This window comes from Musca vetustissima, unplaced genomic scaffold (genome assembly GCF_032173495.1).
Source record: "Musca vetustissima isolate MV318-11 ecotype Yass unplaced genomic scaffold, APGP_CSIRO_Mvet_v1 utg82064, whole genome shotgun sequence".
Lineage (NCBI taxonomy): Eukaryota > Metazoa > Arthropoda > Insecta > Diptera > Muscidae > Musca > Musca vetustissima.
In genome coordinates, this window is record NW_026876430.1 from 55,608 (window position 1) to 192,199 (window position 136,592).

A 136,592-nucleotide genomic window follows, 5' to 3' on the forward strand; every position below is an offset into this window, starting at 1 on the left:
AGAAAGAGTACATGTCTGGCTCTCGTATGAACTAGGATTATTGACTTCGATCTAAAATTAACAAAATGGCAGACCTTTGAAAAAATATTTTTGGAAAATCGCCCATTTTTTACCAAAAACCTAGGTAAAAAATAAGGAAGATTTTCACCGATTGGCTTTATCCTAGTTCATACGATAGCTATACACTCACAGAGAAACGTGTAAAAATTTGAAATCGATTGGGTTATTAGTTTTTGAGTTATCGTGCCCGCCATTCGCAAAAAAATGTTTAGAGAAAAACGTGTTTAAAGTTTGAGAAGCCCTTCAGCCGTCACTTGATGCTGACACAATAAATTGGCTATATCTTCAAGAGTTCTTGAGATTTTCACTTGAAATTTTGCAGGGACATTCTTGAATTAGTGTAGATTGGAATTAAGTCAACAAAAATTTTGACCCCGAGAATGGGGGGGGTCCCCTTAATGACATAATCTTAATACATATAAATATATTTCACAATTTTCGGCATATTAAAGGCCTAGACGATTTTCAAACTAATTGTATTTAAATTGGCATTTTATTTTCATAGAGGGTAAAATACATCATTACAGACAATTTTCAATATAAGTGTCCCCACCGATTTCTTGATGAACATTATAAAAATTGAAAAAAGGTAACTCACGTAAGGATTGTATTAATTATTATATGTCACAGAATTCCATACAGAACCACTGTGTCCAAAAAAATAAAATATTTTCTATGTTTACATGTGTGTGTGTATGTATGTAAACATAAATGTGTATATAAAAGATCTGAATGCATATAAGAACAATATTGAAATAAAATCAAAAATATACTCTGTGTGGGTGCCGCCAGCACCCCACGCCACCACATTCACTCATGGCTACGTGAGAATTGCCTGTTTCTCTTCGATGATTTTTCAAAATTGTTCACAACCCAAAAACAGTTTTTTTTCATAATTTGTGAACAAAATTTTCAAATATTTTCAATATTTGTTCGACTGAGATGCGAATGGTCCGGTCGGACAAGCAAAATTCGTTCGGAATGCAAGTTAACGGAATAAAAGTTTTTTTTTTGACTTAATAAAAAATCAAATCAAATTATTTGTTTCACCAATGAGTGGTTGCAATGATTATGATTTTTTTTTTTTTTGGTTTTTGCAATAAATGTGATGCATCACATACACACAAATGTATGTGTATGTATAAATGTGCGTAGTTATACACACACATATATATTGTGCGTCATTTGACCTAATTCCATCGTTTTTCATCGAAGCGACTCCTTCTTGTTTTACATTTCTGTTTTCTGTGTGTGTGTTGTACTCAAAATGAAATGAATCCTCCGGAACGGTGTTCTATCTGAAATTTTTACCGATTTTTGTTGACGAAAAACGGCAAACCAGCCGAGCGTCGTATGTATTACAACATCGTCTATATGTATAGATCACATACGTCACAAATATGATGACGTCATTGAGGTATGAACATCTAGCCGAAAATCTACAATTCGTATATTCGTTGAAACGAAACAGGTCTTTTTCTGAATTTTATATGAATATACACAAACATCCATATATATATATATATATATATATTTTACGTAGTTATTCCTTTCATTACTTTGAACTGAAAACATTGAAATCTAATGAATATGACATACATTTGAATAGAGAGCGAGACATAGCGAATAATGATAATGATATTTGTTACCTATCATTCATTCAGTTCGGATGATATGAAAAATTCCTCTTTTTTGGCTTGAAATGTGTGTGTTTTCGGGACATGTACCATTTGTCCCAAATCCGTTAATTCATTGCAAACGACATTTAAATTTGTTGGACAATTTATTTTTCTCACGTCATCTTAGATGATGCAGCACCTCAAATGGTCTAATTATTCTCAAAAGGAAAAACAAAAACAATTTTACCGAAATTAGCATGAACCTGTTAAATTGTCTATAAATTTGTTTTAATGTGCCAAGAAATAGCAGCCGTTTCCGTACTTCGTTAGGAAACAATACGGCGTAATTTAATAAAAATAATTCAGATAAAAGAAAACGAAAAAGAAAACAAGTGGGCGACAACTTGTTGTCGATGGAGACGAGACTATGGACAGTGAGATCTACGATCCGTAAGAAAGAGAATACCGCTCCCGATTGTATGCTAAGTCCATCTTATAGCAGTGTTGCTACAATCACTTGGTATAAATTACAAGTAAAAAAGCTTCTGGCCAGGATCCTTGATTTTTTTATAATATCGGTATTTTGAAGATTTTAGCTGCATTTTCCTACCGAAGTGGCTGTAAATTGACATTCCGGATTCCTGGTGAAGAAAAAACTTTTCCAAAAAAATTTTAAATTATTTTGAGTTTTTGGAGGAACTAAGGGGTGTGAATGGAAATATCTGAAGGATTTCACCATGAACACAGAATTTCCAGAGAGTTCGAATACAATATCTCAAGATGATTTCCACAATGTGTCAAAATAATAATCCATGAATTGATCCGCTAAATGCACCTCATAATATTTTTATCAAACCCAGATAAAGATCGAAGATGCGATCCATTGGTCCACGACTTAAGGATCACAATTTTGAGAACTTGTAAATTTCATATGATGAAAATGGAGTATCCTGTATGGTCTGAACCTAGCAGACCTTATTTATACAAGCAGACCTTAATTTAAAGGTTCATCACATATAGATATATGGACTTAAACCACTTTCAAAATAAACGAAACATCTCATAGTCTGAGGGCATATATACGAGGGCAATCCGGAAATTTCTTAGCCTAGCACAAAAAGCGCGGTATTAACAGAAAAAGAAAAGTTTTTTTTGGAAACTTCCATCTCTGTTATGAGCACATGTTACTTTTTCGATCTGGCAACTCCTTCATGTAGAAAAGACGCATCCGCAATTTTTATACCCTACACAACTATGTGGTCAGGGTATTATAGCTTTGTGGAGCCCCAAGAGTTTGTAACGCCGCGAAATATTGATCCTAGACCTACCTTTAAATATACCGATAGTCATATCTCGACTCCGTATGTCCATTATAATTTGTATACACGATACAGGCCACAGTTATGGACCAATCTTCACTGCATGTAGGATGGGTTCTAATGAAGACTCCTATTGTTTTCGGTAAAGATCGAATTAATTTTTGTCTGATTTTCTGGTCGCTTCAGAGGCCGCAATTATGGCCCAACCATCACGAATTTTTACATGGAGAATGGGATCGGGTTAAAGCATAAGGATGACTCCTGTTTTAATAAAGATCGGTCAATATTTAGCGGGTCAAATGGACCCTGACTTTTATGTGAAAAATTACAAAGTTCGTATTCTATGACCTCTAAAGAACATAGACCCGAGAAGTTGATAATATATCCAAGAGGAATGGTTGACCTTTAAATTGATACCAATTATATTGTCGTATGTACTCGGATGCGGGAGTTACACATAAATATTTACAGGTGCTTACGTATTCATATATAATTTTGTAACCCATTACCACACTAGAGGGCGGAAATATAGCGCTGATCGCTTTAAAATGATCGGTGAGGTTCCAGTTGTGGTCAAGGACATTGCCTATAATTTTCGGTGATGATCATATAATAACATTGGGATGAAGTAGACCGAAAACTAATTTTTTGGGTTTTTTTTCGAGTCGATCTATAGGTCATAATTGAAAGCCGAACATTACAATTCAACCCACGATGAAGGGAATCTGGACAAGAAGGGCTGTATTGAATAATTGTTGACCTCTGGTCGGTACAGACGGTGCAAATATCGCGAAATATTCCCAAGCTCAGAATATAGAAACATACAAAGTTAGATTTTCGTGGAAGATGTGTAGGGTATCATATGGTCGGCACCGACCAACTATACTGCTCCGCCTACTGATTCTACATATTATTCTCAAAATTCATAAAAACACTTTGCCTTATCAAATATTACAGCCTATCGATAAAAAAAATAAATTACATTAATTTTAATATTTGTTGAAACTTCCTATCTCAAATGAAATAAATTATTCTCACATTTTCCATATATACACATATGTACATACATGTGTGTGTATGCTTACAGGTAATTGATGTTTCAATATTCCCTATTTATTTATTTCCTTTGACCCTTGACTGTTGCTGACGTATGTATATATGGATATATGAATGAGTGTATACATCCAACAATAACAACAGCATAACGACATTCCACTAATTTTTTCTGACATCGTGAATTGGATATTTCTACATACATACATATATACATCGGTATGTGTATGTACTTTATGTTTTTCACAGCCGACATTATTTTTTTGTTGTTGACGTATCAACAATATTATGGCTCTCTTAATTGCACACACATACATACATGCACAAGTTTTTTATTATTATTTTTATAGAAAAAAATCTCCACTGAAATCCACCTGCAACTAACTACAAATTTCAGTCTCCTATTATTCAGGTTTAGATCAGTGCACACATACGAACGAACGAACGCACGCACACAAACGCATGGTGTTATGCTTCAAGAGAGTGTGGAAAAAACACTTTCTCGTCTTTATATACGAAAATATGTATGCATGAATGTGTGTGTGTCCGTGTATCTGTGTGTACCTCAGTTAAAAATTTTCATTCAACATAACTTTCATTGGATGTCTGTGTGTGAGTCGTTTCTTCTGCTGTTGATGCTGTTGTTGATGCTGTTGTTGTAAAACATCCAACAGGTCTCCTTGAACTATGACTGACGATAGATAGATTGCAGTAGTCGCGTTATAGTCATAGTCGTCATTGGCATCAACCCGAATAAATGCATTTGTAAGAGTCGAGTGCAAGAGTTTGTGTGTGTATGTGTTCGTGTGTTTATGTATACCTTATACGCTTTCTCGCTCTCCATGCCAATATCATTGAGCTGCAGCTTTTTTAAACTTCTGCTGACTGTTGTTCTTGTTGCTGTAAAGTTTTTAAAATAGGTTGCATGGCCAACAACTACAGACAGAGTTGACGACGACGATGCTGCTGCTTCTGGTGGTGTTGTTGCTGTTGTTGTTGTTCTTTTAGGCGGTGTTGTCATTGCTGTTGATTTTCATCATCTCCCCTGCATGTTGTTCTTGTTGCTATGGCCGTCTGCATGTGGTTGTGACTGTGTGTGTGTGTGTTTGTTCTTGAATGTGTTTAAAAATAAACTCTCTTCTAAAAATAGATGACACCAAAAGTTTGTTGCTGCTACTGCTGCCTGTAGTTAGTTGTTGGTGGTGGTGTTGTTGTTGTTGGCATGGTTGGATGTCCTCGTTGTCGGCATTAAGTTGATTTGGTAATTGTTTGGAAATGAGGCATTTTATTGCGATTTATTATTTCGCCAGCATTTTCATTGTAATCGGAGATGAATGGAAATATTGAACAATGTTTCATATTAAATATTGTATTTTAAAATAAATATTGTATCTCAATATACACAACAATTACGACCAAATTCATTGACAATTCGCTCAAAATACATTAAACCGAAAGCAAGGACATAAGAACGGGTCAATCGATAGTCCCACTTTCAATATTGGTTTGTTACCGTATTGCAAGAATCTACTATTTTTTAATATTCTTTCCGATATTATAAAGAACCAGTGAGCGGAGCAGTATAGTCGGACGGGGCCGACCATATGATACCCTACACAACTACCACGAAAATCAAACTTTCTGCGGTTTTATATTCTGAGCCTGTACAATATTTCGAGATATTTGCACCCATTTTCCCGATTATAGGTCAACAACTTCACTTTCTAACCCTGGCATATTTTCCAATTTTTTTTCTTGAAGTGAATTTTTACACCGTAAAATAAAAAAAAAATCACTTTAGGTTTGATTTGATTTGACCCTCGGAATATTGACCGATCATCATCTAAACATCCGCTCGAAGTATTTGGTCAGATCCCCTTCACCTATGTGATGTTCTGCATATAATAATTGCCTCTAGAGCGACTAGAAAATCTGACAAATCTAAAGTTTTCCGTTCATTGCACCCCCTGAATGAAATCTCAACTTCACCGAAAACTATAGGGGTCGTCCTTGACCATAATCGGAAGTTCATATACAATTTCAAAGCTATCAGCGCGACATTTCCGTCCTCTAATGAAGTAATAGTAATACTATGCATATAGTCACCTTTACCTAATTACGTATAACTTCCACATCAGAGTACATGCAGCCATAAGTTTAGTATTAATTTGAAGGTCAACAACTCCTCTTGGATATACTATCAACTTCTCGGCTCTTTGTACTTCAGGAGTAAGTATGTACGCCCCAGAATAAAAATTTTGTAATTTTTCACACAAAAGTCAGGGACCATTTGACCCGCTAAATATTGACCGATCTATATCAAAACAGGCATACTTATTCTTTGGCCCGATCCACTTCTCCATGCAAAAATTCGCGGTGTTTGGGCCATAATTGCGACATCTGGAGCGACCAGAAAACCCGACAAAAATAAAGTTTTTGGTCCATTTCATCCCCTAAATATTAACAAATCTTTTCATTGGCCAGAACCCACCCTACATCCATAATTTCGTGAAGATTGGTTCATAACTGTGGCCTGTATCGTGTTTACAAATTATAATGGACAGACGGACGGACGGACACACATATCTAGATCGACTCATCTAGTCGACATATGACGATCGGAACATTATTTCGCGGCGTTACAAACTTTTGGGGCTGCACAAAGCTATAATACCCTGACAACATACTTGTGTAGGGTATAAAAAATCTGGGTTCTTAATATACACATTAAGGCCTTACATCCCTACTAAGCAGCTTCACTTTTTCTCAGTTGAACCTGCCATTACGGCTGACATTTGTTGTAAAAGATGTCAGCGTAAAAATTATCTTTAGTGAGGATGGTCATCTTTATGTTTTATGTACTTTTGTAGCAAGTTCGTTATAACTAAAACGGCATTTACATTAGAACTTTTTACCGGGTTAACCTACTTTGTGAGGATTTATTTGACATATATGCAAAGGAATTGACAATTGAAACCCACTGGGTTAACGAAATCCGGTTAAATATAAACGTACTGTAAACTAAAATAAATGAAAACTGAAATTTGAGACCGAATAAATATTTTGTTTTAAAAAAGTTGCCTATATCCGTAGTGTATTGAAAGTGAAAATATTTGTATACAAAATGTTTTATAACTTCGGGAGCAGGGAATATGTTCGCAATAAAAAAAATTGTTATAAGCGTAGTCGATTGTATTAGGGTATCTTTATAACGATATCAGTTAAATACGAAAAATCGTGAATAAATATTAGGTACTAACATATGCCCGTTACTTCGTTAGCTAATGTAGAAACAATTAAACATGTCTTAACACATTATGTTTTTTTTCACAGAGAATTACGTATGTCAGAAGAGCTAATCCACGTATAAACCAGTATCGACCATAATTGAAATGTTAGTACTATTTAGTACTTTTGTTTTTAGTAGTACGTATTTTCAAAATTTCCTTTATATCTCAACACTACACACAAACTTTTTTTATGGCAAATGAAATTTAGCTATATACTGGTACCATTTATTACCTTTTGTACTCTTCTAATACATATATTCAACCGAATCCAAATTTAGTACCATTTAGTACTCATTAATATAAATTCCCATAACTCCTACCTCACTAATCCCCAAATATAAATTTTATTTTCAAATTTCAGGATTCCGGTCCAATCGGTTCATCTAAATACATTATGTATCAAATTTAGAACGCATAAGAAGAAAATTATAAAACTACCTTCACATACCAATCCTACATTCCAACAGTGATCTTATTTCCAAAATCCAGCTCTATCGATTCACCTTAATCCAAATTGCATCAAATTGAATACCATTTAGTCCACATAAGTACAAAATTCCAGTAACTGCCTTCATCATACAATTTAATAGAAATCTTATTTCACAATTTCAGTATTCCAACCCTATCGATGTACCAATTTACTACCATACCAAAATTCTACAATCCAACAGTAATCATAATCATCAAATTTCTGGATTCCAGCTCATCATTTCACCTAAAATTCAAATTGTACCAAATTTAATGCAATCGGTTCACCCAAATCAAAATTATACCAAATATAGTTACATTTAGTACTTTTCCTACACATACGTTCAAATTGTAAAACTACATACATATTCCAATCCTACTACTCCGACGGTAATGTTAATTTCAAAGGTCAGGGTTACGTTCCTCCAAATTCAAATTGTACCAAATTTAGTACTTTCGCATACACTTTCGAAACTGTTTGTACCAACCCTAAATCTTAACGATGATTCCGATTGACATTTTAAGAGTTCTAGCTTTACGGGTCCACAAAATTCCCTCCAAGGGTTACAGTAGGATTTGATTCTTGCTTCAAAATATGCTTTTGTTTGGGTATCGCGTTTTCACGAGAAGGTCATTTGCTTCGAGATCAGAGCCGAAATAAACGCAATTCATCAAAATTCTTAATTAACAAAACAGACTTCGTAAATAGTTTCTTTAATGACACCACTAAAGGTTGATTCAGCCCTGGCTGGATTCGGGTTGGCTTTGTATAAAATGTCAATTTATAAAGGAATATCAGAGTTAAACTTTATTTTTGACGCCGCCCTTCCTTATTCTTTTGCAATAAAATAAGCTAACTTAACATGCGAAGCCTCAAGTCCTCTTATGTGTTTCCCCCTTAAGGGGACCCCCCCCCCATTCTCGGGGTCAAATTTTTTTTTTTTTTATTTGATTCGAATCTACACTAATTCAATAATGTCCCTACAAAATTTCATGTGAAAATCTCAAGAACTCGTGAAGATATAGCCAATTTATTGTGTCAGCATCAAATGACGGCTAAAGGGCTTCTGAAACTTTAAACGCGTTTTTCTCTTTTGCGAATGGCGGGCACGATAACTCAAAAACTAATAACCCAATCGATTTCAAATTTGTACACGTTTCTCTGTGAGTGTATAGCTATCGTATGAACTAGGATAAAGCCAATCGGTAAAGATCTTCCTTATTTTTTACTTGGTTTTTGGTAAACAAATCGGCGATTTTTCAAAAATATGTTTTCAAAGGTCCACCATTTTGGTAATTTTAGAGCGAAGTCAATAATCCTAGTTCATACGAGAGCCAGACATGTATTCTTTCTAACACCGTTGGAATTTTCGGATTCCGATGTTCCAATGAGGAGTTATCATGCCCGCCATAAAAAATAAGGACTTTTCTTTAATTACAAAAAACAACAACAAAACAATAACACAATTTTTTTGTAAATTTTTTTTCTTCTCTTTTAAATCTTCAATTACATATGTGCAAAGTTACAAACATTGGTATTGATTTACCAGCCCATTGAAAATCTTGAAAATATAAAATCGAGAATGGAAAGTCGTTGAAAATAAACATAAACTCAGTTTGCGGGCTCTGGGACAAATCGTAGGTATGTGCGTGCGTATGAGTAATGTCATAAAGTATACGTCATATACATCAGATAATTTCTGACATTGAATCGTAAATATTGTCAGAAGAGATGGTCCGATTGACATTTTGTATATAAAGTTAATGAAAAGTGCAACACCACGAAATAATCGTCGTAGACCCACTAAAGTGTATATGTCGCGGTATAGATTGCAATATCTAATATAGAGTACACTTTTGGGTATAACCCGCATATAACCCTACACCCAATATTCGGATGTCGTTTACGTTTTTCCACCAGATTGGTTGTAATTAAGCATTTCGGGTTGCAATTAGGTGGATAATCCGCCTACCAAGAATTATTAATCTTGGTCAACATTTTAGAGTAGCTCTATTTATTTTGGGGAGTTTCAACTATAATTTCATATTTTCGATTATTATTGAGTGTCAAATTTAAATATATATTTAAAATATCTATATTTAATATTACGATCAGATCGTAAATCTACCAACATGGCTAGGTATATATAGAATTTAAGTAGTTACATAATAGCACTACTGGAACGGACCCCACCCGATCCCCCATATATATTTTTTTTGTAGGCGCCGAAATTGTGTCGTGTTCGAATAGGTTCATCTTTAAAATATTAGTTCCTGAACATATGTTTCAGATTGGTCTACTACATATAATCCAGTATATATTTGAATTTATAATGGGTTGTACTATGAACCTCACCTTACTAATTTTATTCATATATTTAAAATAAACACACATAATATGCTCCGGTATAACGAATAGATTTGGCTTTCACCACATATATACCTATCATATACTCCTATATACATTTTATATACAATGTCTATTTCGTAATTTAATTTTTGTTCTAAAAATATTCTCCGTTCAACGATTTTTTTATGAATGAATGAAGAAAACAAGTAAATAAGACCTCTGGATGGATGGACGGATAAGTAAACAAAGTCATATCAAGGAAATCTGGCTGGCTGGCCGCTATACAATGACGTCTGCATAGACCTCAGCAAATGGATAGACGACGATGTTGATGTTAGCTCCGAGGGAGCTAACGAAACCGAGCGAGATGAAGAGCGGCAGCGTGGAAAGGGAAACAAATTTGCAATGCGACAACTGTAACGGCAATGAAAATACTTTCTCCCTTTCTATGTCTCTCTGGGGGAAGCAAGAAAAAAAAAACTATAAATTTCAAAGCCAAAAAAAAAAGTTTGTGTAAAAATTAATTTAGCCGTTATTAAATTCTTTCTTAAATTTAAGAAATATCCTTAAATTCTCATCACACACACATATAGATGCATTTATGTATCTTTTGCCATCCATCCTCTCTGTGTGTACAGCATCATTCGGCATTTGCCTGTTTCCACTGCTTCGTCTTGGGTGTGTATGGTGTTTTGATGCATTGACGCCACATTGGAATGAGTTCGCGGAGAATGTCCACTGCTAGCCAAGACAAGTTCAATGCACTTTCACTTTCATTTCAAACAATTGCTCTCTCATTGCATAGTTGTTCTTCTTGTCGAATACAATGAAAGAGAGTCTTTGTACGAGTGTGTGTGCATACACTATATGAGAGAACTTATTCTCTATCCAAGCTGTAATTGATGACGTACATTGGTTATAGTCAAAAAGGATAACAAGAAGAATGTGAAATATGAAACAAAAAAACTTTAGTTGCAGTAGTCTTCAGAGGTATTTTTTATGTTTGGAAACAACAACAACAACAAATAAAATTGGAACGGTCATAAAATGAGATCTTTGCCAAGTAAAAATGTTCACTGAAACATACTAACACACACAAATATGTGTGAACACAGTCATGCTTAAATCGATGAACATTTTCATAAATGAGACTTTAACATGAATGAGTGAATGAATCACCGTGCAATATGGACAGGCATACAGTGGCGAAATGCATTAAATAAGCGTCCTGATGATTTTATAAAGGCTGATGCTGAGTAGATGTATAGGAGTCAGAACGAAGTCGAAGTTTTTTTTTGAACGCTTAAAACACCAAACAGAAGGTTTTGATGCAGGCACATCCTCCTGTAGACAGTATGTTGAGGATATGCAAGGATCATTTTGCAAAGCTTCTGGTATCAAATAGTTACGGTGAAGAAGATATCCCAGAACTAATAAGAGCTGAACAGTAATAGAGCAGCATGGTGAAGGGATTGCCAGGCGAACTATTCAAGACCGGTGGTCAGATGCTGATCAGGAGAATGTACCATCTGATTAGTAGAAATTGGCTAGAAGAATGCATGCAAAATGCTAGGAACCTCAGCATCCTATGTCCCGTGTACAACAAATGAGACAAGACAATATGTGCCAACTATAGAAGAATTAGTCTCCTTCCCATCGCATATAAAGTGCTATCCAGCGTCACTGACAATGCAAATCCAACATTGACCAAATGTTCACTCTGCGCCAAATCCCGGAAAAAAACCCACGAAAAACACATCGACACATTCCATCTATTCGTCGACTATAAAGCCGCATTCGACAGCCTTATCCGTTCAGAGGTGTATAAAGCCATGTCTGCGTTTAACATTCCTGCAAAATAAATACGGCTATACAGGATAACTTTAACTGGCACAAGGTCAGCAATTAAAGTCGGAAAATACCTCTCGGAACCAATCAATACCGAACGAGAGTTCAGACAAGGTGACAGTTCGTCGTGTGATCTTCTTAACACCCTTCTGGAAAAGCCCATACGAGAGGCAAAGGTGAATGGCACTGTGTACAGCAAACAAGACATGTTACTCGCCTACACCGATGACATCGACATAATGGGTCTAACTAACATTTCGAGCGGTAACAGACACCTTAGAACAAATTGAGAAGGAGTCTGCCAAAGTGGGTCTGCCAGTAAACGGGAGAAGACCAAGCTGGTGGTACCAACGCGCAAGACGTCCAGTAGACTCGTACAAACTGTGTAACTTGAAAACTGCAGCTTCGAGGTTGTCAACGATTATATATACCTCAGTCAATTAATACAACTGGCATCAGTTTTGAAATTCAGAGAAGGGTAGTGTTGGCCAACAGACGATACTATGGTAATTAAGCAGTTTAGAAACAAGGCCACCTCTCGCTAGACCAAACTCACACTATTCAGGACGCTGATACTACCCGTGCGCAAGCAGGTGGGACAGCTTTTGGAGTGTTTGAGACAAAAATTCCCCGAAAAGGCTACGGGCCGATCTGAGTCGACGGTAAATATCGCCGTCGAATGAACCATGAGTTGTACCAATTGTTCTTGGACATCGACATATTCAGACGTATCGAGCTGCAACGACTACGTTGACTAGGTCATGTTGTGCGAATGAATGAGGATGCCCCAGCTCAAAAGGCATATAAAAGCAAGCCAACTGATGGTTCACATAGAATGGAAAGACCACGAGTTCGATGGAAAAATCAAGTGGAAGATAATATCTCGGAACATGGTCTTTCAAATTGGAAGAGCTGCGCACAAGACCGATGCGCCTAAAAATATTTTTAAGTTCGACTTATGGAATATTATTATGGAAGAAATATGGATATTTTTCCAACCGGTCCCAAAAATTGTGAATATCAGTCCCACAAATAAACGAATATCGATCGATAATTAATTATAGCCTGCATAAAACTTTACATATATTTTCAAAATGAAATTTTTACCTTTTCGGATATAAATCTTCAGAGACCAAAAAATGTGCCAGTTCACATTCTATTTTCATATTTTCCTATGGCTTTGTGTTGGATACTCCAAAAGGTAGCATTTCAAGCAATTGTCTCTCAAAGAAAAAAAATATAAATATCTGCTCTCCGCTCCGTGATATGATCACTAAATTTGAATCTTAAACCACTGTAACCAGCCATAACAGGATACGAATGAAATTTACCAAACAGACAAGGCACAAAGTAAATATATGTACGTGTGTGAGTATAAGTGAAAGTGCACACAGGAAAGAGAGAGAGAGAAAATGTAAAGGATATCAAATTAAGTTAGATGTAGTCGTCATTGATGTCATTGATACAAAGAGGCACAGCAACACACACACATGCATACATACATTCTCTCTCATATTCGAATACAAAAAATAGAAAGCATTTAACTTTGGAAAGTTAAAATGCATTGAGCAAAAGGAGTGTGTGTATGTCAATGTGTGTGTGTATTTTGGTGAGTACAAACCTCGTTGCCATATAGACGAGCGTCGTTTGCACTTTAACGACGACGAACGAAAAAAGGGTCAGCCGCAACACTACTAACACAGTGACCTAGTCACGAAGTATGTTCGTAAAAATTAAACGAAGCTTTGGCGACACAACACTCGATGACGTCACGGATGGCATTCATTCACAGTTTTGCAAAGGCAAACAAACACACGAACATACACAAAATGGCACACACACTCCGTGACACCCTACCATGGCATTTGGAACAATTCTCGTGGGGCAAAAAAAATGCATGATGGCTGAATGCAGGCAGGCAGCCAGAGTCGGTCCGCTTTGGCGCAAAACAAAAAAGGTTTTCGAGGACATTTATCGACGGTATATATCTGTGAGAATGCATATAGATATCCGACGATGTATACTATATATGAATATAGATATATATACATTTGGTGAATGGTCGGTTGGTATACCATGATGAAGAAGAGATTTGCATCAGCAGCGGCTGGATTCATTCAATGAAAAATTTTCCACATCTCGGTCAAAACGAAGCCGTTCTTGTTCTTCCCCTTGGCGAACAGTGAGGGGACGAAGGAGACGACGATGTGCTGCTGCTGCTGCTAATGATGATGACGTGAACGGGGAGTGCCGCCGTAACCCTCCTCACAACTGCCGGGGAGGGGTGGTACAAGTGTTCGAGAAAGAAGGGTAAGCTATACGAATGGAAACTATTCAAAACAAACTGCATTCGTGTCAGTGTTTTATGTTTATGTATGGTCGTATATATGTATCGGTGTATATCTGTGTGTGTGTGAATTCATTGTTATTTTCCTTTCGTTTGCAGAGGACATTCCGTTCGCAAGCGGTAACCTTTACATGGCCGTCGTCATCGTCATCACCGACAACGTATTTGTGAATGGAATCCTTTTCATTATAGGATCCGCTGCCATCGCCTCTTCTTCTGCTCCTTCTGCTACCTCTGCATGTCCATCCTCCTCGGTAATTCATGGTTTGAATATATTTTTGAAGCTTACATATGAAGCATCCAACTGCACTGAAATTAGTTGAAATTCTGGTCTCAAACCAACAAGACGCGGTTATAATCGAAATTTGAAAAATAAAAAAAAGAGAAAAAATCCTGTGACTATCAAATAAATAAAAAAATGGAAAATTGATCATGAAATGAAAACAATTTAACATTTATTCAAAATAAAAATTCAAAAAAGGATATTTAAACAACGAACAATTAAATTCAATTGTTTTTAAAAAATAAAAGAATGATCACAAAAAAATAATACAAAAATATTGGAAATTAGAAAACAAACAATGTTTTGAAAATTAAAAAAATAATAAAAAAACGCCCTATACAAATTTGGATTAATTCTTTAAAAGGATTTCAAATTTTTGGTAAGTATTGAAACCCCTCATGGACTTGGCTACATATTCTAAATAAAGCTGCCTCAAAAACAGCATATTCTAACTTCATTCATAATTGTGGTGACCTTCAACTTTAGGCAAAAGCTATTATGGCTTAAAATTTGGCCTTCAACATAATAATAATTTTTTATTTTTATTGTTTACAAATTATTTTCCAAATTTAAATCCTTAAAAAACTCTAATTTTTAAAATTTTTACAACTTCCCCCATCACTTTCCATTTCAAGTTGACATTTAAATATGCAACAGGCAACAATCGCTGACGTACATGTCAGCTAGTTATAGCCATCATGCTCCATAGTGTTATCCTTTGGCTGCTGCTTCTTCTTCTTCTTCTGCTTCTATGTTGAGTGTTGCACAAACATTTAAGCATTGAGGAAGGTCATAGTCACAGAAGGAGAAAGTATTCGAAAACAAAAAATACCGAAGCATTTGGACGACACGAACGAAGCGAAGTGAAGTGCAGTGCAGTGAATGAAGCAAATGCGAAAAACCTTAGGCGACACCGAGACCGTTGCTGTGTGGCAATGTTCGCTGTTTCGGGTAATGACGCATTTCAACTTTTCATTCAATAATAAAAACCGTTGAATGTGTTACAGTTGTGCACTTATGTATGCCAATTGTGCCCCTGACTCTGCTCACCTTCTTATCCTTTCGTCAGTTTGTCAAGGGTTTCATCGATGAGGCTATTTTTATTTATTTTTAATTATAAATAGAAATTGATATAAAACAAATTTAGGACCTATGGAAAACTCCTAGGCGCATTTCATAAAATATTTAAACTATTTAGAACCAACTAAAAAATCCCCTTTTTTTCTAAAATAAATTCCGAATTTTTTAACTATGGAAAAACTGGGTTGTGGAAGGGGAACTCAACTAATCGCTTGTCTTTGGCCAAGTATAAACACTTGTCCGGAAGACTTTATATAAAATTCTAAACAAGGAAAGGAAGTAGTCGTAAGGATCCGGAGAATTATGATCTAGTTATGACATTTTATTTTCCAGAAGGGGATACAATATTTGGAAATTATAATTGCCATTATTTTAAAGCGAAGAATAATGACACAAAGTCCTTTCGAAACAAGTCAGGGTCTGTTGTCAGTGTTACCGACATGGCTTGGCTAGCGTCGGGATGGATCAATTTATATTTTAAAATTTATTTGTTTCTTTTCAAATTTGTGACGTTTTTTATAGGAAGTCCCAAAGATGATGGACCCATGGTAGCACTGAAGCTATGATTAGTATACATATTAACATCTGTCATGTTTAGATCACCCAAGACTCAACATTCACTTTATATAATATATATCGGTCATTTGCTGCAAAATCGGCATACATCAGAAATCGTGATTTTTGAGGTAATGATATAGAATTGTTCGCTATATCAGATTTCAGATGAATCAGTTGAATTTTTCATACACACTCTGATTGATGGTTAGGAGTTGCTCTGTCCCTTAAAACGCATTTTAGGCAAAACCGATTTTTTATTTATTTTGGTCTTGCAGCAAATGAGCGAATTTTATTTTATAAAAGTGTTGACAATTTTTGGATGGTAGCAGGAAAAGTTCCCCAAAAACTATAACAATGGATCGAATCCGATGTTCCATACGCCTCATATGAAATTTACAAATTATTAAAATGTTAATCCTTTATGGGGTAATTATCAGAAGGTTTCATCTTCGGACTTATTCTAGGTTATGTAAACATATATATACGTGCTAAGTTTGTTTCCAATCGGACAATGCATTCACAATTTATATAAGAGGTACCGATAGATATCATCTTCAGACTTGATTTACTTACTTAGCTTGCTCGATACAGAACATTTCCATAAGCCGAGCTTAAAAAAGATTTCCAGGCGCGTCGATCTTGGGCGCAGTTTTTCCAATTTGAAAGACCTTGTTCCGAAATGTTCTCTTGCCTTCACGTTATGCCTGAACCGCTTTTTTAGCGGTTCTCCATTCTCATCCATTCTCACACAACGTAGTCGCTGCAGCTCGATACGTCTGACTATGTCGATGTCCGAGAATAGAGATATAGCTCATGGTTCATTCGACGGCGATATTCACCGTCGACGCAAATCGGCCTGTATATCTTTCGGGGAATTTTACTCTGAAATACTCCAAAAGTTGCCTTATCTGCTTGCGCAAGTACCCATTTTTCTGATGCATACACCAGTACGGGTAGTATCAGCGTCTTATAGAGCATGTTTCTAAACTGCTTACATAGACCATAGTAGAATCTGTCTGGCCAACACTATTCTTCTCCGAATTTCAAAACTGATGTCATTAGTATTATTTATGGCGGTACCAAGGATCTCTCGAAGCTCTAGTTCTCAAGTTCCACAGTTGGTCCGAGTCTACTGGTCGTCTTTCGCGTTGACACCATCTGCTTGGTCTTCTCGCCGTTTACACATTGACAGGCTCCTTCTCAATTTGTTCAAAGTTGTCTGTTACCGCTCGCAATTTTAAACCCATTATGTCGATGACATCGGTGTAGGCGAGTAACATGTGTTGTTTTGTGTTCGGAGTGTCATTCCTGTTCACCTATGCCAGCAGGATTTAAAAAAAAAAATCTAACGATAAGTTGTCATTTTGCCTCAACCCTCGTTCGATCTGTTTTTCGTGGGTCTTTTCCAGGAATTGAAGTGTAAATCTGGTCTATGTTGGATTTGCCAGGTCTGAAGCCGCATTGGTATGTTCCAATAATATCATTGACCTTTAGCTTCACTTGTTCACACAGCGCGCTGGATAGCACTTATTATGCGATGGGAAGGATACTAATTCCTCTATAATTGGCACATATAGCAGGATGCTGAGGTTCCTATCATTGGGGATGCTTTCCTCTAGCCAAATTGTACAAATCAGCTGGTGCATGCTCCTGGCCAGCATCTATCCATCGGTCTTGAGTAGGTCGGCTGATAACCCATCGCGCCTGCTGCTTTATTCTTCTTCAGCCGATTAATTGCTATTCTGATCTCATCTTGCCATGGTGGTATCCAATAGATACCATAATCTCTTATTGATACCAGAATTCTCCTTTCAGATCCTCAACACGCTATCTGTATTTGTCACCAGGTTTCCACCTTCATCTCTACAGGAGGATGTGCCTTCGGTTTGGTGTTTAACTCGTTGGTAAAATTTCCGGACTTCGTTGCGACTCCTGTACATCTTGACTTGTTCCCGCTCACATTTTTCTTGTTCTTTCTCTGCTCTCCTTTTCTCCCAATAATTCAGACTTTATTCAGGATTTTGATTTATGAATTTATATTTGATTTAAAAAGTTTGGGGTGGGGAGGTGGTGATCCAGAAGGAGTTGATTGGTCCTATATTTGAACTTTATCTAGATGAAATATCAAATTTTTTTTTTACATCGTAATATTTCAACCAAACTTAAATCAAATTCGAAGTTTGGAGAATATCGGTCCTCTATTTCTGGTATCTCCCCCACAAAGTGGTCAAATTTTGCTGAAAATTAATTTCGTAATATCGAGCGAACGAACCATTAGATTTGAACCAAAATCGAATTGAATCAATATACAAAATTAAATTTTTTGAAACCGAGAATGGGATCCATTTGATCCATTGTTTGCACATATACATTAAATCCGAAGATGGTACTTGTCCACAAATGGTCACCTATTTGATAAAAACATATACCGTATATAAAGCGAAGAATAATTCCAGTAGACTTCCGCAAACCATAGGTCGAGGGTACACATCCGTCGGCCACACCGACTTACTCGACACTTAATCACATGTTAATATTTTTAATACAACTTATAAAGAAATACTTCGATGTGGCATTGAAAAACAACTGGTATTCATGTGATTTATAAAATTCCACAAAGATATGATACAATAATTATTACTGCATAATTAATTTAAATTATAGTTGCCGAAAGAGAATATATCTACATGTTGTGGACTAGGAAGAGAAATGCAGAGTTGGCGGACTTGTACTCATCGATATTTATTGCACACGTTAAGTGAAGCCAATTGAAATATGACCCAAAAATATAAGTTGCACTTACAGTCAAACATACCGAGGTGTGTTCTACAACTGATTATGTGACGGACAACAGAACAGACAGACGGCCAAAGGAATAGATGCATATAAATGAGCCTATGTGTGTATTGTCTCCATTTTTGGTTTCCTTCTAGCCAAAAGACGGAAGGGGCGGTGTTTAGCATCATGGACAAACATATATACGGACAAGTGTATTGGTGTTAATTTTTTTTGCATACACACGATGGTATTTCACATGAACTACATACATATATACATAAAACCATACATCTGTGTATGTATGTATGCATTTACATGTACGTCAAACATAGCAATTCATGCCACTGTAACATAATCGTTACATTTTACACGTGTGACTTTTCTGTTCTTCGTTCGTTTGGAGACGTCACATTTCTGATTCTTCTTGTCTCCAATACATAAACAACAAAACGTTGCATAAGTCGCGGGGGGTGAGGTGGCGCATCGAAACACCTTACAATGAACACAGACATTGATTCAGCATTGCATTGGCTTTGTCTTGTGTTTGTTTTTTAACGGAACTAAACGGAGAAGTCCGAGGGGATGGGAATAGCGGTTGGTGCCGACGTCGTCGTTGACGATTTTCGCAATGCACTTTTTCAAGCTAAAACCAAAGTGAAGCCTATTTAAAGGCGTTATTATTTCTAAATTAAATAACAAAAGACCATGTGCAGATGTAGATGTATGTGTGTACGACTTTTAAACTGTGAAATGGACCTGCATACGGGGATATATATTACATGTGTGTGTGTGCGTGTGTGAATGTAGGTATGGTAGCACTACATGTAATGGAAGCAATAAAAAACAAATCACTTGTATGGCATCGAAATCGTATTTGTCCCCCACTATGTAAAAGGGGGAGGATGTGCATGCAAGTGTGTGTTTGTATATTTACAACGATGTCATTTTTTCATAAATACATTTGTCTGTTGCAAAATAATTATGAATGTAAATACGTTCGTTGCAAGCACGTTTTAAATCAATTTTCCAGAGAAAATTTCTCGATAAGAATTTCTTATATAGGGTTGCTTTGAAAAATTGTCAAGACACTCAGATTGCTAATTATACCTTCAACGTGAGGATCTTGATAATTAAGGTATATACACTTTTTGCTACGGCATCGAAACTTAATACACATCATTGTACACTCAATTCAGTACGCTATACGACCGGTACTACGGTATCAGAGCTTTACCTAAATCACATAAAGCAGATAATTTAACATAGAGCCATTCGTCATTCGTCAACCTATATTAAAGTTTCCATTTGGACAGAGCCCATGTACAAATGGGCCTCTGTCTGTCGATCCGTGTGGTACCCACAATAACTCTCAAACGATTTCATCCAAACTTTAAACTTCGTATTATTTCTTTCAAATTTAAATCAAGTTCGAAGATGGGGAATATCGGTCAACTCCTTCTGGTACTTCTCTCACAAAATGGTCAAAATTGTGCAAAAAAAACAAATAATAATATTATGCAAACGGACTATCCGATTTGAACCAAACTTTGTACTACCTACTATCTTTACCAATCCTAGATCAATTCCCAAAAAGGGTCCCCCCTTTGTACATTCCTTCCGGCACCTGGCCCACAAAGGGTCAATACTTTTAATATTTATAAATCAACGCCCGATTTGAACCATACTTTGCACAACCTATTATCTTTACACAGCCTAGATGAAGTCCGAAGATGGGACCCACTGGTCCACACCCTGTGGTACCTCCCCACCAAATGGTCAACATTTTCAATTGTTATAAACCCAATATCAAACGAATCCAATGTCCGATTTGAACCAAACTTTGCACAACCTATTATCTTTACCATGCCCACATTTACTCCGAAGGTAGGACCCGTCAGCCCCCTCCACCACAAAGTGTCAAACTTGCGAATTTAATTTTGAATAACCGATTTGATCAAATCGAAACTTCTTTGATAATAACCTATACCTGATATGAAGCGAATAATAAAACCTGTGTGTAATTCCGAAGACCTCCACAAACCATAGGCTGTGGGTATATATCTGTCGCAAACACCGACTGACACTTGTTTTACTAGTTTTTTTATAAAATAAAATTATTTCAGAACAAAATCAGTATCGGTGCCCTCACGTCATTTTTCATAAGAAAAATATCTTGAGACCCTACCGATTTCTACTTTTTTTCAATAGAAAAAATTCTCCAGACCCCGATGTCGCTATTTTTTAGTAGACAAACAGCATGTTTTTATGTAGAAAAAATTCTCCAGACCAATTTTTTTACAAAATAATTCTCTTGACCCTCATCGCTACTTTTTTCTGGTAATAATGCTAAAGACCTTCAGGTTGATATTTTATAAAAGAAATTTTCAAAATCCTCAAGTCGATATTTTTTCTAGAGAAAAAAAATACGAAATTTACGAATCTCGAGACCCTCCGCTCTCTATTTTTTATAGAAAAAATCTCGAGAATCTCCGGTCACAATTTTTTATAGAAAAAAATCTCAAGACCCTCAGGTCACTATTTTTTCTATAGAAAAAAGATTTCAAGACCCTCAGGTCACTATTTTTTCTATAGAAAAAAGATTTCAAGACCCTCAGGTCACTATTTTTTCTATAGAAAAAAGATTTCAAGACCCTCAGGTCACTATTTTTTCCACAGAACAAAATCTCGAGAACCACATGTCACAATTTTTTATAGAAAAATATCTCAAGACCCTCATGCCCGCAATTTTTTCTATAGGAAAAATCTCGAGACCCTCAGCTCTCTATTTTTTTATAGATCAAGACGCTCAGGTCACTATTTTTTCTATAGAAAAAAATCTCAAGACCCTCAGTTCGCTTTTTTTCCTATAGAAAAAAATCTAGAGAACCCCAGGTCACAATTGTTTTATAGAATAAAATCTCAAGACCCTCAGGTCACTACTTTTTTCTATAGAAAAAAATCTCAAGACCCTCAGTTCGCTATTTTTTCTGTAAAAAAAAATCTCGAGAACCTCAGGTCGCTATTTTTTCTATAGAAAAAATCTCGACACCCTCAGATGGCTACTTTTTGTGTACAAAAAATTCCAGACGCCCCCAGATCGCTACTTGTTTCTGTAGAATAAAAAAAAAAATCTGTAGAATTAACAAAAAAAATTAAAAATTATATTGCAGTATAAATGTGCTCCAGTCAACACAACCAACACTCATATGGCTACACATAGACATGCTTTGTTTTTGTTTTCCGGCGATTTTCACAGGTTTCCAGACCTCTATAAGAGACATTGTTAATAAGCCATTTTTGCATAATTCTTGTTCAATACTACTTTTTTTTTGAGAATTATTAAATGCCCGTTTTTTTTCCAAATGCATTGCCGCGTAAAACATAATTCGAAAGAAAAAAACACAAAATTTCATCTTATTTTGGTTTGCTTCGTGAAAAAATCAGGCCTCAGCTAAGGTGGGTGGGTGGCATTGATGTCAGCGGTGGCCTCTTTTTGTGTTTTCAAGAAAACAGACCGATTTTTGTATGTTTTACTTTCCTTCTTTCGCTGTGTCTTGTCTGTATGTTTGTCTGTCTGTCCGCTGTTGTTATTTTACCAGTGACGTGTCATTTGTTTAAATGAAATTAACAATGTGTTAGTTGTATTTTTTTAAATACTACACATTGACAAAAGCATTTGTGGGTGTAGGTGTTATGTATCCATTACAAGAACGTCTGCCTATACCCCCATTGGCATTTGTGGTGGTTTTTCTTCTTTTCAGTGATGTGGCCAATTTTGAAATTAAGCGAGGGTAATTAATAATAAGATAACAAACAAACGATTGTAGGAATTCTTGAGACCTACATCAGGGTGGCTATTATTAGTATAGAAAAATTCTCGAAGTCCACTCCCGCTACTTTTTGCTATAAAGATCTTCTGAACGCCAAGGCGTTACTTTTCTATAGGAAAAATCTCGAAACTCTTAGGTCGCTACTTTTTTCTATAGAAAACATTTTCGAGCCCCTAGAACGCTACTTTTTTATAAAAAGGATCGCAAGACCATCAAGTCGCTCCTTTTTCTATAAAAAAATTTCGAGACCCTCAGTTCGGTATTTTTTCATTAGAAAAAAATCTGGAGAAAAAAATCTCGAGACCCTCAGATTGCTATTTTTTCTATTGAAAAAAATCTCGAGTCCCTCATGTCGCTACTTTTTCCATAGAAAAAATCTCGAGACCCTCAGGTCGCTATTTTTTTCTATAGAAAAAAATCTCGAGACCCTCAGGTCGCTATTTTTTTCTATAGAAAAAAATCTCGAGACCCTCAGGTCGCTATTTTTTTCTATAGAAAAAAATCTCGAGACCCTCAGGTCGCTATTTTTTTCTATAGAAAAAAATCTCGAGACCCTCAGGTCGCTATTTTTTTCTATAGAAAAAAATCTCGAGACCCTCAGGTCGCTATTTTTTTCTATAGAAAAAAATCTCGAGACCCTCAGGTCGCTACTTTTTTCTATAGAAAAAAATCTCGAGACCCTCAGGTCGCTACTTTTTTCTATAGAAAAAAATCTCGAGACCCTCAGGTCGCTATTTTTTCTATAGAAAAAAATCTCGAGACCCTCATGTCGCTACTTTTTCCATAGAAAAAATCTCGAGACCCTCAGGTCACTACTTCATTCTATAGAAAAAAATCTCAAGACCCTCAGTACGATACTTTATTTATAGAAAAGAATCTTCGAGACTCTCAGGTCGCTATAGAGAAAATTCTCGAGAGCCTGATATTTTCCTCTATAATTTATGATATTCATCTGTAACGTCACTGTCAAAAAAGGATAATATTACCGATAAAGCTTCTTCAAAAAACACAAAAACAACAACCAGAACTTAACTGTAAAGACAGAAAATACAAAAATTGTTTATAACAAATAAGGTTTATATCAGCACATACCAACATATGGATGTGGTCAGTTCCATTGTCCACGTTGTTTTTGTTGTTGCACAGACAGGTGCCTAAGTATTTGTTGTTGTGGTGTTCAATACCATCATTGAGTATTTTGTTCACCCCCCATTCCATCCCATCCCCATTAACAACAAAACGAAGTAGGCGAACAGGGGATGGTGGCCAGCAATTGGGAAGGTTTCTTGTAATGCAACCGAACCAACTAATAAGCTAAGCTATTACCGGACTATAAAAGTCAGGTAAGTGTGTGGACAAAGCCTCAGTCAATTATCGGCAATACTGCGTGGCTATAGCGTAGACCAAACAGCAAAAAGCTACATTTTAAAACACGGGCGGAATCGCATTGGAATATCATTCAAAAATTTTTGAAAATTAAAAATTATTGCGAAAATCATGAAAGGATTACATTTTGTTGTGTGTGTGTCAAGAATATCAAGTGAAAAATGTATATTTAACAAAAAAAGTAAAAAAAAAAATAAATAAACAAAAACAACAACAATAAAACAATAGAGGAATGAAAATATACATTGTTGGCACACCAAGGACAAAAGTTATAACCGCTTGGAAGTTTCAACATGTGTTGTCATCATTATTAATTCAAAACTGAAAAAATAGCATTTCCCATTTTTATATTCATATCTACTAAGGCCATATACCCATACCCATAACCACACCGCAACTCACTCCTTTTCAATAATGGAAAATACAACAACAAAAAATAACAATAAATTAAAAAAAAAAAAACAAGAACAATAGAAACCTTCAACAACATTGGTCAAATTGCCTGGCATGTGTCTGTCAATCAATGGCAAATGCATTACCCACTCACATGTTAATATATTTCAAAATTTACATTTAAATACTGTTTGGTGTTCCTACGCTGGATTTATGTTACGATTTAAAAAAAAGAAATCAGGATCAGTGGCCAGTTGGAATTTCAAAATTCAAATCATCTCTGTGTGCAAAATAGTTCTTATTGCAGCTGCTGGCCACTGCACAAGATTAGATTAGATGACTCTTGTGCGTGTGACAGCGGCTATTGTGAGATACTAAAGTCAACGCAAGTCAAGTCATCGAAGAACTGAAATATGTTCCCGAGTTCTATCAAAAAAAACTTATTATTGTCTACAGTGAAGATTGATTGTCATAAATTCATTAAATCATTAAAATACTCTAAAAAAATTCGATCATGATGAAACACAAATATTTTATGAAGGATATCCGGCTGCTGGGGAAATCAGAAAGGATATGGAATTTTCATATATTTTTTCTCAATTTAAAACAAAATACGGCTAAATTAGATTAGAAGTTTCATTTGGGTATTATTTACCATCAGCCATATATAATATAGACCTCGAATCGATAAAAAAAATACCCTATCAATTTTAAACTCCAAGTGTCCTTGTAATGTTCATACTTTTGTATTGCTGATTGGAGCTCACAAAATGTTTCATTAAAATATCCCAACCAAACTTAGACCTAGATACTATGGATACCTCAGATACATCCTTTTTTCTAAAGAACAAAATCTCTAGACCCTCAGGTCATTATTATAGAGAGAATTCGATAGCCTGATATATTCCTCTATAATTTATGACATTCTTCTGCAACGTACTGACAAAAAAGGATAACATTACCGATAAACGTAGACCAAGATCTAAGAGAAGGTGCAAGACCCATGACCCATTCGAGGCCTTTCCCACAAAATTGAAAATTTTTTAGGAGTAAGTAAAAATGTCGTTATGTTCCGTCGAATTTGTATACCCATAACCATGACATTGCTATTCATTATACCTAAACTGATCGGGACTTTAATATGGAGGTTGTCATGCAAATAGCTGCCGCAGGATACAAAATACCAAACTACAGACAATTAGGTTGGGAAACCTAAATTTGGAAAAGGCTACACTAAACAGTGAACCAATGTTGATAATTTTTTTTAGAAAAATTTGCCAGTTAAATGAGAACCCAAAATATCAAATTATTGTAATATCCGATTAAAAACGTTCCCAAAATCATGAAAATACCCAATAATAGGACAAAAGGGGGACAATCCTGAAACATGGACCAATACTGATAATATTTTTTATGGGAACATTTTCTACCCAATTAAAACCCAAAATATCAAATTTCCGCCAAGGTTGGTTATAATAAACCTTTGATAGATATCGACTATAATAAATATTCCGAACTCTGTCCGTATCTCAACAAAAATAAATATACAATATCATGAGAATCAAATTGGTCTTAGATAAAGACCGAAGATGGTACCAAGTTTAAAAAGAAATCAATTTGACATGATAGGAAAAGGGAAGGCCTAGGTCTGAATGTTGCTACCATGCCTAGATCAAGTGCAAACATGGACCATATTGAAAATAAAAATTATTTTAAGCAAGTTAGGTATCCGACTGGATACATACATTAGTATTTATAAATCTCGATAAGGTCTTAATATGGACCAACTTGACTACATTTTTGACTAAATATTTTTCTTTTTTTAAAAATGAATATTTTTCAAGGAATCTAATAAGCGTGGATTTTTTAAACAATACTTTTTCAAAGACCCGTTATGAAGATTTTTTTCAAGGGCCCTAATAAGCGTGCGTTTTTTAAAGAATATTTTTTCTAGGACCCTTTTTCCAAAATATTTTTTTTTTATTTTTTTTTAAATCCAAAAAAGAGAATTTTTTAAAGAAAAAACCTTTGATTTTTGAAAGACAATTCTTTCGAGAAATCAAATAATTAAGGATTTTTGAAGAATAATTTTTAGGGACTAGCGTAATTTTTTAAGACTCCATTTTTCAGTACACAATTAAGCCTAGAATTTTTTTAAGCTCTCAGAGTCGCTAAAGTGGAACCTGACTCAGAACCTCAATATGTTACCGCATTCTCAAAAATCATTTTTTGGCAATATTCGCGCAAAATACATCATTTATTCTACCATAAACCCAGACGTTTTCACCTAATTCTGCCAGGTTGTGTTCCCGTTAGGCTTGGAATGTTAAGTTGGATTATTGTAAAAGAATAAAGAAGAACGGCGGCCAAATTCAAGTTTGACTCTCATATTTCTTTATAAATTGACATTTCATACAAAGCCAGTCTTGTGACAGAACATCTATTCTATAAGCCGAGCTTAAAAAATATTCCAGGCGCATCGGTCTTGTGTGCAGCTCTTCCAATTTGAAACACCATGTTCCGAAATGTTGTCATCCATTTGAAGGCCACGAATCCGATGGCCATTGCGTGAGCCATCAGTTGGCTCGCTTTTATATGTCATTTGAGCAAGGGCAACCCCCTTCATTCTCACAACATGACCTAGCCAACGTAGTCGCTGCAGCTCGATATGACTAACTATGTCGATGTCCGAGAATAGATGGTACAAAAAATCATGGTTCATTCTAAGGCGATATTCACCGTCGACGCAGATTGGCCTATAAATCATTCGGAGAATTGTTGTTTCAAACATTCCAAGAGCTGCCTCATCTGTTTGCGCAAGTACCCATGCTTCAGATCCATACAACAGCACGGGTAGTATCAGCGTCTTGTAGAGTGTGTGTTTGATCTGGCGATAGGTGGGCTTGTTTTTGAATTGCTTACCATAGTATCATCTGTTGGCCAACACTATTCTTCTCCGGATTTCAAAGCTGATGTTATTCGTTTTTTATGGCGGTACCGAGGTATATAAATCGCTCACTATCTCGAAACTGTTGTTTTTAAGTTCCACAGTTGGTCCGAGTCTACTGGACATCTTGCACGTTGATACCATCAGCTTTGTCTTGTGGCAATTTACTGCCAGACCCACTTTGGCAGACTTCTTCCCAATTCGTTCAAAGCTGGTTATGGTTATAAGCTTTTTTGTATTGTGAACATATAACGAAACAATGTTAGTCCATGTTTCGAAATAGCCCCCATAGTTTTAGATATTTTGAATGCACACACACCACATTTTGATGGATATGGATATAGAATTCAACCGTACGATTTTTTACATGTATCGTATATTCAGCATTGGCGCCCAACAGAGAAAGAATTCAACCTTCCGACTTTTATACTTGTTTCGTATATTCACAGTTGGCGCCCAACGAAATCTTAAATTGTTTTCCAAATCAAAAACTATTGGTGAAGCAAAGGAAATAAAAAATTAATATTTCCACGTCCTTGTATAATTATTTGCATTATATTTACCTCATTTGCCCTGTGTTACATATTAGTAAAAATCCACCCCGTGCTAATAAAACGCTAGTACCCAATTAAACGTCCCTTAAAGAGTTTGCAACAAAACCATTTACCACAAACTATTGAATAGTAATTTTTTATGTAGGCATTGAAATCCTGCCACACAAAATATCAAAAAAAATAACACACTCTATATATACGAAGGCAGTTCGGAAAGTTCTTAGCCTAGTACAAAAAGCGCGGTATAAACAGAAAAAAGTGTTTTAAGTGTTTTGGATGGATGGTATGATGTGTGTGGGTGGATATTTTAGTGTAGGGCAAAGCGGGATTTTTTTTAACTAAAAATGGTATTCACAATTGATGACAATTCGGTTTGTAGATCTTATAGTTGGGAAATAATGTGATTTGATTGCTAAAGTTTGGGGCTGATTTAAAGATTTGGGCAGTGGATTGCTACATACGAGGCCAGTTCGGAAAGTTCTTAGCCTAGTAAAAAAGGCGCGGTATAAACAGAAAAAAAGTTAAGTGTTTTGGGAACTTTCATATCTGTTATGAACACGATCTGACAACTCCTTCTTATAGAAACAGGTGTTCAAAAAAGACGCATCCGCATTTTTTTTTACAATGAAAGGTCGCATTTCTAATTTTTTTATTGTAAAAAACTGCGGATGAGTCTTTTTTGAACACCAAAAAACTTATTTTTTTCTGTATATACCGCGCCTTTTTTACTAGGCTAAGAACTTTCCGAACTGGCCTCGTATGTAGCAATCCACTGCACAAATCTTTAAATCAGCCCCAAACCGTTTCAATAAAATTACATTATTTCCGAATTCTATGATCTACAAACCGAATTGTTATCAATGGTGAATACAATTTTTAGTTAAAAAAAATCCCGCTTTACCCTACACCCAAATATCCACACACATCATACCACCCAATGTTAAGTTTGTGCCAGTGTGCGTTCGCTTTTTTATAAGCCGATTACACACAACAACAACAGCAGCACTGCAAACTACTTAAAAATTATGCTGTTTTAAATTACACCCTCAGCAAGAAGACCACTTTAAAGGTTTCTTCTTTGGTTCCAGTTAGACACACTTACAAATTCCACATATGTATATTTAAATTCGAAATAGAAGCCTACAACCTGCATGCTAAGTTTTAAAAACAAATAAAAAAACAAAGAAGCCAAAATAGCACAAAATCAGCTGAAATCGACATACATACAGACAGACACAAACACCCAGCACAAATGTCCATCATGTTAAGTTCACACCAATTACGATTGACTTCTTCTGTATCAATATCGGAAGACAGTATTTCCTGTACAACTAATTTACAAATCGATTTTAATCAAATTCACAACAACACTATTCACGGGACAAATTTCATTCATAATAATTCCAAAATTATTAAGAAAAAATTGTTTTTTTAGGAATTTTCGTATCTATCTCAACATCAGAAAACATTAGGCATGTTCGTATACTAAAAACAGGATTAACGTGACGTAATCCTGGAATAGACGTTTAAAATTGTGTGGATACCGGGTTAACCCTTTCTTTATGAGAATTTATTTGGCTTATATGCAAATGAATTTGCAATTGAAACACATTGAGTTAACGAAACCCGGTTAAATATAAACGTACTATAATACCATGAAAATACTATTAACGGGTCGAGATCTTCATATAGGTGGCGTGTCAAAATTTTCTTTACTTTTTGCGCAGTTCTTCCAATTTAAAAGACCATGGTCGCCAATGTTGTCATCCACTTGATTTTTCCATCTAACTCTTGACTTTCCCCTTCTGCCTTTTGAGTCAGTGCAGCTCGATACATCTGACTATGTCGATGCCCGAAAATAGATAGTACAGCTCGTGGCGCATTCGACTAATATATTCACCGTCGACGCAGATCGGATCATAAATATTCCGGAGAATTTTTCTCTCAAACACTCCATGTGCTGCCTTATCTGCATGCGCAAGTACCTATGCTTCAGATCCATACAACAGCACTGTAGAATAGATAGTATCCAGGCCATGAAAAATATTCTTTAAAAAATCCACGCCTGTTATAGTCTTTGTAGAGTGTGGTCTGGCGAGAGGTGGTCTTGTTTCTGAGTTGCTTACGTAGACCATAGTAGCATCTGTTTCCAGCAGGATGTTAAAAATATCACACGACAAACTGTCACCTTGTCTGAATTCTCGTTCGTTATTAAAGGGCTCCGAGAGGTGTTTTCCGACTTTAGTTTTTTTTCGTCTTTACTTTTCCTCCAACTAATCCACTTCCTATTTAGTATAGGAGGTAAAGGACCATATATCATGCATAGACAATGTCTGGAAAATCTTAAAAAAAAACGAGTTCAGCTTCACTAAGTTGATATCTGTGACTTAATAGGTTATCCGTATACGAAGAATTTCATCTAATATATCGTGCTAGTTTAGCGAAGGCTTAACGAATCGCCATTTCATGGCTTTAAACACCTCTGAACGGATAGGGCTGTCGAATGCAGATGTATAGCCATAGAATAGGTGAAATGTGGCGTCAAAACATGGGCCTATATTTGATATTTTCTGCCATTATGCTTTTCGCCCTACCAAAAACCCGATCTCTATTGCGACATAGGGACATTGGTAAATCTGGTGCAACGTATGCAAACAGACAAATTTCTATTTAAAATGATACCGGTCAAATACCCAGCAAGCGGAAGTCAGCTGTTTATGTTTTCGTAATGGAAGCCAATTCAAAATAATGGATTTTGACAGCAAACTTGAGAGGCAGCTGATATCCAGCTGTTCTTGCTGAATGACCTTATAAACATTAAAAAAGACAATTGATCCGTTCCTGTACTGCAATAAACTAAAAATTTTTACTATTTATTCCGTTATCATAAAGAAAATGTGTTATTGCAGTAAAAAGTAGTAGATTCTTGCAGTACGGGAACATACCAAATCTGAATTGCCAATTTCTGTTAAAAAGTAAAAAATAAATTGTTTGAATATTAATTAGTTTTCTATTCTTTTCTAGCATGCTGTGGTCTGGGTCCGGAACGACAAGCCTAACTTCTTATATTGCTGATGCTTCACCTCAACGAACGCCCAACATCAGTTGGAAATTAACAAGCTTCATATATATGGATGCGAAAATTGTGACCGGAAATGTTAGCGCGAAATATCAATTGAGATTATTTATCTCACTTCCCAAGATTTTTAATATATTTTTGTTCTGCCTTTATTAGATTTTATAATTTTATATGTGTGTGTTAAAAAAAATTAAGAATGCCTATCCAAGTACTTATTACAGCTGCTGACCACTGCACAAGATTAGATTTGATGACTCTTGTGCGTGTGACAATGGCTATTGTGAGTTACTAATAACAACGATTTAAAAAAGTGAGTGACTAAAACGTATTCATATTTTAAATTAAAATCAGTAAGGAATGTTCAAAAGTCAGACGGGACCGACTATATGATACCCTCACTCACTTCACTTCAAGCGATGCTCATATCGTATCGTGCAAATAGAACAGGATCTACGGTACACCATTTAAAGAACATGGGACTAAAGTAAATATGTGAGCTATATTTAAATCTGAGCCGATTTTAAACTTAACGAAAAAAAATCTAGACTAAATTCAATATTCGATGCTAAATTTCGTTAATATATAATAGAACAAATACAACCTCCCCTATTTCAACAAAACATCGCGGATGTCAACATGTAGAAACTTCAATACGCTATGCAAAATTTTGTCTCAATCGGACAAACATTGGCAGTATGGTGCTCAATTTACATAAAATCGGACGAAACTATATATTGGAGCTATATCTACATCTGAATCGATTTCAACAAAACTTCGCATACATCAATCAGGGCCTAAATAAGTACTCTGTGCAAAATGTTGTCTAAATCGGACCAATATTGGGAGCTTGGTGCTCCATTTACAAAACAAAACTATATATGGGTGCTACATCTAAATGTTAGCCGATTTCAACCAAACTTCATGGACGTCAACCTGTTGTTATTTCAATACGCTATGCAAAATTTTGTCTCAATTGGACAAACATTGGCAATATATGGAAAATATATCTAAATCTGGACCGATTTCAACAAAACATCGCATTCATCAATCAGGACCTAATTAAGTAATCTGTGCAAATTTTCTCAAAATGATGATGCAGTGTGATGATCCACTTACATAAAATCGGACGAAACTATATCTAGCAGTTATATCTAAAACTAATCCGATTACAATAAAACTTCGCATACATCAATCAGGGCCTAATTAAGTACCCTGGGCCAAATTTTGTCTCAATCGGACCAATATTGGGAGTTTGGTGCACCATTTACTTAAAATCGGACAAAACTATATAAATCTGAACCGATTTTCAATAGGGTTCGTTCTTGGGCCAAATAAGTGACCTGTGTCAAATTTCATTCAATTCGGATCGTAAATGAGACCTGTACTATGCTCACAAAAATACATGAACGGACATAGGGACATGCATAAATCGACTCTGAAAGTGATTCTATCCATATACTCAAAAGGAACCATGGGTCTATCTTGATCCCTTTTTGCCGATTACAAACATTTACACAAAGGCATGATACGAAATAATTGTTGTATTTACCTGAATCAAGCAGCATCTGTCAGCATTGGTTGTACTTGGTGTCACTACACACTTTGTATATGAAGTATTTATCCGACAAGTTCCAGATGAACACATATTTTAATTTATTTTTATTAGAATTTCACAAGAAAATTAAGCAAACACTGCAAAGCATAACTATTTACTAACTAAACAACAACAACGTTATTTATAAACAAACCACTGATAATCAGCTGACCATCATCACATCGATATTCATCATACCGATATCGATAACACATTGGCATATTTACACTGTTCTACCTTTTTGCATTTATGAGTAACAAAAGAACACTATTATCGACATCACCTGAATCATTACAAGGGGCAACGAGGTACAACGAGCAGAACGTATCGTTTCTAAGAGAATTGTATAAAATATAGAAATTTAATATTGAATGAATGAATTTAACGATTAAATATTTACAATATAAATTTAATGATGTACAAATTTGAATTTATAACTAGCCAAATATAGTATAGAATGAATACAATACTCTTATAAATTGGCATTATAAAAAGAATTATATTAATAAAATTTGAATTTATAACGCCTTATAAATATGTATTATGATTTCATAATCTATTAGTAAATTTTTGGTTACATTAATAAAGCAAAATCCACTGTTTAAAAATGCTCAAAATACTGATTATACCCCACACAAAAAATCGCCCCAAAATTAAGCACCTTATCGGACCGCAATACAGAAATTATAGAAGCTGCTGGAGCAAGATAGTGATGTGAAGAATGAAACCCGTGCATGTCGCTCAAGAATAAGCATGCCTGTTTTGATAAAATCGGTCAATATTTAGAAGACTTTTGTGTGAAAAATGACAAAATTTTTTTCCATAGCATATATATTTACCATAAATAAAGCAAAATCTACGGTTTAAAAATGTTCAAAATACTGTTGATGATTTTAAAATACTTTCGATTTGTATGTCGAAAATATTTTTTGTCATCTATAGACCACAAATCAACCCACGGTAAAAATCTTGACAATAATAACATTTTCGTTTTGTATTTATAAATAAAATCCTGTTTAATGGTTTTAAAATACTTTTGATTTGTACGTTGAAAATATTTTTTGTCAATTTATAAAAACTACAATAACATTATCGTTTTAATGTATTTAGGTAAATATTTTGTATTTTTTTTTATATGTAAACCATTATAGTCGTATTACTTTATGTATTTTTTATATATTTATTTTCTGATAAATTTTAATATTTTCTTGTTGTTGTAACATATATAAATCATGAAAAGAGTAAAATACTTATAATTAATGCACAGAGAAAAAAAATAAATCATATTTTTGCTGTTGTTGGTTGACAATTTGGAATGAACTGTGACCCGCTCTACATTTTATGAGGCTTGTACACATAATTTTTGAGATGAACTGATTTTATCGCCCAAACTCAATGCCATGCCCTGCAGAGAAACAAAAGTAAATTGAATTCAAAAAATTTAAAAAGAAAAAAAGTTCATGAAATGATTCTACTTACTTGACTCTTGGCACGTATTCTAATGTGGCCGGTAACCTTGGAATCTGGATCATCGACAGGTTTTTCAATACTTAAATTGGCCAAAGCATTTTCACCGAAAATTGATCTAGAAGTAAGAGAGATTATGTTAAATTATAAAATAATAATACAATAAATAAATAAAAAATATAAATAAAAAGAGACAATTCTTTTTTCTTTTAATATGGTATGTATGATTTTAATATTAATATAAGCATAAGCATCCACAAAATTTACTTGGGATTATGTCCCCTAAAATTTAATTTTTAATAAACTAGTTTGTTGTCTTAATGGGGATAAACAGGAGTTGCTGGTATTTGAAGCATTTATTCCATCATTGTTGAAGAATTCTCTTGAACGTCGGGTGCAATTTCACTTTCCCGTGATTGACCAAGTTCACCACCGATAATAAATATTTCTAATATACATTTCAACTTACTTGGCATAAATATTTGCAGCCATAAAACCACACTGTCCGGATAAGGCTTTTTCTGGTGTCAAACACTTCATGTTAGTGCTCTTAAGCAAATGTTTGAGATATTCATGTAAATCGGTGAATGTGGTATTAACTGTGACCTAGAAAAATAAAAAAGTTGCATATTAATTGTAAAGCATAAAGATAGTCAATTGTCAAGAGACATTTTACCTTATTTTCCCATTCAAAATCTTGCCACATTTGACGGAATTCAGTGTCGGTGCATGTAGCGGGGATAATATAATCCATAATATCAATGTGAATGGTATTGAGGACGACAACATTGGTGTTAATTGATGTATCATAAACTGGAAAAATAAAACCAATATTTTGTAAGCTAATTTTCAAGTATTGATAAATATATAGTATAGAAAATGTCGATAATGATCATCTTTCGTTATTACCACACAAAAGTCTTACCAATATTTCCAAAAATAATGCCATTCTCTGTTGAAGATACTTTAACATTGGCCTTGATATTGCAGAAATCGTGTGGAGCCAAAACAACGGGATGTGGACGTTCTACCAATTTCAAATCACCCAATGTGGCCAATTCCAAGGTGCAATTTTGCAAAGTGTCATCTGGAAAGAAAATAACATACGGCATTCACAAAATACTACATCATGTCGCTCCATTCAACTTACTTGTCTGATTAACAATCAATACATCCAAAACAATATCATATTGATTGACATTAACGTAGGCCTCAGCATAGACTGGATCTGAGAAACCAGTCAATTGTGTCACCTTATTCAATTTATTATTGGGCGATGTAATATCGCTCAAATTGGTCGATTTTGTACCGGCCAAAGCTTGATTCAAACTAGACTCAAATACATTTTCGCCCAATTGGTTTTCACGACCATTCGATAGCTGTGAGAATAGTACAGGATCATCGGGTTGTACCTTAGCAGCGGCTTTTTGTTTCTCTTTGAGCACACGTTGATCTTCTTCGGCTTGGGCATCCAACATTTTTCCCAAAGCTTCACGGCAATAACGTTTGAAGACTTCAACGGCTTCTTCGGTGCGTTCGCTAAGGGTGCGCAAACAAATGAAAATACGGTCGGTATCATCGTTGGTGATGGGCTTAGATGGGAAGCCGGATTTGCCCAAATGCAAGATGGAGCTCATAATCAGCATGACACGTGTGGTCAAACGATTTTGGGAACGCTAAGACAAAATATCAATTAATCAAAAATTCGGTACAAATAATTCAAGTTCTTGACTTACCACATCCTGCTCCAAATCGGCATAACGTAACACCAACTTGGTAAGGGTGGCCGAAAGGGCGGCTCCAATAAAGAAATCACCATCCATTAGATATTGACGCAATGGTGGACGTTTTTCCTTTTTGGCAACTCTAACAATTCAAAAAAAAAAAGATTTAAAACATTGGCGAATTTCATTTGTTTTCCTCATTCCAACTTACGGTGCCAAACTGAAAGCACTTTGGGTGGCATAAGTACCATCCGAAGTAACCTTGGAGTTTGTTGTTTGTGGTGTAGGTGCCTGTTGGGCAGCTGACATTTCCTCCTCTGTTTGTTCGCCAGCCAAACGACGTTGCTCAGCCTCAACCATGGGAATTTCACCCAAGGTTTGAGTAATAACATCTATGACTTCCAAAATTTGGCTCTTATCATCAACATATTCTCCCAAAATCCACACAGCAGCACGATGAATTTTCGACGATTTAATTTGTGGGAAAGCCTCAATCAAATGCCCAATTATAAGTCCTCTCAAGGCAGGGAATTTCTGTATAGCCTCACGAATGAAAATCAAAACATCAGCAGCGGCCAATTCATTTGTATCGGAAAGGAATTCAACCAATACGGGAATAACACTGGCAGCCACATCGGGGAATTTAATGGAACAGGAGTGCAAGGTACGCACCAACAACTGGCGATATTTGCCGGTGTCTTCATGTTCGACATTGTGTGTTTTTGAGACTTCCTTCTTCAAAACCAACACCATTTCATTGATATTGCGAGACGATACCAAATCCATGGCCAAGGCCAAAGTTTTGCGACGCACTTCAATATCTGGGGCAGCCAAAACACGCAGTATGTCCATAACCAAGTCTTGCATTACTTTCTCCATATTTTCATTATCTTTCATGGCAATCAAGCGATCCAAAACAATCAATTTGACATTGTTGTCGCTTTCCTTGACAATCAATTCAATATAACAACCAGCCGCCGCCTTAATGGCTGTGGGGGCGGACGAAAGGGTTATCAAGGTGCCGGCAGCCTCATAACGCACCGCATTCGATGAAGAGTTCAACAAATTGTAAATGCAACGAATGAAACGTGTTCTTTCGGCGGGATTTGCATGACACACCTTGTAAATCAACTCCACGATGACCAATTGCAAAATGTCACCGAAATTGTTCACCTGGTCGATGCAGGAAGCCAAATAGTTCAGAGCTCTCTCTTGGTCAGCATGCAACAACATAAGGAAAGCATTACGTTTGCAGGACATATCCTGTTGGGTGTCTAAGAAATTGGCAATTAGCTCCGGTCCATCGGGTACCAACCAATCGAAGTTTTTATAAATGGTGAAAATGGCAAGGACAGCATTGCGGCGAACATAGGAATGGCGATGTTCCAAACAAGCACGAATGGATGGCATTAAAGGTTCCAACAGTTCGGGTTCCTTTAGCTTACACAGGAAACGTAATGTGGAACCACGTAGGAATTCATTGGGGTGTTGAAGATCCTGGAAGGGGAAAGGTAGAACAGAAATTGTGTGATGAGCATATTTGAAATATTTGGGTTTATATTTAAAAACATTGATTTTGAATAGGAGTAAATATTTTGGTATTCAAAGAAAGCTTATATTTTTGAGAATTATTTCTGAAGCAAGTTAGGTATGCGGTTAATAAGGAAAATGGCGCTCTGAGGATAACATCGTTTTCATGAAATAACTTCACTAAATCTATTTTTGACATCTAAAATATACCCTGGGCTATTAGCATTGACCTTATCTTTCTATGGGTCTAATTGACAATTCTGATCATGCCCATTCATTTAAAGGAACTTAAAATGCTATTGTTGGACGACATTGTTGAACTTTATTCTTAAGATAACGAAGTATCGAATTACAGATCGGTAAAATTGAGGTCAGTAATTTCAACTCAACATACCAAAAGAAAGCGGGACTTTTTAAAATATAGTTGTAAATTACAGACCGAAAAAATTCCACTTTGACTGTCAACATACCCGCAATACCAAATGATTGATTTCGGTTGGAAAATGCGAATGAAGCATTAAAAATTGCGTTATATGGGAGTCTGTAATAAAAAAAAAACAGGCCCATACATCCCACTTCCAATACCAAAAGTGCTAGTAGAAGATACGCAAAATTTCACAACTCTATACTATATATTTAGAGCTCTGTCTAGATCTCAACAGACAAACGGATATAGTTAATAAAAGTTATTTTATTAAACGTCCCAAATACACAAAACCATACCGTTTAAATTTCTGATGATGACGATATGTCATCACAATATGTCGAGATAAGAACTGTGTTGTTTTAACACACAAAACATGCCAGCATACATTCAATCCCTACCCCACCCCGAAAATTCCTCTAAAATTCAAAATACAGATGACAACTTCTTTCCCCTCGAAATTCTCAACTTACCTTCCTATAGGCATCGCAGACTAAAATCATTTCTTGTAATAGTTTTCCATCCGGCGATGTCTTCGGCACAATTTCCCAAAAGATAAGCAGCAACTTCTTAATTGTATGATTTTGTACGGGCAAAACAAAACGAATTATGGTCATGATCAGACCGGATAAACGTTCACCGTTCAACAGAAGTTGAATAACTTTTTTCAGCGTGTCAATTTTAACATTTGTATCGCCCTTCTCGAGGTCCTGTTTCAGCTGCATTTCATTGGGCACCTCCAAATCGGGCGAATTTATAATGGTGTAACAGGGCACAGTTGATTGAGACATGTCGGATTCGGTTTATTTTTTGAGCTACTCGGTAAATTATATAAATTTCACAATATATGGAGATTGCGGATGCGAAATAATATTAGAAAATACTTAAATTCTATAAAAATTATTGACAAAAACTGATTTTTCCTAGACTTTTAGTTCCACAAGTATTTTTTTTACAATTGACGTGTCAGACAGCGAGAAAGGGTTCTATAGACTGATTTCGGGCAAATCGATGATAGAGTTGTGTTGTTCCGCAACGAATTAGTTCAATGGTATCAATTCCATGAGTGGAACAATTGGAACTAAAACCAGTTCTTTCGTACATCTAGTTCATTAAGTTCAACACACAAAAACACATGTGTTTAAAAAACTGTTATATTTACACGATTTTTTGAGGAAAACTACAAATTGTTGTATTTTTAGTAAAATATTGTTTAAAAACTGAAATTATCATCTTTGAATATGACCTAATAAACTATAGAATAAAATCAGAAACAAGCTATGTCGATTAAGCCAACTTTGAAATTTTGCTCTGACATGATGTTTGATATTGCAAATCACTCGATATTTTAAGGTTTGAGGTGCATTACCCAACCCGAAAGGGCCGTAATTTGGCATACCAAGTTGTTGGAGGCTGAGATATATCTATGCAGAAAATTATCAATTTGTATCATGGTCCCCAAATAAAAGACTCTCAGTTCGTCTTCGGTCAGCTCACAAGAAAGACGCATTTAAAAAGTTAATCACGCCTACGAGCTTAAAAAATCACAAAATGGCGCTGTGTTAAGCTTTCGCGTAACTTACCCATGTTTTATCTATCGAACTAAAGGCAAAATATAAGAAGATCTCGTTACATGTGGTGTATGGTCCTATAACTTATATTTTAATAGAAAGTGGACTAGCTGGAGGAGGACCTGCCTCCAGTATTTAAAGGGCAAAAAAAAAAAAATAAAAGACGTGGGTCTTTCGTTTTTAGGACTTCTTGCTACATTTTCTAAACTAAAAGGCTCTAATTCGCCATTTTGTCTTTCGGAAACTGTTATACGCCTACGCAGAAAATAATCAGTATAGGATCATGTCTTGACATAGTCCCCTTATAAAGTTGCCACCAACTTTTTGGTATTTCGTTTGTGAATTTGACAATCCATGTTGTTACAAGGTAGGGCACAGCTACCAACTGATTAAAATTTTTTATCAAGGTGTCTTGTTCCATTAAATCAAAATACATATTTTGTATATGTGTGTATTGTTTTTAATACTATAATATTGAAATATGTACATATATTCAAATTTAATTAAAAATGATATTTTGAACGCGTCCGTCTGGAAGTATCTACTCGATTTTACTATTTTCTTCGATATCATAAAGGAAAATACGTTATCGTAGTAAAAAGTAGTAGATTCTTGCAGTACGGGAACAGACCATTTGTTATGGATGAAACAAATATTTCATGGCATTCCCTACTGGATTTTGGGAACACCAATTATATATGATGAAAGTGGACTTTGCGATTTCTTTAAAGATCAAAAGTTGAATTCGACTTCTAGACACTTCAATACAAAAAGTCGACAAGTCGAAAGTCGATTTACTTATCCCTAATACGAATGCTTCAATTTCAACAACAACAACAGATATGTCTTTGCAAAATACAACTAATTGTTTACATACCATAAAATTATTAAATTTGCAAGACAACGAGACAATTCCGCATCGTTTCCTATTGATAAAAGGTGCTGTGGAAGGACGCAAGTGCTATGCTGATGAACAAATTGCATTGTTCCTAGATGATAAACAACAAAAGCAACAACAACTATCAGCTAATTATGATTCACGGAAATTTAAATATTTATTGGATTTGGGAGAGGTGGAACAATGCATCCACAAAATACGATTGGAATATTGTAGTGCCAAATTAGAACTATCCATTAATTATAAACAAAAACAATCGGTTTATGGTATACAGCCATTAATAATTATCGCCCAAGATGAGGACGAGGAAGAGGATGAACACAAGGTGACAAAATATCAAGAAATTATAGATATGAATTTGTTTTTGGTACAATTGGTCTATGCGGAAAAGCTAAATGAACTTTCGAAGGGGAGATTGTGTTTTAATTTCAAAAATCGGTGCCGTATGTTTAAATCCTGCCTCAGCAAGAAGGAAATATGGACATTAAAGGAACATGATTTGTGGTCCAGCCTGGCCAAAGAAATATTACAGACCGACTGGGGTCGGGAATCGACAATTAAATTTGTGGCCTTCATTGCCTGCAGTAAATATCTTGGAGATGAAGTACAAAAATCGAAAGATTTTTCCTATGAAAATATACGCAAACATATGTTGGGTCATGTAGCTTGTGGTGCCGGTGGTTTGGCCTTATTTAGCTCTTCCTATTTCTATGCATGGCCCCAAAAATTCGATAGTATTTTGTCATGTTTCAATGACAAAAAGAAAATAGATTTAAGCCAGGAGCCGGATGATAGTAATTACCGTAAAACGTACGGTGGAGTCTATGCTTCCAGTTTGGGTGCTGTATGCCATGAAATTGGTCACATCTTCGATTTGGGACATGATCTAGAAGGTGTTATGGGTTCAAATTTTGATTATATCAATCATGTATTTGTGGTACACGAAACGACTGAACATTTGCCACGTAGAATAGTAATGCAAACCCCTGAGACTCAAATGCCAAAGCAACAGCGTTTTACACAAATCAAGAAAACACCAGCCCAAGGATTTCTGAATTCCTATAGGGAACAAAAAGAAAATGATTTATTTTATTTTTCAGCAAATTCGGCAATAATTTTATCACATCATCCCTGGTTGAGATGTGAGGATCAACATGATCAACATGATTTTATGCTGGATTTTTCTAAAGAAGATTTTGTGGTAAAATCATCGAACTATGCTCTTAAACTAATCGAAATACGTACAAATTCAAACAGTTTAATAAAACATTGGTTTGATTTACAAAAATGTGGAGTGGAATCATCGGGGGTCATGCAATACGATTTAAGTAGATATCGAAAACAACTTGAAAACGAATGTCACCTCTTCGTCATGAGCATTAAAGGGCATTGTAAAAAGATATGGATTTGAGAAATGTGTCCCACTTTAGCTATGCTGCTGAGAGTCTTCCAATCTAAAATAATAAAATGGAACACAACACACGGTCATACATTGCTAGCAACACTTCAGAGAAGCCAAAAAAGAGTCATTCGCCACAAACACACTCGCTATGCTCACACATCTCACCAAAACTCTTCCGTCTCAAAACAGAAAAATGAAAAAAAAAACAACTGAAATGAAAATAAAATGTGCATCATTCATAGATAATAAACCCAACAAAAAAGGCAAATAGTATACGACGTCGTCGTGTATACATTGATCGTTGCGACGGACTCTCCCGTCCCGTTCCGACCGAACCATCCATTCATTGCCAGCCAGTTATTAACATATGCACGATGATTTTGCTGATTGTATTTTAACGCAAAACATCGACAACAACACAGAGCAAAAAAATATTGAAAAAAAAACAACAAACCCTTTTTGGCTAAATTCTACAAACCGCTGAATTCTTTCCATTATCAATGCCATACCAACAACAAGAACAACATCGTCATCAAACACATTGATAAGATAATATACTCCAAGCAGATTGAAAGGTATTATTGATTTTGTATTTCTGTCTATTTCGTTGGAAGAAATAACAAAAAATAGACCGCTTGCCTAGCGAGTTGAGTAATAATAGCTCACACAAAGTCAGTCGGCCAGTCAGTACTTAGTTTCTTACAATACAACACACGCTTTCTACACACCATTTATATTGTTGACGTCGTCACCGTCATCATCAACATCCATCTCTAGTCAGCAAATTAATATTATTAACATATTTGGAATATACAGTTAATATTGAAAAATAAAATAAACTAACACAACAATGGAACAACAAACAGCACGTATAAAATTTAAACAACTTAAAGGTTTCCCTCCCGTAATTGATGATAAACTTGAAACGGAAATGTTTTTGGTCTCATCAAATGAAATTGTCGATGTTATACGTAAGTATTTTATTTAGTAATTATTTCTTTATAAACCAAATCGAATGATTAATAAAAAAAAAAAAAAAACGCTCAAAATATTTCTGCTTAATCTCTGTTTTGAATAATCTAAACTCTAATTCCTTCCTTTTGATTTTAATGTGTTATTTATTTCATTGTTTGTTAAATTAATTAATAACAAATTGTAAAACCAACGCATGAGTTTGTTTGATCACATGTTTGTTTATATGGATATTTTAATTTGTTTTATTTGTGATCAACGTAATATCCAGAAATTAACCCAGTTAACAAATGGAAGGTGTCGGATTTTTTTCAGTTTCACATTAGAATAGTGGTGAAGTGGCTAAATTGTTTACGTTTTGTTGGACAAAAACTACATTTCTTTAACTGTAAATAATCGTAGATAAAAATGTCCCAGCTGTACACATAAGGAAATAAAAAAACAAAATATAATCTTGTTTATGAATGGAATCCCCAAATAGATTACCTTTATACATTAGTTTCCCCTGAAAACTACATTTCAACATTGAGATGAACTAGAATTTGAAAACTGATGTCACTTTAAATGATGTATCGGCTGTAACTGTTGACATTTTAAATTATCTATTGGTTTTAATTCTTGAGTCCATTGTATCGTACAACCAAGAACCTTATGCTAATGTAGTGGACTGCACTTATTCTAATTTTTTGGGAATTGGATTGTTTGCTATGGACTCATAAATGGCTTAGATATTTTTGACACTTGCACGATAACACCACACACCGAATATGTAGACTCGTATTTGTGTACTGGGGCGAGAATTACAACCGATACCGTTTAAGGTTCGTTAAAGATCATATTCATATTTACCATTTAATTTGCCATTTCATATTCTTGATAGCTAAAAAGCGTCTTGCAGAAAATGTAAATTTGTAAGGGCATTTTTTACATTGCCTGCCATATGTCCGTTCAGTTTCGGTATGTCAAAGGTTTAATACGGATTTGGTATTTCGCATTCCCAAAGAATAAAAACCAATAAGGTAAGCTCAAAAGTTGGAAGGGCCGACTATATGTACAATATCCTTTTGATAGAATAAACATAGAATCTTTGGAGGATCATTGAAATGGAATCGGACGAAATAAACTGCGTACATAAATATTTGAACTAAATTAAAACAACCCATACACATACCAATCTGAAATTTATGAAAACTTGAATGTCAATGCTCCATTTACATAAAATCGGACGAAACTATATATGGGAGCTATATCTAAATCTGAACCGATTTCAACAAAACTTGGCATACATCAAACTAGATGTAATTCAGTACTCTGTGCAATATTTTGTCTCAATCGGACCAATATTGGGAGTTTGGTGAATCATTTACATAAAATCGGACGAAACTATATATGAGAGCTATATCTAAATCTGAACCGATTTTCCCAATTTCAATAGGGTTCGTCCTTGGGCCAAATTAGTGACATGTGCCAAATTTCATTCAAATCGGATTATAAATGCGAACTGTACTTTGTTCAATATATGGACGGTAGGAGGGCATGCATAAATCGACTCAGACAGTGATGCTATACATATTTTCAAAAGGAACCATGGGTCTATTTCGATTCATTTTGCCTGTTACAAACATATGCACAAAGACATAATACCCTGTACCACAGTGTTCTTTAGCTATAATTTTTTCGAATAAACGAATTTTTTATTTATTAACATTTTAACATTTATATTCTAAATATTAAATCGTTGTTATTATCTTTATGACAAAACGTAATTACCCACATGCCTTTATCTGGAAAATACTTCATTATTAATATAGAAAACAAATACACCGCGATGAACCAAACCCATTATGTTTATATTTACACAATGATTTTAGATACTTATTTATATCAATAACAATGACTAAGCTAACCTATCAAATTTTAAAAAATAAATAACAATTGCCGAAAAAAAATTCCCTATCAGCCTTGATAAATCAGGTTAACGTTTGTGAGTCATTGATCGTTAAAATATATTAACAAAAATGTGTATTATATTTCGTGGCATTATCAAGTATTTTCGGAAATTTAGATTATTTGCGATTGAACACATTTGACGCCTTGGACATTTAAAAAGAACACAAATAAAAACAACAAATTCTGAAATGCTAATAAAAAGGATAAACTAAGTAGGAAAGAGAACATATAGCAATTTGACAAAGATGTAAATTTTAATGGAATCTGTATCGGAGAAAAATGTCAGAAGTCAATCACGTATCTACCAAAAATCGGTTATAAACTGGGAATTGAATCCTGATCTCTCTGATCCAAACAGTAATTGTCATATCATTCTTCACTAGAGAAATCAATTGTTTAGATTTGCGTCACAGGTCCAATTAATTTTAAGGTTCTGCTTCTAGGATTCTCATAGAAATTCTGCCAATGTAACAGTAGCATCAATTGAGATCCACCTCAAGCAGGCTCATCCGATTTTTCATTCCCTATTATATCACTATGACCTGGAACCCAAGAAATTCTAACCATATGTCTTATATCACGCAGTTAATTTAGAACCGGTCATCGTATTTATAGTCGGCAACTGCATTGGTTTGGTGATTTTCACCCATCAAAATGAATGTTTCGAATAAAACGCGGATTTTTTAAAAATATGTTTAACCATCGCACACAGCCTTAGTCGTAATTGTTTGTATTTTTTAATCGCCATGGCTACCATTCACCATGAATGTCTTAAACGTCAATTAAAAAAAATCAAGGTACAACACAGCCTTAAGCGTGGATTTTTTTAAATATTTTTTCAAGGTACACGACAGCCTGAAGCGTGGATTTTTTAAAAATTAGTTTTACAAGGTACACCACAGCCTTTAGGGTGGATTTTTTCAAATATTTTTTTCGAGGTACACCACAGCCTTAAGCGAGGATTTTTTTAAATATTTTTTCAAAGTACTCCACAGTCATAAGCGTGGATTTTTTAAATTATTTTTTCAAGGTACACCACAATCTTAAGCGTGGATTTTTCAAAAATATTTTTTCAATGTACTCCACAGCCTTAAGCTTGGATTTTTCAAAAATATTTTTTCAAGGTACACCACAACCTTTAGCGCGGATTTTTTAAATATTTTTTCAAGGTACACCACAGCCTTAAGCGTGGATTTTTTAAATATGGTGTTTTTTTTTTCAAGGTACACCATAGCCTTAAGCGTGTGTTTTTTTTTTCAAGGTACACCACAGCTATGGAGTTTTTAAAACCATTTTTCCAAGGTACAAATTAAGCTTGGATTTTTAAAAATATTTTTCAAGGAACACATTAATCGTGGACTTTTTAGTAATATTTCTTAATCAATGAAATATCTATAAAAAATAGCCCTTTAACCATACATTAAAATTGTTTTTTATTTTTTATTTAACAGGTTCATTTGGTTCCCTTTTTAGTCCAGTTATTAGTGATATGACCGGTAACATTACCGTAAGTACTTTCCTCTCCACATCAACAAACTTATGTACATTTTTTAAATTACAACCAATATTTCTCAATTTCTCTGTCCATTCTATAGAAAATTCGCAAAACCTATGAAAAAGACTGCCAAAAATTCAAATATCTAGATGATTTAATAATACTCAATATTGGTGTCGACAATACCGCTGCCAATGCTTTGCTGTGGCTGAAACGCGGCCTCCAGTTGATATGCACATTTTTCGAAAACATTTACAATGATGTGCAGCAGAGCGATGTCGTCAAGAAACACCTACAAGATGCCTATGAGAAAACACTAAAACCTTATCATGGTTTCATCGTACAAAGTACCATAAAAGTAGGTATTCGAGAACAAAACAAAAATAAATGAATGAACAGCCTCTTAAGTAAACATAAACAAATGAAATGCAAAGCACAAATGAAAATTATCTATTTTTTGTGAGAAAATGTTTTTGTGATAAATTTTGTTTTGTTTTATTTTTTATAGATTATTTACAGTTGGGTACCAACCAGAAGCCAGTTAATCGGTCAAGGCCCCGATCATGATGAAAACATTAAAGTCTTATCCACATATTTGCCAACAATGCGCGGTCATCTCAATCGCATTGATGAGTTGTTAAAGAAACACAATTTGGATGATAAAAGTAAAGTGTAGTGTGCCAGTATTTTCATTCAAAGAATCGCAACGTGTTTTGTGGCCAGTTATATTAATATTTCTTTTGTGCATTATTTATGTTTTGTTCTAGATTTAAGTAGAAATTAAATAAAAAAAAAAAATAAACATGAATTTTAGAAAATTTGAAAACATTTATTTTTTAACTAAAACTGTTCGTTCAGATTTTGGCCATAGAATGATAACACCAATTAGAAATTCCAAAGACATAATACTCAATGTGGCCACGGCAATTACCAATAGTAAAGTGGTAAATTCTTTGGCCGAAAGTAATAAGAAAACAATAATGGGTAATTCCACCAAGGGGGAGAGTATTAGAAAGGTGCACAAGTCACCGGGCTGTAAATAAAGTGTTGTTATTGTTATTTTATTTGAGGAAAAACACAGAACCATACCCTTGATTGTAAATTTCCTTTATAACCCATACGCAAACGATATAATTCAGCCAATGAACCAATTAAATAGGCAATTATGACACACACTCCATGTAAATCATAAAGTTCGGGAAGCTGGAAAGGAAAGAACTATCACTTAGAACATTTTTGTCTATTCAACCAATTGAATTGAATTGAGAAAGGGCTTACCTTGTATAGAATATAAACACCATAAACTATATTCCATGATATCGACAAATATACATTACAAAACATTAATATTTGTAATATTAAACTGGGTTTATATGGGACCTCTGCAATACGACAAAATATATATTAAATTTGCTTAAATAATTAAAAAATTATATAAAAATTACTCACCCCTTATGCTATTCATCATTAAAGCGACAGCTGATACCCTAAAGGGCAAATTAGCAATGGTTGCTATGGGCAACTTTTTATTAACCCTGTATGAACCAAAATACCCTCAAGCGTAAATTAGTCAAATTTCAAAATTATTACAAATATTTTCAGCGGTCTTCACAGTCTTAAGCATGAAATTTTTAAAAATAAAACTAATATTTAAAAAATACTTTTTTTTCAAAAATATTAAAGTCCTAAGCGACATTTTTTATAAGTATTTTTAAAAGAATATCAAAACTTTAAGGGTGGATTTTTTAAAAATATTTTTTTTAAAGAAATTTAAAATATTTAAGCGTGGATTAAAAAAATGTTTTAAAGAATAAGCTTTTCAGTGAATATCACAACATTACGCGTGGATTCTTTTTAAATACATTTTCTAAGTGAGGAGTTTTTCAAAAGGAATATCACAAATTTAAGCTAGGATTTATTAAAAATATTTTTTTAAACTTTAAGCGTGTATTTCTTTAAAAATATTTTTCAAATCGTGGATTTTTTTTATATATTTTTCCAAGGGTGTTTTTTAAAAAAATATTTTTCCAAACGTGGATTTAAAAAACAAATTTTTAAGCGTGGATTTTTTAAAAATATTTTTCTAAGCGTGGATTTTTTAAAAATATTTTTCCAAGCGTGGATTTTTTAAAAATACAGGCCAATAAGCGAGGATTTTTTAAAAATATTTTTCCAAGCGTGGATTTTTTATAAATATTTTCCAAGCGTGGATTTTTTTAAATATTTTTCTAAGCGTGTTTTTTTAATATTTTTCTAAGCGTGTTTTTTTTTAATATTTTTCCAAGCGTGGATTTTTTTTAGTATTTTTCTATTCGTGGTTAAAATTAAGCGTGGATTTTTTTAATATTTTTCTAATCGTGGTCAGAATTAAGCGTGGATTTTTCGTTTCAATCCAATTTTATTCATGACAGGGAACCTAACTACAAGGCTAAGATCGGTTCCAAAAAACACTTTAAAAAATCCAACTTTAAGCGTGAATTTTTTAAAACAATTTTTCCAAGCGTGAATTTTTTAAAAATATTTTACCAAACGTAATTTTTTTAAAAATAATTTTCCAAGCTTGGGTTTAAAAAAAAATTCAAGCGTGGATTTTTTGAAAAATATTTTTCCAAGCGTGGATTTTTAAAAAATATTTTTCCAACTTTAACGATCATCACAACATTAAGCGTGGATTTTTAGCGTTTTTTCGTAGATGTTTTTTACAGTTGCAAAAAAAGTTTATTTTGTTAAATTTGTAGACCATTCATTGCTCACTTTAAATCATACTAAACGTTTCATCATTGTAAGCCATTATGTTCATTTTGAGCAGACATCTGAGATTCTTTTAGAATTAGAATACAAATTTCGCAAAAAAATAAACGCAGTAATATTTTATTTTTTATTTATGGCGCTTTATTAATTAATTTGTTTGACAAAAAATACTTTTATAAATACGGTATAAAAATTAATAATACAAAAAGAAAAAAAAAAATAAATAATTTATAACAAATGTTAGTGCGGTAGACTGGTATTGAATGCAGCTCTTAAGCCAGACACTGAAAGTAAACAAAAGTAGATGTTAAACCAACACTTCTTGATAATTTCTATTGTTCTACTTACAAAATGTATTTTTCTTTAAATACACCTGATCATTCAATATATTGGCCAAGTACTGATGGCAACAGATGTAGGTATATTCCATGGCATCGATTTGTGAATTACTAACAAAATCGGTGTCAGTATCTTCACTGGCGCTGTCGTCCAATGATATGGCCAAAGGATTATTGCTTTCAATAAATTTCACACAAGCCAACCATTCGGCCCTTAATATGGATACAAGACTTAACAGCTAAAGTAAACAAGATAAACCATTTAAAATAGTTTGTAATGATTTCAATTTTGTTATGATAATTCCAACCACTTACTTGTTCCACACCCACTTTAATGGTATTGACATTATCCGTTAGGAAACAATGTTCACACACTGTACTCAAATACGATTTATGGACCATTTCCATTTCTTGGAAATTTTCACATTTTTCAATTTTCTCATCCAGTTGTTCGCCCATTGACTGTAGAACGTGAGTCATTAAATGGAAATGTACACTTTGTATGGCATAGATCATCCAAAAACGTAACTGTTCCAAACGTCTCATTATTAGGTCTATCATTTCAAATCGTGCATAGGGAATTCTCCTCTTGTGGGAACGTGCAAATTGCAGTTTTTCCAATGTTGTTATACCCCATTTGACTTTTAGCAGGAAACAGAACACTTTATTATAGGCCTTAATGTCCTCTGGCGATATGATGTGCGACAGTTCCCTTGTAAAGTTGTAGGTGACAATTAACTCCTCCACGGCCTCAATAACTTTGGTGGTTTGACAACGAAATGCAGAATTTACCTCCAAACAGAATAGCAGAGACATATCGGGATATTTGGAACAAATGATATCATCCAATTGCATGGTGAGCAGGGAACGATTTGCCCAAGATTCACCAGATTCAATCTACGACGCATATATAAATACTATAAATCATGTGGAATGGCGGAATTTCAAATTTCCATTTACCTGACTAAACAATTTACTGTAGAAGATGTGCATGGCATCACTGGCTTCCAATAGCATAACTTTACGTATATTCCTTAAATGTTTTAAAATCATAAACTCTTCTCTATACAATTTCAAAACAAAACTATTTGCAAAGGCAATACGCATTTTGAATATGTGACTCAATGTTGATATCAGTAACTCCTCCAGAGGTAAAATATTTTTATTAGCCTTCTTCTTTAGTGACTCATAAATAGAGGAAGCATTAATCTCCTTCTCTTCCTTCTTTACATTGCATGGGTTGGCTTCATCTTCCTCTTCTTCAACAAGGTGTTCTTCACGGATATTTAAAGCAAATGCCATAATCAAATAACTATCGGTTGTTGTTAAGCAATCAAGCAGAGACTGTGTTTTCTTTTCCCCATTATTTGTGGAATTGTTGGGCGCTTCATTATAAAATCCACTATCATTGGGTTCTGTGTCATTTGCAACATCCATTTCACCGGATGCCTGTGCCACTTCATTTTGCAAAATCCCAACTTGTTTTAGAAAATCTTCTATGAAGACATTATACAGCTTTCCACCCATGGCGTCGCAGTTTTTACGCAAATCCCCAATTCGATTTATTTCATATAACAAATTTAGTGTTCTACCCGCTTCCAGCGAATGTTCACGCATCAATTGGAATAAACTGTTATTTTCAATTACCTTGCTAACATGGGTGGGGACAAAGAAGGCTTTGCTTTTGTTTTTGCGATACTCTCGCATGCACACCGATTGGTCGCTATTGCTAATCCTGATGGAATACAAATCACAATACCATATTTCCATTTTGTTTCATTCACACCTACCTTTCCACAATATATTCCTGTTGCCAATCATCTAGGCGCCCATCTGTCCACCAAGTGTCAATGATATCGCAAAATACTTTGATACTAGACAATAACAGGGACATAAATAGGTTTCCCTTGGCCACACTACTCTCCGTTTGGTAACAGTTCATAAGACTGGATAAAAGGAAAGCACTGGTTATGTGGGCAGGATGTTGACGCCAATCAAGAAACACCTTTTCGTGTAACTCATACAGGGATTGCAAGTGACGCAAAGATTCATCCAAATAGGATCGCATGGTAACCAGGGTATTCACTTCAAAATCTTTGGGTTCCCTTAGGCGTTTTTCATAGTCCAGAATTGTTTGCCATACCGGTTTCAAATGCAAATGTAAATTGGCGGCATAACACTCCAGGGTGCGTGGTGGTAAACGATCTTCACAGCAATAAATTGCCTTGTGGAATTGCCTCAAGACATTCATCATTTTAAGATAGGGCAAATATTGATTCTCCAGATAGGTCTGAAAGGCATTCTAAAGGAGAAACATATTAAAAGGTTTATTTTCCTTAAATCAATGTTGCTCCTCCCCTTACCACTCCACAACTTGGTATTGTGACATTTGGCCTTAAGCTTAACTGCTTATTTGCATCCAGCATGAAAACAGCGGAATTTGTTGGTCTCTGAAATGTCCATAAGATTTCACGTAAAACATGTTGTTCGGCAATGGTGTTAGGCTCTTCAAAGCGTATCAGATTATTAGAAGTATCACTTAGAAAACGGCTATAGTCCAATGCAAAGTTGGACAGGGGATGATTACTTTCTATAATGGCATTGTGATGTTCTCCCTTTGCTATGTTCCACCACGAATGTTGTATTTTTTCATCAAGCTTTTTCTCAGCATCTGATGAATCAAATATCTTATAAGGCAAGGACTTTTGTGGTGGTCTCAGTTCATGGACAACTGATGGAGCTATATATACTGGAGGCTTTTGTTCTGCAATTGATAAGTTTTCAATGGCAGCTGTGGCATCTGCTGTGGTATTTACGGTAATATCCTCCTCATCATCATCACTCCAATCCTAAAATTGTAAATCAATTATATAAAGGAATATTTCCACACAAAAACAAACACCCCCACTTACACTTAAATCCGATTCACTGGTATCATATGTAGGAACTGGTATAAAATCTTCTTTCAGCTTATTCAACCAATAGGCTTTCTCATTGTCTTTAACACTTTCAACTTCTTCCGACACTGCTGGTTTTATTTCAATTTTATGTTTGTTCTTCTTCAAGGCAACTGTGGGATTATAGGCCAATTCAAAGAGGAAATCCAACAAAGACCAATGGACATCCACTTCATAGTGATCAACACATAAGGGATGCCGTACAACTTCATCACACAAACGTCCTAAGTAGTCGGCATATTCGGAACAATTTTCAACATGAAATCGTTCCTGTATGCCTTCGATTTTACGCCGAACATCATGACTGTTTGTGCTGAGGTTTCGATGATTCCTTATTATATTCCATGCAAAATGGATACAATGTTCGGTATTAACGTCATCGTCCTAAGGGGGTGTTATGCGAAGAATGGTAGGAATTTAATAGCAAATGGAGAAGACCCTTAGGTACTCACCTCGAATCCTGTTAGTAGTTTCACCAGCGTTGGTATACACTCCAATATAATGTCATTACGTTCATCTTGAGCCGACATTGAGATTCTGGATTTAATATGTTAAATACGTTTCAAAATAATCGGAATAATATTTTGGCATATTTGTCTGAGGATAGGATATTATTTTTTTGAATTTCCAAACCAATTACACCTAAGTCTGTTTTTACACGGTCTTTTTGTACACGGTTTTGATATAACACGGTTTGAAAATTGAATATTTCTAATTTTTTTTAGACAATTTTATTCCATTTAGCACGATTTGAAATTTTATGTACTTAAATTTTTTTTGTCAAATTTAATTTTTGCGAAGTATGTTCATATCACAAAAAAGTATTTAAATCTGAAACCATCGATAAAGTTTATCGATAGTTTGCGAACACTAGCTTAAAGATTTAAGTGAATTCCCCTTTAGCGCGTACAAACAATTTTTGCTGGTCAAAGCAAATGTGAATAGCACTAATTTAGGGGAATTCCCTTTATGTATAAGATCAATGTCTTTTTTACACGGTTTTTTTTACACGACTTCTTCTAGAACCTATCTACCGTGTAAAAACAGACTTAAGTGTACTTCTAATTACCAATTACCTTTAATTACAATGCCGCTTCTTAATGTTTTGACGGCGTTGTGGAATTCGACGAAATAGCTTTAAAACGTAACTGATAAAAGCCAGAATCAAAACAAACAAAGATTATTATTAGTGTATATAGGTCGAAAATCGGACGAATCGGCGAATCAAAACAAATGAAGCCATTAGGCTTGCTCAACAGAAACATTAAAAGTAAAACGTTCCACCCGATAAAGAAGAAGTCGTATTTACATTGAGTCGTTTTTACATTAGTCGGTAAAAGTCCAAAATCGATTTCGATCAAATTCAAACATCGAAAAGTCTAAAAGTCGACTTTTACTCTCGTAATCGTCCGAGGGATATTTTAAATTCAGTACGACAGAGAAGTTGGATGAATGCTATCCTTTAAACCGGCCGAAATACAAAACGTTCCACATGCTATTAATAATATTAATAATTGAAGGTAAAGGAGAATATTGGATAAAAAATTAAATGACAACAAAGTACCAACCAACTTCAGTTGTTTACGAATGAGTGTGAAGCATAACTGTTAAGGCTTTTGTATAGAAAGAAGACATAGAAGAGATGGATGCCGTTGAAAAATAAAATTCGTCAGAGCGTTATTACACAGATCATTTTGGCGCGTTATAAAAACGGCGCTCATACACATAGATTCAGTTGAAAAAAAAACAAATATCAAATCAATATTCCAGACTTTAATGGAAATATGTTCGATTATTTATTTGGATTATCTTAATAAAATATTTGGTCTGTTCCAGTACTTTTTTAATAGTAAATCTAGTAAAAGGGAAACATTTCAAAATTGCTCTCAGAGTACAAAATAATTTGAAAAGTTCGGGAATGTAAATCTAGTAAATATGCTAAAATTAGATGGCAATACTTCAAAATCAACATAACAGCCAATCAGAGGTAGGCATTCCTGTTTACCATTTTTACTCGGCCAAATTTCTCGAGTAAAAAGTTTACAAAAAGAACGCCATTTAGTTTTGTGCTCTCTTAAATTTGATTTAATGTTTTATCAGTTTTGTGGGTTGGGGAACTATTGTGGACTAAAAGCAACAAAATACTCAGAAAGAAGGAAAGTTTTGAGGCTTAAGAAATCTCCGATTTTTTTGTTGAAAATTGTATCACAGGTAGGTCTTAAACTCTGGATCATGAAAATATATGACTTATAGGAGATATCGGTTTCTGAAGTTCCGAAAATCCATATGATCAAAAGATTGTTTTTTATGGAACGATTAAGGTAAACATCAGCCTTGCGATCAACAGCATTTCGGATACATATTGGCGACTTTAGCCGGTTATTTAAGAATATCTTCTCCTATGGACAGATGGAAAATTATAAATACAAACATTTTCCGAACGTCAGACGTCCATATCTCTGAACCGTAAGTGAAACATTTTGTATTTGAACTCTAGAATTACTCTGCTATTTTCTTTTTTTACCATGGGCCCACTCTTTGATGGATTGCATATTAAATTTGCATTAAATTTCCATTTATAAAGTTATTGTTAATTAACCATGTCCATCGATTTGGCCCGGCCGAACTTAACTACGTTTGTACTTATTCAGATAAATGTTTTACAGTCGAATTGAAGTGAAGTACAAGTTTAGGGCAAATAATAGAGGGATGGACCTCTATAAATGACATTTACAGTAAATAGATTTGATTTGATGTGGTATTGGAAACAGGTACCGGTAGATCCTATCTTCCGATTTAATCTAGTTTTGATAAGTATATTATGAAGTTCAATCGATCGCTGAAATCTGAACACCATTACCTTCATATGAAATTCAAATGTTTTTCAAAAAGTTGTAACTCGCAAGTCGACATCCAGCAAACTAGACAAAGTACAAAGAACCGCCTCTAATAACTGGAGCCGCGAGAAGCACCCCACAAGCAGCTCTGAGCGCAATGCTGAACTTAAGGCCTCTGTGTCTCAGCATTAAGTGCCAGGCAGCGCGTAGTGCCCAAAGGCTGTATGAACAAAATCTATGGCGAAATTGTACCTACGGGCATCGATGTATTCTGAACGAACTAGGTATGTCATTGGACCAAAGCGTAAAACTAGACGACTACATGTCACCAGTCCTGATATTTGACGATATAGATGTCGTTATCCGTGGTAAAGACGACTGGAACCGTAGCGACCCTCCTCTGGACCGTCTGGCTTTTATACTGGCGTCTACTTTGAGCTTACCTACAAGCTGGATAGCAACTGAAATCGTCGCTATTTGTAAGGTAGCTGACATAATGGTAATGAAAAAGCAGACGAATTAACTAGTCAAAGATCTCAACCTACAGATCTAGCAATCGATTGCTTAATGAAATCTGTCATATTTTTCGGAACTTTGAGGCGTTCTTCGATGAACGAGCCAATGAACTCTGGCACAACAAACCTAGGTGCAATGTGTGCAGATCTATCTGGCCGACTCTGTCAACCAAGAGAACAAACTTACTGTTGAACCTGAGCAAAGCTGACAGGAGATATTACTGGTCATTGCAATAGCAGGGCCTTTACCAGTAATTGGGACCATGTTGTTACTGATTACTGCAGACTCTGTGCTGACGAAGAGGAGACGGAGACAGTTAAGAATCTCTGTGTCCCTGTCCAGTTCTGGCCTACAGACAGCACAGACTTGTGGGTGCTCACTTTCCACCGTATCTAAGCTTCTTTTCAACTATGGAACCTGCTTTAATCCACAACATCACTAGAAACCTAAAGTGGTTAGGAAAGTGCAACCTTAGCACGTAATAGGTTTTTCTTTCCTTCTTTAGCCATCGAAACTATTCCCACCTTCCTTAATATTTCTTCTTATCTTATTATTCTTTAGATCGATTTTAGGTATTGTGAATATCCAGTTCATGTTGGAGGGTATAAATCGACGCTTTACTTGTTGTCGTATCAAAGTGAATTAGGCTTAAGGCTGAATGTATAAAAATTATGTTTTTACAATGTTTCTTATTTAAGAATAAAATTTAAAAATGTTTGTTTTCATTGATTTCAGATAAGTACCTATGTAACTTTTAATATTATTTACATTTTTACACTGCATGTAGTCTACAGGAGAATTGCTATTATTTTGGTGATTCTTGTAAAATGATCATTCGCTAATTTGGAAGATTGGACGGTTATTGGAATCGGTGCATTTACGATTGAGAGAGGACTTGAAAATTTTCCTTGCGATAGGATATTAGGCCTACTACAACTATGTGGCTACACTATTTTAGACTGACTAAAAATTCTAATATTCATGTGATATCCAAACATCCATGTCAGAGGACGTAACGCATGCATGCATTCACACATAATACAGAGAAGTAAATCAATTTACTGCTAAATAAGACATTTTAATAAGAAAAAAGAGAAATTTAGAATTCCATTGAAATCTAATAAAAAAATCGACAGCCAACCAACCTGTTCTGCAAACATTTTAAATCATGCTGTATAGAAATTTTATACACGTTGCCCTCTTTTAAAAAATGAAACCCAATTATTTATAATTTTAATAATTACTTGAAGTCCCATGGTGATGTGGTTTTCCCAACTAAAACAAACTACACACATATGCACGCAGTTAAATAGACACACTGGCACACAAACCCCTCAAATTTGTTGTTGTACCTCTGTCTTGCCTAGACTAGACAGTATGGCACCAGACTGTCTGGAAATGAAACATTTAGAAATTGTCCAGCCTGAAGGATCCTTTTACAGAAAGAAAAGAACAAAAAAAAACACATGTAACAGCATAGTAAAGTACTTGTACTAAACTGAACGCTCGCGCATGCACACTCACATACAAATTCCAACACATGCTGAGCCTCGGAACATACAGACAGACTGACGTCTGAATATCTATCTTCTCCCTTGGCCTGTCATTTAGAATACTATTTATTTATTCGAGTCCGATTCCAATTCTCAACTACTTGAAAATCTGAAGTTAGTAACAATTTGTTGCTTTACTCCAATTACAAGGACCCTCTGCGCCTCCTCTTTCGTGTAGTATGTACACGAGTGTGTGGTATGAAATTATTAATATTTTCAAATTTGTTATTGCGCCCAGCACTCTCTCCTCCATATTGTTGCCTTCCACACAATAAATTTGTTCATCCAATTTTATGCATTTTAAAGATCAAATTACTGCTCTGGTACTGCCTGGTAAGTTGTTATTTGATATGCATGGATCCTTTTTTGTTTCTTTTGGGATATATGAAAATTTTTAGCTACATATCTCCAAGGCAAGACATGTTTTGTACCCAGACATGTTGGCATCGTGAAGAGCATCATAGTCTCGCTGGAGAGCAGACAGTGTGTCTCTTTTTTTTGTTGGCCGATGAAGTTCAAGGAAATTTGTGGAAAATTCTTGGAAAACATTTGGCCGATGTGATTTGTTATTGTAAATCAACAGTGATGGTGGGAGAGAGGGAGACAGAGAGCAAAAGGGAGTGTGCATGATATTTGCCTATGGGGGAGAGATTGACATGTGTTTTATTTAAAAATCAATTTGAAAAGTTTAATTTGATTGATCTGTTAATTTGCTTTAATGGATTTCCGTTATATATTTATAAAATACTATATGAGATAATGGATTGAATATTTTCCTTGTTTTATATCGTATTGAAATAATATTTTGATAGGGATTTTAATGTGTTACAGATAATGAAATTCAAAAGAAGAAGAAGAAGCGCTGTACTTTTGCCTTAAAGAGGTTTTGTATAATAATACATTTGTCGGATTTAACAATTTAAATATTAGGAATAGGAGGAAGAACGATGTGAAAAGATGGATAGATTTACTTGACTGACAATAATATTGAATTTGAAAATTACACGCCAACTTCTGTTAAAAGCATCTTAGGGATTAAAATATATTAGAAAATTCCGTCGATCAACTTCATCGGTTAGGAAGAGGTCTGTCAGATAACTGTCGACCATTTATCATCACTGATAATCCTGTTGGGGTCAGATCGATCCGTGATTGCTACTCTGTTAGAGCAGCAGGGTCGCTAGACGCCGGTGTCGGGTTTTGGGCTTCTGTTTCGAGACTGTGGATTTGGCTTTTATGATACCCTTAACACTGTTGTCAGGATTCCCAATCGACACTACCGACGCGTACGAAGCAGTACTTCGTGCATCTAACGACTGCGTGGATCTCTTAGCAGCAGGTTGTTGCTCATCCAAGGACCTCATTCTATTCACAACCGTGGGCTGTATTTGAGATTTGTCTCCCGTAGTTGCAACTGCCGCAGAGGCTGACCCAGCTGTCGCGAGCACCAAAAATTTCCCAATTGTCATAACCTTGGATTTCGGCTTCGACATTTTGGCCGTGGGCGGATTTACAGTGCCTTATCAGCTTTTCTGGAGGCCTTTTTACGGGCTCTCCTTCGGGCTGACTTCGACAGTCCCTTACCTTCAGTTGCAGTGGATGATGATGTCAGGGATTTCTTAGCGTTCAGGTTTCCCTTGGGAAATTCTTTCATCATTCGGACAGTTTCTGGAGATCTTCCGGATGTATTTGAGGTTCCTCTTAATTAGAAGTGACTCCTTGTCCGTAATCGAGTCTCTATCTCGTCCGATAAACCGGTTGCAGTAATTATCTGCTCTCCGGTAAATCTTATTGTCAGAGATCTATTTGGCGCTGACTCGTTTAATGGTTCCCGGTTCCGAACGGTGGGGAGCTCACCGACCCAGTATCCACTTTGACGACAAACTACCTCAGAAGTCTCGAGACTTAACTACAGGCCGAGAGCTTACGTCCCTACTCAGCGTCTGAGAGGACTCACCATGACTTAGAGGAGACGCCAGGATAGCTGTGGTATTGTATTAGTCACCGTGGTGCTAATTACAGTAGTATCCATGACGTCTTCCTCGACTGTCAAGGGCGAGCTCTTTCAGAGTTGATTCGGGATGATATCCTGGCTTAGGCGGAAAGAGCCGGTTCCCTCTACGAAGACAGTTCGGAAAATTCTTAGCATAGCACACAAAGGGCGGTATAAACAAAAAAGTTAAGTGTTTTGGAAACTTCGATCTTTGTTATAAACACATGTTTTGTTTTGATCTGATCTGGCAACTCCTTCATATGGAAACAGATGTTCAAAAAAGACGCGTCCGCATTTTTTTACAATGAAAGCACGACTTTCTTATTTTTCCATTGTAAAAAATTGCGGATGCGTCTTTTTTGAACACCGTTTCAATACGAAGGAGTTTCCAAAAAACTTGGAAGTTTCCAAAACACTTAACTTTTTTGTTTATACCGTGCTTGGTGTGCTAGACTAAGAACTTTCCGAACTGCCCTCGTATAAGATTGGTGAGGAGGTCTCCAGACTTTAGTTTACGTCATCGAGATTAATGGGTTTGAGGCAAAAGAATGGTCCGTTAGAATAGTATGGGTCGTTATCATTTATGGGTTTTGAGTGAGTTCTGGTCTTGTAGAGTTCGTAATTTAGGGTGTCAAGGCAGCCACACCAGCAACAGTCATAAACCAGTATATATTCACATTGTTTTTATTATTTTTATAAGAAAGAGGGTGGGTATTAAAATTCGGCTCCATAGAATAGGGATTTCGTGATTTGAAGTCGACAATGACATAGCCTCGTACCATGGTAAGGACTAGGTGACTAAGCCTGAAAACTTGTTGATATCAACAAGGCTCCGTTGTAATAAAGTCGGGACCCTCTCGGTTATTTTCTCCGAGACTCTCCACAGGACCCGCTGATTGTCTGCGACTGTTTATTTGATATTCACAGATATACATAGAATAATATTGGGCTTCCCACTAGCCGCAAACTCCTATGGAGAGCAGAACTAAATGCCAACGGACATTCAGCTCTACTCCCCTGTTTCCTTTTTCCAACCTCACCCCATGGCATATTTATACCATGCCTCAACCTTTTTCTAAAAGGTAAGTAGTTCTGGAACCGATATGTATATGGAAACCAAAAAATCGAAATAGAGTAATATCCGACGTATAAGTATTTATGTATGTACTTAAAGTGAGAGAGAGAGAGGAAAAACTCAGATTTTTAATATTATTGTTCATTTGTTTTATTTTTATTTATTCCTTTATATCATTACATTATTTTCCTTAACCTATAACTTATAAACAAAATATCACATTTAACAATTTCAAAATTTACAAACAACAATGACATTTTAAACCCCAACCACAGCTTCACTTAATACCCCATAATGGCATCTATGGAAAAACTTAATTTCGGTTTCTTGCTGCTAACCACTGTTTGGGGAACTTCCTCGACTGTTGCTGTTGTTTCTTGGACAGGTGTTACATAAGGATGCATGAAATTGGCATTGATTGTAGGCATAGAGATAGTAGCAGCAGCAGGATATGACAATAGATAGTTATTTTGTAAAGTTTCATATTCATAGATCATCGTTTGCGGCTGGGTAATTTGGCTGACAACGGCGGCGGCATTCAATAGAGTAACATCACTAACTTGATTCAATTCCGGATCGGCGAAGGCACGACGCTTACGTATACGCTCGACGAGTGGTGAATTCCAGGCAGAAAAATGTTGATTGTATTCTGTAAGGAGAAGGGGAGGAGGAGAAGAGAGAAATTAGTTATTGTGGAAAAATGGTTTAAAACTTGAAATTCTTTTTGGAATTTAAATTTTTTTTATGGTAAAGAAGAAGAAGAAGTTTTAATTTCTTTTTACCGAAAGAATTAAAAAAAACTGGTAATTATATAAGAAATCTTTAACTTACTTTCCAGGGCAGCATTGGCATACAATGTTGACTGTTGGACATTCCTTAAACGTTGTTTGTAAATCTTTTTCTGTTCCATCAAAGCTTCCTGGGTACGTTGGTAGACGGCCGAAGCAGCAGCAGCTGGCTGATGACACGATTGTCCCGAATTACTATCATCGGAGTTGGTCTCATCGGCATTTGTATGACCTTCATCGACCAATGAAGTTTGTTGACGCCTTAATGCCACCTGGGCAGCCATAACCCTTTGACGATCCACTACCAGTTGGCAATTTTGACAGGTACATTCACGCCAACGACATAACTTTTTGTGACCTTTGACACAGCTGATGACACCATGATTGCGGCAACGGGCACACTTGGGAGTACGCAACATGCGGCGGCGTTCCTTATTCGATTGCGGTGAACCCGACGACGATGATGTTGAAGATTTTGAACTGGACATTTCGTCAGATGAATATGAGCAAGTAGTGGCAGATAATTCCGTTTTGTTATATAACATGTTTGTGGGCATTTTTTTAAATAAATTTTTAAATTGAATTATTTTTTCTTGAATCCGTAGCTGTGTTTCCTTGTAGTGACTATTTAAAACTGACCTTAACACTGCACCCACATGTCCTCTTATACTCGATTTTAAGGATTCTCTTCTTGTATTTATTCGACTCTCTAAGAAAACAAATGCACAAAAATCAGGCAGACAGTCTGTCGTCTATGTCTAAGTGGTTCGTTCGGTCGTCCAGCCGTCGTAAATCACTTCATTTGGGGGAAAATTTCACACTTGACTTGTTAAACACACACAACGGACTACCTCTTCTCGAGAACAGTGGGTATTTAAAAACGCCCAACTACAACTGCCCTGGTTTGCCGTTGGAGATCTCAAGTGGTCCATCTGCCGTTATGTCTGCCTGAGAACATATGAAATTGTGGGTGTCACTCGCTCTCTCTTTCGCATGACAATGATGCGTTCACGATCACGCATTCACACTTTCCCTTTTTCCACCATTTGATTTTGACTATTTTTTTGTAGACAGTTTGTCTGCATTTGTCTCCGCAATTTTCAATTCTTGGTATCGGATTGGTTGGGTCATTCCTGTGGTCGCGCTCTCTCTTCTTTTTTCAGAAATCTATAAATAAATCGACCAATAGCTGTTTTCGATATTGTCGCCTAATTTCACACCCCTTTTTCCAATCACAAATAATTAGCAAGTGATTTGAAACGAATCTTTCTAAAATGTTCTTTCGAATAATTAAAAAAAAAAAAAATTGGATTTTTGTTGGGGTTGTTTTCATAAACATGTTTTTTGGATTTATTTTCTTTGTTTTATTTTTTGTTTAATATTAGTTTAAATATTAATAAATAATATCTTAAATATCAACAATCAATTACAATTAGACATCTCATTTTTTGTTCTTTGTCTTTCCTTATTCATTTCGTTATGTTTTTCTTTTATTTATTATTTTGTTTGGCATTCTGTTGGAAATTGAATGAAATAAGTATCTCTTGTTTATATATGTGTATGATTATTATTGTTATTTATAATCAATAAATATTTTTTATTTATAATATTAATTATAAACAGATTATAAATTGGGTTTAAATGCAGTTTACTCCTTAGGAGAGAGAGGTATGAAAAATGCCAATGGGGAAGAAATTAAAAAGAGAATCTTACAGAGCAGCAGCAGAGTTTCTTAAAAAAGTTGCATGTGTAAACCCCGAATTACTGAAAAAGAATACATCGAAATGGTAAAAAATGTTTTTTTTTTTATTTCAAATTTTTCGTGTCCAGGCGGACAGACACACGTGGATAGATTGGTTTAGGTATTCGAAATATAACGATCGGTATATTAAAAACTGGGTCTAACAGAGATATATGTGAGGGAAAGTGTGATATGATTTCCAGTATTCGTTGGTGCCAACAAGACTATTTAAAATACCTAAAATCCCGATGGATCTTTTATAAAATTACCTATATTGCAATTTTTTATAAAAATTTTCATTATTTTTTTACATTTTTCCAAAGAGTTTTTATAATAGTCCCTGTTAATGACAAAATATTTCCTAAAATATTAAATAATCGAAATTTGTGGGTAGCGTTCTTTGGGCGCCATATCTTACAATGAACGAATATCGATTATTTTCGATAGTGAGAGATTTTCTGCACAAAGTGTATCTAAAAAGCATTTCGGTGGTAAAACGTGTTCATCAACTTCAAAATATTTCAAGCATCGACAAATATTGACAAGGTTTAGAAAACGAAAAATTGCGATGAGCCGTAATATTTGGATTTGTGCCTTTAGATGCTTCAATATTGATCATTTTTGTTAGGGAGATTCCCAGTTAATCAGAATCCAGTATAGCTAAACACCTAATGGGAAAATGTGCCCGATTCGCAATTTCCAAGGCTACCTATGTGTAATTCCAATCACTGTGAACCCGAAATACAAAATTACAGTCAATGCGATTGAAATATGTTTCGAAAGCGCTCAAAATGCAGCGACTTAACATATAAAGGTAATTCAAATGGCGCCCAACATTCGATTGGAATTAAAGAACAAGACGTTAATAGTTTCCTAGAGAAAATGGGAAACAATCAGAATAAATGAACGAGCAACAATCCCTAAGACCTTCACGGATCCTACATGTAGAGAAGAAAGTCATACAATACAGCCCAATACGTAATTGGAACTGAAGACGAAAAACTTAGCAACTCTCCGGAAAACATGTTTTAAAGTATTGAAGAAGCTCGACTATATACAGGCTTCTTGTCATTTCTGAGCCACTCGTGCGACAACTGTTAAAATTATTCCAGAAAAAAAGTTATTCGTGATGGAATTTAAGCGTCACAGTGTGATTTCTTAGAGCACTCCAGCATTTAAATGTGAATAAATGTTTTGTGTCTCGTACCATCGCTCGTTACCGTGATACTGGTAGCGTAGCCCGACGTCAAGGAAGTGGACGGAAGAAAACAGCAACATCAGCAGAAAGAAAAGTAAAGAAGCTACTTGATCGAAACCCGCGTAGCAGTGGCTCCTGAGCTGAACATATCGCAATATTCCATTCGGCAAATATTGAAAAATGAGCTCGTCGCAACAGAAAGAAAATAGACTCAAAATAACTAAAGTGTGGCTTCGCTTGGCCGAAAGTGGTTAACTGCCGAATTTTGTTTTCTCCGATGAGAAAACATTCGTTGTCCAGCAGTTTGTAAACAAACAAAATGATCGTGTTTACTAGCCAAAGAGGTCAGCTGAAAATGTGCACCTTCGGTTGGCCACCAGAACTCAAGCGCCGGTCATGGTAATGGTGTGGGCCGCCATAACAGTTTGAGCCTTGTACTGATTCTAGAAATGCTGAAGGAGACTGTTTTGGAATTAACTCTCAAGAAGCTTTCGAAATTCAAAAGAATGTGGCGCCCAAGATTTAATTGAAACGACAGATGAAAATATCAGCACTACGAGGAACAAAAATTAAAATCTGCAAATTCTGGACCAATTGAAATACTTGCTTAACATGAGATTTTAAAAAGTTTACCATTTGCGGTCTCTCGGAAGGATCTTATGACAGCGAAAATATCTACACATTGCATTAGGCATATTCTCAAACAATTTACATTAATTTTGGATCCGCTGCCAACTGATATTGGCGCCCAACATTTAATTAAAACCGCATTTAAGGGAACCCCCCCCCCCCATTCTCGATTTTATTTTTTCAAGATTTTCAATGGGCTGGTAAATCAATACCAATGCTTGTTAAGGTTTGTAACTTTACACATATACAATTGAAGATTTAAAAGAGAAGAAAAATAATTTACAACAAAATTTTGTTATTGTTTTGTTGTTGTTTTTTGTAATTAAAGAAAACATTTTTGATGGCGGGCATGATAATGGAACATCGGAATCCGAAAATTCCAAATGTAAGGATTATTGACTTCGCTCTAAAATTACCAAAATGGTGGACCTTTGAAAAAACATTTTTGGAAAATCGCCGATTTTTTACCAAAAACCAAGTTAACAAATAAGGAAGATCTTCACCGATTGGCTTTATCCTAGTTCATACGAGAGCTATACACTCCCAGAGAAACGTTGCAAAATTTGGAACCGATTGGATTATTAGTTTTTGAGTTATCGTGCCTGCCATTCGCAAAAAAATGTTTAGAGAAAAACGCGTTTAAAGTTTGAGAAGCCCTTCAGCCGTCACTTGATGCGGACACAATAAATCGGATATATCTTCAAGAGAGATTTTCACTTGAAATTTTGTAGAGACATTCCTTAATCAGTGTAGATTCGAATTATGTCAACAAAAATTTTGACCCCGAGAATGGGGGGGTCCCCTTAATTATAACCCAACCATTTCCGAAAGTGCACAAGAAAAATACCATTTAAATGTAAATCCATCCGTGAATCATAGAAATCCAGAAGAAAGTGGCGCCCAACCTTTAATTGGAACTGAAGGTGAAAACCTTCGCAACTTTGACCAAACATTTTCCAAAGTACTGAAGAAGATCGACTTAATATAATCCCTACCTTAGATTCCAAATATGCAGAAGAGAGTCAAGTAACAGGAGGTATTGGCGCTCAACAGTTAGAGTGTTATACTGGTTCTAGAAATTGTGAAGAATGTTTAAGGTTTTGGAATAAACTCAGAGGAAGCTTTGGAAAGCTTTCCAAATTAAGAAGAAAATGGGTCCTAAGATTTAATTGGAATGGTCAGATGCAAATCTCAGCAACTCTTTATTTAAAAGAGTTATTTTTTGGGTTTTTATTGAGAACTGAAAAATGGGTAATTAAAAAAAATAATTTTGAACTGCCTTACGAATTAGAAGAATATTATTGTGTAAAAGGGAAAAATAATTTTTAAAAATAAATAAAAATATTTGGCAGCAGTTTAGTAATTCCAGTGGATTTTTTTTGTTCACAGTATAAGCCTTTACTTTTAGTTTTGTCATAAATATTTGTAATATTTTCGTATTTATTTATGTTAAGGTAAATATATAATAATATATTAATAAATATGTATTTCATTTAATATATTTGATTTAATATTGTTTATGTTTGTATTTGTAAGAATAATTTATAACACGTATTAAATACTTTCAACAACATTTAGTTTAATTATTTATTAAATTTTGTGTATTCGGTTTAGCAATAATTATTTTTAGGTATAAAAAACTTGGTTTTTGGTCATATATTTTATTTTGTTTTTTTTACGATTAATATTTTTTGTAATATGTTATGTAATATTTGCTTTCAATAGAAATTGTATAGAGATTTGTGAATACAACAGAGGGGAAGATAACTATAGTTACATAGAGAGAGAGAGAGTGAGAGACATAGATTTTAATTAACAAAATATGAATATATGAGATGAGGAGTTGTATTAAATAACGGCTGAGAAGAATTCTCTAATATCGCTTTTTGTAAGTGTTAATATATTTCGTTTCTTTTTTGTTTTATAAAAATTTATTAAATATTTATGTATTTTATACAGAAATATTTAAATGTGGTCATAATATATTGCATTGTTGTAATAATACGAATTGGAAATTAATAACTTAATTTGTTGTACTTTAATCAATTTTGTATGTATGTAGTTACAGAGAGAGGGAGAGGGTGTAGTCTTTCATAGATAATACTGGTAGAGAGGTATGGAGAGGGAGAACATGAATTGTTGTACTCATCAATAGATAAGTTTAGTTGGTGGTTAAATATTAAAAAAATAATATAATAAAATATTAAATGCATTTAATAATATTCAATTTAAATACCTTGAGTAATAAATGCTGTATATATTTAATTATAAATAATATTGTATATAATAATACATAATATAGAGGGAGTTTGGCAGTAATAAATATATTAAAGAGGCAGTAAGTTTTTAAGGGAAGATATTGAATGCGTGCTGAAAATTATGTATTTAAAGGAGATCCGTGAAAAGGAGAATGTTGTTAATAAGGAAATTACTAGAGATTTTACTTTCAGAGGAGAAATTTAAAGCCCTCAGTGATACCATATAACCATTGAATTTGAAAGCAAGGTTTCCAGAACATCAAAGTAAATTGGCGCCCAATAATTGAAACTGTATATCAATAACTCATCAATTATTCCACAAAACAAATATCCAATATGATAATGAATAATAGAAACATATTCCTTAAAAATGATTCGGAAAATGTTATTGACTCACACCATTTACTTCGAACTGCAGATGAAAACAGTCACAATTCTCCCCCAATCATTGCCGAAAGTGCAGAAGAAGAATTAATCATTAAAATAAAATTCCATCCGTGGATCATAGAAGTTATGGTAATATATCCTGTAGAACCAATAGAAAGATGTAGATATTGTAATTTTATCTGTGGATCATAGAAACCCAGAAGAATGTGTTGTAATATATCCTGAAGTGGCGCCCAACATTTAATCACAAACAAAGCAACAAAACTTTTATTAGTATTAGAAGACCTCAGCAACAATCGCCAAGACCCAAGACACGTAGAGAGAAAAGTCATACAGTACACCTCAAGGTAACAACAAATGATTCCAGAAAATCGGTAAAAAGTGACGCCCACGATTGAATTCGAACTGAAGACTAAAAAACCTTTATCGACTCTCTGCCAACCATTTTCCAAAGTACTGAAGAAGCTCGACCAAGCTCGAAGACTTTTCAAATTCAGTGCAGAGGAAGATGACCGTTAATATGTAATATCACCTGTGTATCCTAGAAAGTGTGGTAATATACCCTGAAGAACCAGTAGAAAGCTCTAGAAAATAAGAAGAAAATTATATCGAAAATATTTATTGGCCAAACATTTCTGAAAGTGCTGAAGAAGATGACCATCAAAATGTAATTCCCACAGTAGATCATAGAAAACCAAAAGAATTACCATTAAACCAACATTTAATTGGAACTGTAAAACAAACACTCAATTGTTCCGTATATAGAAACCAATCAGAATAAAGTGTAGTCATACATTCAATTGGAACTGCAAACGAAGACCTTAGCTATAATCACAACCCCAATGAATCTTTCATGTGGAGAAGAAAGTCTTACAATACACGCCAATGTAGCAACAAGTGAATCCAGAAAATCATTAAAAAAAGTGGCGCCCAATATTTAATTGGAGCTGAAGACGAAAACCTTAGTAACTATCTGCTAAACAGTTTTCAAAGAGGCTGAAGGAATAGATAATCCGCGACCTTGATTTTAAATATGCAAAATAAAGTCTACAAAAATATGATGTACTGGCGCACAAAAATACTGATTCTACAAATGCTTAAGTAGAATGTTTTGCAATTCAAAAGCATGTGGCTCCCAACATTTAATTGGAATGGTCAGATGCAAATCTCTGCAACTCTATCTCCTACACATTTCCTAATGCGAATGCAAAAGATAGTTTAGAAACAAATTCAAATCCAAAAATTGTCAACCAAACTGCAGAAGACGGAGCCCGACTCAAGCGATATCTATGAATCAACACCAATTATATATAAAATAAATAAAAAAATCACCGATCATATTAATTGTCAAGGCTTATAAACAGACGTAAAGATATATTATTAACATGCAATCGTAATAAATGTTGGGCGCCATTTACATAAAACGATCACATATATGGAAATTTTATTTACATCTGAACCGATTCAAAGCAATCATCACAAATTACATTATAGACTCGATTCAGTATGCTATGTCAATAATTCGTGTCAATCGGACAAATATATATGGGAACTATATATAAATCTGAATTGATCTTCATTTCTTTTTTTTCCAATATAAAAACTTGCTCACGTCTGAGAATCTTACTTATTTATAGGGATTTGAACAATAGTTCCTTAGCCTACAAAGCCACCTCCTTATATACCTAAGGTTGCACAATATGCAGTTGTATACCATTGAAGAAAAAATATTGTAGTCTGTATGGAAAAAAGTCCGTCACTACAAGAAAAATCTGCTCTGAAAAGGGAATGTTCTGGTGTGATGCCAAATGCCCGAACCTTGACACGGTTGAATTTAATTCGTAGATGCAATTTCGCAACAATATTCGACATAAATACAACATATCAAGTAACGACATTTGTAAGCCACATTGCCCAATATGCCTGATGAGCGGCTTAACCAACGGCGAAACGTGTCGCAAAATGATGCCTTTCATTTTATTTACTATTTGATCTCTATCTCATCTCGAAAGAGAAATTAATAAGAAAATATTACTTTTTTCCAAAATACTTGTCGGTTTCACGATATCGATTAATAAAAATTTGCTATCGTCTGAAAATCTGGCGGTTTCTATATAAATACCCTCGTTTTTTAATTCAGACCTGGGCTTTTTCACCGGTCTCCTTATATTTGCTTATCGCTCTCTGCATGGGGTAGTACGAGTATGTTTTACGGCATTCTTTCATTGTTAAACGTTCTCCTCTATTTATAGCACAATTGGACATTTTAGAAGAGGGGAAATATTTGTAGAAATAGAATAGATCGTAAGATATATATAAAAATTTCGCTTTTTTATATTACTTAATAATGGCACAATACCCTAGTAATATGAACTAATATATGTATAAGTTAATAATAATTATCAATATGAAATATATATGTAAGTATATGTATTTGTTTTGTAATAATATTGTCAACAAAACAGGATTTTAATTTATAAAATCCTTGTGTAATCAATTCCATTTTGGTTTTTCTTCTTTTCAATATAAAAAAGAAACAAGAAAATGTACACAACAAACTCTACAAAGAAGCAAAGCAAAAAATCATTCATTTTGTTTCCCTCGTAATTAAAGACTGTACCCGATTTCCTTATAATTTTCCTTAGAATACACTATTCCTTTTGGCACATTGTATATTTGTGAGATGTTGTGCTGCAACACCAACATTGCCACTCTCCTCCAATACTGATTTATTCATTGTGGAACTACCGCCTCCTCCACGCCTTAAAACATGCCACATGGCTACCGGTTTCCTCAGAGATGAAAGCATTTGATGCCAATGCCGTAAACCCTTGCCATTCGAACAGGCACTGCCGGCAAATACATGACCCAGGGGTGTTACCGTTGTGGCATCATCCTGCGTTGTCCCGTAGACAGTCAGACGTATCTGCGCTGTGGTTAGACTCTGTGGCGGCAAACTGAATATCACAAATTCATTGAAAACGGGACAGCGATCTTTGCGTTTCAACGAAGTACGTTTCTTGAGAACCTTTTTGTCGTTGTTCATTAAATAGACCTGTCAAATGGGCGAACACAACCACACACACACACGCGTACATTGTGAATTAGTACTTTGAAGCAGTGGCAGACAAATAAGCGTATAATTACCTTAACGAAAATGTTTTGTATGTCATGCATAATATCCGGATTTCTTTTGCTAGGCACTCTCAATTGTAGATTACGGGCTTTGACCACCACAATGGTAATACGTTCCGCTGTCGGCAAATAACTGAGGGAAAACATTAGTTCACCCCATTGAGCGTTGACTTTGCGGGAATCGGTCAATGGTATCCATGTTGTTATGGGTTTGGGTATTTCACCAATTTCCATTTCGGCTTCGCCTATTTAAACGATTTTCTATTATTATTAATAATTTCCGGGAATTCTTGACATCCTTACCGATTAATGTGTGGGCATCACCATTGTGAAACAAATGGAACCATAACGAATGTCGGGCATAATGTTTACTCAGCCAGAAGTGTAAAGCTTCATTATAGCTCGGAGTTGAGGAATCTTCCACAACCTGTTGGGATAATTGTTAAAATTATTAAACAATGGAGAATAACATATCAAAGCATGGGCTTTCAAATTGGAAAAACTGCGCACAATATCGACGCGGCTGGAAATCGTTTCTAAGTTCTGCTTATGCAATGTCTTACCTTTGTTTGCAACGATCCCGTTTGATCGGGTACCAAATAAACCCTTACGAATGTATCAATCGTATCCACCTTAAATGGTAAAATTAAATCCTTGGCTTCCAGAATATTAACTTGTAAATCAACTCCCTGGGGTGTTATGGAATTTCTGAAAACAAAAAAAAAAAAACACATATCAGACTACTTTTCAGATTCCCAAAATGCAGCTAATACTCACTTATCATAATTTAACCCCACACATAGATAACCCGTAATTTGTGTATAGGTAGACTGATCAAAATCATTACTATAGCCCAACGATTCATAATCGGAATCCACGGATTCGCAAGAAATGGCACGCTCCAATTTACCACCATCAACCAGGGAGGTCATGCTACCCGAATTCAAGGAGGTCTGTGAGCTATTGCGACGCCACAAACCAAATGGTGTGTCTTCCTGCATTAGGAAGCGGCTAAAATTCCATGTTGATGATGAGTTGCCATCATTACCATTCAACTGATGGCCATTGAGGCCATTGTGTTGGGTCCCTGCACCACTGCCGCCGCCACCGCTACCTCCACCACCACTTCCCCCAAAACCACTATAACCAAATTTACGAAATAGAAAATCTTCCGATATGGTCTTCTGCAACATGTGTGGCCCTTTAATTTTTCGCGCCACATGGGCAAAGGGATTACCGGGATTTGGCAGCGATTGTGTGGGATTTTGAAAAACATTGGCCAGATTTTTTAGCGAAATCATTGGCGATTCATCTTTGGTCGGCACTTCTGTCTGCGAAAAAGAGCGACTACGAAATGTAAATGCTGCCGCAGAGGGTGGTGGTGGTACCTCGTTGTGGGATGCCAAACTTGGTTTGCGATACGAAGAGATCGTGTGGTATTTCGTTTCTTCGATGAAAGGATTAACAGGAATCGTTGTTGCGGTTGTTGTTGTTGTTGGTTTTATTTCAGGTATGTCATTGGTCATTGTTGTTTCTGTTGTTGTTCTTTGATTGAGATTTAAGGCAGTGTTGCAATTTGTTTTTGTTATATTTTCTAGAAAAGGATTTGTATTGTTGTTGTTGTTATTATTACTATTAACAGTGGTAAAGATGTTGGTATTAGCCCTCTGCAAGGGGGGCTTGTCCTGACGCATAACAACAGAACTATTAAAGCTATAAGGATTGTCTTCTAAGGAAAAACCATTTTGTTGAGGTGATTTTTTAACTACAGGTCGTGGTATAGCCGTGTTGGGAATGGTGCCATTGCCGGCGTGGCCATTGCCACCTATGTTAGTATTAACATGATTCGTTGTGGTTGATGAAGTGGCTGCCTTGGGTTTGGGTGGTGCCTCCAGTGGTGGTATTTCCATGGGGCTTGCACGTTTCAATGAAGAGTGACCATTCGTTGAGCGGAAAATATTTATGGGCTCTGGATTGGTGGCTGGACATTCGTTTGTCAATTGCAGCGAAAATGTCACAATTTTTGTTTGATTGCTGACAGCAGGCGGTGTTGAGGCTGCAGCCGGTGGACCCGGGGCTGGAGCTGGTCGTAACGGTTGTGGTGGTATCTCCAAATCATTTTGCGCTAAATTCCACAGTGGTGTTGTGGCATGTTTGGGTGAATTCTGATGCTGTGTATTCTTGAGGGAATCCTTGTCCACCGTATCGAAACGTTTAAAGCTGCCGCTGGAGCTAAGCAGCAATTCGGAACCGGAATGGATCTGAAAGGAGTAAAGGGAGAGTAATTTTTTTAATACTTTTTGTTTAATATAAGAATAGGTTTTTAGGTAACTTCTGACCAAAAAGCGTGGATTTTGTAAAGAATATTTTTTTCAAGGATCTTCAGATAAATAAGCGTTGATTTTTTAAAGAATATTTTTTCAAGGACCTTCAGGTCAATAAGCGTGAATTTTTTTAAAGAATATTTTTTCAAGGATCTTCAGATAAATAAGCGTGGATTCTTTAAAGAAAATTTTTTAAGGACCTTCAGATAAATAAGCGTGGATTTTTGTAAAGAACAGTGACGTATCGTATAAAGATCCCGACCTTTTTAAAAAATTTTGAGTGCACATCACATGGATGGAGGCTGCGGAAAAATTAGCCCGTTTTGTTTTACTTACCATATATCCATTTGGTTTAAACAGCTTATGGGCTGATAAACCAATTTTCTCCTCCTTGTATGAACGTGACCATACCGCCTGACGATGACCAAGATAACGATACAACAACAAGCCCAATATGACCAAGCATAACGCTATCAATATGGAACTGGTTAGGGTCAGTGATGATGATTCATCCATTTTTTTATTTAGTTTGAAATTCTGTTGTTGTTGTTTTCTTCCTTTTCTTCTTAACAAAATCTGTCACGCATTTCACACCAAACGTAAGCCATCAACATGCTCCTCCTCTTCTGTAAGAAAAAAAAACAAAATCAACGAACACAATAATTGAAAACGATTTCCGTCAATAGAGTGGAGAAAAAAAACTTCCGATGAATAGAATAGACTTTGAGACTACAACATCGTCCATTCAAATATTCGTTGATGTTTGTGAACAGATTTTGAAATCAATTCAGAAATGTATTATTCCACACTGTCCGTTGTGTCTCTTTGACACGGGCTAAAGTTTCATTTAAATTAAATTATCAATGTAATTTTTTTTGCTGTAGTTGTTGTTTCCTTGATGTTGATGCGACAGCTTAAAATTCTAGTGCCTGTCCATTCATAGATGATAACCATGCACTCATCCGCCTATCCATCCATCTGTACGTATGGGTTATATATATTCTTTTATTATTATTGGTTGTTGGCCCATTGCAAAGAATTGTATCAATTTGCCTTCAATTTGTTTGTTTCTTTTAAATCTTGAAGAGACTCTTTGGTCGCATATGGGGTGCTTTCATGTCGTATCAGATTACAAAAGTAGTTTGAATGAAAATATTAAACAGAAAAAATTCCATAAACATTTTTTTATGCCACGGGTCAAAGACTATGCATGGGCTCCGGCCCCCACTATGGAATGGGGTAATAGGAAGAAAATATCACTTTTGAGAGGCTTGACAGGTACGTAATGAATTTGAAATGTGATCCATAAAAGAGTGAATGGGGAATGTCACCAAGTACCATCTAGAACAATATAATGAATAATTTTTCAAACTTAGTAAATCTCCAAATTATTATTTGCATTTATTAAATACTAGTCGCTTTCCCTAAAGGGTATTTATTTATTCAATGCAAAAACACACTCAAACAAATTTTTGTCAGCCTTTATTTATGTATGTTTGTTGATTGGGCTGACTCCTTTAGTTTGTTTCGCATTGCTCTTTTTTTTGGTCGTTTATTTTACTCACATCAATGTTTACTCAGAGCTGGAAGTGCAGTAGTTTATCAAAGGCTATAACACAAACAAACCCTACAAACCCAGAGAGACAGTGCAAAATAATGAAAGAGCGCCCTGAGTGCAGCCTGTGTAATTACACGTGTGAATAACAGCAACAACAACATCAAACAAAAACAGGCAAAGTAAAAGGTGTTAACTCAGGGTCGTAATGAGCAGCAAACACAGACACACTTTTATTAATTATTCTCAGTGCATAAAACACCATTTCTTTCTCGGGACTTCTGATTCCGGAGTTTAAATTAAAAGCAAATAGGTAAATTGATAGATACTATAGAACAATTTAGCACAGATGTTTGGTCTTGAAAATGGTCTCGGTTCAAATTTTAGTGTAGCTCCCTGGTGAAAAGGTACCCACGAAGTTTTCGGTATTTTAACAAAATTATTCACGCTTCCCACAGATATTTAATTTGATATTTTGGATTCGGTGGTACCCACACATTTTCCTACAAAAATTTGTCAATATCTGTCTACGTTTGGAGATAGCGCCTACATAATGAAATGTGCCAATTTTCGGCCCTTTAAATAAAGGTCTCGTTCTTTTTTCGAATATTCCATAAGCCGAGCTTTAAAATGATTTCCAGGCGCGACTTGTGCTCAGTACTTCCAATTTGAAAGACCATATTCCGAAATGTTCTCTTCCACGTTATCTTTACATCTAATTCGTGGCCTTTCCCTTCTGCGCTTTTATATGCCTTTTGAGCTGTGGCATCCTCATCCATTCTCACAACATGACCTAGCCACCGTAGTCGCTGCAGCTCGATACGTCTGACAATGCCGATGTCCGAGAATAGATGGTACAACCCATGGTTCATTAGACGGCGATTTTTATCGTTAACGCAGATCGGCCCATAGATCTTTCGGAGAATTTTTCTCTCAAACACTTCAAGCGCTGCCTCATCTGTATGCGCAAGTACCAATGGTTCAGATCCATATAACAGAGTATGAGTTTGGTCTGGCGGGAGGTGGCCTTGTTTCTAAACTACTTACTTAGACCATAGTAGCATCTGTTGGCCTTCCATCTCAAAACTCCTGTCATTAGTTTTATATAAAAGGTATATAAAATCTTTGACTACCTCGAAACTGTAGTCCAATTTGCGCGTAGATATCATCACCTTTGTCTTCTCGTCATTTATTGCCAGACCCACTTTGACAGATTCCTCCTCAATTTGTTCAAAGGTGGCTATTGCCCCTCGCAAATTTTTAGTCGATTCTGCATTAGTCAGTTATGTTAAAAATATCACAAGACAGACTCTCACCTTGTCTGAATCCTCGCTCGATATTGAATATGCAGTTTCTAGGCGCTCATAAAAAATGTCTTTGGTCTGTTCATCTTTGTCTTCTGTCGGAGCATGGGCGCAAATAAGACTGATGTACAAGAACTTCCCTTTTATATGGATTATAGCAATTTGCTCAGCTACTGGTGAGAATCTGGAGACGAGATCTCTTATTCTCCTGTTAACCATAAATACGCAGCCAAATTCATGTCTCGTTTCATGACAGCTATAATACAGGGCGTAATCATCTGATTTACTTACGCCAGTCCCTTTCCATTGCATTTCCTGTAAGACAATAATATCGGCTTTGTACTTCTTGAGTACATCCGCCAAAGGCAAAAACTGTACAACTTGCGCACGTTCCAAATGCAGATCCTGGTCCTTTATACGTTTGCGGGGGTCGTCAACATTGGGGATTTGGTTTTCGGTTCCGTTGCTTTTTCATAGTAGGAGGGGGTTTCCGAGTGTGGGCAACTAACCCGACGCCTCAGCCCATTTTTTATAGTTCTTATGGGTGAACTCGCGTCACATATCAACTCATTATTTCAACGGGTGATGAAAATATTTACCCCAGGTTAAATAAAACCTGTCAAAAATTCGATATACCACGTTTTGGAGTAGTCAACATATAGCGGTACCGCTCCATTTCGATGCCAATCAAATTGACATTTTGGGGTTTTAATTTTAGGCATTTGATTGCCAAATACCAATAGTACCAGAGGTGAACAGTGGCTCATTTCTTCCCTTTTTATAAAAAGTTTAACATTTGCGACCGAACAAACTTTACACCCTTTCGATATTAGTATATTCAAATAAACTCTCCACTCCTTTTGTATCGCTGATGAATGATGTGTTGAAAACTTCACAGAAATTGTGACAACAATTTTATTGAGGTTACTCGTTCTATGCTGTATCCTTGCCAGCGTCACTTTTATGTTGCAGGAACAACACAAATCTGGAGGATAATAATTTCAATTGACAATATGTATGTTTGCTGGATTTTGAATCAGTGCCAGAGTTTGAGCCAACTCAATCCACTCAACAACGCATTTCTTCGGTACATTTGATGATGTCATTGTGCGGGTAGTGGGTCAAAGTGCGTTGCCAATTTATTTGGCACCAAACAATTGTCGCGCCAATATTCCGATGCAACAACAAAAACACAACGGAAAGTAACAATGGAACCCCAGAAATGGTGTGGAAAAAGAAATGTTTGCAACAATTACTTTTGTAGGAGATGGTGAGAGAGAGAGGCACGGTACAACAATTGTTGAGCCTGATTTTGCATGCATCGTCCACCGCAGCCGTCATTAGCAACAACTGCGGTGACTGGCTGTGGCGGCAATGGCTGTTCAACACACTAATAAAATATGGGGCCTATAAAAACAAACATTTGCAAGCAACAACCAAAAACAAAATGCACACACACGGAGATACACTCAGGAAAAATGAGATGAGAAAGTAAAACAAAACAAAGCAAACACAAAAAAGGGCAACAACAACAACGACAAAAAGTCGTTCTTTCACTTTTGCATGAGCCCCATAAGTGGAACATTGACTGTTATTAGAACTTTGACACAGTTTGAGGTTTTCCAAACCACACAGTCAGTATATACCACAATTTGATTCCAAAACCAAAGTGAGTGAATGAGTGCATCAGTGCCGATGGAAAGGCACATATGCATTCAACCGCCACCTAACCACCCACCCATCCACCAACCATCCATACAGTTTCAAAACAATTGACAGCCATCATCAACAGAATGTGCATTAACCATGTCTCGAGCTCCGATACTTACATACCTAGATGTGTAAACTACAAATTTACATGTTCATTTGTGGGTAGTGGTGGGCAGTCGATATATAAATGGGTGTATATATGTTGTTTTTTTGCAATGATTTTGAACACAATAGATGAGGAACATTTTAACTAACTTGTTTATTTCTTTTTTCTTGTTTCTTTGAGACGACTTGCATCCTCTTAACCAACAAGGAAAAAACACACACACAGGGAAAAGAACAAGGAAGGACTACAAAAATCCAGGTCAATTTGTTTAATCACTTTTTTGCCATCACCACAAGGGCTTACACACGTACGCACATACACACACACTAGAGGCCCGTTATACTTATCCACTCAACAAAATAAAACATTCAATTGTTGACTTTTGCAAAACAACAAAAAGAAAAGTCCTTAGACATTGTGATTATCATTTTCTTTTTTTCAACTATTGTTGTTGTTTTTCTGTGTTTTTTCTACACTCTTTTCACCATTATTAGCAGCTCTTTAATATCACAAAAAATAAAAAAACCAAAGAATGAAAACAATAGCTTAATTTATTTTGCTACAGCAACCATTAACTGAAATCACGTCCGTTAACACCGTTTATACGTGCATTCCATTGACAAGTCCGTTATCTACTGTCGTCGTTGTGTCTTCTCCTGTCACACGAACCACCAACAGCAGCAGGAAGTTCTTATTTACAACATGTAAACTTTTGCACAGATTTCATGACGTTTCATGCTCAGCTATTTAGTTTGCTGCTCATCATCATTGTTGTGTTCGTAGAAGAAGAAGAGAAGACGAAGGACGTTGTTGCGGTAGTTGTGTGGTTGAACGAACGTTGAGCGCCACCATGGCTGCTGTTGCCGTTTTGTATTCTGTTGTTGTTGGCAAAACGAAAGTGAATGTTTACATTTCATAAAGTTACCGTTATTCGTGTTATTGTTGTTCTCTCTCCCTCTGGTTTAAGCAAAACAAATGTACACAGAGAGCGGTATTTGTTGAGTGGAGAGTAAACTAGTTAGAGAGAGGAAACGGGAAACAGAGCTTTAATTTATTGTTTTTATTTTCTGCACAGCTGCAAATTTTATTTCGTTAAGATATTTTTATCGAAAATGTTGGATAAGGTTGGTGTCTTGACTATAATTACGGATAATAAAAATTTTCGCGGAAATTTTTTTTATCCGTGCACAAAAAACATTGTTTTTTTGTTTTTCCATCCAATTTTCGCGGAAATCATTCAACAAAATCAAAAAAATAATCAAAAATCATTAATTTTGGAAAAAAATTTTGATGAAAATTAATAGTATAACAGTTTTATAACAGTATAACAGTTAACGGTGCCGCCATCTATTGATTGTTATTCACAATTGTAATGCAGGGTATATCAAATCAATTTTGCCCGGCCTAACATAGCGACATCTGTGCATCAATTTATGAAGAAGTATGTCGCTTATTCAATATAATAACCATTTTAGTTTTTCTCATGGCGACAAGATGTCGCCAATAGGTAGGAAAAATATGATTTTTAAGCTTGGTCTGTTCCCGTACTACAAATTTATTACGTTAGTAAAATGTAAATTCTTGTAGGTTCTGGAACATACATGCTGTGTACACAGTATCAACTTTGAAGGAGAAGTAATTATATTCCTGGATGTTGGGCGGTCAGTAATAGATAATTAGATGTCAGTCCAAACTAATAGTTTTGAGTGAATTATTAATTGTACAACACAAGACAGGTTTAAATAAATATTTTATATATTTTCCCGGATGCCTGATGGATGACGAACATGAGAGACCACACATTAAACCGGCTTCATTTTGGCAGGAGCTTGTATTTCTAAAGTGATATAAGCTAGGACAGATATAAGCTTTGAAGTGATGTACACAACTACAGTCTTTTTACCTCTTTTTCCCCACAGACAACAAAATGTTTTAGAGCTTACATTTAATAAATAGCTAGTAAATATATTTTTTTGGAATATTTATGTTAAGACCTGATAATGGACAACACATATCAAAAGAAAAATCAGAAAAAAACTTAAGGGCTTAACAGAATGTTCGCGTTGAGCGTTTTTTGTTAAGGGCTAAACATAATATTCGCGTTGAGCGTTTTTTGTTATCGCGTTAACGCACAATAACAAAAAACGCTCAAAGCGAACATTCTGCTTAGTCCTTTAGAGGGTGAAAATATGTACAGTACCAAGTTATGCATACAGTCCAAATATAAATAGCATCGTATTCGAATGTTGCCCTCAAAATTGTTTTAAGGTACGATTAGATTTATTATTTTTCAGTAAATATGTCCAGTATCTCCCGAATGCAAGGAAGTAGCAAAGTCAAATTGTATTCATATCCTATTTAGTATAGCATTAAATCTGTACACATAAAATATTTCTGTGCACATAAAATATTTCTATGGCTCAAAGGGTTAAAAAACTGGGTTTCGGACATCAATTTTTAATTCAACAAAGTTTTCCTCTTATAATGCGTTTAGAATCACGAAATCCATACGATCTCAAATATCAATACGTCAAATACAATCCACTGGATTTCATGATTAGGATGACGTATGCGCTGTGGAATTGACATTTGAAATCGAGTGGGCGAATTTTTTAAGTTATATGTTATAAGTTATATAAAATTTTAAGTTAAAAATTGTCAATTTTTTTGTGCGATTCTGTAAAGGGGTCCGTACAATGTTCACGTTACGCGTTTTTTTCTTTTCGCGTCAACGCACGCAGACAATTAACATATATTTAACTCCAAAGTGCAATGCACATCAACTTCAAGCATTGATGTCATCGTCCCCTTGTAGTTGCTGTATGATCGATAACAAATAACACAATGGATCCATTCTACTATTGTTTTTCCAATTATTGAATGACAGGATTGAATTGAACGTGTTTAATCTCCGGTGTGTTTTTTTTTTCTTAAATACTTTTTTTCCTTTATGTATTGACCCGTTTCCCGACTGTGCGAGTATTATAGCGCCATCACCATTTCTTAAATACTGTGTATATAAGTTAGCACATCCCTGCCAAACTAACAGGCAACAATGTTGCCTTTGTGAGCTTTGCTTGGTTGACTGTTGTGTGCTTAGCATGGAGTCGTGTTACGTCTGGTGGCGTGACCATGGGAAGTGTAGTGTCAGCGTATTGTCAGCAATTTTGATTTGTTTAGTTTAAGTAGAATAAGTTTTTGATTTGAATAAAGAAGTTAGTTCATTCTAACTCACCAAAAGGCACACAAGTCTTTTTATTAACTGGCGCCCAACCGGGTTTATTTAAAGGATTTACTTTGAAAAAAGTAATCTCTGACCCAACCCAAGTCGTCCAACTCGCACAAAAGGAATAAGCTCAGCACAAAAACAAGAACAAAAACTACTCAAGTCGTCCAACTCGCACAAAAGGAATAAGGTCTACACAAAAACCAGAACGAAAACTACCCAACGGAGGATCTATTTTGTATGAAGTCGTCCAACTAACGCAAAAGGGATAAGCTCTACACTCTAGAAAAGACGCCCTAAGAAGCTCTAAGGATCCACTAACATATTATAATATAAAACAAAGTCATGTAAGTGTATTACTCATTGAATTTAAAAAATTTTTGTCGAAAAATTGTGTGTCCAAAAACAGGTGAAAATATCAAGAGATTTTTTTTTACTTCGTATAGTGCGTATTTAAAATATAATATTTCAATTTCTGTGAAGTGATTAAGATTGTGTTATACCAACTTTTCTATAAAAAAAAAGATATTATGAACGCGGACGAAATTTCAAAATTGATAGAATCTGCTGAACGTGCAGCGATTCAGACACATAAATCAGAAGTCGACAAAAAAGTCGACGATCTATCAAGAAAATTGTCGTCCATTTCCATAGGACAAACAGATGTAAAACCGTATGAGGAAGTAAAAATTTTTTCAACAATAACATGCGATGAGTCGCTAGACGTTATTAAATCTTTGCCCGAATTTGACGGGAAAATAGAAAATTATGTGTCGTGGAGACAAGCGGCACATAACGCGTATAAAGTTTTTGAAAGATATGATGGTAGCTCAAGGCACTACCAAGCAGTTTGTATCATTAGAAATAAAATCAGAGGACCGGCAGATGCAGTATTAGCATCATTCAATACGGTGTTAAATTTTAAAGCTATAATAAATAGGTTGGACTTTACGTACTCAGATAAACAACCAATTCACCTGATCGAACAGGAACTAAGTACCCTCAGACAAGGCGGACAGTCGGTGATACAATTTTATGATGAAGTGGAGAGAAAGCTCTCATTATTAACAAATAAAACTATTATGAGCTATGACAGGAATTTAGCTTTAGCCATCAATAACAAATACCGACAAGACGCACTCAGAGTATTTGTTTCCGGATTAAGGAAACCTCTCTGTGATGTACTCTTCGCGGCCCGCGCCGCTGATCTTCCCTCAGCTCTAGCCTTAGCGCAAGAAGTGGAGGCGAATCATGAAAGATACGTTTTTGCTACATCATTTGCAAATAGGAATGATGAAAAAAAGAGTAGGTCTGAAACCTCAAAAAAACTTCCATTAAGAAAACCGTCTGATAATAGTTATAACAATAACCAACAAAATTATCATAAACACAAAAACCCACATTACGAAAAGGGTGCTGATGCTAATTTACAGCCTAGAGATCAAACCGAAGAAATGGACTTAGATCCAACGTCTTCCAAATTCAGACAACCGACTAATTATGGTAACGGTAGAAATTCTCACAGACAACCTTTTAAGCGTCAAGCAGGGTCTGACCGGAGTACGGGCCCAAAATTCCAAAAAGTTAATCAAATAATTCCGGAAGAGCAGGCGGTACAATATGGTGACATAGCTCACTCTGAATTTGAAGACATAAATGACGAATTAAAGGAAGATTGTGATTATGTTAATTTTTTAGAGGAAGGTCCCTACTACCGTTTGTAAGGCGGACAGTAGCGGGGAAACCAATACGCCTTTTAATTGACACAGGGGCTTCGAAAAATTATATAAAACCTCTCCATGAACTGAAACATATAATTCCTGTAAGTACTCCTTTCTCGGTTCACTCTGTCAATGGACAAACACCTATTAAACAAAAATGTTTTGTAAATTTATTCGGCATGAACTCTACATTTTTCATTTTGCCAACTTTAACAACATTTGACGCTATTGTGGGCTTAGACCTATTAAAACAAATCAATGCAAACATTGACCTAAATAAAGGAGTCATCCTACATAATTCTGGCTCTGAACTTATTGAATTTTTTGAATGTAAAGATGTTAATTTTATAGAAATTGATAAGATTGATGTGCCTTTCGCAGTTAAGGCGGATTTTCAGAAAATGTTAAAAAAACGAATGAAGGTTTTTGCTGATCCTAAAGAAGCACTACCTTACAACACAAATATCGTTGCTACTATTAACATGGAGAACGAAGAACCAATTTACTCTAAACTATATCCATACCCAATGGGGGTATCTGAATTTGTAAACTCAGAAATAAAAAAGTTGTTAGCAGATGGTATAATTCGACCTTCGAGGTCACCTTTTAATAGCCCAGTATGGGTAGTCGACAAAAAGGGTGTCGACAATCTAGGTAACCGAAAGAAACGTCTTGTTATAGATTATCGGAAGCTTAATGCCAAAACAATTAATGATAAATATCCTGTTCCGAACGTAACAATGATATTATCAAATTTAGGTAAAGCAAAGTACTTTACCACTTTAGATCTGAAATCCGGGTTTCACCAAATTGTTCTCGCAGAAAGAGATAGGGAAAAAACAGCATTCTCTGTAAACAACGGGAAGTATGAATTTTGCCGTCTCCCATTCGGATTAAAGAACGCTCCGAGTATGTTTCAAAGAGCTATAGACGACATACTCAGAGAGGAAATTGGTAAAACGTGCTATGTTTACGTCGATGACGTTATTGTTTTTTCAGAAACCAAAGAGAATCATGTAAAACATATCGACTGTGTTCTTAGGAAACTGCTCGATGCAAACATGAGAGTCTCTATTGAAAAGTCAAATTTTTTTAAATCCGAAGTTGAATACCTTGGCTTTGTCGTATCAAAAGAAGGTATAAAAACGGCACCATCAAAGATAAGTGCCATACAAAATTTCCCAGAACCAACGACGTTGTTCGCTTTGAGATCATTTCTTGGGCTAGCGAACTATTACCGATGTTTTATAAGGGACTTTGCCAAAATTGCAAAACCTTTAACCGATAATTTAAAAGGAGAAAACGGAAAAATTCCTGCAACCAAATCCAAAAAGGTTATCATCAATCTTAATGCCTCCCAACTGGATGCATTTTACAAATTAAAAAATATTCTATGTTCAGAAGACGTCTTGTTGATGTACCCTGACTATAAAAAAGCATTCGACCTTACTACTGATGCATCAGGGCATGGTCTAGGTGCTGTTCTATCCCAAGAGGGAAGACCAATCACTATGATTTCTAGAGCGTTATCGGATAAGGAGTTGAATCTCGCCACAAACGAAAGGGAACTTCTAGGAATAGTCTGGGCTCTAAAAACTCTAAGGCATTACCTTTATGGTGTGAAGACTCTTAACATCTTCACTGACCACCAACCGTTAACATATTCAGTTTCGGACCGTAATCCTAATGCACAAATTAAGCGCTGGAAAGCTTTTATAGATGAACATAATGCAAACTTATATTATAAACCAGGAAAAGAAAATCAAGTTGCAGATGCGCTATCAAGGCAAGTCGTCTATGCATTAGAGAACGAAAATTCGTCAGACATGGCAACAGTTCATAGTGAGGAGTCATACACCTACACTATGGAAAGCTCAGACAAACCGGTCAATTGTTTCCGCAACCAAATCATTCTGGAAGAGGCAGAATTTCCCGCCACTCGAAATTTTATACTTTTCGGAAACAAAACGAGACATATCATAGAATTCGGGGATAAAAACGAAATACTGGCTAAACTTGTTGATGCAGTCAATACTGAAGTAGTAAATGCCATTCATTGCGACCTACCTGTGTTGGCTCACATTCAACATGATTTGATTAAAATGTTTCCTTCAACAAAGTTCAGATTTTGTAGTAAATTTGTCGCTGACATCTTCAATCAATGCGATCAGAGAGAAATTGTTGTAAGTGAACACAATAGAGCTCATCGGGCAGCTCAAGAGAACGTAAAACAAATCCTTTCGGAATACTATTTCCCCAAAATGGTAAAAATAGCGAATGAGGTTGTTGCAAACTGCAAAACCTGTTCAAAAGCTAAATACAATCGACACCCAGAGAAACATGTTATAGGAGAGACAATAGTTCCTTCATATGCCGGTGAAATTCTACATATTGACATTTATTCAACTGATAAAAAACATTTCTTAACTTGCGTGGATAAATTCTCAAAATTCGCAGTGGTACAGCCAATAGCCACCAGAACAATTCTGGACATAAGAGAACCGATTCTCCAATTAATGAATATTTTTCCAAACACCAAAATTGTCTATTGTGACAATGAGAGGTCTTTCAACTCCGAGACTATCAGATCAATTCTGAAAAACAGGTTTAATGTCGAAATTGTCAATTCACCTCCTCTACACAGCACATCAAACGGGCAGGTAGAGAGATTTCACAGCACTCTTGCCGAAATCGCAAGATGCCTAAAAATAGAAAGGAAGATCGATGACACTGTCGAACTCATCTTACAATCGACCATAGAATATAACCGGACAATTCATTCTGTCACGAATGAGAGACCTATTGATACGATACATTCTACACCTTCTGAAGTAAGAGAAAAGATTAAAGAGCGAATCTGTAACGCGCAAAACAGGCAGTTACAATACTTCAACAAAAGTCGTTATGACAAAGTTTATAACGTGGGAGACAAAGTCTTTGTTAAGAATAATCGTAGACTTGGAAATAAAATGACCCCACTTTATGAAGAAGCTACTGTTGAAGCAGACATGGGGACAACTGTCCTAATAAAGGGGAGGGTGGTCCATAAGGACAACCTAAGATAATCCTTTCAATAAGATGTCTAAATGTTTCTTCGTCTACCTTTTATTTTTCTTTACGCAGGCTAACACTACAATTGCTTCTTATGATAAACCTCACATTTGCAAAGATTATTGATTATTCGCATTCCGATTATATCCCAATTTTGGACGGGAACGCGATTATATGGAACAAATATGGGTACTTAAGACATACGACAAACCTTACAACGTATTCCGAGATATTAGACGATACAAAAAACGCAATACAGATCTTCCCTCAGACGCATGTTAAAAAGATATTGGAGGCCGATGTATTGCATATTGATACTCTTTTAACAACACTCACCGTACATCATCGGCATGCGAGAAGCATCAATCTTATAGGCACAGCACTGAAGGTTATTGCCGGTACACCAGATGCCGATGACTGGGAGGATGTCAAATTTGTCGAGAAACAACTCGTAGATTCCAACAACAGACAAATAGAAATAAATACGAAAATACAGATCCAAATAGAAAAGTTGACCAATGCAGTAAACACAATCTTAAATACCGAACGAAAGGAACAAATTGATACTGTTAAACTTTTTGAAATTTTAATGGCTAGAAACAGAATGCTGCTTATGGAATTACAAAATATAATTTTATCTGTAACTTTGGCTAAAATCAATATTATAAATCCCACAGTTTTGGACCAGGATGATTTAAAATTTTTTATAAAAAATCAGATCAATGAGCAATACACAGATTTTACCATATCAGAACTAATGTATTTGTCTAAAGTAAAAGTAATATCAAATGAATTTTGTTTGCATTTTATCATTAGATATCCCATTCCAATACGAACATGTCAGAAAATTTCTTTATTCCCAGTTCCCCACTTCAATAAAATTATTCAATTCGCTGACACCAACACTGTGGTAGACTGTGAAGGAAAGACTTATTCAGCAACAGATTGCAAGCACGCAATATCTTCAACCTATTGTCAACTGATGCCAGAGTCAACCTGCGCTCAACAACTCATATCGGGTAAATCAGCACACTGTAATACGCAAAGCAATAATCTTGAAAAAGTGGCAGAAATCGATGATGGAATTGTCATTGTGAATGACGCTATTGCAGAAGTGAAAGAAGCAACCGAAAATGTAAGAAACATAAACGGCACATTCCTAATAACTTTTGAAAAAAATGTGACTGTCAATGGTACGCTGTTCGTAAATAGAAACAACATTGATATGCGGAAACCAGGAACACCATCATTTCCCTCAATTATTATAAACAACCACAGCGAAATTTTAAGTTTATCATCTGTCCATGAGATGAACTTGCAAAACTTACAATATATTGGCGAACTTGAAAGAGATGCAAAAGTGCGGCCAATATTAGTTGGTTGTGTTGTTTTTATGAGTATCGGATTACTCTATTCCATATTGTGCCTCATTAAGCGTAGGGTGAAGAAGAGAGAACAGCGAGATTTTAAATCTGCCGTAGCAATGGCTATAAAGAAGACCGAGGACGGCCTTCACTTAAGTGAGGGGGTAGTTAGCACATCCCTGCCAAACTAACAGGCAACAATGTTGCCTTTGTGAGCTTTGCTTGGTTGACTGTTGTGTGCTTAGCATGGAGTCGTGTTACGTCTGGTGGCGTGACCATGGGAAGTGTAGTGTCAGCGTATTGTCAGCAATTTTGATTTGTTTAGTTTAAGTAGAATAAGTTTTTGATTTGAATAAAGAAGTTAGTTCATTCTAACTCACCAAAAGGCACACAAGTCTTTTTATTAACTTACGTATTTTTTTACACAAATTTTTAACGAGAGTCAATACAATTTTACACACAATTATTTTAAATACAAAAAAATAAGAAAATAACGAAGAAATCTAAATATTTGTGCATACGACAAGAGAACCAACTGTGAAATAAAATGTATTGCTAAAGTGTCGATTAAACAACAAAAAGAAAAAAATCAAATCAAAAAATCTCGTAAGTCTCTGTGAAAATATTTGCGAAATTTTGTTAAATGAAATGCAAGTGCAAATGTGAAGAAAAGTGAGCAACAGAATGAGTAAAGATTGATGGATGGTGCAAAGAAATGCCAGGCAGGCAACTTGTATAATCTTAACAAAAATAAAGTGCACGAGAAAAACGACATGCAAATCCAAAAAAAAAAAACAAAAAAAATGTTTAAACGGAATATAATTTAAGTGGTGATACGCGTTGCGTTTTGCTGGGCCTATAACAAAAAATGTTTTTTCTAAGCTCCAACAAGACAATAGGAAAAAAATATTTGTGTTATTAGTAATATTTTTGTTTGTTTGTGTTTTTCTGGTTCCTATTCGGGTTCTGTTGTGAGAGAGTGTGTGTCAGGTGGAAGGTAAAAGTGCGCATCATAGAATAAAATGATAAAATAGAAAGGCAATATGTGACAAAAACAACAACAACAGCAATACTGTGAATAAATGTTTAAAAGTTGCCCACAAAATTAAACCTTCCTAGTCAGTGTTTTGTGTTATGTTTCGTTTTATTTGTTGGTTTTCTCTTTCGCCCCCTCCTGTTTGTTGTTTTTTGATTTTCTTCACTGGGCAATTTACTGTTTGTGACACCGCAACGTCGTGTACTTATGCCATTTGTTGTATGTGTGTTTGTGTGCATGTTTGATGATGATCTGTTTTTGTTTTGATAGATGTGGTACTGGATGGATGAATTTTTTCTGTCATTTTTAATGCTTCTCTTATCTGCCCATGGTTAATTGTAACTGTCACCGTTATTATGAATCAATGACATATACCTATATATGTATGACAAGTTTACTTGCAAACCAAGTCAACAAATTTCAATTTTATTAATAATAATTAATAACAAAATTGCCGCCGCCACTGACTGTTATCATGAGGCCTGTCATCTTTGCCCCCAATTGTTTTCTCTCTCCCTCTCTCCATAAGCAAAAAATGACCGTTCTACCGTTAATTGCTGCAACTTTGTACAAGTGTGTGCGTATGTGTGTTTTGTTTGTGCACAAAATGTGTTTTCTGTTCTGGAAGGGCTGCTGCCACTTTTGTTTGCTTCATTGTTGTTGTTGTTTTCCACTGAGAAAGAAATATGTCTGAGAATTGCCATAAATTACTTGTTATCCATTGGCAATTAACAAACAATGATGATAACTGACTGGCTGCCGCCGTTTGAGATCCAACGACCTGTTGCTGCTTGCTAGCTTGCTTGCATGCCTTTGTCGTAGATGTTGTTTTCCGATGGCTATTAGGTACTCAGTATTCCATGAATCTATTGATTGCATGGTTAATTCCTCAATTGAATTTTATAAATCTAAACGTGCTTGGTTGTGCTTTGAGAAAACGCGATACGAAAAAAATATGAACATTAGAAACAAACTGCTGCTTGCTGGTAGCTAATGAATGAATGTATGAATCAACTTCAACCAAAAAATCACACAAACAAAATTCAAGTGCGTCGGATCTACTACTTCAGGTTTGTCCAATTTTGCTGTTGTTGCTGTTATTGGCCATTTACAATTGAATACTTTGAGAAATTGACATCAAACGGAAGGTCATCTGTGAATGAATGAATGGTGTGTCTGGTTTGATCTGGTTTGTTGGTGCATGTTACGCGGGGGGAAATGTGACATCACCAACGACATGACAAAACTTGAAATTGCGAAAAAAACACCGAAAAAAATTAAAACACTGCGCAAAGTCTATTGTTAGGTTATAATCCAAATATGCGTACCACATATGAAATGTATTCAATTCTGGTCCATTTCTTTGAGGGTGATAAGAAAGTGACGTGATTTTGTTTTTCATTTCCTAGAAGAAAAATTGTGGTATGAAAATAGAGTACCGGCATCAATGACTAGGAGGATTTTTTTCTTTGAAAATTTTAATTAGCAACAACTCCAACAAAGAAGTATTGAGGATCAGGTGAGTTGATCTAAACCGTGTCTTTGTATTATTATTTTTGTAACACTAATTGTTCTGATGAGAGCAATGTAAATTACTGAATTACGGAAAAATATATATTCACAATCAAATCCGCTTAATTGAAATTGGCAAAACGCAGTGAGTTTTTTCCAATTATCCTAGTTTTGTCAGTAATACGAAGTCCGTATGATTGATTACATATGGTATTGATATACCAGGAATAACTCTATTTTTGAAACATTTGGAAAGGGCAGAGGCTGTTTCGAAATGTTTCAATATTAGTCAATCTTCAGAACTACATCTATACCTTCAAGCAACATTTGTCAAGCGGTTGTAGTTTGTATTTGCGAATTTCTTCTATGGGCAGGTGGAAAAGTGGCCTACGCGAGCAGATTTTTCAAAAAAACTCAACACGTACACTTCACCTATGGCGAGCAAATGAAAACCAAATGGCATTTTTTTTAAAAATATAAAGTTAACCAAAACCAGTAAGGAAAGTTCAAAAGTTGGTCGGCGCCGACTATATGATACCCTTCACAACTTTGGGTACATACATGAGATGCTCATATGTACAATATCCTTTAGATTGAATAGACATGACATCTTTGGAGGATCATTAAAATGGAATCGGAAGAAATTAAATAAGTAAAGATAATTGATATTTGAACTAAATCGAAACAACCCATACACATGCTAACATGTAGTAACTTCAATAGGGTATGAACAATTTTGTCTCAATCGGAAAAGATTGACTGTATAGTGCTCCATTTACATAAGATCGGACGAAACTATATATGGGAGCTATATCTAAATCGGAACCGATTTCCACAAAACTTCGTATACATCAATCTGGACTTAATTGAGTACTCTGTACAAAATTTTGTCTCAATCGGACCCATTTACATAAAATCGGAAGAAACTATATATAAGAGCTGTATCTAAATTTAAAACGATTTCAACAGAACTAGTCCTAATTCACTACTCTGTGCAAAATTTTGTCTCAATCGGGCCAATATTGGCAATATGGTGTTGTACTTACATAAAAGTGGTTTTAATCAATATTAAAAGGTCTGCCTTTAGTACAAATCTAAATCGTTTCGAAGCAATAATCTTGAGAATATTTAATATAAAGTGGAGATATTTTTTGAATTTTGGAACCCCATATCGCTGGAATTACGGTTTTCCCCAAACCAGTATCAGGAGAGCTACCTATGGTAAAGGTGTCATAAATTCTGCGAATATTTGTATTAATTTATTTTATTGTTCTTCAGTCCCTCAGCCCCGGTTGTAATCAAAAGAAATAATTTTACACAGGTGTGACTTATGTGAAGATGTACTGAAACTGGTTTTTATATAATCGTAAGGTAATAATTACGAGTCTTTAAACTTTGAATGTCAAGTCTCCACAAATTGTTATGTTTGATGGTGTTCGTCCGTTCATGCCATCAAATATCACCGAAAATATTACCAATCGAAACTAGTACTTTTTACTATCCTTTAGACATTGATTTAATTGAGCTGACAGTAATTTGTTATATTGTATAGTTAGTTTTTCAATACAAAGCCTTTATATTATATATTAGTAGAATCTAATTTCGTTTTCTTCTAATAACAAGCTTTTTCCGAAACCCCTAAAATTCTAACATCAAAGCAATCAAGGAAAAAATTAAGTAAAGTTTTTTTCCCATTGAATTGTAGTTTATTAAGAATTCGTTTTTTTTTCTATTTTTAATTTACCTAATGTTTATAATATTTAACCAGATGGAGAGAGATAGACTGACGTTAATAATACGAGAAAGTCAGTGTCAAGCCATCAATCACAGAAACGTAAGATCGACCAAAATTAACCCGTAAAGAATGGAAAATAAAAATATTTTTTTTTTTCAAAGAAGACCCTTAGAAAATATTTGTTTCTTGTTATTTCCCCTAAATGTTACCCATTTAGACCTTTAAAATAAAATTGGATCTTAGCCTTTTATGGGTTAATAACAATTGTGATGAATTGTTGTTATGCAAAAAGGTTGGGAATGTTTGACGAAGTAGAATAATAATAACCGTTTTTATTTCCAATTTTCAATTCAATTGTGTTGCCTGCGTGTGTGTTAGGAGAGTTCTATTGAAAAAATACAAAGTAAATAAGTATTGCAGTTTGTTTGCTTTTTTTCGCTTTGTGTTTTTTTCAGCAATATTTTTTAATGCTTAAAATTTTATTTTTTGTTTTCTTCTTCTGTCGAGCTTCACTATTCCAAAAGTTGTTGTCGTTGGTCGCTAAAGTTGTTGTTTCGTCTATATATAGCGTTATTGTTTAATGCATTTGTTTGTAACAATTGAAATAATATAAATTTATACATATTTTTTGTATAAAATGAAAAATATCACTCAACACTACGTTTTAGTGAGAAAGTAAATTGGATTTTTTTATACGAAAATGGATAACATCTGTTTATTGAATAGATTATTTTTGGATTGGGAAATATGTTTGGACGCAAGAAAGACCTGTGTTTTGGTTCTCGATGGACTTTCCAACTTATCGTATCACTCTTGAGTGAAAACTAATATTGATACTTTCTTTTCTGAAGAATTTCAGTTTAGTATTCAATATTATTGGAAACCTCCTTGGAGACCTTTTGACGATAAAAGATTTGCTTGAGAATATTGATCGAATTTTTACCAGAAGGTTGCAACTTTCCAAATTCCATAGGGAATCTGGGGGATAGCTAAATAGTCTTAGCTTTGCCGTTGAATATGTTCAACGTTTCGATTGGTTCTCGTCCTCATGATTGGTATCTGTTAGGTATCCAGTCATAAATTCGTGCCAAATAGGATGTGAGGTGATTGGTGATCTGGATACTGATCTTAGTTATGCTAAGACACCTCATGTTTTTATAGGCTATGTTATACTACTAATGAATGGCCTATTGCTTTTTATATCCTTCACCACACAGGGTATTATGTCTTTGTGCATATGTTTGTAATAGGCAAAAGGAATCGAGATGGACCCATGGTTCCTTTTGATAATATGCATAGAATCATTTCTGAGTCTATTTACGCATGTCCGTCCGCCTGTCTGTTGATGTTAAATAGTAAACAAAGTAAACAAATTGCCCAGAGTACTGATTTAGGTCCAAATTGATGTATTCGAAGATTCGTTGAAATCGGTACAGATTTTACATAAATGATGCACCAAACTCCTAATGTTTGTCCGATTAACACGAAATGTTGCACAACGTATCAGATTGAGACTTTAATGAGATTATTGCGTTTTGTTTGTAATTGGTGCATATGCAGCCTTAGTCTATATATATATTACGAACGGGAATCTTATTGAGATTAAATTTTGCTATAAATCGTTTTCCATAAATTTGTCCCATGGTACGCAGACGACTCTAAAAACTTAAACTTCTTAAAAACAATTTTCGCTGAAATTTCTATTCGATGATAGACTATAAATGCGTACACATTTTGTAATTTTTTAATCCCGCAGGCGTAATTAACTTCTTAAAATGCGTCCTTCTTGCGAGCCGTCCGAAGACGAACTGGATAAGAACTCCTTGAAATGCTCTATACACTACATCCCCACCCTCTAGACCATATAGTTCGATATCAAGCGACTAGAAATGTACTTGGAGCAAACTGAGTAGATGTTACGAAAAATTCTGGGCCTGTCCATTGATCAATATCTTGCCTTTGTTGGTTATGGGTTGTCAATGAAGAATGGTGAATGGTATATAGCAAGTCCAAATTCTGTATACCGGAGGAGTTTGTCCATGACTCGTCAATAATTGGTCATGGTTTTGTTATATTCACTATCTACATGATTTATTTTTTACGAAATATTCAATCCAGATAATGAAACAATTTTTAATGTTCCAATGCCAATACTGTTATAAAAATCCATTATCTGCTCAATCGTATTTTTTATGAATGTTAACAGTAATTGGTTAACTAACCTTTGTAGAAAAAAAACTATAAATATTAATATTCTGAACTATAACAAAACTTTGTTGTTAGTGATACCTATCATCAAAAAAACCACAACATTTTGTAAACCGCAAGGAACGAGAAATAACTATTCCAGAGTCTTCTTAGAAATACAAAACACAAAGCATTTCTAAAGCCGAAAAAATCGCAAACATTATTACCCAATTTGCAATAGATAATCCGATTTGAATGGAAAATTGACAGAATATTTTCTGGAAAAAAAATGAGACAGTGTTTCAAATCTTAATGTCTGGGGAATGGCGTCTAAGTGTGTGTGTGTGGGAATAGATGCTTTTGACAAGGAGGTGTCAAAGAAGAAAGTGTGTTTCTTTACACCATTAGCAGATAAAAAACAGGCGAAGTCTTATGATAACGAATATTAGAATTTGGATGAGGTTGTGGGTGCCAGGCTAATGACTCATCGCAAACCAAGAAGAAACCCAAATTACCATACTGTTAAAAAGTCAAAACTATTTTGTTACATACAAACACCCCGTCACACACTCATACGCATTCATTGCGATGGTTGGTGGTTAAATTCACATTGGGTCTACGTGTTGTCTTTAATAGATAAGAAATAACCGCGAAATGTTTTAAATTATGCAAACAACAAAATATTGTATTTGTTGTCTTCAGTGTATGTATATATAGAGACAGACCGACAAACATACAAGAAAAAACATTTTAATTAATTGTGTATCGGTGAAATAAAACAACAACAACTACAGAACAGTAATTGCAAACAAAAATCAAGTAATAAAAGCTCGCACCTGGATACGCAACAGCAACATATGAATAATGCGAACAACGACGGCAGTCGGACGGACGGACAGCGACAACAACACACGTTCAAAATAATAATAAACAAAAACAAACAAGTAAATATGTTTCGGATTTTTTTTTTTGTATTTTTTGAAGGTTCAACACGATGCCTGCACGGTATCTCATAAAAATCAGTCATCAAAAAAGCAGCAACAACACCAATAATATCTAAAACTTGTTTAGACTCTTATTTTTATTCGGAATTTTATTTACATTGTTGTTGTTGTCATTCTATGTACATACATATATATGTATATACCTTGTATGCCCGTCAATGTGGGCCAGCTTGTTGTCATACAATTCCAATGTGTACTTGAACTTGAGAAAAGTTTACAGCAATTGTCATGTAAGAAAAACAATGACATTTGTTTGGCGGTTTGGGTGGGGGATCCGACAGGACCGAATGGCTGCAATACCCTACTACTGTTTAGCTACACAGAGTTTGAGATATATAAACAAAACAAAGTTCAAGTGAAGTATTTTTGTTTTGATATCAGTGACGTGTTGACATGTTTAAACATAAGATGTCATATTCAATGGAAAATGCGAACAAGAATGCAAGGACTTTGCCTAGTCGCTGAGATTATGATATGTCTAATAAATTGGAATTAAGTACAACAAGTAAAACCCCTTCACGACTATGGATATATTTAACAGATACCTTCTAACAGACGTCGCATTTTTCAAAAACCATTAAAATAAAATTGGATCAATTACAATATGCCATCTTTATCTAAAGGTGAACCGAATTAGACCAATCCATTCACCCATCTTTATCTAAAGGCTATGTCTACATTTCTACAAAACGCAATTAAACAATTTTGTACACATGGAAAATTTCATTCTTTAACCTATACCAATTTTTTTCATTTGGACAAATATAGAGTTTAGAATGGGATAAAATAATAAAGCAAATCTTAATCGGACACCCGTTGATTATTTGGAGCTCTATTACCATGCGCTATGTCTACATTTCTACAAGACGCAATTACGTCATTCTATGCTTGGTATTGGCATTGGTGCTCCATTAACATAAAATCTGACGAAAATATATATGGAAGCTATATCTAAATCTGAACCGATTTTCACGAAACTTAATACACATCATTCAAGGCTTAAGTCAGTACGCTGTGCCAAATTTCATGTAAATCGAAAGATATGTAGGGACTTTGTTGCACCATTTACATCAAATCGGACGAAAATATATATCTAAATCTGAACCGATTTTTCTCATTTTCAATAGTGTTCGTCCTTGGGCCAAATAAATGAGCTGTGCTAAATTTCATCCAATTCGAATCCAAAATACGACCTGTACAATTTACGGACGGGGGGACATGCATAAATCCACTTAAAAAGTGATTTTATGCATATTCCCAAAAGGAATCATGTGTCTATCTCGTTTACTTTTGCCTGTTACAAATATATGCACAAAGGATATAAAAAGGAGTGCTTATCCAATTTCAAAAAGCGTCATATCTTACTTTTTCCAGAGCAGGCGAGCAAGCAAAGCATACATAGGCCTGTATGAGAACTAATTGATCTGTTAAACATTCCAACAGTCTCCAATTGAGTTACTAAAAGACTGACACTTTTTAGTTGTTTGTAATAGATTTTTGTTATTTGAATTTTTGCCTTGTAAGGGCAGTGATCATTTGAAAGTAATTTTAAGTGATTATACTCTTTCCGGTTCCTAGAATGAAGACAAATGTCGAACTTTGACAAATTTGAATTTAATTCGCATATGCAAGTTTCGCATCAGGGTTGAATAAATACAAGATATCAACGTACGACCTTTGTAAAGCCACATAGCCCAATATGCCTGATGAGTCGCTTAACCAACGACAAAACGCGTCGCATAATGGTGGGTACGTAGGTTCTTCTCTTGGCTTTTCTTTTCATTGCAAAACTTAGACCATCAATCGACTCGAAAGAGTATAAATAATCACTTAAAAAAGTTTGTAATAGATTTTCTGTGTCATTTTCCCAAGGGCTGCCCGCAAGCGATTTGAGTCCTTGTTATTCTTTCTAATATTAAATAAGCTATCGAAATTTCCAGCCAACATTTTGGGGTACTTTGTTGTTGGGATTTTCTTTTCCGGTATTGCGTCCTTTCACATATGTCATCGACAATCGTTCTATATGCCGTCCGGCCGTTGTTGAATTTCAGAAAGGTATAGAGTAAGCTGTTTATATGGTTGGTAGCTTCATAAAGCTTTAATGAAACATTTAAAAAATATACAGGTTTGAAACCTATTTGATTTTTGTGGAAATTTGTGATCTACAAAAAACAAATTGTTATTACGAAGTTTTGTTTACATTTTTTGAGTAAGATTTTACATCTCTCTCCCTTATCTGCGGCCAAGATTCGTCGCAATAATAATAATACAAATAAAAAATAAATTATTCATAGACGTTGATAATTTCTAAACTAATTTTATATACTTATTTGTTAAAGGTGCTTATCTAAAGATAAATAATGAACAGCTGATTCTTCACGAGTATTTTCAGACGTCAATTTATACTCATAATTGCTCACTGCTTTTACACTGCACTAAAATAAATGCAAAATATTGATTTATTTTTTCCTTTTTTTCTCAACAGCTTCCCTTATAAATCTCTTCAATTTTGATATTAACCATTTAAAATAGTTAATATATTTTAACGAAAAAATCAAAGAACACCATAAAATTGTGTGCCTTGCAGAGTGCTGTGTGTGTTCGGCGGACGCCACCAGGAACGCGCTAAACACATTGAAAACAGAAAAGACAGAATGCAGTTTTTTAAAAAAGTTTTAATAACCTTTACAATATTCACCACACTAACTTCACACAAATGCTTAGTCCACAGTAGCGGTAGTTCGCCGGGTGATACAATAGCTGGCAATAGTCACTATAGTACACAGATACCGGCGGTGGCAGCGGTGGATAATGGACCACCGAGTATACATCAGCAAAAAGCCCCGGCGGCGGTTCATCATGCTGGACAGCAGCAGGCGCAGCATCAACACCAGCAGCAACAGCATCATCATCCGCAACAATACCAACATCAGTATTCTTCCCATGGCATAGGTGGCGGCGGTATACCACATCATCAGCATCCATCACAGGCGGCTGTGATAAATAGCCAACAACAACAACAGCAACATCAACCGGCTGTGTATCATCAGCAGCCCTCACACAGTGGTCATGCTGAACCTAAAAATACCTACAATTTGTTAAGCGAAGCCATGTCACAGGCTGTTAGTAATGAATTTAGTAAGTAATGATTTCATCGTCATCATTATTTCCCCATATTCATATCCATTAATAATAATTTCAATAATCATTTCCCTATTTTAGGCTCTCTAGGAGGAAGTGGTTCTGCCGATGGTGCTTGCCATGCTGATGATATCGATTGTTATAATGTTCAAGATCGTTTGGGCATGGAAGCCATTAGAACTTTACATCAACAGTTGGACGACGATGATAATGGCAATATCGATTTGAGTGAATCGGATGATGTAAGTCGTTACTGTAGTTGCATTTTTTAAATATCTCTAAGTACATGTGTGTGTGTGTTTTTGTGGTTTTCCCCCCTCCAAAAAAGTAACAAAAGGTATGCGCGTAAGGCACACGACACAAATGTAGTCCAGTTATTTTTGGCACACATATTTTAATGCCTTTATATGGACTCTCAAATATTGCGTCCGTCCAGAGTTATTGTTATTGAATTGGAGGTTTCTGCTTTTGTGTGCTTTTTTGTTGTGGGCACGTGAAAACAATCAACAACAAATTTTGGGGATTACAGTTCGACAAGTTTTTATACTCTCCACCATAGTATATTAATTTTGTCATTCCGTTTGTAACTCATCGAAAGACGATCTAGCCAAGAAAGACGATCTAGCCATGTCCGTCCATCCGTCCGTCTGTTGTAATCACGCTATCTTCTGAAGGAATTGAGATATGGTGGTCTTTTGTCTGCAGGCAGGCAAAGTTCGAAAATGGGATATATCGGTTCACGTTTAGGCATAGCTCCCATATAGGGGTACTCCCCAATTTTCGGTATTTTGGGGTTCTTGAGCGCGTTTTTCAATCGAATTCGCTGAAATTTGGTATATTGGGTTCTTATTGGGTACTAAATTTCTCCACAAAAAATTATAAATATAGGTCCACTTTTTCTGTTAGCACCCATATAACGTTACCTCCTAATTTTCAGTATTTTGTGGGCTTTTATCGTATTTTTCCACCGAGTTGGCTGAAAATTAGTATTTTAAATTCTTAATAGGTACCAAATCTCTACACAAAAAAGTTATGAATATAGGTCAATTTTTTAGATAACCCCCATATATGCGTACCCCACAATTTTCGGTATTTTGGGGTTCTTGAGCACGATTATCAACTGAATTCGCTATAAGGTAAAACATCTATTAATCTACCCCCTTTTTGGGGTAGTCCCTATATAACCTCCTTTTTATATTAAAACAGTTATCTGATTTGTTCCGCGTTTTGGGTTTGGTTCGAAGACTCTGTTATTCTCATTTCACCTGCGGAGGATATCGAGATAAAAAACTAGAACGTAAGGTTCCATAATGAACTATATATGAACTATAACCCGCATTTAGGCCTAGTCCTAGCCCCTGTGTGGGAGGTACCAGAAGGAGGTCTAGAACCAATGTTTCGATGAGGCACATTTGTATGTACCCTAATTAGCCATAAGGCTAATTAAAAATGTATGTTCCCTATATTTCCATTTCAAGTACCTGTACACCATAGATATACTGATCTATGGTGGATATATCCAACGCGTTTTAACTTGTTAATGATTAGTTTTTTAAGAAGGGTATTGCAATTTTTTATATTCTTGCAATAAAAGTTTTTTCAAAGGCAATCTGAATGCCTTAAAATGATCTTAAACAATGATGTTGATTTGTTGAAACCGGAAAAATCCTTCGAAATTCTCTTTTAAAATCATATGTTGGCCTTTAAAATATATTATTATTCTTATATCCTTATATACTTCGTTCCTAAAAACATTTATTTTCATTTCTATTTGCAGTTCTTGCGCGAGGAATTAAAATACGACTCTGGCTATGAGAAGCGTCAAAAAGCTTTCCATTTCAATGATGATATGCATATTTCTGTTAAGGAGTTATGGGAAGCATGGTTGAGATCTGAGGTATGTTTCCAATTATGTTGCAAAATCAACATTCATTAATTCTTTCATATTTTTTTTCAATTTAAAATAGGTTCATAATTGGACCATTGAACAAACTACCGATTGGTTGGCTCAATCAGTGCAATTGCCGCAATATGTGGAACTATTTAAGCAACATAAAGTATCGGGAGCAGCCTTGCCAAGGTAAGTTATTGAACAGTTAATATTATTCGAATTTTTTCTAAATATTTTCCTTTTCCAGATTGGCTGTTAACAATATGCACTATGTTAGTAATGTATTGGGCATTAAGGATCCCATACATAAACAAAAAATTGCTCTTAAAGCTATGGATGTGGTACTATTTGGACCACCAAGAGGTAGGCCCTGGAAACCTATACAAATGTTGATTTTTTTCAAATAATTATTTTTTTCTTAATTTCAGAGACTGGTACTCGCTGGAAGGATTATATATTAGTTACATTACTGTTAAGTGCTATAATAGGTTGCTGGTATGCCTATCAACAAAATAAAAACGCCAAAAGACATTTGCGACGTATGGCCCAGGACATGGAGGGTTTACAAAGGGCCGAACAAAGTTTACAAGAAATGCAAAAGGTATTTTCCTTTATCGCCATAATACACTACAAATTCATTAATAATATTCCTTTTTTTAATAGGAATTGGAACGGGCACGGCTAGAGCAAGAAAATGTTGCCACGGAAAAAATGGATTTAGAGCGTCGCCTTAAAGAAGTACCCACCTTAACATCTTCCAATTCCGATTTGGAAGTACAACAGCTGAAAAAAGAAATTGAAATGTTGCGCACCGAACTATCACGTGCCGAAATTGAATTGGTCGACAATTGTTGGGCCCCACCACCCCAACTGCAGTCATGGCTGCAATATACATATGAATTGGAAAGTAAAAATCATTTGAAAAAACGTGTTGCCGCCGAAAAACAATTACAATCTGCCCGTGAAGCTTGTGAGAAATTGCGTAAGAAACGTTCTAGTTTAGTGGGTGCTTTTGTCTCGACACATGGCAAGAGTATAGATGATGTTGATCGTTCTATCGTTGAGGCCCGCAACTCTTTGGGCGAGGTAACAAATGAATTGCAAGAACGACTACACAGATGGAAACAAATTGAACAGTGCCTAGGCATGAATATTGTCAACAACAATGGTTTATCGTACTTGGAAAGTGTTTTATATGGCCGCAATGGTGGTGGTTCTTCTATTAAAAGTTCGAGAGGTAAGTTCAAATATTTTTTTTTATATCTGTAACTACGTATTTTGAAAAAGGGAATACTTCTTGTAGTCAATGTTTAGCAACGAATAGTGTTTTATGTACATGTGCTACGTGTCCCTGTCTTAAGTGTTTGTCCATTGAAGCTTAGTTGCCATTTTGAATGAGAGTAGCTTATGGTGTGTGGGTCGCTTGTATGCTTTGGAAACAAAGACGCTAGATTTTTTCCCTACCATTTCAATACTCATTTTTCCACTTTTGCTATATACCCAACAGAACAGTTTTAGGCCCCACTCCAAAAATCTACATACTTGTTATAAGAATAATAATTGGCTACATAGTTTGAGGATTGAAAGGAATTTGATATAACAATTCTATCCAAATTCATATGTATACCGTGATGAATAGCTGTGTGCAAACAATTCAAACTTTATTGCTTGGCTTGACTTGAAAAACGAAATGCGATGAAAATCTCTCTTTATGATTTTCCCCTCCATGTTGTTGTTGTACAAAAGGTGAGTTGTGGAAAATGTCTTCGTTTTTTAAGAAGCTTTTCGTATTTTATGTGTCACGTGATGATATGGTCCTTGAAATATATAGAGGGGTTTATTTAAGAAAATAATTTAAATTTTTCAGTTGAAGGGGAGCTTTTTAATAATTTTTTTAATGGGTCTCTTTCTTTGATGTTCAGACACTGCCAGATACAATTTTTTCAATAAATTTTTATTAGTAAAAGTTATGATTTTCATTTCAGAATTTTGTTTACCTATAAAAACCTGTCCATATGACAGATGTATTTTTACAGTAGGAGACTTGTGGGATGCTTGTCAACTTGTACTTCATTATATATAGGACTTTTGGCTATAAGAGATCAGGTAATCCAGACCTATAAAAGGTGGCTAGAAAATAATTTTATCTGACATTCAGATATAGAAGATCTATATAAGGTACTTATTCTAAAGAACGTCTTTAACTTCATTATATATAGGACACTATAGAGGACTTTTGGCTATAAGAGATCAGGCGAAGATGTTCTAGCCATGTGAGACCTGTCATCCAGCAGCAGGATTAGAAGAAGAGTGTCATATATTCGGAAGAGTAATTCTGTCCAATGTTTTCGAACTATAAAATACATTTTGAAGATCTGTTAGTAATAGAAGACCATGCTAAGACATTTTAGACACATCGGATCTGTCTTTCATCTACGTGAGAGTAATGTCTTTGATTGGGTGAAAACTAGACGGGAAAAGAGAGACCACCGAAGATGTTGAAGCTATAGAAAAACGAATACCTGTGGAAGGTAAAATAGGTATAAAGACCAAGGGAAGGTGTTATAGCCACCCTTGTCTTCCTAGTACGTAACACCTATGTCTTCTTAAAATAAGAAAGCATTTGTTGAAGACTTTCTATGTAGTAGTGAATACCTATCTTTTAATTTCTTCTAACTTGAAGAGAGGCCAGCCTAAAATTTTGAAGTTATAGAAGAAATACATATAACCAGAAGAGAGGCTTGTCCGATGTTTTCTAATTAAATAACATCTGTCGGAGATTTTCTATCTCATGAAACGGCCCATCTTTCAAATATCTTTTAACTAGAAGAGAGATCAGTCGAGGGTGTTTATGCTGCAGAAGAAGGTTCTCTCTACCAACAAATAGTATTAGACATTGTTATGGTAAAAAAATATTTTCCCAGCAATCCTGTCGATTACTTGCACAATTTGCCCATAACATATAGTTTGTAATACTTAAGAAAGGGACATGACCCAGCTTAAGAGAAATACATTTATCTAGGACATCCATATTTTTATACCCTTCACCACACTGTGGTGAAGGGTATTATGTCTTTGTAACAGGCAAAAGGAAACGAGATAGACCCATGGTTCACTTTCTGAGTCGATTTATGCAAGTCCGTCCTTTCGTCCGTTTGTAGCATTTACCATCCGATTTGGATGAAATTTGGTACAGCTCATTTATTTGGCCCAAAAACGAACCCTATCGAAATTGGAAAAAATCGGTTCAGATTTAGATATAGCTCCCATATATATTTTCGTCCGATTAAATAGGAATGGTGAACCAAAGTTCTTATATGTCTTCCGTTCAGTTTCATGTCAATGTCCTTTCGAAAAGGTTAGAGGAGACTATGTAGAATATACCCAAAGGGGTGAAGTGTATCATATTGTTGGCCCCGTCCGACTGTACTACTTTCCTTACTTTTTTTTTAATTTAACAATGTCCGATAAAACAATCACTGTTTTAATTACTACTTTACGTCTTAATCTTCATTATGTTTATTATTAACAATTAATGCGAAATGAATGAAATTCAGGAATTTATTTTTAGTCCAAATTAAAAAAAAAAAATAATAACAACAAAATAGATGTGCTAACCAAATATCCAATTAACACATATTTAAATTATTTTACAGGTCGTATTACAAGCAGCTCAGATGAATTAGATGATGAATCTGTTCAAGGTAAGCTAAATTTTGAAAACTTTTCCTTGATCTCAGCTGAATGAAACTACTACAACTTACTATCAACCTCCTCAACCGAACCACACACGACCAACCCCCCAGACCAACAATGTGAAATAGTGTGATATATTTTAGACACAAAAATAAGAAATACTTTTTCCAATTCATGTCAATCGTATAGTTTATCATTAAATGGCATTTAACGATTGATTACAAACGAATATCGGTTTTCCCAGTTTTCATATTCCTCTACCCGAAAAAAACAAACTAAAGAAAACATTAAACACAACCACTGTTATTTTGAATATTAGTTAAGTTAAGCATTTAAGCAATTTAGTGCAATAATATTAATCAATCAATCACAAGGGGTTATAATGGACTCTTTGGAACTAACTTAAAAAACAATTTGAAAAATTATGCATAGCCCATTACAACCCCTTTCGATTGTATATTGAATTTATGTTTTAGTACTGAGAATTTTTTTTATTTGCATTCAATTTATTTGTTTAATGTTAAACTGTGAATTTGTTTCTTCCCCAACCACTCCCCCTACCTTTACATCCATCCTGTTTACATTCTTTGCCAATGGGCGTTAAAATTCAATTAAAGTTTTTTGTTTTTTCTTTTATATTTCTAATGTTAATTGTTGTTAGTTTTATTATTTTCGGTTTGTTTTTTTAATATCCCTCAGTTTTTATATTGGCAACGTACAATATTATCTTTGTATGTATCCATTTTTATTTTATTTCTTTTTTTCTTTTATATCTACATTTATATTTTATACACATACCTACTTATAGCATTTCACTTAAATTTTATAATAAAAACAAAAACAAATTTTGATTTGAAAATTTTAATTGTGTTTTTTCCATATGTTCTGTTGTAAATACAAGAAACCAACTATTTTTTTGTATTTATCTACCAGTTTCATTGTATTTTTATTTTGGTTTCACAGTGTGTGGTATCTCTCTGAAATGCTTTAATCCTTTCCGGTGCTTGCTTGTTGTTATTATTTATTGTTTATTAAATATTGTTAAATTTCAAATATTTGTTGTTTATGAATGTATTTTTCTTCTTCTTCTTGTTAAATTTAATTAATATATAAAGCCCTCGGCGCGGTTATCAAGAACTTCTCGTGATTCCAAAAGAATGAATTTTATTTGTTGATTCTTCATAACCGCCATGGACTTTATTAATGTACATATGTACAAATTTATTAAGAACAAAGGTGATTTATAAAAAACAAAACAAATATTTATATGTTTGTGGTATGCTGCAGAGTGAGAAGAGGTTATTGTCTGATTTTATGTTGTTTGCCAATTAACAACGATAACACATAAAACAATTATTTTCACATGTCATTGTAAAGTGTCACCATAAAATTACGTTAAATGGTCTCATAGGGAAGTGTCTTGGTCTGACACTCATTACACATACATCATGTGTTGTGGACACAGACATATTGGTCTGGAATTCCGCAAATATGTCTTGTTGAAATATTATATTGGAATATATCAGAGACAATTTGTTATACGTTGAAGATGAATACCTGAGTTCTTTTAGATTTATTTCAAAACTAGTTAGGGTTATATACAACAGATATAAATTGTGAAAAAGGAAATAACCAAATCCAATTAGAATATATTTTATCAAAAACTCTCAAAAACAAAAACTGTGCGACATGACAAGAAAAATTCTTAAACCAATAAGGAAAGTAGTAAAGTCGGGCTGGGCCACTTTGGGTATATTGTACATATTTATCCTTACAATTGCATTTCAATGTTCCCTCGAAGGAACATACCCATGTCTTTCCGCAACCTATGATAAATTTAATGTTATTCGGGCAGAGTTAGAGTGCCATGGGGCAAATTTATGAAGAACGATTATAGCAAAATTGTTAAAAATTTAATTTCAATCAGACATCCGTTCGAAATACATATGGAAGCTATGGCTCCATCTGCACCAATTTCAACAAAACACAATAACATCATTCAAGTCTCAATTTGATAAGTTGGGCAAAATTTCGTGTTAATAGCTCAAACATTAGGAGTTTGGTGCACCATATAATATATATATATATATATATATATGAGAGCTATATCGAAATCGGGACCGATTTTCACGAAACTTACCACATGGTCCTTGAAAATAATTTTCTTAAATAAACACGTATATTTGTCTAATGTTAATTGAAAAAAAGATCTTAAGAAATTCACGCTCATTGTCCTTTAAAAATATTCTTAAAAATTCAATCTTTTTGGTTTCATGGTCCTTGAAAACATATTCGTCAAAAATCTACCCTTATTGAAAACAATATTCATAAAAAATCTATGCTTAACAGTCTCATGATTTGCAAAAAAATATTCGCAAAAATCTGTGCTAAAAAATCCACGTTTATTGGTTTCATGACCATTATTTTTTTTTAATATACGTTTATTGGAAATATACGATCTGGCCGGCCCATGGTCCTTGACAAAATGTTCTTAAAATAAAATACCAATTTCACCTTTTCGGGCCTCTTAAACTTTCTGAAGTATTGGAATAACCCAAATTATACCATGCATCATGTCCAACATAAAAGACAATTGTAATAAATTTAAACTAGAAAGCGAAACAGTAATCACCGGAAGGGTTATTAAAGTATACATACGATAGAATAAAATTTTACTGTAAGTATTGACTCGATGGCGAACGGACTGCCACTAAAGACTCATGGAGCTTTATTACAAAAGCAATTCCTTAATGTTTTTCAATTCAAAACTATTGTTCATGTTCTCCAAATAAATACAAAAATTATTCCATAACCAAAACGTATCGGTTGAATAATGGAATGGAAAATCAATTAGGCACATTATACAAAAAAATGTAAAAACCTGGATGACAATGATGAGGTTCATTACGACCAGGTAAGCTGAAACCGGTGATTTGTAATTTTTGTCTGTCTATTTCTAATTTTTAGTTAATTTACCATTAATTCATACAATAGTATATGTTAAGTGTCTGTTTGTTTGTTTGTTCGTTCGTTCGATTGTCTTTTTGTGTTGGATGCATGATGGATGCAAAAAATATTAACTCCTTCTTACCTTTCTTACACTCACCAACTGATTCTCTCGCATTATAAACAAAAACTATGTGACTAAACACAGAAACGCCAAACATACATACATACATTTAGGGTCGGCGCATTTAATGTTAAATATAACCCTTAGAACTCCCTACTTCTCAAAGGCAACATAACAAGTAGGGCGAAAATTAAATTTTTCTCTTTTACCCTGATTATTTAATCATTGTCCACCCTACCTTCTTCCCCTTTGTTTGACATACATACATATGTATTTGTACTTGACTGTATTGAACAGTCACTTAAATAACAACAACAATAATAACAAGCAGCATCATTTCCTAACGCCGAAATGCCATTAGTTTTAGTTTCCATGTGCTAACAACATTCCCTATCGCCCGCTCCCTGAAATTATTAATACAACTCTCCCGCTAGTCTCATCTTTCTAGAATTCTATCTATTATCTTGTAATAGGACAAAATCATTAAAAGTTTAAAGAAATTTTATATATTTATCCAGGTATTATCGATGGTTATAATCGTAATTCGGCCCTCAGTGGATCTGCCATTTTGAATAGTAGTTCGAATACCGCACGTGATGAATCATCGGGCAGTGAAGATAATGTGGAATCTCAATCTGTGCAATTTTATTTGGGTACAGCACCGACGGCAACCATAAGTGCCAGTGCCATAACAACATCGGCAATGTCTCAACGAACCCCATTGCCAACACCATCGCCATTAGATGCGTACAATCATATTGGTGGTGGGGTTGTGACCAGCAATCATGCTGCGAATATTGTAAATTCGAGTAATGCTGCAGCGGCTGCAACATCGGCATCATATAATGACAGGTATAGTTTTGTTCTTGTTGTTCTTTTTTTTGTAGAATTCATTTTTCTGTTCTACTCTTTGCTAACATAGAATTAATAATTTTTGTTGTTGTTGTATTTTGTTAGTTCAATCAATCAAAATAACACAGTGCTATACCTGAGGTGATAACGCTTTTAAAAACTAGACAAAAAACCCAGAGGATTATTAAAATGAAATGAAATTAACACTTGTAGCTGAAGTGGTCCCAGATTAAATCGAAACTATATTCTTCTGATAGCCTTACAAATCAAGTTATATGGAAGTAATGGTCCATGGAAAATAATTTTAAAAACCCACACATAATTGTCTTATGGCTTTTCTTTAAAATTGGACTCCTATCGGTCTCATATTCCTTAAAGAAATATTCCTAAAATCGCGGTGTTTTGATGTCATGGTCCTTAAAAAAATCTTTTAAATTCACGCTTATCGGTCTGGCGTTGCTAGAAATGTATTTTGTAATAATCCAAGTCTGTGGCTGTTATGGCCCTTGAACATTTTTGTTTTATAATCCCCCATTATTGGTGTCATGATCCCCAAAAAATATTAGTAATTCAAGATTGTGGGGTGTCATGATCCTTGAAAACATATTTTTAAAAAATCGACGCATATTGGTCACGGTCATTGAAAAAAATATTCTTAAACCAGTAAGGAAAATAGTAAAGTCGGATGGGGCCGACTATATGATACCCTTCACCACTTTTGGTATATTCAACAGATGCATTCTATATTTTGGGTCCTTGGAGCATCATTTACTTAGAATAGGAGAAAAATATATGTAGGACCTATATCCAAATCTGAACCGATTTTCACGAAACTTAACACACATCTTTCTAAACTGAATTCAGTACGCTATGTCAAATCTCGTGCAAATCGAAAGATTTATAGGTATTTTTTTGTGCACCATTTACCTTAAATCGGACGAATATATGGGAGCTATATTTGAATCGATTTTTCCCAACTCCAATAGGGTTCCTCCTTGGGCCAAATAATTGAGCTGTGCCAAATTTCATCCAATTCGAATGAAAAATGTGACCTGTAATTTGTTTACAATTTAACATGGACAGACGGACGGACCAATGTGTCTATCTCGTTTCCTTTTGCCTTGAAAACATATTATTTAAAAATCTCCGCTTATTCTACTGGTGGTCCTTAAAGAATTATTCATTAAAAATCGCCGCTTACTCGTACTCGTGGTCATTAAAAAATATTCTTAAAAAATGCACGATAAGTGTACTTGTGGTCCTTGAAAAAATATTGTTTAAAACTCCCTGCTTATTTTACTCGTGGTCCTTGACAAAATATTCTTTAAAAATTCACGCTTATTGCAGGGATGAACATTGGTGTTATGGTCCTTAAAGGGTAATTAACAAAAAACTAGGCATGGCTCTTGAAAATATTAATACATAAAACCACGCCTATTGATGTCACCTCCACGAAAAAAATCTAGGCTTATTGGTCTCATGGCCCTTGAAAAAAATATTCGCAGAGAATCAACGTTTTTTGGTCTCGTCGTCCTTAAAAAAATATTCTTAAAAAATAACTACTATCAATCGTCCTTAAAATGTATTGACAGATTGGATCCTTTCGCCTATAGCACTGTGTTACTTTTTTCATTGTCATTCTCTTTTTCTCATTTTTTATCTTAATTTTTATTTATTACAATTATTTTATTTTCTTTTATTTATTATTACTATTTATTTCTATAATTATTTCGACGTTTAGTGTTTTTATGATACATGACGGTAATCGTCACAGTCCCTCAGTATCATCCGAACGTTCAGATCGTTCATCGATTACAGTACCACCGCGTACTAAAAAAGTCAATCATAGTAATGTGTCATTGTCGTTGACGACAACGACCGCGGTGACAAATGCAACGACTAGTAGTCACATTAATACACCAATACAACCGGCGACACCACCATCAAGTGGTGGTGGTAGTAATCCTCCTCTAGGTGGAGGTGGTCGTGCACCAATACCTCCACCACGAAGATCAAACCAAAGGTTTGTGGTTGCTTAACTTATTGAACAACTCCCGAAAAGTGTTTTCTTTCCCCCAAAAGTCTCCCATTAATATTTTGCAAAAGAACATGTTGTTTGTGTTCCCTAGCATTTGTTAAGCATGACTTTGTTATGTTTACACCCCTTTACCAGAATACACCTTAGCCCTTAAATCACTACATTCTGAATGTTAGTAGTAAAATATTTATAGATTACGCCAAGGGCTTGAGAAACTAATTCAAATTACAAGTCATTCTATCAAGTTTTGAAAATGTGGGAATGGTTCCAGTGGTTTAAGGGTTAGCCATATAGATTGAAGATTTGTGCCCCATCCTCCTCTCATCCCCCTCTCCAAAAATTAAATCAAGCATGATGTTTGTTATTGTATGTCCTTCTTTTCCTCTCTGTACACCCATCTCTCCCTCCCTCTCTTTGTGTTTTTTTTTTTGCTTCTGACCTGATAGTTCCAGCATTAACATTTTCTTTTTCTAATTTAGATTTTTTGTTTTTCGATTTTCTTTTACAATTTCAGAAACTCGAAACAAAAATCTACTACATGAATTTTTGTTGTTGTCTCTGTGTGCCACAATTATACCACAACTTGATAGACTTGATACGACTACATACATACTATGCTATTAAAATATAATAATAATAATTTTCCTCATAAAAATTACTCGATATTATTGTTTATTGTATAAATATGTGTAATTTCATTAACTTTCATCCCAATATCTATTTATCTCACACCTATAATTAATTTTATGTAAATTAATAAAATAATAATTATTATTTTTTATGATTTCAATATTTATTTATTTTGTGTATTATAATTTTTTGTTTTTATTAGTTGTTTAAATGTAAGTGTCAGGGTGTCGGTACATAATTTATAAGATGATCTAAGTTTTGCAATGAAAAGGAAAGCCAGGAAAACTTTGATCATTGAGATCGACTCGAAAGAGTATAAATAATTCACTTAAAATGTAATTCAATTGATCACTTAAAATGTAATTCAATATCATGTTAAAAATGCTGGAAGTTCTTTATTTTTAAATTGTGATTTTCAAGGCTGAACTTTGACAACTGTAGCCCTTTTGATCCGTGAGTTAAATTTTCTGCACTCACACATTGTCCCATTCGAAAATAAGTAACATCTGAGGTATTAAAGTGGATTTATACATGTCCGTCCGTCCGTCTGTTGATGTAAAATTGTAAACAACGTGCAGGTCGCATTTATAATCCGATTTAGATGAAATGTGGTGCAGCTCATTTAATTGGCCTACGGACGAATCCAATTGAATTTGGTGAAAATCCGTCTAGATGTAGATATAGCTCCCATATATAGTTTCGCCCGATTTAATGTGAATGGTGCACTAGAGTAGATATATATCTTTCGATTTGCACGAAATTTGGTATATCGTACTGAATGATGTGTGTAATGTTTCCTGAAAATCGGATCAGAATCAGATATAGCTCCCATATATATTTTCGAATTTTGGCATAGTTTACTGAATTATGTCTGGAAAAACGTGTGCTATGTTTCCTGAAACTCGGTTCAGATTTAGATATAACTTCCATATACAGTTTCGCAAGATTTTAGGTAAAAAGTGCACCAAAGTCACTAAAAATAATTTGATTTGCACGAATTTTGGCATAGCGTACTGAATTAAGTCTGGAAAGACGTGTGTTAAATTTCGTGAACATCGGTTCAGATTTAGATATAGCTCTAATGTATAGTTTAGCCCGATTTTAGGTAGATGGTGCACCAAAGTCCATGAAAATCATTTTGCACAAATTTTGGTATAGCGCACTGAATTTAGTCTAGAATAATGTGTGCTAAGTTTCGTGAAAATCGAATCAGATTTAGATTTATTTCGTCCGATGTAAATGGTGCACCAAAGTCCCATATATATTTCGATTTGTGTAAATTTGGCATAGCGTCTTGAATTAAGTCTAGAACGATGTGCGTATAGTTTCGAGAAAAATGGTTCAAATTTAGATATATATTTTCGTCCGATTTTAAGTAAATGGTGCACCAAACTCCTAACGTTTGTCCCATTGACACGTTGCGTTTTGATGAAATTGCTGCAGTTGTAGACATACCTTTCATATATATTTCGAACGGGTGTCTGATTGAGATTAAATTTTTAACAGTGCGGCATACCGAATAGCGTGTATCAAGTTTGCTATAAGTCGATTTTCATAAATTTGAAATCTGCCCGAATGAGGAAATTTGTCCTTCAAAGGAACATCGAGATGAAATTGTTATGTGCAATAAAACTATAGTGATGAAAGGTATCATATAGTTGGCCCCGTCCGACTTTACTACTTTCCTTACTGGTTATATTAAGTGTAATGTTTATTCTATGTATCGCTTGAATGACTTTGCAATTATGTGTAGAAATGTGTCAGTAAATATATATTTTTTTTTTCAACTTTTTGCCATTAATGAGCCTTAATGAGAATTCTAAAATATTAGACTGGTACTAATTTTGTTTCCAGCCCCTAAAGCTTTTTCCCTGTCTCATATCTAAACATAGCCTGAGAAAAAAAATAAATGAATGGACAATGGTTTGTTTTGTCTATTTTCTATCTCTCTCCTCTTCTCTCTCTCTTTCTATAGCTTTCATACATCTTCAACATTTCCCTACCTTACAATATTGGGTAGCAATGGTTTTCAACACCGCCGGATGACTATTATTCCAGTCGATCATAGATTTGATCGTGGTATTAAGAGACTCCCGTAATATTAACAATAATAATTATCGGTGCAAGTATATTCATGACTTTTTGCTTGAAAATTTGCTAGAGAGTGGCTTTAGTGTAATTAAAAACCTCCATTATATGACGGAGGGAGAAGGCCATTTATAAATTACCAATATAAATCCAGTAGATTGATTTAAAACCAATAACATTTAGTAACATTTTTTAAAAACTGCTGAAAACCAATCCATTTTTTGCATTCTAAGAATTCAAAATGAATGAAGCAGTTCTATTACAACAATAGAATTGGAAGGCCAAAGTAATTACACCATGCAATGATAATTTTTAATTTTTTTTTTTTTCAAAGAAGTGTGCAAAGCTCTTTATTTTGTACTGAAGATATGGACCGATGTACTAAATTTAACCTAGATGTTTAAGCCGCTTATATGAATATACTTTGTAGGATCTTTGAAAATATGTCAAGGAATACATCTAAATAATAGGGACATGATTAATTTCACAATTAAAAAATCAAAAATTCACATTTTGATATGTTAGAATAGTTTTCACAAAGTTTTTTTTTTAAATAGCTAAATCACCTTTAGTGTAGACCGTCTCAAAAATATGTTCCTTTCCCCCGATTACACCTTTTGCAATGCGTGTGTCTAAATATTTAAAACTGTAAATAACATTTTTGTAACATTTTGTATTCATTTACTAAAAATATATTCTTGTAACTAATTCAATTCCTCATTCATTTCCTTTGCAGCCCTCTATTAAGATCGCAAAGTTCGGATTTAATGGCAGCCAAAGATATTTATACCCTATTGGGAAGAACACAACCACCTAACAACAACATTCAACAAACTTTAAATAAAACCAACAATAGCAATATCAACAACAACAATACCGGACCAATAACTGTAGGCGGAGTAGCCACAGCAACGGTTGGCGGCAAATCTGTAACCGCTGGTGGTAATAAAACAAAGAAAATGGTTAAACAGCACAGCACCGCAAGTCAACAGTCTACCTCATCGACATCATCATCAGTGCAATCAGCACCAGAACAGGGGGCCAGTAGCGGCAGCAAACAACAATCGCCCAGTCGTTTTTCAACCGCCTCGCTGGAACGACAACTAATGCAACAGCATCATTTGCTATCGCAAATCAATAAGCCACCCAAATCAGTAACACCGATGACATTTCCTAGCGTCGATAGAGATTTCCTATCATCCGTGTCAACTCTTCAATCGGCCGGGAGTTTAAAATCGGAAGATTTAATGTTGGCCTCACACATAACGGATTCAATGACAAATATTTCGGATGCGACTTATCACAGCGATACGCAACTAAATAAATCGGAAGAGAATGCTGCGGCAGCCGCTGTAGGTGATGGTGGTGGCAATGTTAAGAAACGTAAAAAAGGTTTACGTTTTGGATTCGGTAGTAAGAAAAGTATTTCAAGTTCTTCGGATACTAGCACAAAATCAAAAAATACATAGTTAAATATGGCGGCAATGCATAAAGTATTTACAAAATATTTATATAGCATGGCAACAAGAAGACGAAGGAGTCAATTATGAGATGATACAGATGATGATGATAATGCCTCACTTTAACATAAAGCAATAATAAATTTGGACTAAGTGTTTTTTTAAGAAAAAAGTCTTCCATTTTTTCTCCCAAAAGTTAAAAAATAATTAAAAATAATAAAACAAAAGACATCCTAACAATCTGTGAGGCGCTAATAAAATTCTTGGTCTCTTAATTGGCTCTGTAATTATTTTACTTACGCCCTATTTTCCCCCAATTCCATTTTAGTGCCTTTGAAATTTAATTGAAAAAAAATATTTATTTTATTTGAAAATAGATTTAATATAATGATTTTTTGGTTGAATCCCGATATATTTTACATACATATTTTTGTTCTTGAGACATGACCCTCATTGTCCGATTTCCATTACATCCGGTCCATTAAAATTAAATTTATTCTATTATAATCCGCATTAGGGTTGGGGGCGAAATCATTTTCTACATCCTTTATATTTTCCCATATGTTGTAAAATCGAATATTTTTTCTTGCCAACAATACAATCTTGAATCATTTTTTTTTTCTTTGTTGCCACAGACTGCTGGAACAATTTCTGAACAAATTTAGAATATATTTAAGGTGTTTTTTTAAATTATCACATACAATTCTTAAATGTTATCCTTAGCGCCCAATTGTAGACTTTATTGAGAGTATTTAAACAAATTATGTATTGAATATAAAATTCTGTATAAGAGTTATTGTGAAGATATATATGAGGTATACCATCGATCTCTTTTGTATTCATTTTGATGGAAACACAGTAATGCTGTTTTTTGTGGGGTTAATGTACTTGGTCCTGTTAAGCTGTCCTTGGGAGCATCAAGGTCGTTTTTACTGACCAAAGAAGTAATTTTATTCGGTTCTAATTATTCGATTCTATTTTTTTTTTCTTTTTTTATTTTGTCCCACCGAAGACAACCAATATATGGAAGTTATGACTTAATTTTACATTCCGATTTTTGTGTAGCCATTGCTTAACAGTCAAACCACATTTTAGTGAATAATTACAATTTTTTCTGAATTTTTTCAGAATATGTGTTATTCAGGACCACATTTTATACATACACACATACAAAATTCATAAAATTTGGTGTTAACCTCTAATTTCCCTAAACGCTAATTTGAATACTTTGGATAACTTCATTTTATTTCCATTCAAACGAGGCCAATAGCGATTTTCAAACATTTTCTTAAATACTCTCAATTTAGTTTAAAATAACGAAATCTCGGGGAAGATATAATGTTGATTTTGTAGCACAGTATTGATTTCAGCGATTACACATATAAAATAATTATCACAGCGAATGTATATCTTATAAACAAAATTTGTACGATTTTTTCAAACTATCAGGAGGACCATAATAAGTTAATGATGAGTGGGTTGAGTTGTGTTTGTTTTTATAATGAAAACATGGTATTAAATATCTTTGCATTTTCTTGAAATGAAAATTAAATGATATTTTTTCTATTAAAAATGGTCTTGCGATATAATTTCGAAATATTGAGTATTTTATTCAAACCTAATAATTCTGTTTTGTAGCTTTGTGTTATAATAATTCACATTTATTTTGAAATGCACTGAATGAAACTATTCAAATATATTTTTTGTAACATTACTCAATCGATCTTGTGATCGATGAGAATTTTATTTAATTTACATCCTCTCTTTTTTTTTTTTTTTTTTTTGATATATTTATATCTCATTTCTTTTATTTATAATTTATTAAAAAAGAAAAATGTTTTACATATATTTTTTCACTTTGGACTGTACGACGTACTTATGAAACACTTAAAACGGCCAACACACTTTCCAAGCATGTCTTATTCGGGAATAACATCTCCAATATATTTTTTTTTTTTTGCTCTAACATCCTAATCCATGAATTAATTATACATGACATACAATTAGATTCCCTATTGCTTCCCCATAGTTAATAGTTTATATTAAAAAAAAAATTATAAACAAAAAAATCTTATAGCCAATGTGAATTGTAAACAAAATTACTTCCTATTAGCCAATTACAAAATTTAAAAAAATTAATGTGTTTTTTATTCCTTGTTCGCTTTAAATAAAAAAGCTTTTGCTTTTTTGTCACCAATACTTTTACCATTAAATGATATTAGTGAACAATTTATGTTTATTTTTTCTTCAATTGTGCAACATTTACTTAAAAAGTTACAATTTGATATTCACACAACAATGGTATTAGTAAGTGTTGTTAATTGTAGGAGAGCAATGTATAAAGAAACATCGTCATATAAATAAATTAATATATTTTCTACAATATTTATACAAAAATGAAATCTTCGTCTCTCTATTGTAATTTGATAAATAAATTATTATTACTATTGTATAACATTTGTAAGCGTATAAAAGAATATTACAACTTTATATTATATATTGTAAATTATTGATTATTTAATAAAGAAAATTGGACTTACAAACAATGGTCTATTAAAAAGAAAATTGTGTTTTTATTTTAAATGAAATAATAAAAAACACCTGTCATCTGAACCACAAATCTTGAATTGTTAAGAATAATTTTCAATGGCCAACACACCAATAAGTGTGGATTTTTATTAGAAAATAAACACACCATTATTAATTAATTTTAAATATGTTTTATTTCAATGATCAACCCCATCTCGAAAGAGAAATAAATAAAAATATTTAAATGGATGATCTTTTGCTCTAAAAGGCATGAAACTCAATCAACCCCACTTCAATTTTTCTATATTTTTCATAGGCCATCTTTGGATTCTCATTGGGTTCAAAATCTCCTATCAAAAATCAATATTTACCGAAACCGACTTTTCGACTTTTGCCTTTGACTAAAAAATGGGCTTTTAAATCTTTCGATTTTGCCAAATCTGATCAAAATGATTTTCGGCTTTTACCGACTAAGGGCAAAATTCACTAACATTTTTCTTTTTTATATGTTATCGAAAATACAACAACCACAAGGAAACGATATGCGTTTGTGTTATTTTCCTTGTGGTTATTATTTTCGATAGCATAAAGGAAAAAAGTGTTATCGTAAGAGCAAAATCACCTATAATATTTTTATTTTTTTATATGAATTTTTGTTAACAGATTAAATTAAGGTCTGGAATGTGTAATTTTTGGCCAAGTTGGGCTTCATGATAATAAAATAAATATTTATGAAGAAAATCGAAAGTCTATCTTAAAAAGTCGACTTTCCGATTTTCATAAAGATCAAAAGTCGACTTCGACATTTATGTTATATACAGCGTTGTTCTCTCTCTCATTTGTTGTTCGACCCTTAATTATGATGTAATTACTTAGTTCCCCAAAATTGTCTGAGCGAACACCTACTTTTGTACGTTGTTCAATTCGAATCACTCTCTAAATCACCAAGAATTTTGTCCCATCTCTAACAATTGAAAGAATTTATCGAAAATAAATTAATTTTAACAGCATGACAAAATTTTTTTAAATTTTCAAACTTTTTCAGTAAAATTGAAAATGATGAATGAAAAGTTAGAATTATTTTTTCTATTTAGATCAATATGTGATTCACGCAAATATGTTACAATTTTGATATAAAACAAGAAACAAAAAGTTTGAAATAAAAAACTCTGATGACATGAATTAAGAATAGTGTTGTATGAACGGGTTAATTCATGTACGTAATTCTGAGAGCGAACTACGTTGTTAGAATGCCCGTCAGAACATGGCATTAGACTTTTCCATACAGAAAGTCGATTAATCGATTAGTCGGAAGTCGATTTACTAATCCCTATTATCAGCTGATTTTTCATTTCTTCATGTCTCTTTCTATATAGAGTTCTCGTCTGCTATGCTTCACACTCATACGTAAACATCTTTAATTTTATTACGATTTGCTTTTTCCCTATCTGCGTTTGGATCGTTTTTAAATTTGGTTGCAGTTCTTGTACGAAACAATTTCTTATTGGATAGCATATCAGCTGACATTAGGTTCGTTCGTTTACTCAATAATTTGTACGAATTTGTACAAATTATTACAAAATGTTGTTCGTTTACCCAAAAGTCCAGTAAAAGAGAGTGAATTGAGAGAGCAGATTTGACAGTTGTGTTACTGAGTATTTGCAAATTCTTACAAGGAAAATTTACTCAGTAAGAATTTTCTTGTACCATCAGCTGATATTTAATCAGCTGTTTTGTTATGTTTTGTAAACAAACAAAAAATTGTTCTCAAGAAAATTGATTGTTTTGTGAATTTTATTTTGATTTTGTATCATTAAATACAAAAATGGATGAAGAAAACGCAAGTATTTAAAAATAAGGTAATACAAGAGTAATTGGCGAACGATTTTTTAGGTTCCAAATCCAAACAAAAAAGTGTGCATCCCTAACATGTCTGGAACACCATCGGTTATGTCCACCCCCATATCACACAACCCTTTTAAATGTTTGTGGGAAACAAACAACATCAATTTTCCGCTTGTTATACATTTTTCTAATAAAAATGCTGTTGTTTAGTTTGCGCCAATTTGTTTGTTGTTTTAATCAGCTGTGTCGAAACAATCTTTTTACTGGATGTTGTTCGTTTACTTTTTGCAGTTTTCTCTCTTGAGAAGGAAAGATTCGTATTTACTCTCTGCAAATTCTTACTGAGTAAATTTTACTGGGAAAGTAAACGAACGAACCTATTGTTGTTGAGGAAGCCTAATCGTTCATTTGTTTTGATTTCCCGATTCGTCCGATTTTCGACCTAAGATACACTAAACTTTGTTTGTTTGTTTTGATTCTGGCTTTTATCAGTAACGTTTTAAAGCTGTTTCGTCCAATTCCGCAACGCCGTCAAAACTTTAGAAACGGCATTGTAATCATTCGAAGGCACGCACCATTCCCATATCGCTGCCGCTGCCGCTTAATACGTGACCGACGTGAGGTTAAAGCGCAGCTTAGCACAACACTAATCAAGAACAAGTGAGAACGACACAAGAACGGATGGATGTCTGAGCTGACGCTGATAAAATCAAAATTACAAAATAGTCGTCTTCAAAAAGCCATTGCCACAACAACAATGCATGGGCGAAGCATAAAAATAAATCGGGGGCCAGCAGCTATTGCTGCCATCGTTGTCCTATGTTTCCTCTTCTATATGTTTAGTGGAGGCGAGGAGGAACATCGTCCTGCCATGTATGGAATGCTGAGGAATCAGAATAAAGTTAATATGCGTAAGCTGTTAATAGGTGCCATACAAGCCGCCCAAAAAGGTGGCCTGGAGATACTGGAGGTGGCCAAGACCCGAGACCTCAAAGAGAAAAGTAAAGGCAAAACAGATGAGGGTGCAAATGATCCGTACACAGATGCGGATGGTCGTTCACATTGTGTTATGAAGCAGGGTCTGCACAGAATCTTTCCACGTGTCACAATTTTCTCGGAAGAGGATAAGGAAAGCTGTGCCGAGGCGGTGACATTTGATTTGGATCCTACGGTATTGCATGAAACAGCTGTGATTCCCGATAAATTGGTGGACATTAAGGATGTTACCGTGTGGATAGATCCTTTAGATGCTACACAGGAATTTACAGGTTCGTGGTCCGTCTAGCTAATGTTATATAACAGTTTATTAATAATTGGTTTTCATTTTCAGAACAATTATATGAATATGTCACCACCATGGTGTGTGTTGCGGTACGCGGCGAACCTGTCATGGGTGTTATTCACAGCCCCTTTAGTGGTGAAACTGCCTGGGCCTGGGTGGATCATTCCATGTCGGAATATTTATCACAAATCCACCCAGATCGTCCAAACACCGATAGTCCAATTATTACCGTGTCTCGTTCTCATGCTGGGGATGTCAAGGATTTGACTCGATCAGTATTTGGTGAAAATTCCAATATCCTAACTGCAGCTGGTGCAGGCTATAAGGTACTACAAGTTGTTGCCAACAATGCCACAGCCTATTTGCATTCAACAAAAATTAAGAAATGGGATATATGTGCCGGGGATGCCATTCTAAGGGCATTGGGTGGTAAAATGACCAATTTGGACAATGAATTAATAAACTACGGTCCCGATGAGTCGCCGGTAAATGCTCGTGGTCTTTTGGCCACCATTGTTAAACATGATGAATATATTGAGAAATTAATGGACTATAGAAATAGTCATAAGAAGAGCACCCGGCAACGGTAGTAAGCGATGACATTCCCCTCTTCCTCTCTTCTGAAAACAAAGAAACTAGCGGACTGCTGTTCCTAATGTAAATGTAGCCGATAAATTTTGAATAACGTTTTTTTAAGTTAAGTTATATTAAAGAAAATATTTAAGTCAAATTTATGTTTTAACACAACATTGTTCAATGAATGTGACTGTACCACACACACAGATGAATCAGGAAATACGAAAAGAAATAACAAAAATCTCGAAAAAGAAATCCAAATCCAAAAATAATTGAATTTCAATGTGAACACAAGAAGATTGCCTCTGTCTTATCATCAATCAAGAACAAAATATAAAAATATGGTGAGTATTACTACAGATTTCTATTTAGCCTTCTTTCTTCGTAGCTCTTTGTTTTTGCATTTCACGTTGTGCTTTTGCCAAACATTCAATATTCAAAACAAGAAAACCTGTTTCTAAAGAGGTCATGAACTTCAGAATATAAATGGTAAACATAATTATGTACCTTTGCTGTGTGTAAATGTATGTATATGCTCCCTTATAATACATACTACGCGTTTATGTTTTTGGCTGTCAGATCGATAATGCTTTGGAATCTGTATAAACATTTTGCAGCTCAAGTGGTGTTTAGATTGAATCGATGACTAGGCATTTACATTTGACATATTTTTTTGCAAACAAACACAAAATCTTAAAAATAGAGCTTTTAATTGGTAACATATTCAAAATCACTAAGCAAAGCAGAGAAGTCCACCGTTAGCATATTGAAAATGGGACGGGATCATTATATGGGAGCTATGTCAAAAAATTTAAAAATAAGAGACTATACTTAAAATATTCTGCGAAGTAAAGTTTTCTTTTTTAAGGAATGTTTGTACTCACTAAAAATAAGTAATGCAAAAGTTCTGTCTCATCGGTTGAAAAATTCGCCATGAACACACCCAAAATGGAACGGGGCGGTACTATGACAAAACATTGATCTAATTGATCAACATCCTCCAAGAATCAGGTGTACCAAATTACAAGCTTTTCTGCTAAGCATTTCAAAATACAGAATATCGGTGAGAGGGTCATCTTGGTCCAAAGTTGTGGAACCATTTGTATTTGGCGAACCAGTGGAGCTTAAACTAGAAATGAGGGTCACTGATGGAGTGTAGAATAGATATAGCAAAGGGTTTTTTGGACGTTCGAGTTTTAAGGATCCGTAAAGTACTAAAATGTACTAAATTTGGTGCAATTTCATAGCATGCGTATGTATGGAGCTAAAAACTTTAAAATTGGAATGCAAATTAAGTTTGAGAAATAGGGTTACGGATTGAGTTGGAATCCTGAAATTTGAAATAAACATACCGTCGGAGTGTAGGATTAAGATATGTACGTATTTTTTGGGTATTTGTTGCTTATTTGCACGAAAAGTACAAAATTGAACACTGAAATTTGGAGTTAGGCTCATTGTAATATTGGGGTATGTGCGATTTGGATATGTAGAAAGTTTTGGAAATTTGTACTAATGCGTACTAAACGGCACCAAATTTGGATTTTGCTGAATCGATAAAGCTGGAATCTAGAAATTTGAAGTTAGGATCATTGTCGGGTTGTAGGATGGAGCTATGTAGGAAGCTTTTGAAATTCGAACTTTGGATACCCTCCACCAAAGGCATACTGACAGATACTTGAAATGAAAATATAGGGAACATACCAAAAAGTGAACCTTTGCCGATAACTCTACAAACCGGTTCATGTAAATCTTAATGTACACCAAATACAAATTTCAGCAATCTTTAATGAAAACCCCAAAGCGTGGACTGATACTAATAATGCATGGTAGTATATACAATCCTCAAAATACTGAAATTTAGATTACAAAAATAGATTTCGAACCCAATATTTTTGTTTTGTGTCTCAATTATTTCCTTCAGGAGGTATAATTATATGGGGGAGATGCATAAATGCTGGGGACAAATCCTACACACGGAACTACCCCTGAAAAGGGCGCGAATATTGAAAAATGTTGGTAGGAAGATTTGTTACCATATGCGACTACAAAATACCAAATTACAGCGAATTCGTTCAAAAACGCGCTCAAGAACCCCAAAATACCGAAAATTGAGGGTGTCTTATATGCAAGCTACCCGAAAAAATTGTCCTATATTTATTATTCGATCGATTTTTGTAATGTGTAATGGAGACATTTGGTACCGAAAAAGAAACCATGGTATCAAATTTCAGCGAATTCGGTTGAAAAACGCGCTCAAGAACCCCAAAATATTGAAAATTGGGCGGTATACTTATATGGGGAATATAGACCGATATATCATTTTCGAACTTGATCTGCATGCAGAAGAAAGACGACTCTAAGCATCTGGCGATCTATCTGAATTCCTTCAGAAGATAGCGTGATTACAACAGACGGACGGACATAGCATATTCGCTAACGACGTAGCGGGCATATGCTAGAGTTTTCGATGTTTCGAGGTTTTTATTCCACCAAAAATATTAGTATTGGACCATGTTTTAGGGTGGTCCTCAATAGCGATACATCTCAATTGTTAAACTTTTCTAACAAAAAATATTAATATTGGTTCATGTTTTAGTATTCTCATTGGGTTTAGGGTTTCAAAAGTTTCGGGTCAATATTTTTAGGTATGTTTTCCAACCGAATTGCATATAATGTCATATATTGGATTTTCTCTCTTCGTTTTAGTATAGCTCCCATATAATGGTACCTTCGTATTTTAATACGTTTTTCAACCGAATAGGGTAAAATTTCATATTTTGGTTCTAATTGTACTTTTTGGTATAACCCCCATAAAACTGTACCACCATTATTTGTTACTTCGAGAACAAACCTCTAGTGTCTTTAGGGATTTACATAAAACATACATATATCGATTTGAAATGGGTTATAATACGGATCCTGAATTTAAAATGTGTTCAATAAATCCATTTTTTGTCGCCATAGCATTGTCTTTAATAAATTGAAAACTAATTTTGAATTAATGGATATACATTTTTGTATTTATTTATTATACATACACATACATTATGCCAGAATATAAAATAAATATTCGAGTTACATTTCATATATAAAAGAAAAAAAACGAACAAAAAAGTAATAATATTCGAAAATACAATATACGATTTTCGAAATAATAATTATACAAAAGACAAAGAAGATGTTGGTACTGTGATAAACAAAAATAAAAAAATAATAAACATTACAATACAAATAACAAAGATACATGTGCAACTGGTAGTATATACATATGTATATGTCAAGAAGTATTAGATGACTCTTTATACATAGCGAGTGAATGGATGTTCTGAAGTTCTGGCTAATGAAAACATCACCCATTCAATACACTCTACAACATACTAACAAACAAAATAATAATAAAAAAAAAAAACAATAATGTTAAACAAAATAAAATTGAAAAATTAACTTAAACAAATGAAGAAACGAAAAAAATAAACAATACAAACAAAAATATATTTATTTGTTGATGAGTATCTATCTGCTGTGTTAAGAAGACCAAACAAAAAACGAAGAATACAATTAATCTAATGTGGGTTAAACAAATATTGGCAAAGTGTGTTGAAAAGGGTTGTGTGGTGTGTGTCTGTGTCTCAAAGAAACAGAACAGACACTTGGAAAAGAGAAAAAAGAGCTATAACCGAATTCTTCATCCATAAGTCCAACTAAGAAGAAACGATGAACTGTCATTGCTGCAGTAAAACAAAAATAAAATAAAAAAATATTGTATAGGTTGGAACTCGTGCTGGAATTCCGACGCCCCATACCTTATCCTCTATAACAAGTGTGTGTTGCTGTGCTGGTTTGTTTTATATATTCTAAAATACATATATACTTTTTTATTATATATATAGGTTTAATATGTAATATATATTTTTTTCTTTTAAAACATTGTATATAATTTGCGCTATTTTTTGTGTTTTTTTAACCAGGAAGCCAGCAATCCAATAGAAAATTTGGTCAATTTCATCACGAAAAATTAAAATAAATGAAAAAAGAAAATTAAAAACTGTAACACAATTATTTAAATGAATTGGATTACTGGCTTGTTATCTATTTTTTTGTTTGTGAGTCGTGGCTATTTTTGTTTTCTTTTCAGTAGTTGTCTACTAAATTTAACCCAAGGGATTGTTGGTATCAAAAGTGATCTTGGGTACGAAACCATTTTCACCATCCACAGTATAGGCCACAGTCATTAATCTTCCATCGGGCAACCAGACGGCATATTGTCCATTTACCTTTTGTGTGTGATAATAATATTTGCCGACATTTCGATTTACAATGTAGTCGGGTTGAGAGGTCATGAAATGGAGAAGAGATGGAAAAAAGGTGTCAGTTTAACTTGTGTGTGTAGACAATAGATGTCATTATTGTATTGTTTTGTCGTTGGTATGAATAAAGTATTACCTTTCCTTGAGCATCACCAGCCTCATTTTTATTGAAAAATAATTCCTTTTCGGGATCTTTAACCTCGTATTGATATTCATACTGAAATGAGGAAATGAAAAAAAGAAATAATAATAAAATAAATACAATTAGTTTGAATATGATGATGTAAGAAGTTCAGCAGGAATAAATTTCGATGGGGAAAATATGAAAAAAATTGCGTGAAACACATTTGGCGCCAATATTTTAACCAACTATTATATCCAGATTTCTTCAAGAAAATAGTATTCCCGTTCGAACTCTTAAATTTGTATTTTTTTGAAATTCGACTTATAAGTATCCGAAAAGTACTATTCGTAGCATTTGAATGGAATGAGCTAAAAACTGGAAATGAAATGAGATATTTTGGAAATTCCTACTAAAGTGAACTAAATTTGGAACATTTTAAATTTTGAATGAACCGATGTAGGAAGTTTTGGAAATTCGTACTAATGTGTACTATATGGTACCAAATTTGAATTTGGGTGAAACGATAGAGCTGGAATCTTGACATTTGGAGTTGAATCATTGTTGGGGTGAAGGATTGGGGTACCAAAAATGGTACCAAATGTGGATTTAGATGAACCGATACAATTTGAAATTTGAGAGAACTGATGGAGCTGGGGTCCTGAAATTTGGATTCCAGCTCCATCCACTGTTGGTGTGTAGGATTGGGCTATGCAAAAAGTTTTGGAAATTCGTACTAATTTGTACTAAATGGTACCAAATTTGGATTTGGGAGAAACGCTGTAATCTTGAAATTTGACATTAGGGTCACTGTTGGGTAGGATTGGTTTTTGTAGAATGTTTTGGAAATTCGTACTAATGTGTATGTACAACATGGTACCAAATGTGGATTTAGATGAATCGATAGAGCTGGAATGCTGAAATTTGGAAATAGGGTTATTGTTGGAGTGTTGGATAGGGGTATGGATGTAGTTTTGGAAATTCATACAATTTGCTAGTAATTCATATAAAGATCTTGTCGTGTTTCATGTATTTTTATGAACGTATGCGCATTTCCAAAGCCAAGTGGCTGCAATTTTGCATTCCGGGTCTATAGATGCTATATGTGTACATCGCAGGAAAAAAATAATAGGTGCCCATGTTTAGTTATCTTTAGAGACTAAAGTACATTTTACAAGCGATGTAGTTATAAGTCTAATTTTCTAACCTCAGTGTCTATAAATTGTTACATCGCTTTTTCAGAGAATAAGATGTATGTCCAGAATTTGGCATAAGTGAAGGGTTCGATTTGTTAGTTGTTTTCATTGTTGTAATATTAAATCTAAGATGATATCACATATTTTGTTATTATTATAGAATTTTTAGTGGAAATCATTAATTTTTGCAAAGCGAACATCATCATTGATCCGTCCTATAGTCGAAACGAACCTCATATCAAACATGGGACAACACTATTAATACAAATATGGTTGTTGTCATAGTTTGAACCCATGAGTAATTTTAAATTAATATTCCATCACTAACCAATAAAAATCAACGTGATTTTTTAAAATCTGAATACACGATTATTTCAACATATCACATAGTTTGACATATTTTCCCTTCATATAATATTTATAATGTAGAATAAATACGACAACTGCTAAATTTACATAGTAATTTGGTTATTGACTAAAACTGATGCCCAATTAGAAAGGCAGGAAGGCTTACCGGGCCTGTCAACTTGTCTACTTAAAAATAATTAATCAATGATTATCGTGTGAACGCTTCAAAATTAAATACCTTCAAATTTGTTATTGTTTTTCTATTCTAATGTTGGCGCGAATGCATGTTTGCTGTTTATTTACTCTAACCGAATTGTGTGGCGCAACAGTTAGTAGCAGCTAGTTAATTAATTTGTTAAACAAATTTGTTTACAGTTTGAAAACGGGCGAAAAATGCAACCACAAATAATTAAATTCTGCCTTGTCATAGATACTTGCCGAAAGAAAGTAAAGAGAGAAAATGTTTAACTAAATAAACAGGGATTGTTCTTATAAAGGTCATCCGTTTATAGGAAGCTTGTCCGAAAAGAAAACATAGATTATTTGTACTGATTGTATTTAAATATGCTTTAATCACTAATTGATGGTGGACCCAGACATTTTTACGAGCGCCTAGAAACTGCATATGACTGTTGTCCTGGCCATGGCATTAATATTCTGCTAGGAGATTCTAATGCAAAAATCGGAAGGGAAAATATTTTTGGTCCCACCGTCGGAAAATTCAGCCTCCATGAAGCAACATCTGACACCGGCATGAGGTTGATTGACTTCGCGGCATCAAAAAACATGGTAGTTAGCAGCACCAGATTCAAGCATCTCGATATACACAAGGCCACCTGGATTTCTTCTGATCAAGCAACGAGAAATCAAATTGACCATGTTGTGATATAAGGAAGGCATTCATCCAGTGTTTTAGACGTTCGATCGATACGAGGATAATAGTATAGAAGCACAATGGCAAAGAATTACCCACTCCCTAAAAACTGCAGTAAAAGCAACACTTGGGTATCAAAAACCACCATTAAGAAATACATGGTACGATCAGGAGTTTGGTAATGCTATTGATGTGAAAAACGCAGCGTATAGGGCAACCCTGCAGACTGTAGCAACATCGGGAGAAAAGGAGAGATGAGAAACGTATTTTCAGAAAAAAGAAGAAAGAACAAGAAAAACGTGAGCCAATCGAGATGTACTGGAGTCAGAATAAAGTCCGGAAATTTTACCAAATAGAGATGAAAATGGAAACCTGGTGACAGATACAGACATCTTGTTGAGGAATTGGAAGGAGCATTTTGAAAAGCTTCTGGTATCAAAGATGATGTCAGAATAACAATTAATCGGCTGAAGAACAATAAAGCAGCAGGTGCCGATGGATTACCAGCCGAACTATTCAAGATCGTTGGTTAGATGCTGGTTAGGAGCACGAACCAGCTCTTTCGTACAATTTAGCTAGAGGAATGCATGTTCAATGATTGGAACCTCAGTATCCTGTGTCGCGTGCAAAAAAAGGAGGCAAGACGATATGTGCCAACTATAGAGAAATAAGTCTCCTTCCCATTGCATATAAAGTGCAATCATGCGCCAGATTCTGGAAAAAACACACGGAAAACCAACTATTCGTCGACTATAAAGCCGCATTCGACAGCCCTATCCGTTCAGAGGTGGTTAAAGCCATGTCTGCGTTCGGCATTTCTGTAAAATGATTACACGGCTATGCGGGATAACTTTAACTGGTTAAATGTCAGCAGTTAAAGTCGTAAAGGGCCTCTCGGAGCCCTTCAATACCGAACGAGGATTCAGACAAGGTACCATTTTTTTCGTGCGACCTGTTCAACATCTTGCTGGAAAAGGTCACACGAGATGCAAATGTGAACAGAAATGGCACTCTGTACACCAAACAGCATATGTTATTCGCCTACGCCAACGACATCGACATAATGGGTCGAACATTGCGAGCGGTAACAGCCACCTTTGAACGATTTGAGAAGGTGTCTGCCAAAGTGGGACTGGCAGTAAATGGCGAAAAAACCGAACTGATGGTATAAATGCGAAAGACGTCCAGTAGACTCGGACCAACTGTGGAACTTGAAAACTACAGTATCGAGGTAGTGAACGATTTTATATACCTCGGTACCGCCATAAACAAAACTAATAACATCAGCTTTAAAATCCGGAGGAGAATAGTGTTGGCCAACAGATTGTCTGAGTAAGCATCTAAAAAGCAAGTCCACATCTCACCAGACCAAACTCACAAATGCACAAGCAGATGAGGCAACTCTTGCAGTGTTTGAGAGAAGAATTCTCCGGAAGATCTATGGGCGGATACGCGTCTATGGTAAATATCGCCGTCGAATGAACCATAAGCTGTACCATCTATTCTCGGACATCGACATAGTCAGACGGATCGAGCTGCAGCGACTACGTTGGCTAGGCCATCTTGTGAGAATGGATGAAGATGCCTCAGCTCAAAAAGCGAGCCAAGTGATGGTTCACGCAGAAGGGGTAGGAAAGTTCTTCTTTTCGACGACGGGCATGATTTCCGATCACTTGAACGCCCAAATCCAAAAATTCCAACGGCATTCGAAAGAGTACACATCTGGCTCAGATACGATCTAAGATTAAAATAGCACACAAAAACAACAAAATGAAGGACCTACGAAATTTGATTTTTTTTAAATTCAATTTTTTTGAGAACGAACCAGATTAGTAATTATGTAAGATATTGACCGATTATACTTATCCTAGTTCATACGATAGCTATGTAAGTACAGCATAAAGTGTTAACATTTGAAACGATTGGATTATGGACATTATTGAATTAGTTTAGGTACGAATTAAATAAAAAGAATTTTTTTTTGAAACCGAGAATAAGGGTCTCCCTCATACAAATGATGGCTCTTCTTTAAAAATGTATTCGTAATTTCGGTTTGGAAAGGCAACACGAAATAGGACCATAAGGGATCATATTTCCCAATTCGTTTGGAAAATTTTGAACATTTTTGTAATTCAAGGTAATTAAATTGTAATTCGAAACATTTCAATTGAAAATAAAACGATTCCATTCAAAATTGTTTTTCGAATTATTTCAATTGTGTTCTGGAATAATTTGAATTTCAAAATAAAAATAATATTAATTACTAATTACATTTTTTCTATGAAAACTGAAATGTTGAAAAAGTGTTTTTAATTTCTTAGAATATTTTTTTACTATACAGAAGGATTATTTCAATAGATTTTGTTTTGTGTCCTTAAGGACTATTGTCATGAATCTTGGCATTGTTAAATTGAATTAAAATAAAATTTTATCATTTCTACATTTCTGGTCGTACAATAAGGACCATTTGTTTAATAATTTCCTTAGATTTTTTCTGTCCTGGAAATTACAGGATTATGATTGTTTCACTTTGCCGAACATTTTTACACTTTAAGTTTATTTAGCCACTTAACAAATCCATATCCATCCACAATTAAATATATTTTTCTTTTGAATTTTTATGCATTGATATTTGAATTTAATTGACATTTACGAAGTGATCACACTTGGTTTTTGTTGTTATAGTTTAATGTCATTCAAATTCTTCTTATTTAGAGGATAGCGGCAAATATCATTTATTTTTTTCTTTTGTTTTTTTTTTTTCAAATAAGTATCACATTTACCGGTTCTGGTTGTTCAGGAGCCTGAGGTCGCGCATGTGCCACCAACAGATACGCACACAATACGATTGCGACTAACTTCCAAGATAGTGTCGACATTCTGAGACCGTTTTGTCAGAGGATAAATGGGTTCCGCGTTAAAAGCAAAATAGATGCGTGGGAGATCTTTATAAGCGTTGTAACGCTATTCGCCGTTAACTGAAGCCAATTGTTTGTCAGACGAGTCTTTTATATGAAAATTGAACGTTTTAGCGGCGTCTCTTGTTTAAAATCGCATCAAAATCTCTGGCGATGTCGTCTTCTCTAACTAACTGGCTGACTGGATGAATGAATGGATCGCCGACTACGACGACGACAACAACGAATGCCTTGCCACGATAGGTCAAAGGTAGTAGTCGTCTCGTATCATTTCGTCGTCTACAAAGCGCAAAATCTACCATATGGCAAAACGTGGGCAAACACACCGATCATACTAACGTATGCAGTTGCAGCTTCAAAGGTATTCTTCTTCTACTCTGACAAGAAGCTACAACTACTGCAGCATCCGTAACAAAAAACAACAACAACGACAACAACAGCATCATCATCGGCAACAACCGAAAAGAATAAAACATTTAACATTTTCCACATCACAAAAAAAAAAAAAAAATTTCTAGCGGAGGGATCATCGTCATTGCTGAATGTTTGTCTGTCTGTCGTTGCGACTTGTTGTTTTTGTTTATTTTGGTGTTGTTCTATGTTGCATGTTTGAAATTGTATAAATAATTTTTGTTGTTGTTGTTTGTTTTGCTTACCCTTTGCAATGTCTTATCTTTTTATCGCTCGAGAAATACAATACCGAATGAATGAATGGACTATTCGGCAGCAACAACTGAACCGACAGCAGCATCAATAGCAGCTGCTTTTATTTTAATGTTGTTGGCATTGTTGTTGTTAGCATTGTTGCTGACGTTATTTGCAATATCGTTTTCAAATGAATTCAATTCGATATTTAAAATTGATATTGCCAGAGATGAGAGTGTTAAATGAAGTTCAGAAAAAAATATTCCGAAAATTTTGCTGTTTAACAAACTGGGTTGGATCTGTAAGGTTGAATTTAGGTTGGGTATACTATCCAGTTTCTTTGCAGACATAGGTGTGGATTTGTTATAATTTTTCGATAGAAACTATATAGGCGTGAATTTTTAAAAATTAAAAAAAAAAATTGAAGGACCTATATAGGCGTGGATTTTTAAAAATAATTTTTATGGACCTACATAGTCGTGGGTTTTTCAAAATAATTTTTTAAGGACCTACATAGGCGTGAATCTTTAAAAATAATTTTTATGGACCTACATAGTCGTGGGTTTTCAAAATAATTTTTTAAGGACCTACATAGGCGTGAATCTTTAAAAAAATTGTTAAGGACCTACATAGTCGTGGATTTAAAAAAAATTTAAAGACCTACATAGGCGTGAATGTTTTCGAAATAATTTTGTAAGGACCTACATAGGCGTGAATCTTTAAAAAAAATTTTAAGGACCTACATAGTCGTGGATTTTTAAAAATAATTCTTTAAGGACCTACATAGGCGTGAATGTTTAAAATATTTAATATTTCTTTATGAACCCATATAGGCGTGAATGTTTAAACATATGTTTAAGGACCTATATATATATATATATACTGGGCCGACTATATGATACCCTTCACCACTTTGGATATATTCTACATATGTATCCTAACAGACGAGACGTTCATTCAGGGAAACGTGTCAGAGACTAATTCATATTACTTCAGTACGTTGCGTCAATCGGCCTAGCTTGGGATCTTCACACGAAGCTTAGCAACATAATTCTAGACTTAATTCAGTACGCTATGCCAAATTTTGTCCAAATAGAATGACTTTCAGAGACTTTGGTGCACCAATTACCTAAAATCGGATGAAAATATATATGGGAGCTATATATAAATCCGAACCGATTTTCACGAAACTTAGTACACATTATTATAGACGCAGTTCAATACGCTATGCCAAATTTCGTGCAAATCGAATGATATATAGGGTCTTTAGTGCACCAATTACCTAAAATCGGATGAAAATATATATGGGAGCTATATCTAAATCTGAACTGATTTTCACAAAACTTAGCACACATTATTATAGACGCCATTCAGTACCAAATATGCCAAAATTCGTGCAAATTCAAAGATTTCCAGGGACTTTAGTGGACTATTTACCTAAAATCGGGCGAAGCTATACATGGGAGCTATATCTAAATCTGAACCGATTTTCACGAAACTTTGCACACATCATTCTAGACTTAATTTAGTACGCTGTGTCAAATTTCGTGCAAATCGCAAGATATATAGGGACTTTGGTACAACATTTACCTTTAGGAATCCACGCCTTGAATACTCCCTTCCGCTCGTCTATGAAGTCTCCCTTCAGCTCGTCTATGAAGTCTCCCTTCAGCTCGTCTATGAAGACTCCCTTAAGATCGATTAAATCGATTCCTTTCACCCCGTCATAATTTTTAATTCTTCCCAGCCCTGAATTATGTTCCACCCTATTTTTTTTTTCTCAATCAGAATTGGTTATAAAAATAATTATTTCCATTCTTCGTTAAGAATAATTACTCTATAATTGAGTAATTTAATGATTGACATAACATCTTGTTTGTTGTGATATTGAATAGAAATAAAAAAACACCAAATAAATATTTCATTATTAGAGTAACTTCAAAATTGAAATGAATACGAAATTAGTGCCATAATCTCCGTACATTATCTATGTCTTTACAATATGGCGTTTGTATGGCTTTTTTTGTTAGTTCCTACAAAGTAAATTTTTCGGAATTTTTTTGGTGTTCACGGTTGCTGTTGAATCTATTTGACCGATATAGCCAAATCGTGAGATTTTTTTCTTAGATGATTTTCTAATCAATTTGCAATTTTTGTTGGAGGTGTTGTCGTTATTGTTGCTGTAACTGGTGTCAGTTAGTTAATAACTTTTTTGTATAGTTTTTTTGGGTGTTCATTCTGAATTATGTGAATTTCGAATATTTGGCTACGAACTTTGTTGTGTATTCGTCATTCTATTTTAAGTTAACTATGCTATGCAGTCAGCCAGCCAGCTATTGTCATGTGTGAGCCGTGCACAAGGCCTTTATTTCAATTGGGAATTTTTTTTTTTTTTGACTTGTTAGTATGATGGGCTGTTAGTTAAGTTAAGCCGCAACTTCTTTGTTGCAGATGGTTTACCGTTCATCTTTTCGCCCCTCCCGCTAATACCAATTGTTGCCAACTGTTGTATAGGCAGTTCTCTTACTGTGAGATAATTTTTTAAATGTCGTTTCAAGCTGACGGTTTAGTACTTAAGGGTGGTGGGGTGGTGTTGATGGGGCGTGTAAATAGTTGGTATATGTCGTCCTCCTCGTTCGTTGTTCATATTCGACAAAGGCTGCGACATTCAAAGTGTCGGCTTATTATATTTCATTATAGATTATTTCAATACTGTTTTAGAGTAGTGTACACCGAAAATATAGAAGGATCTGTAGGGAGTCTTTTTAGAATACCTGAAGGGAATATTTATTGACGTGCTGGAGTCAGTCTCCATAGAAGAGGTATGGGGAGTCTTTGTATGAGTCCTTAAGGAAGTTGCTATAGATGATCTGCTGTTCAGTTTATAGACACCCAGGGGGAGGCTTTCATAGCGAGATGAAGGGTGTCTTAAAAGACTAGTTGAATGATATGCTCTGAAAGGAGTCTTTATAGACGAGTTGAATAAAAAATATTTTTAAAAATGCACGCCTTTATAGGCCCTTAAAAAATATTTTTGAAAATCCAGGCCGATATAAGTCCTTAAAATTTATTTTTAAAAATCCAGGACTATATGGTTCTTAAAAAAATACTTTTATTCTTGTGACCCTTGAAAACTTATTTTTACAAATCCACGCCCTCTTGTGACCCTTGAAAACATATTTTTACAAATCCGCGCCTTCTTGTGACACCTGAAAACATATTTTTACAAATCCATGCCTTCTTGTGACCCTTGAAAACATATTTTTAAAAATCCGCGCCCTCTTGTGACCCTTGAAAACATATTTTTACAAATCCGCGCCTTCTTGTGGCCCTTGAAAACATATTTATACAAATCCACGCCTTCTTGTGACCATTGAAAACATATTTTTACAAATCCACGCCTTCTTGTGACCCTTGAAAACATATTTTTAAAAATCAGCGCCTTCTTGTGACCCTTGAAAACATTGTTTTACAAATCCAGGCCTTCTTATGACCCTTGAAAAATATTTTTTAAAAAGTCATTGTCTGAAGCGAGTCTCTATAGACAACTTCTATATCTGAGATTCCATAATTGACAAATTCTCTAAGTGTTCCCTGCCATCATTACATAGTTTGTACATCTGTTTTGCAATGCCTACAGCCATTGCATGTCTACCTCATCCATTAGCTGAAATATTTAGTCAGGTCCTTTACATATTTTAAGATCAGCATCACAATTCATACAGACAACCATGCATTTGAACGATTTTGAGGCAGTAATTCAAACATTTTCGACAACGTCTTCTATATCCACTACTTTTTCTTCTTCTCTGCCGAAAAAAAACATTTCATATTTTAAAATGTAAATCAATAAATTTGCACATAGCTGGTCTTAAAGATCGATCGATGGGTAGGTTCAGCTATTGCTGGCACTTTTAATATCACTTCTGTTGAATGCGGCGACAACAACAACACCCGTCTCTAGCCTCTTCGGCATAACATTTGCAATGCTGTCGTGCGACATAACCTTTAGCTAACCATATGTTTTTTATTTCGTTTTAATCCGACAACGAAAACAACAACAACTCGTTTAGAATTATACAGCAAAAGAGGAGCGAACTATTAAAATGATGATGACGATGCGCTCCCCAATGGGTCGGTCTACAAAGAAACCTATTTTTGTTGGCCAACAATGCTAAATGTTTTATTGTTTGTTGTGGGGACGTTTTTCCTTTAAAGAATACGAATGCATTTTTGTGGCTTAAATGTTATCATTCTTCTCAGGGGAGGCACACAGTGGGGTAAGATATGGTGGATTGAGAATTCCCATTTTGATGGTGCTGAAGGGAGTTTTTAAAGAGACGAGCTGAAGGGAGTCTTTATAGACGAGCTGAAGGGAGTCTTTATAGACGAGCTGAAGGGAGTCTTTATAGACGAGCTGAAGGGAGTCTTTATAGACGAGCTGAAGGGAGTCTTTATAGACGAGCTGAAGAGAGTCTTTATAGACGAGCTGAAGGGAGTCTTTATAGACGAGCTGAAGGGAGTCTTTATAGACGAGCTGAAGGGAGTCTTTATAGACGACCTGAAGGGAGTCTTTATAGACGACCTGAAGGTAGTCTTTATAGACGAGCTGAAGGTAGTCTTTATAGACGAGCTGAAGGTAGTCTTTATAGACGAGCTGAAGGGAGTCTTTATAGACGAACTGAAGGCAGTCTTTATAGAGGAGCTGAAGGGAGTCTTTATAGACGAGCTGAATGGAGTCTTTATAGACGAGCTGAAGGGAGTCTTTATAGACGAGCTGAAGGGAGTCTTTATAGACGAGCTGAAGGGAGTCTTTATAGACGAACTGAAGGAAGTCTTTATAGACGAACTGAAGGGAGTCTTTATAGACGAGCTGAAGGGAGTCTTTATAGACGAGCTGAAGGGAGTCTTTATAGACGAGCTGAAGGGAGTCTTTATAGACGAGCTGAAGGGAGTCTTTATAGACGAGCTGAAGGGAGTCTTTATAGACGAGCTGAAGGGAGTCTTTATAGACGAACTGAAGGGAGTCTTTATAGACGAACTGAAGGAAGTCTTTATAGACGAACTGAAGGGAGTCTTTATAGACGAGCTGAAGGGAGTCTTTATAGACGAGCTGAAGGGAGTCTTTATAGACGAGCTGAAGGGAGTCTTTATAGACGAGCTGAAGGGAGTCTTTATAGACGAGCTGAAGGGAGTCTTTATAGACGAGCTGAAGGGAGTCTTTATAGACGAGCTGAAGGGAGTCTTTATAGACGAGCTGAAGGGAGTCTTTATAAACGAGCTGAAGGGAGTTCTTATAGACGAGATGGAGGAAGTCTTTATAGACGAGCTGAAGGGAATCTTTATAGACGAGCTGAAGGGAATCTTTATAGACGAGCTGAAGGAAGTCTTTATAGACGAGCTGAAGGTGTCTTTATAGACGAGCTGAAGGGAGTCTTTATAGACGGGCTGAAGGGAATCTTTATAGACTGAAGGGAGTCTGAAGCTGAAAGGGAGTCTTTATAGACGAGCTGAAGGGAGTCTTTATAGACGAGCTGAAGGGAGTCTTTAAGCTGAAGGGAGTCTTTATAGACGAGCTGAAGGGAGTCTTTATAGACGAGCTGAAGGGAGTCTTTATAGACGAGCTGAAGGGAGTCTTTATAGACGAGCTGAAGGGAGTCTTTATAGACGAGCTGAAGGGAGTCTTTATAGACGAGCTGAAGGGAGTCTTTATAGACGAGCTGAAGGGAGTCTTTATAGACGAGCTGAAGGGAGTCTTATAGACGAGCTGAAGAGTCTTTACGAGCTGAAGGGAGTCTTTATACGAGCTGAAGGGAGTCTTTATAGACGAGCTGAAGGAAGTCTTTATAGACGAGCTGAAGGGAGTCTTTTATAGACGAGCTGAAGGGAGTCTTTATAGACGAGCTGAAGGGAGTCTTTATAGTCGAGCTGAAGGGAGTCTTTATAGACGAGCTGAAGGGAGTCTTTATAGTCGAGCTGAAGGGAGTCTTTATAGACGAGCTGAAGGGAGTCTTTATAGACGAGCTGAAGGGAGTCTTTATAGACGAGCTGAAGGGAGTCTTTACAGACGAGCTGAAGGGAGTCTTTATAGTCGAGCTGAAGGGGGTATTTATAGACGAGTTGAAGGGAGTCTTTATAGACGAGATGGAGGGAGTCTTTATAGACGAGCTGAAGAGAGTCTTTATAGATGAGCTGAAGGGAGTCTTTATAGACGAGATGGAGGGAGTCTTTACGGACGAGCTGAAGGGAGTATTTATAGACGAGATGGAGGGAGTCTTTACGGACGAGCTGAAGGGAGTCTTTATAGACGAGATGAAAAGAGTCTTTAAAGTCGAAAATAGTCCTTTATTTTATATTATTGTATGCAAAATAATATATTTTTAATTCAATAGCTTTTTTTCTCTGAACTCAAAACAAAAGACTTAAGCAACAAACTTTCTTTAATATTCAAACCAAGGTGAATCCCCATTGTCTCTCAATTTCAAAACCAAAAAATATAAAACTGATGATAAATTACCACGATATACATTGTATTTATTTCTATATACTTAACAATAAAATATTTTCTTAATATATGATTTTTGTGCAATTTTATTGCCACTATTGCAACACTGTGTCCAGATTATTTCGCCTGTGTTGTTGTTTTTGTTGTTGTTGTCGTTGCATGTGATCATCATTAGTTGGTTGCTATTGTTAGACAAGCACTAAACAAATTTACAATGTTGTTGTCGTCGTCGTCGTGGTCGTTCGACGTCCGTCGCCTTCGTTGTCTTTATCATCAGCATTGTGGCCTGTGAAGATGAGACTCACCACAGCGGCAGCAA

At 34.9% G+C, this 136,592-nt stretch overlaps 10 protein-coding genes across 10 annotated transcripts; 4 read left to right on the forward strand and 6 right to left on the reverse strand.

The window, feature by feature from the left end:
• Positions 1-34,140: 34,140 nt before the first annotated feature.
• Positions 34,141-38,790, reverse strand: LOC133320988 (coatomer subunit beta). Its single transcript, XM_061530092.1, has 9 exons — positions 38,455-38,790; positions 36,239-37,524; positions 36,040-36,169; positions 35,454-35,979; positions 35,229-35,390; positions 34,980-35,116; positions 34,773-34,909; positions 34,316-34,421; positions 34,141-34,241 (listed from the first exon to the last, which is right to left on the reverse strand). The coding sequence occupies exons 1-9, from the start codon at positions 38,770-38,772 to the stop codon at positions 34,176-34,178; spliced, it is 2,868 nt and encodes a 955-aa protein (XP_061386076.1). The 5' UTR covers positions 38,773-38,790; the 3' UTR covers positions 34,141-34,175.
• A 1,604-nt stretch (positions 38,791-40,394) lies between these two features.
• Positions 40,395-41,861, forward strand: LOC133320992 (uncharacterized). The gene has a single exon (XM_061530097.1). It carries the CDS (start codon positions 40,395-40,397, stop codon positions 41,859-41,861), a length of 1,467 nt encoding a protein of 488 aa, XP_061386081.1.
• An 841-nt stretch (positions 41,862-42,702) lies between these two features.
• LOC133320993 (glycolipid transfer protein) lies at positions 42,703-46,945 on the forward strand. Its single transcript, XM_061530098.1, has 4 exons — positions 42,703-42,823; positions 46,226-46,281; positions 46,370-46,627; positions 46,778-46,945. The coding sequence occupies exons 1-4, from the start codon at positions 42,703-42,705 to the stop codon at positions 46,943-46,945; spliced, it is 603 nt and encodes a 200-aa protein (XP_061386082.1).
• Positions 46,946-47,093: 148 nt separating this feature from the next.
• LOC133320994 (transmembrane protein 17A-like) lies at positions 47,094-47,734 on the reverse strand. The gene is made up of 4 exons (XM_061530099.1): positions 47,719-47,734; positions 47,548-47,651; positions 47,359-47,472; positions 47,094-47,302 (listed from the first exon to the last, which is right to left on the reverse strand). The coding sequence occupies exons 1-4, from the start codon at positions 47,732-47,734 to the stop codon at positions 47,099-47,101; spliced, it is 438 nt and encodes a 145-aa protein (XP_061386083.1). The 3' UTR covers positions 47,094-47,098.
• A 1,503-nt stretch (positions 47,735-49,237) lies between these two features.
• LOC133320995 (gamma-tubulin complex component 5) lies at positions 49,238-52,845 on the reverse strand. The gene is made up of 8 exons (XM_061530100.1): positions 52,768-52,845; positions 52,271-52,699; positions 51,722-52,207; positions 51,149-51,660; positions 50,319-51,093; positions 49,674-50,255; positions 49,369-49,597; positions 49,238-49,304 (listed from the first exon to the last, which is right to left on the reverse strand). Exons 1-8 carry the CDS (start codon positions 52,843-52,845, stop codon positions 49,261-49,263), a joined length of 3,135 nt encoding a protein of 1,044 aa, XP_061386084.1. The 3' UTR covers positions 49,238-49,260.
• Positions 52,846-60,570: 7,725 nt separating this feature from the next.
• LOC133320997 (doublesex- and mab-3-related transcription factor 2) lies at positions 60,571-61,620 on the reverse strand. The gene is made up of 2 exons (XM_061530101.1): positions 61,121-61,620; positions 60,571-60,938 (listed from the first exon to the last, which is right to left on the reverse strand). The coding sequence occupies exons 1-2, from the start codon at positions 61,563-61,565 to the stop codon at positions 60,571-60,573; spliced, it is 813 nt and encodes a 270-aa protein (XP_061386085.1). The 5' UTR covers positions 61,566-61,620.
• An 8,312-nt stretch (positions 61,621-69,932) lies between these two features.
• LOC133320998 (uncharacterized) lies at positions 69,933-73,266 on the reverse strand. The gene is made up of 7 exons (XM_061530102.1): positions 73,087-73,266; positions 72,060-72,687; positions 71,204-71,960; positions 70,990-71,134; positions 70,730-70,853; positions 70,439-70,671; positions 69,933-70,346 (listed from the first exon to the last, which is right to left on the reverse strand). Exons 1-7 carry the CDS (start codon positions 73,264-73,266, stop codon positions 69,933-69,935), a joined length of 2,481 nt encoding a protein of 826 aa, XP_061386086.1.
• A 10,834-nt stretch (positions 73,267-84,100) lies between these two features.
• LOC133320999 (uncharacterized) lies at positions 84,101-113,187 on the forward strand. Its single transcript, XM_061530103.1, has 12 exons — positions 84,101-84,158; positions 96,986-97,399; positions 97,484-97,644; positions 99,180-99,299; positions 99,370-99,482; positions 99,541-99,656; positions 99,722-99,894; positions 99,957-100,530; positions 102,950-102,997; positions 106,557-106,911; positions 108,632-108,934; positions 112,404-113,187. The coding sequence occupies exons 1-12, from the start codon at positions 84,101-84,103 to the stop codon at positions 113,134-113,136; spliced, it is 3,168 nt and encodes a 1,055-aa protein (XP_061386087.1). The 3' UTR covers positions 113,137-113,187.
• A 5,062-nt stretch (positions 113,188-118,249) lies between these two features.
• Positions 118,250-119,387, forward strand: LOC133320990 (putative inositol monophosphatase 3). The gene is made up of 2 exons (XM_061530095.1): positions 118,250-118,769; positions 118,832-119,387. Exons 1-2 carry the CDS (start codon positions 118,259-118,261, stop codon positions 119,371-119,373), a joined length of 1,053 nt encoding a protein of 350 aa, XP_061386079.1. The 5' UTR covers positions 118,250-118,258; the 3' UTR covers positions 119,374-119,387.
• Positions 119,388-123,503: 4,116 nt separating this feature from the next.
• Positions 123,504-129,124, reverse strand: LOC133320991 (pro-resilin-like). Its single transcript, XM_061530096.1, has 3 exons — positions 128,989-129,124; positions 123,803-123,883; positions 123,504-123,633 (listed from the first exon to the last, which is right to left on the reverse strand). The coding sequence occupies exons 1-3, from the start codon at positions 129,082-129,084 to the stop codon at positions 123,511-123,513; spliced, it is 300 nt and encodes a 99-aa protein (XP_061386080.1). The 5' UTR covers positions 129,085-129,124; the 3' UTR covers positions 123,504-123,510.
• Positions 129,125-136,592: the final 7,468 nt, after the last annotated feature.

What these genes read in the sequence shown, in the direction of transcription:
- LOC133320993 (XM_061530098.1), top strand. Translation starts at nt 42,703, where the DNA reads ATGGAACAACAAACAGCACGTATAAAATTTAAACAACTTAAAGGTTTC. An exon ending in TGAAATTGTCGATGTTATAC is followed by an intron (nt 42,824 to 46,225) that starts GTAAGTATTTTA and finishes TTTATTTAACAG; the next exon opens with GTTCATTTGGTTCCCTTTTT. An exon ending in ATATGACCGGTAACATTACC is followed by an intron (nt 46,282 to 46,369) that starts GTAAGTACTTTC and finishes TCCATTCTATAG; the next exon opens with AAAATTCGCAAAACCTATGA.
- LOC133320992 (XM_061530097.1), top strand. Translation starts at nt 40,395, where the DNA reads ATGTCTTTGCAAAATACAACTAATTGTTTACATACCATAAAATTATTA.
- LOC133320988 (XM_061530092.1), bottom strand. Translation starts at nt 38,772, where the DNA reads ATGTCTCAATCAACTGTGCCCTGTTACACCATTATAAATTCGCCCGAT. An exon ending in CCGATTTGGAGCAGGATGTG is followed by an intron (nt 35,980 to 36,039) that starts GTAAGTCAAGAA and finishes ATTTTGTCTTAG; the next exon opens with CGTTCCCAAAATCGTTTGAC. An exon ending in GAATACGTGCCAAGAGTCAA is followed by an intron (nt 34,242 to 34,315) that starts GTAAGTAGAATC and finishes GTTTCTCTGCAG; the next exon opens with GGCATGGCATTGAGTTTGGG.
- LOC133320999 (XM_061530103.1), top strand. Translation starts at nt 84,101, where the DNA reads ATGCAAACTTATATTATAAACCAGGAAAAGAAAATCAAGTTGCAGATG. An exon ending in GGCTGTTAGTAATGAATTTA is followed by an intron (nt 97,400 to 97,483) that starts GTAAGTAATGAT and finishes TCCCTATTTTAG; the next exon opens with GCTCTCTAGGAGGAAGTGGT. An exon ending in TCGGGAGCAGCCTTGCCAAG is followed by an intron (nt 99,483 to 99,540) that starts GTAAGTTATTGA and finishes TTCCTTTTCCAG; the next exon opens with ATTGGCTGTTAACAATATGC.
- LOC133320998 (XM_061530102.1), bottom strand. Translation starts at nt 73,266, where the DNA reads ATGGATGAATCATCATCACTGACCCTAACCAGTTCCATATTGATAGCG. An exon ending in TTAAACCAAATGGATATATG is followed by an intron (nt 72,688 to 73,086) that starts GTAAGTAAAACA and finishes TACTCCTTTCAG; the next exon opens with ATCCATTCCGGTTCCGAATT. An exon ending in CATCTTTACCACTGTTAATA is followed by an intron (nt 71,961 to 72,059) that starts GTAATAATAACA and finishes GAACAACAACAG; the next exon opens with AAACAACAATGACCAATGAC.
- LOC133320995 (XM_061530100.1), bottom strand. Translation starts at nt 52,845, where the DNA reads ATGTCGGCTCAAGATGAACGTAATGACATTATATTGGAGTGTATACCA. An exon ending in TTAAAGTGGGTGTGGAACAA is followed by an intron (nt 49,598 to 49,673) that starts GTAAGTGGTTGG and finishes TGTTTACTTTAG; the next exon opens with CTGTTAAGTCTTGTATCCAT. An exon ending in TTTAAAGAAAAATACATTTT is followed by an intron (nt 49,305 to 49,368) that starts GTAAGTAGAACA and finishes GTTTACTTTCAG; the next exon opens with TGTCTGGCTTAAGAGCTGCA.
- LOC133320991 (XM_061530096.1), bottom strand. Translation starts at nt 129,084, where the DNA reads ATGTCGACACTATCTTGGAAGTTAGTCGCAATCGTATTGTGTGCGTAT. An exon ending in CTCCTGAACAACCAGAACCG is followed by an intron (nt 123,884 to 128,988) that starts GTAAATGTGATA and finishes TCCTCATTTCAG; the next exon opens with TATGAATATCAATACGAGGT. An exon ending in CTGGTGATGCTCAAGGAAAG is followed by an intron (nt 123,634 to 123,802) that starts GTAATACTTTAT and finishes CACACACAAAAG; the next exon opens with GTAAATGGACAATATGCCGT.
- LOC133320994 (XM_061530099.1), bottom strand. An exon ending in GTGTTTATATTCTATACAAG is followed by an intron (nt 47,473 to 47,547) that starts GTAAGCCCTTTC and finishes TTTCCTTTCCAG; the next exon opens with CTTCCCGAACTTTATGATTT. An exon ending in AAGGAAATTTACAATCAAGG is followed by an intron (nt 47,303 to 47,358) that starts GTATGGTTCTGT and finishes CTTTATTTACAG; the next exon opens with CCCGGTGACTTGTGCACCTT.
- LOC133320990 (XM_061530095.1), top strand. Translation starts at nt 118,259, where the DNA reads ATGCATGGGCGAAGCATAAAAATAAATCGGGGGCCAGCAGCTATTGCT. An exon ending in TGCTACACAGGAATTTACAG is followed by an intron (nt 118,770 to 118,831) that starts GTTCGTGGTCCG and finishes TTTCATTTTCAG; the next exon opens with AACAATTATATGAATATGTC.
- LOC133320997 (XM_061530101.1), bottom strand. Translation starts at nt 61,565, where the DNA reads ATGTCCAGTTCAAAATCTTCAACATCATCGTCGTCGGGTTCACCGCAA. An exon ending in TGCCAATGCTGCCCTGGAAA is followed by an intron (nt 60,939 to 61,120) that starts GTAAGTTAAAGA and finishes TTCTCCTTACAG; the next exon opens with AATACAATCAACATTTTTCT.